Genomic DNA, 101210 nt, shown 5'->3' on the forward strand with positions numbered 1-101210 from the left:
ACCTCGTGATCTGCCCGCCTCGGCCTCCCAAAGTGCTGGGATTACAGGCGTGAGCCACCGCGCCAGGCTGGTTTTGCTTTTTTAGAGATGGTCTCACTCCGTTGCCCAGTCTGGAGTGCAGTGGCATGATCATAGCTCACTGTAAACTTGAACTCCTGGGCTCAAGTGATCTTTCCACTTCAGCCTCCTGAGTAGCTGGGACTACAGGCACACACCACCATGCCCATCTAATTATTACTTCTGATGAGACAGGATCTTGCTCTGTCATCCAGGCTGGTGTACAGTGGCAGTGATCATAGCTCACTGCATCCTGGGCTCAAGTGATTTTCCCACCTCAGCCTCCGAAGTAGCTGGGACTACAGGCATGTGCCACCATGCCTGGCTAATTTTTTTTTTTTTTTGAGATGGCGTCTTGCTCTGTTGCCAGGCTGGAGTGCAGTGACACAATCTCCGCTGACTGCAGACTCCGCCTCCCAGGTTCAAGCCATTCTCCTGCCTCAGCCTCCTGAGTAGCTGGGATTACAGGCATGTGCCACCACGCCCAGCTAATGTTTGCATTTTTAGTAGAGATGGGGTTTCATCATGTTGGCCAGGCTGGTCTCAAACTCCCAGCCTCAGGTGATCTGCCCACCTTGCCCTCCCAAAGTGCTGGGATTATAGGCATGAGCCACCGTGTCTGCCCTCTCTGGCTAATTTTTAAAATTGTTTTAGTAGAGACAAGGTCTCACTGTGCTGCCCTGGTGGGTCTCAAATTCCTGAGCTCAAATGATCCTTCCACCTCTGCCCCCATAAAGTGCTGGGATTACAGTTGTATTACTTTTATTTTGAGACAGGGTCTTACTGTTTTGTCCTGGCTGGACTCGAACTGCATGGCTCAAGCCTCCTCCTGCCTCAGTCTCTCAAGTGGCTGGGATTACAGGTGGGTGCCACTGTGCAATCTTTTTTTTTTTTTTTTTTTTTTGAGACGGAGTCTCGCTCTGTCACCCAGGCTGGAGTGCAGTGGCGCGATCTCGGCTCACTGCAAGCTCTGCCTCCCAGGTTCACACCATTCTCCTGCCTCAGCCTCCCAAGTAGCTGGGACTACAAGCACCTGCCACCACGCCTGGCTAATTTTTTTGTATTTTTAGTAGAGACGGGGTTTCACCGTGTTAGCTAGGATGGTCTGGATCTCCTGACCTCATGATCTGCCGACCTCGTGATCTGCCCGCCTTGGCCTCCCGAAGTGCTAGGATTACAGGCATGAGCCACCGCGCCCAGCCGCCACTGTGCAATCTTAACCTTTTCAGTGGTCTTCCATGTACTCCAGTGCTGCCCTGGGCATCCCCCTGTACACCCTGAGGCGGTCTGATGGCAAGTGACCCCAGGTCCCCAGCCCCTTAGCTTTATGAACCTTCCTGTTAAGGGCCAAGGCCAGACCTCAGAGCAGGATGGGTGGGAGCCCCACTCCCTGTCAGCTGGGATGGGGCACAAGCTCTCCAGCTCCCTCATCCCTAGATGTGAGGAGCTCACTCTCCTGTCAGTTGTGGCAGTCTTGACACCTGTATTTGACCAAGGGACAGGTGAGGATTCTGCCCATCTGCTGGAAAGTAGCATTGCAGTTTCCCTCACTGGGTGCAAATGGCACCCCATCATAGGCACATGGCATCTCAGGCCCCCACCACGACCTTTGAAAGTCTCAATGAAATAACAGAACTACAGAAGATATTGCAAGGGAAGGCAGCCACATAAAACTGCTACCTGCAGAGATCTGAGAAGGCTGCCTGGAAGAGTAGGCACAATTTGGGCAGGCCAGAGTATCGTACCTTTAAGGCAGGAGCAGACGAAATAGGAGAGCCCTAATAAAGGAAGAGAACTGTTAGCTTTGCTGGTGTGTTGGTGGCCTCTAGCGGTTATGGCAGAGATTACAAGCTTCCTGGACTTGATAACTTAGCTGGGCTGCTGTGGGTCGGCCATGGGAGCTACTGAGTATAACGGTTTGCTTCCCTGAAGCAGAACAAAAGAGCCCAAGGAGAGGCTAGGGGTGGCAACTGGCTGGAAGAGACTCGGAATAGTGTGGACAGAGCACCTTGCACTGGAGAAATCAATTGACCTTTCGTGGTTTTTTGTTGTTGTTGTCAATGCCTCTGTTGCCCAGGCTGGAGTGAAGTGGTGCAATCTCGGTTCACTGCAACCTCCACCTCGCAGGTTTAAATGATCTTCCCACCTCAGCCTCCGGAGTAGCTGGGACTACAGGCATGCACCACCACACCCAGCTAATTGTTGTATTTTTTCTAGAGACAGGGTTTTGCCATGTTGCTCACACTTGTCTTGAACTCCTGGACTCAAGTGATCTGCTCACCTCAGCCTGCCAAAGTGCTGGGATTACAGGCTTGCACCACCACGCCTGGCCTTAGTTGACCTTATTAAAGGATGGAGCAGCTGGACATGGTGGCACACGCCTGTAATCTCAGTGCTTTGGGAAGCTGAAGTGGAAGGATTGCTTGAGCCCAAGAGTTGGAGACTGCAGTGAGCTATGATGGTGCTACTGCATTCCAGCTGGGCAACAGACTCTGTCTCTTTAAAAAAGAAAAAAAGGAGGGGGGGGCCAGGCGTGGTGGCTCACGCCTGTAATCCTAGCACTTTGGGAGGCCGAGGCCGGCGGATCACAAGGTCAGGAGATCGAGACCATCCTGGCTAACACGGTGAAACCCCATCTCTACTAAAAATACAAAAATTAGCCAGGTGTGCTGGCGGGCGTCTGTAGTCCCAGCTACTTGGGAGACTGAGGCAGGAGAATGGCATGAACCTGGGAGGCGGAGGTTGCAGTGAGCCGAGATTGCACCACTGCACTCCAGCCTGGGCGACAGAGTGAGACTCCATCTCAAAAAAAAAAAAAAAGGCCGGGCATGGTGGCTTACACCTGTAATCGCAGCACTTTGGGAGGCTGAGGCGGGTGAATCATGAGGTCAGGAGATTAAGACCATCCTGGGTAACATGGTGAAACCCCGTCTCTGCTAAAAACACAAAAAAATTAGCTGGATGTGGTGGCAGCGCCTGTAGTCCCAGCTACTCGGGAGGCTGAGGCAGGAGAATGGCGTGAACCCGGGAGGTGGAGCTTGCAGTGAGCCAAGATTGTGCCACTGCACTCCAGCCTGGGCAACAGAGCAAGATCCCATCTCAAAAAAAAGCCTCGGGGTGGGGTGAGGGGGTGGGAGAAAAGCTCTAGCCAATTGTGAATTTGGACTCCTGGGCTTAAGCAATTCTCCCATCTCAGCCTCCCAAAGTGTTGGGATTGTAGGCGTAAGCCACAGCACCTGGCTTTTTTTTTTTAATTTTTTTGGGGAGATAGGATCTTGGTCTGTCACCCAGGCTGGAGTATAGTGGCGCAATCACAGCTCACTGCAGCCTCTATCTCCTGGGCTTAAGAGGTTGTCCCACCTCAGCCTCCTGAGTAGCTGGGACCACAGGCATGCCATACCACACCGGGCTAATTGTTAAATTTTATGTAGAGATAGGGTTTTGCTATGTTGCCCAGGCTGGTCTCAAACTCCTGGGCTCGAGTGATCCTCCCACTTTGGTTTCCTTTTTTTTCTTTCCTTTTTTTTTTTTTTTTTTTTTGAGGTGGAGTCTCACTCTGTCGCCCAGGCAGTGCCGTGGCTCTGTGCAACCTCCGCCTCCCAGGTTCAAGTAATTCTCCTGCCTAGCCTCCCGAATAGCTGGGATTACAGGCATGTGCCACCACACCTGGCTAATTTTTGTATTGTAGAGACGGGCTTTTGCCATGTTGGCCAGGCTGGTCTCGAACTCCCGACCTCAGGTGATGTGCCTGCCTCGGCCTCCCAAAGTGCTGGGATTGCAGGCGTGAGCCACTGTGCCTGGCCCTCGCCTTGGCTTCTGAAAGTGCTGGAATTACAGCCATGAGCCACTGCACCTGGCTTCATCGTTAAACTTCTTGAGGATCATCTACAAGACTATCCATCTCTCCCATTACTCATCTGACCTGAGAGGATTTGAATGGAAGTATATTGTTGAGAGGTGATTCCAGAAAATGCTGGCACAGAGGAATGGGGCTGTGAGAGGGGAAGGGAAAGAAGCTAGTGAAAGGTGCATTATTGAGCAAGTTACCCCTGTGGGCAACTGGAGCTCAATCCCACTGGGGATCTCTGGGACCCAGTGCAGAACGTGCATCAAAGTTATCCCACCCAGCTGGGTGCAGTGGCTCTCATGTGTAATCCCAGTACATTGGGAGACCAAGGCGGGCGGATCACTTGAAGCTAGGAGTTCAAGACCGGTCTGGTCAAGAAGGCGAAACCCCAGCTCTACTAAAAAAAATACAAAAATTAACTGGGCATGGTGATGCATGCCCGTAATCCCAGCTACTTGGGTGGCTGAGGCACTCCAGCCTGGGCGACAGAGTGAGAGTCTGTCTCAATAAATAAATAAATAAATAAATAAATAAATAAATAAATAAATAAAAGCTATTCCACCCAAGGGGCAAGGAAGTGAGGTACTTACCTCCCAAAGTAGTTTCCTTCACAGGCTGGGTCTGCTGAGTGGGTGGGGGGAGCCACTCTGTAGCACTTTGCACTGGCCTTGTACACTGGGTAAGGGACTCCTGAAGCCAGAATAAGGCCCCCAGGCTGAGCCTCAGGTGCTGGCCATGAGCATCCTTTCTGTAGAGTTAAGTGCCGAGGGGATATGGGTGGGGCACCAACAGGGTAGACTACATCCTATGTATTCATCCGTTCTCACACTGCTATGAAGATACTACCTGAGGCTGGGCACGGTGGCTCATGCCTTTGGGAGGCAGAGGCAGGCGGATCACCTGAGGGCAGGAGTTCGAGACCAGCCTGGCCAACTTAGTGAAACCTTGTCTCTACTAAAAATACAAAAATTTGCTGGGAGTGGCCGGGCACGGTGGCTCACACCTGTAATCCCACCACTTTGGGAGGCCGAGGCGGGTGGATCACCTGAGATCAGGCATTTGAGACCAGCCTGGCCAACATGGTAAAACCCCGTCTCTACTAAAAACACAAAAAATTAGCTGGGCTTGGTGGCGGGCGCCTGTAATCCCAGCTACTCTGGAGAGTGAGGCAGGAGAATTACTTGAACCTGGGAGGCGGAAGTCACAGTGAGCCGAGATCGCACCATTACATTCCAGCCTGGGTGACAGGAGAGAAACTCCGTCTCAAAACAAAAACAAAAATTAGCTGGGAGTAGTGGTGGGCACCTGTAATCCCAGCTGCTTAGGAGGCTGAGGCAGGAGAATTGCTTGAAACCTGGGAGGCAGAGGTTGCAGTGAGCCAAGATCGTGCCATTGCACTCCAGCCTAGGTGATGAGAGTGAAACTCTGTCTCAGTTAAAAAAAAAATGATACTTCTTGGGACTGGGTAACTTATAAACAAGAGATTTAATTGACTCACAGTTCTGCATGGCTGGAGAAGCCTCAGGAAACTTATAGTCCTGGTGGAAGGCAAAGGGGAAGCAAGCCATGTCTTACACAGTGACAGGAGAGAGAGAGTGCTCAGGGGAAACTGCCACTTTTATTTATTTTTGAGATGGAGTCCTGCTTTGTCGCCCAGGCTGGAGTGCAGTGGTGTGATATCGGCTTACTGCAACGTCCACCTCCCAGGTTCAAGTGATTCTCCTGCCTCAGTCTCCTGAGTAGCTGGGACTACAGGTGTACACCACCACACCTGGCTAATTTTTGTATTTTTAGTAGAGACAGCGTTTCACCATGTTGGCCAGGCTGGGAAACTGCCACTTTTAAAACCATCAGATCTTGTGAGAACTCCTTCACTATTACGAGAACAGCATGGGGGAAAGTGCCCCCATGATCCAATCACCTCCCACCAGGTCCCTCCCTTGACACTTGGGGATTACAATTCTAGATGAGATTAGGCTGGGGACACAGAGCCAAACCATATCACCCTGCAAATCCAAGGGGGCACTCCTCTGGTCCAGCCCCAGCTCCTATGGGCTGTCAAAGCCCACTCCTCCCTCTCTGTCTATTCCCCCACCTCCGTTACAACACACAGGTAAGCAGTGAGGTGAGGAGTGTTGACCAAGAGGAACCCAACAGTGCACAAGTGGGAATCCCTGGGTAACCAAAGCCCATGCTGTGGGAGCAGATAAGATTGTTCCAGGCAGAATGCAGGACAAGGCCAAAAATAAAAACTGTAGTGGCAGCAGAACTCACTTTCAGTGAACACTTACTAAATGCCAGGTGCTGGGCCAACAATTTACACAGCATCTCATTTGCTGCTGGCAACAGCCAGCCCTATGGGGCAGGTTTGATTGCCATCTCAATTTTGCAAGAAGGCAACAGGGGTTCATAAAGATTCAAAACCACCTCTGCCTGCCTCAAAAACATTTGCTCTCAGCCATTGGACTGATAATAAAGCAGGAGGGGTTGCAGGGGCACAGTTGTCTAAGCACAGCTGCTCCCTTCCCTCTAGGAGCCGTTCAACAGCCCGGTGACCAATATACTTCCTAGTCATCAGCGAAGGGTAGGCGCTTAATGAATGCTTCTCCGCAAAGTGGATCACAATCACGAAGAAACCAAAGCTTACACTTCCGTTCCCCATATCTCCCACAGATCCAAAAGACCACGGGGCCCAGGACCCGGTCTCCATAGCCCAGCCATACCCGGGGGTTTTCAGGAAAGCCTCACTCGCGTGCTGCCGGGCGATCCGGGGTGGTTGAGTTGGGAGGGGGGCTACCCCAGTTTGGAAGCCCACCACGTCCAAATATCCCATCCAGGAGGCGCAGAGAGCAACCTCAGCATGCATAACAAAGCAGCCCGCGGCCGCGTTCACAGCAGGCTTGGCGGGGGTTCGGGAATTTCCACAGGGTCTCGGCCTCCCCCACTGTGGGCTCGCGCCTGGCGCCCCTCACCGGGCTTCCAAGCGCTCTTGTCGGTGTCGCTAGAAAACTCGCAGAGATTGGAGCTGAGAAAAGGCGGGCAAAGTTCTTTTTGATAAGTTATGAATGGGGAAAAAGTGTAGAACTCATTGTTAAAACCACGGAGCCCGAGACTCGGCCGGCACCGGGCCAATCGGAACCCGGAGGCTATTTTGAAATCTCTCCCGTCTCAGCCAACAGGCATGCAGGAGGCGAATCCCCGCGCCAGCGCCGGCCAATGAGCGCAGCGCTATGCTAAGGAGTCGGGGGCCCGGCCCCTCCGACTGTCAGCGGGTTAAAGATGGAGCCGGCAGGCGAGGGGCCGCCACGAGGTGCAGGGTCGTCTGGATGGGGACCCGGGGGCAGACGATGGCCGGGATCCTCCTCCGTCTAACCCTCCGCGTCCTGACCGGGCCCTGGGCGGAAGGGATGTCTGCGTGAGTAGCTGTGTCTGAGGAGGGGATCCTGGGCTGGGCTGGGCGGCCCTACTCGGCGGGTCAGGCGGAGGGGCGCGGCCGGGATCCCGGGCGCCCTCTTTGGAGCAGGGAACTCTAGAAGGGCGGGGAGCCCCCATCCTCTGCTCCGCTCTGGGCCTCCAGGCAGAAGAATATGTTAGAAAAGAACCCAGAGTGTATCTAGTGCAGGGCAAGGGGCCAGGGATGGGGTCGTCAGCTAGAAGGGGCGCGTCGTCCCGGGGTGGGGCCGCCCTTTTTCTCCTGGAGCCGCGGGCCGAGTCAGGGCGCAGGGTCGTCGGGCTGTACCCACCCCGCTCCGGGCGCTAGCCGGCTTTGGACTGCGGCTGAGCGCGGGTTCGTCTTTGTGTGTGCGCCCCCTCCCCTGCGTGGCCCGTCAGCTCCTGCTCCGGGATTGGAACAATCCCCTAGTCTGGGGTTTCTCCTCCACCTCAATCCGGAGCGTTCTGGGAAAGGCCTGGGTGTCCTGGGTTCTGAAGACCCCAAGGACGCACCCCGCTGCGGTCTCCTTCCCTGCCCGGATGGACTGGACGGGGACTCTGCCCCACCCACCCATCCATGGTTGAGCTTCCCGCCCTGCGTGTATTGGGGGTGGTGGGGTCCCCCCTGCTGGCCGCAGGTGCTCTGACGAGGTTGCACTACTGTGCTCTGAGAAGCAGTGCAATGATATTGTCAAAGCATCTGGGACCAGCCTTGGGGATCTCCGTCCCTACAACCCTCACCTCCCACTCCCCAGGCAGGGCCCCTTGGGCTTGCAGGCCGTCCCCTCCCCCCTACCCAATTCGCTCCCTTCTCCATGGAAACTTGAGATTCTAGACAGGCCTGGGCCTCTGGGGTCAGAGGGCACCCTTCCCCCCGGCAGAGGCCCCGCCCCAGCCAGCCTGCATTCCAGGTCTCAGATCCCTACAGACCACCCTGGGGGAGGCACTGGCAGGCCTGCCCGACACTCTTTCCCTGTTGCACTACTATGGGCCGCTGGGAAGCAGTGCAATGATGAAAGGGCATCGGTCAGGTCCGGCCTGCTACCCTGGGAGGGGGAAAGGGAGCTTGCTGCCTCACTCCACTTTCCAGTTGAGAAGGTTGAGGTGCCCAGAGGGTAAGTGTTTCCACTGATTAGGCACAGATGTGAAGCTGGACTGGACCCTCCATCAGAGGATCAGGTGGGTGCAGAGCTGGAGAATCATCCCTAAACTCTCCATCCTGTCATGGCTGGACAGGTGCAGGAGCAGACCTCCCCAGCTTCTGAAAAGCTCTTGTTTGAAGGTCTTTCCACATTGGGTCCCTGGGGTAAGACTGGAACTCCAGGCCTGGTCAGGGTCTTAGGGGAAATACACGCCCAGTCTTTTGCATGGAAGATCATTCTAGGCCTGGCTTGGGCCCAGTCCTTGCTGGAAGCTTGAACAGGGCCAGGCTCTGGAGAGAATGTTCTTCTGGGTGGCAGTTGGGTAAGGGGGTAAGGCAGGCCTTTCAGGAGGCAGCCTTCACCCCAGGACATCAGCTGGAGTGGTACTATGGACTGACCAGTTGACTGATCAGTTGAGTGGACTCAGCTGGAGTGGTACTATGTGAGATGGATGGGTGGACTTGGGATACAAAGCCTGCAAATGATGTCTACCAGCCGTGCCAGTTTGTTCTCTTACAGAGAGGTGTGCCCTGAACCTGCAGGAGGGACTGAGGTGTCTAACATGCCAACCATCCCAGCTGGAATACAGGGTTGGAGCTGAACTTCCAAGGAGGCTGACCCCAGGCATGCTTGGATGACCACCTCTACCATCAAGACCTGACACGGTGCGAAAGGTTCTATGTGCCCAGTCACAGCCATTCAAATCTTCTTTAGAGGAGGACTAGGTTTCCAGATGGGCTTTTGGGAGTTCCCCTCACCCCTAGCTGGGCGCATTGGGAAACTGCTTTACCCCTACCCTGGGGAGAGAAGCCCTGGTACCCGTGGGAGGAACAGGGGCAATGACACATGCTCCTTGGCTTCCTAGTCCTGATCCCTTGGGGTTCCTTGATCCTAGGGTCATCTGACTTAGATCCATCCTCCCTTCCTCTAGGCACCAGGGGCCATGGCTGGAGGTGGCCACCCCTCAGTCCTGTACAGATTCTGTACCCACTGGCTGGAGACCCCCATGCAGCTGTCTCCTGCTCTTGCTGCGGGGAGACTGAACTCAGGGCTCTGCTCACTGGCTCCCTCCCAGTGGAAGCCTTCTCTGGGCTTCACAGCACTGAACATTCCTCCAGAACAGCTTGTTAAATCAAATTTTTTTTTTTAGATGGAGTCTTGCTCTGTCGCCCAGGCTGGAGTGCAGTGGCACGATCTCGGCTCACTGCAACCTCCGCCTCCGGGGTTTAAGCGATTCTCCTGCCTCAGCCTCCCGAATAGCTGGGACTACAGGTGCCACCACACCCAGTAATTTTTGTATTTTTAGTAGAAACAGGGTTTCACTATGTTGGCCAGGCTAGTCTCGAACTCCTGACCTCATGATCTGCCCTTCTGGGCCTCCCAAAGTGCTGGGATTACAGGCATGAGCCACCGCACCCGGCCTAAATCAGAATGTTCTCCCTGTGGCAGAAGTGTCCATTAGACTGGGAGCCCCTGAGGCAGAAACAACTGTCATTTAAAAAATCTCTGGCCAGGCGCAGTGGCTCATGCCTGTAATCCCAGCACTTTGGGAGGCCGAGGCAGGTGGATCACCTAAGTTCGGGAGTTTGAGACCAGCCTGACCAACATGGAGAAACCCCATCTCTACTAAATATACAAAATTAGGCTGGGCGCAGTGGCTCACGCCTGTAATCCCATCACTTTGGGAGGCTGAGACAGGTGGGTCCAAGGTCAGGAGTTCAAGACCAGCCTGGCCAAGATGGTGAAACCCCATCTCTACTAAAAACACACACACACACACACACACACACACACACAAAATTAGCCGGGTGTGGTGGTGGGCACCTGTAATCCCAGCTACTAGGGAGGCTGAGGCAGAGAACTGCTTGAACCCGGAAGGCAGAGGTTGCAGTGAGCCAAGATCGCGCCACTGCACTCCAACCTGGACAACAGGGCAAGACTCCCTCTTGAAAATATAAAAAGTAAATATACAAAATTAGCCAGGTATGGTGGCGCATGCCTGTAATCCCAGCTACTCAGGAGGCTGAGGCAGGAGAATCACTTGAATCCAGGAGGGAGAGGTTGCGGTGAGCTGAGATTGTGCCATTGCACTCCAGCCTAGGCAACAAGAGGGAAACTCCGTCTCAAAAAAAAAAAAAACTTGGCAGTGTCTGACAAAGAGGAGGGGCCCAATAACCCCCCACCCTTTTTTTGAGACGGAGTTTCGCTCTTGTTGCCCAGGCTGGAGTGCAATGGTGCAATCTTGCCTCACCGCAACCTCTGCCTCCTGGGTTCAAGCGATTCTCCTGCCTCAGCCTTCCAGGTGGCTGGGATTACAGGAATGTGCCACTACGCCCAGCTAATTTTTGTATTTTTAGTAGAGACAGGGTTTCGCCATGTTTGCTAGGCTGGTCTCGAATTCCTGACCTCAGGTGATCCACCCGCCTCGGCCTCCCAAAGTGCTGGGAGCCGTAAGCCACTGTGCCCGGCCTACACTTTTTAAAAATACAAATACAGGTATAAAGTGTGAAGCATGGGTTACTAGAATGACATGATGGGAGGGTGATTAGGGATCTGCTCCACCCTCAAGGGGGTGCTTGTCCTGTATGAAAAAAGGCACATCCTGGCCAGGCACGGTGGCTCACGCCTGTAATCCCAGCTCTTTGGGAGGCCGAGGCGGGGGGATCACCTGAGGTCTGGAGTTCAAGACCAGCCTGGCCAATATGGAGAAACCCTGCCTCTACTAAAAATACAAAAATTAGCTGGGTATGATGGTGTATGCCTGTAGTCCCAGCTAGTACGGAGGCTGACGCAGGAGAATCTCTTGAACCTGGGAGGCGGAGGTTGCAGTGAGCTGAGATCGCGCTATTGCACTCCAGCCTGGCGACAAAGTGAGACTCCGACAAGAAAGAGAGAGAGAGAGAGGGAGGGAGGGAGAGAGAGAGAGAGAGAGAGAGGGAGGGAGAGAGAGAAAGAAAGAAAGAAAGAAAAAGAGAAAGAAAGAAAAAAAGGCACATACTATAGATTTTAAAGTTTCATTTTGTAAGTCACACCAGGGCAGGAAGTAGAATAGAGATTTGAGCCCAAGTGTACCTGACAAGTCTCTCTGCCTGCACTCCTAGACAAGATGATCAGGACAGACCTCATTCTTCTTTGGTTGTCCCCAGGCAGGAGGAAATAAATGTCACTTCCTATGTTGGAAGAGCTGAGGGGTGGTGGTTTAGCAGTAAGAGATGAAAAATCTGATTAAACGTCTCAGGCACACTATGGATCTCAGGGCTGATGGAGGACAAGGAGGGGACAAGGGAGGACGCAGTCCAGGGTGCACCCCCTTGTTAGTGGCTGGGGTCAGTGGCTGACCAAGTAGGAGGGAAGGGGGTAAGAAAAGTAGCTTTCAGGGAGAAGAAGCTGTGCGTGAATGTGGACATGTTCAGCATGAGATGCCCAAGAATCGTCCCCAGTGGTCATTTGGATATGGGTCTGGAGCTGAAGGGTGAGACACAGTGGGTGTGTTTTTCAGTCAGTTATGGGTTCTAATCAGGAACAAGAAGTGTGTAAGATCGTCCCAGATGAGACGGTGAAGCCAGGACCTTCAGAAACGCATTCGAGGGGCAAGAGGAAAAGGACAGTGAGGTGGAGCAGGGGGAACAGGACACTGAGGAGGGGCCGGAGATGCAGCGAGTACAGAGCAAACAAGTGGCTGTAAAGGGGAGGAGAGCGCAGAATCTGGGGAGGCCGCTGGAGAGTGAAGGAGAGGCAGGAGGGTGAAAAGTCCGAACTAGAGGGGTTAGGGGCAGAGTGAAGTTCTCGGGGCGTTGCCTGGATGAGGCCCGGGAGGCTACAGACAGCGAGGAGGGGCGCCCGTCGGAGGGGACCGGAGGCCTGCCAAGATGTGGGGACCTTAAGGAAGTTGCTGACCAACCACGTCCTCGGCGCAGCCAAGAGCCCGACCCGGGTCAAAGGCCCGATGGCCCCTGCGGAACTGGGCCAGGACCCGCGCAGCCGCGTTCGCCCCCTCGAGGTCGTGAGCGCGCGTACCCAGAGCAACCGGCATTGTCGCCCGAGGCAGGCGACTGGGGATTGGCCCCGCCCCCGGCTTCCGCGCGGATTGGCTGGGGCAGGGCGGGGCGGGGCGGCGCGGCTGCAGTAGGCTAGAGAGTCCGCACCTGCGCCGCGGCCGTGGGGAGAGAGGGTGCGTCCCGGCAGTCCCGCACGACGGGCCCCGCCTCCCCTGGTGACCCCACGCTCCGGCCTCGGGGCGAGTGGCGGTCGGCGCGCCGAGACCCTTGGGAGCCCCGCCCAGACGCCTGCTCCGCTTCCAGGCCACCCGGGCTCTCCAGCCGCGCTCGCTCATAGGGATCCTAGACGAGTTCGACAGCGAGGTCCCGCAGAGCAAGACCTGCCAGCAGATCTCCGAGGAGGACTTGGAGAGGCAGGCGGACACCTACACTGGGCGCGCGCTGCGCCTCCTCTTCCGCAGCCCCGTCCGCAACCCGTCGCTGGCGGAGAGGGTGGTACAATTGGAACAGCGCGGGATCTCTTTTCTCCGGATGCGGCCGCGGGGCATGGGACCGGCTGGGCGGGAACTGTCACTACCCGGGTCTGCCGTCCCCTAGGAAAGAGCTGCGACGATTGGAGCTTTGGGGGCCGGGGATGGGGGTGGGGTGGAGAGGTCGCCGTCGGCCTAGCTGGGGCTGCAGGGTAGGATCTATCAGAAAGCCGAGGCTGCACAGCCTGGGGAGTGGAGCGGGCAGGCGTCTCACGCCCCGGACCTCCCCCTGCCCTGCCTCTCCTACTCTTGTTGCAGGCGAAGTTCTGTGTTGTGCAGGGGGAGCTGAACCATTGCAACAGCATGGGCGCCCTGGAGATGCACGAGCAGGTGGAGCAGCTGAAGCAGAGCATCCACCGCGTGCACCTCTACTCCCGGGGCGAGGATCAACCTCTCCCGGTGCTGGGCCCTGGGCGGGGGTCTGAGCCCAGTGCAGCCAGGCCGAGGGCTAGGTGACCACCTCCACTCTTCCGGTTGGATTTGCCCTCCTTGGATCAGGTTTTATCCAGAGCAGGAAGGGGCCTGGGCAGTCTGGACCTGGGAGGAGAGGCGCTGCTGCCCCTAGCTAGATTCTTTAGTTAGGAGACTGACTTCAGCTCTGCTACTTCCTTCCTGGCTGTGTGATCCTGAGCAAGTTGGGCCACCTTTCCGAGAGAGAGAGCCCTCACTGCTCACCTTGGTGAGTGTTTTGGAGTGGTGGATGAAGGCCTGTAGGTAGGGCTGGCTCAAGCAACCAAGCAAACCTGAATCAATTAAAAAAAAAAAAAAAGGCCGGGTGCGGTGGCTCACGCCTGTAATCCCAGCACTTTGGGACAAGGCCGAGGCGGGCGGATCACAAGATTAGGAGTTCGAGACCAGCCTGACCAACATGGTGAAACCGCCGTCTCTACTAAAAATACAAAAATTAGCCAGGCGTGGCGGTGCGTGCCTGTAATCCCAGCTACTTAGGAGCCTGAGGCAAGAAAATTGCTTGAACCCAGGAGGCGGAGGTTGCAGTGAGCTGAGACAGCGCCACTGCACTCCAGCCTGGGCAACAGAGTGAGACTCCATCTCAAAAAAATAAAAAAAAAAAGTTGAGAGAGTCCTGGCACAGACCAACCATGTCCTTGGTGTGGCCCTGTGGCTTGTCTCTGGCCCTGTGTTTGGCACTTAAAAAAAAAGAGGCACTTTTTATTAAAGTAAACATGTACAAAACTGGAGATGACAGCAGACACCTCCAAGAACCTGTCGTCAGCCTCAGCAACTGTCCCCATCTTGCCAAATGTGTTTCACTCTCCATAACCCTAAGCCTTTTTCTGAAGTATTTGAAGGGAAATCTCAGACATCATTGTACCTCTGACTACTTTAGAATGCATCTTAATTAAAAAAAAAAAAAAAAAAAAAGGCCGAGCATGGTGGTTCACACCTGTAATCCTAGCACTTTGGGAGGCCGAGGCAGGTGGATCACCTGAGGTCAGGAGTTCAAGACCAGCCTGGCCAACATGGTGAAACCCTGTCTCAACTAAAAATACAGAAAAATTAGCTGGGTTTGCCTGTAATTCCAGCTACTTCGGGAGGCTGAGGCAGAAGAATTGCTTGCACCTGGGAGGTAGAGGTTGCAGTGAGCCAAGATCGCACTACTGCACTCCAGCCTGGGTGACAAGAGAGAAACTCCATCTCAAAAAAAAAAAAAAGGCATTTGGCTGGGCACAGTAGCTCATGCCTGTAATCCCAGCACTTTGGGAAGCTGAGGTAAAAGAATCTCTTGAGCCTAGGAGTTGGAGACCAGCCTGGGCAACATAGCAAGACCCCATCTCTACAAAAAAATTTTTAAAATAGCCAGGTGTGGTGGCACATGCCTGTAGTCCTGGCTACTTGGGAGGCTGAGGCAGGAGGATAGCTTGAGCCCAGGAGTTTGAGGTTATGGTGAGCTATGATCACACCAGTGTGCTCCAGCGTGAGTGATACAGAGTGAGACCCTGTCTCTATAAAGTGACAACTACAAAAACAAACATTTGCTGACATAATCACAATGTCATTGTTACACTTTACATAATTGACAACAGTTCTCTGACATCAGCTGGTCATAGTCACCTCTCCTAGATGGGCCACAAAAGTCTTTCTAGACTTGGTTTGTCACCTCAGGACCCAGTGAGACTCACACATTCATTATGTTTGGCTGTTAGGCCTCTTAGGTTCCTTTTAACTAGGGTGATTGTATAATTAGTGTCTAAATTGGGAACCTTGTGAGAATGAAATGAAAGGGGGCCATATATGTGGCCACACAGGGGCAGCAAACGTACACTGGGATGGACCTGGGTCCTTGGCCACTTCTGTTGAAGTCCCCTTTGAGGAGGGATAGCCTGTCTGGTGTCGTCCTCTGGCAAGTCCCACTTCCCAGGTTTGCGTCTGTTACGGTCTGCTGGTGGGTTGCTTCCTCCTCTGCCTGTATTTCTTGGACAGTTGCTCTAAAGCTCGATTGGATTCAGGCTCAGTTCCTTCAGTATATTTGTGTTCGTGGGTGCCTACACTAGTGTGGGGCTACTCACTTCTGTGTCACATGGAGAGGCCCAGCTTGCCTGGGGGTCCCACTTTCTGGAGTGTTGAGAGTGAGCCCTCCACTGATTGTTGGACCAACAGCACCTGTAGCCCCCAAGGTGAGGTTGGTGAGATGAGGCATGTTGGCCCCTGTCAGCAGTGGCTCCAGGTATTGTTCATGGTGTTCTTTGGGGCCCCCCTCCCTTTCCTGTTGGAGGGACTGCGTGAAGACCCCACACCACTGTGTCTGGCTCCCACTCTACCTGCTCCGGCTGCAAGGTAGGCACTCACTGGCACCTTTTGTTGCAGACACCAAGAAGACGAGAAGGAAGCCAAGACAGAAGAAACCAGAACCCAACCTCTTGCGGGACCGGTCGACCTCCCCATGCCTGCCACCAACCCTGCTGCCACCTCTGCCGCTACCACCACCATGGTCTCCGTGGTGACCTCATCACTCCCTGGCACCTGGGGCTGCCTTGCTTGCCTAAAGCCAAGTAGGTGGAGCCCCTTGGTGCCTTCAACCCCCACCCAACGCCTTAACCAGAGCAAACCCCGTTTATCTGCTTTGTCCATCAAGACCCTGTCTGCAAAGAGGGGTCTGCTGCTTAAAAGCAGAGGGCTGAGATCCACGGCTACAGGCCCAGGAGAGCCCCTGGGATTATTCTGAGCAGGGGGCACCCAGGACTGCCTGGAGTGGGGGAGGCTCCCACTGACCGACTTGCAGGGCAGTGGAGGGAAGGGACCAAAGACCGTAGGCATAGTGTAGACCAGACAGGATCCTGGGGCTCCCAAAGGACAGGTGGAAAACCAGGGGGCCCCTCCCACATCTCCAGCCCCACTCCTGCCTCTCCCTGTGGGCATGGCTCCCCATGCTACCCTCTGCCTGCAGTGCACTGGGTTAGAGCCAGGGGTGTCTGGCCCCAGGGAGGTGCGGAGGCATGCTTACCGGGGGAGCCAGGGCAATGGAGCTTGGGCAGGCTGTTTCCAGCCACATATGAGAAATGGAAGCCTCCAGGGTTGAGAACCAAGGGAGTCAGATCAACCAGTCAGATCAACCATGTGGCTGCAAGACAGGGCAGAGAGGGGACGTCAGCCCCAGGCCCCTCCACACCTCATGTGCAGTTCTACAGCACGGGCACAGGCACTGCCTACACAGAGCCAACCTCTGAGCCCAGACCCCTCCACTGTAAAATGAGAATAAGCACTCAGGATGGTTGTGAGGATTCACTAACAGACTGAGAAGAAATGGTGACCTAGCCTGGCACATGGGACACTCCCCAAGATGCTCCTTTTTCATTTCCCTCAAGCCCAGAGTAAACCCCTTCGACCTCCTTGGGTTTCGTGACAGGCCATTCCAGTTTAATTTCACTTCAGATCTTGAAATGTCCAAATTCTTCACCTGGAGGATAGAAAGGAAATCTCAGGACAAGTTTGTTGGCCTCATTTGAAGAAAAGTACCTTATAGAAGAGCCATAAGAATGACGTGGCTTTCATTCACTCAGCAGATACATTGGGACCATCTCTTGTGCCCACCTTGAGCTTGGTTAGGGGTACAGGAGATGGGGTCGGGGGCGCTGGGAACTAAGGAGGTCTGAACCCAGCCTTGGGGATGGAGGACTGCCTGGAGGTGGAGGCCAGACCTGAATGAGTCACACAGGCTAAGTGGGGAGTCAAGAGGTGCAGGCAGTTAGGCCACCACACCTGGCCGCTCATCTTTTTTAGCATTGAATAATATTCCATTGCCTGGATATGTCACATTTTATCATTCACCCAATGAAGGATATCCTGGTTGCTTCCAAGTTTTGCAATTATGAATAAAGCAGTATAAACATCTGTGTGGAGGTTTTAGAGTATACATAACCTTTCAACTCATTTGGGTAAATACCAAGGAGCATGCTTGCTGAATCATAGGGTATGATAGCCAAACTGTCCTCCAAAAAGACTGTACCATTTTGCATCCAGCAATGAATAAGAATTCAAAGGCCTTGGCCGGGCACAGTGGCTCATACCTATAATCCCAGCACTTTAGGAGGCTGAGGCGGGCGGATCACGAGGTCAAGAGATGGAGACCATCCTGGCCAACATGGTGAAACCCTGTCTCTACTAAAAATACAAAAATTAGCGGGGCGTGGTGGCTCATGCCTGCAGTCCCAGCTACTTGGGAGGCTGAGGCAGAAGAATCGCTTGAACCCAGGAGGCAGAGGTTGCAGTGAGCCAAGATCGTGCCACTGAACTCCAGCCTGGCGACAAAGTGAGACTCTGTCTTTAAAAAAAAAAAAAAAAGAATTCAGAGGACTTTTTATGTAAGGAACTCACACTGTTTTATAAAAAGACAATTCAGAATTCTGGCTGGGCGTGGTGGTGCACTACTGTAATCCCAGCAATTTGGGAGGAGTGAGGTGGGGGATCACTTGAGCTCAGGTGTTCAAATTAGCCAGGCATGTTGGTGCGCACCTGTAGTCCCAGCTACTTGGGAGGCGTGAGTGGGAGAATCTCTTGAGCCCAGAGGGTGGAGGCAGGCACCTGTAGTCCCAGCTACTCGGGAGGCTGAGGCAGGAGAATTGCTTGAACCCGGGAGGTGGAGCTTGCAGTGAGCCGAGATCACGCCACTGTACTCCAGCCTGGGCAACAGTACGAGACTCCATATCAAAAAAAAAAAAAGTAATAATAATAATAATAAATCTTTAAGTTCACCAATAACAATAGATACAAAATATTCCATCAAATGGGTGGAACATCATTTACTCAACTGTTCTTGCTTTTTGAAATATTTCTCCAATGGGGTCAATTTTTAGGTTATTGGTGCATTTTGCTTTCTGACTGAGTCATCATGGTGCATCACCACAAATGGGTTATTTTTAATTGGTTTGTATTTATTTGTTTGCTTGCTTATTTAGAGACAGAGTTGTGCTCTGTTGCCCAGGCCGTAGTGCAGTGGCGTGATCTCGGCTTACTGCAACCTCTGCCTCCCAGGTTCAAGCGATCACCATGCCTCAGGCCTCCTGAGGAGCTGGGATCACAGGCACATGCCACCACGCCCAGCTAATTTTTGTATTTTTAGTAGAGACAGGGCTTCACCATGTTAGCCAGGCTGGTCTCGAACTCCTGACCTCAGGTGATCCAACCGCCTCAGCCTCCCAAAGTGCTGGAATTACAGGCGTGAGCCACCGCACCGACTGTCCCCTCCCCACACCCCGGCCCTTTTTTAAAGAGACAGGATCTCACTCCGTTGCCCAGGCTAGAGTGCAGTGGCTTGATCATAGTTTACTGCAGCCTCAAACTCCTGGGCCTCAAGTGATCCTTCCACTACAGCCTCCCAAGTAGCTGGAATCACAGGTGCTGCCACCATGCTGGGCCTAAGATTCCAGCCCATCCACTGTATGTGTGTCATGGAGGCAGTGGTTGTGTCAGGGAGGGTGCTCAGTAAACCGGGACACAGACTGAATTACACAGGATTACAAATTGTGAGGAATTGTGACAGACTTTATGGGAGATGCATGGAAGTGGGTGGTTAGGGAAGGTCTCTCTGGGGAGGTGACACTTATGTTAAAACCTAAAGAATAAGAAGCCAGCCATGAAATAAGGCAAAGATAGCTGGCTTTCGGTGACTGGGTGGATGGTGGTACTGCTCAGCAGAGTGGGGACTGGGAGAAAAGGGAGGATTGAAAATTCTGCTTTATGGCCGGGTGCGGTGACTCACGCATGTAATCCCAGGACTTTGGGAGGGCTGAGGCGGGAGGATCACCTGAGGTCGGGAGTTCGAGACCAGCCTGACCAACATGGAGAAACCCCTTCTCTACTAAAAATACAAAATTAGCCAGGCGTGGTGGCGCATGCCTGTAATAATCCCAGCTACTTGGGAGACTGAGGCAGGAGAATCGCTTGAACCTGGGAGGCGGAGGTTGCAGTGGGCCAAGATCACACCATTGCACTCCAGCCTGGGAAACGAGCAAAATTCCATGTCAAAAAAAAAGAAGAAAAAAAAAAAAAGAAAATTCTACTTTGACCAGACATGTTAATTTAATTTAATTTTTTTAGGCAGAGTTACTCTGTCACCCAGGCTGGGATGCAGTGGCCTAATCTTGGCTCATGGCAACCTCTGCCTCCCCAGTTCAAGCTACTGTCTCGGCCTCCCAAGTAGCTGGAATTACAGATGTGTGCCACCACACAGGCTAATTTTTTGTATTTTTAGTAGAGATGGGGTTTTGCCATGTTGGCCAGGTTAGTCTTGAACTCCTGACCTCAAGTGATCCGCCTGCCTCAGCCTCTCAAAGTGCTGGGATTGGCCGGGTGTGGTGGCTCACGCCTGTAATCCCGGAACTTTGGAAGGCCGAGGCAGGCGAATCAGGAGGTCAGGAGATCGAGACCATTCTGGCTAACATGGTGAAACCCCGTCTCTACTAAACACACACACACACACACACACACACACACACACACACACACACACACACACACACACACACACACACAGTGCTGGGATTACAGGCGTGAGCCACCACGCCCATCCAGACATGTTACATTTCAGATCAGTGGTTACCCAAGTGGAGATCAGGAACCTGGAGTGCTGGTGACTTAGTACTGGGAGTCATGGGATACAAATGGCATTTAAAATTAGGAGCCTAGGCAAGATGACCCTGGGCCTGAGTGTAGCTAGGGGCCCAAGGTACTGATCTGACCCAAGGGAAGGGTCTGGCAGAAGAGACGGAAGGGATCAGGTAGGGCTTTGGACCTCTAGGCTTGATGGCCACCTGCTGCTGGGCCTCCGAGGGGCCTGGAGGCGGTGGGGACCGAATATGCAGAGAGAATGAGAAGTGAGCGAGTAGAACGAGAGTGGTACATGGCTTTGAAGCCATCTGCCACGGAGGCGGGAAGGGATGGGGTGGAGGCTCATGAGACTTGAAGCTCTAGGAGGACGTTGAAAAAGACCTGAGCGCTGGCCGGGCGCGAAGCCTCAGGCCTGTGATCCCAGCACTTTGGGAGGCCAAGGAGGGAGGACTGCTTGAGCTCAAGAGCTCCAGACCAGCCTGGGCAACATTGTAAGAGCCTGTCTCTACAAAAAATTAACAAATTAGCCGGGTGCGGTGGTGCGTGCCCGTAGCTACTCGGGAGGCTGAGGTGGGAGAATCGCTTGAGCCTGGGAGGTCGAGGCAGTAGTGAGCTGTGATTGTGCCACTGCACTTCAACCTGGGCGACAGAGCGAGACCCTGTCTCGAAAATAAATAAGACCTGAGAACCCAGTATGGGAATGGCCCTGAGCCGTGGCTATGGGGGTAGACGAGGCGGTCCAGACAGACCCCTCAAGAAGATGGGGCTTCGAGGCTGAGGGAGCTCGGCCCCGAAAAGACGCCTGCGGGAGATGGCATACCTAGCTAGGACCCCATACTGGGCAGGCGATCCTTCCGAGCACGAGCACCTGGCGCTAGCGAACCACAATTCCCAGCACGCCAGGCGCCCGTTTCCGGGGCGCGCCGCGGAACCCGGAAGTGGTCACGGAACTCGGCTGCGGCTCCATGGTCTGAGTTGTCAGCCGTTGTTTTTTCGTGCTCGCTAGTCGCCGCCGCCGCGCCGCCATGGGGAAGCGACAGCACCAAAAGGACAAAATGTAAGTTGAGCCGCAGTCGGGAGCGGCGCTCCACTCTGCCTCAGTGAACCGCCTGTCCCGCACTGCGCGCCGCTCGCCTTCCCTCTCAGCTACTCCCCAGAGCACAGCCCAAAGGTCACTTCCTCCCGGAAGCTGCCGCCCTGTCTCCAGTCAGGGTAATGACCCTCGGGCCGCCGCGCTCTCCCGGGGCCGCGGCTCCGATGACGTCAGCTGCGGGCTTGAGCGCAGCCCGGTTTTCCTTTACTCTGGTTCTGCCCGGACCGTCCCCCGTCTGCTCGCGAGTTTCGCCCTTGAATGAGTAGTCTCTACCTCTTCCGTACTTCACGTCTCGCTGTGTTCTGGTTCATGCCTATCAGCCTGCAAACGTGCTGCAGAGCCTTCTAATTTAAAGCAAACCAGGTCGGGCGCAGTGGCTCACCTGTAATCACAGCACTTTGGGAGGCCGAGGCGGGCGGATCACCTGAGGTCAGGAGTTCAAGACCAGCCTGGCTAATACGGTGAAACCCCGTCTCTACTAAAAATACAAAAATTAGCGGTGCGTGGTGACGGGCGCCTGTAATCCTAGCTATTTGGGAGGCTGAGGCAGGAGAATCGCTTGAACCCGGGAGGCGGAGGTTGCAGTGAGCCGAGATCGTATCACTGCACTCCAGCCTGGGTGACAGAGCGAGACGCTGTCTCAAAAATAATAAATAAAATTTAAAAATCCACCCGTGCCCCGTGCCCCACGTCCCACGTTCCCCTCCCGCTGCCGCCGTGTTGTTTCTTTCTCTTAAGAACAAGTGAGAGACTAGTGGCTTCATGCTGTTTTCTGAGTCTCTTGAAACCACTCAAGTCAGAATTTCGACCCCAGAACTGCCCTAGAACTGTCGGGCTTCTCAACAGTATGTCACACCGTTGACCACTCCCTCTTTCTGAAGCCCTCCTTTGGTATCTGGGATTTCACCTGCTCTTTCTTTTCTCTCGACTTCAGCGGCCTCTCTTTTCAGGTTCCCAGCGATTTCTTGTTGCTAAATCTAGTATTCAATCGTCAGTCCTCATTTTTTTTTTTTTTTTTTGAGACGCAGTTTCGCTCTTGTTGCCCAAGCTAGAGTGCAATGGTGAGATCTTGGCTCACCGCAACCTCCGCTTCCCGGCTTCAAGAGATTTTCCTGCCTCAGCCTCCCGAGTAGCTGGGATTACAGGCATACGCCACCATGCCCGGCTAATTTTGTATTTTTAGTAGAGAAGGGGTTTCTCCATGTTGGTCAGGCTGGTCTCGAACTCCTGACCTCAGGTGATCCACCCGCCTCGGCCTCCCAAAGTCCTGGGATTACAGGCGTGAGCCACCGCGTCCGGGCAGCCTCAGTCCTCATTTTGTTGGGCTTCTCAACAGTATGTCACACTGTTGACCACTCCCTCCTTCTGAAGCCCTTCTTTGGTATCTGGGATTTCACATGCTCTTTGTTTTCCATCGACTTCAGCGGTCTTTCTTTTCCCAGTCTCCTTTCTGGACCCTCCTCCCTTCTCTCAGATCTCATACGTTTCTTTTCCATAAACATTCTCTGTGGGTGATATAATTTCCCAGTCATCTATAAGCTGCTTTCCCCAGTCTTGTGTAGTTAGTGGCTTACTTAGTATCTCCACTGGAGGACTGAAAGACATCTCAAATTTTTTTTTTTTTTTTTTTTGAGATGGAGTCTTGCTCTGTCGCCCAGGCTGGAGTGCAATGGTGCCGTCTTGGCTCACTGCAACCTCTACTTCCCACATTCAAGCAATTCTCCCACCTCAGCCTCCCCAGTAGCTGGGATTATAGTGCCTGCCACCATGCCCATGCTAATTTTTGTATTTTTAGTAGAGACAGGTTTTTCACCATGTTGGTCAGGCCGGTCTTGAACTCCTGACCTCGAGTGATCGACTTACCTCTGCCTCCCAAAGTGCTGGGATTACAGGCGTGAGCCACCGTGCCGGGCCAGACATCTCGAATTTAATATTCCTTAAACAGAACTCTTGATTTTCAGCTCTTGAGCCTGCTCCTCCCTGTAAACTAAAAATAAAACCCTAAGTCCCCCCACTGGCTAAGCAGACACCTCGTGGCCAAGAGAACCCCAGGAAAACCTTAAAACTGAGTTCCTGGCCATGATGGGATAGAGATCAGCTGTGCCTTGTTATATCCCCCTCCCTTTTGTGGCTTAGACACAACAACTGACCAGCATTAATGTTGAAATAGAGATCATAAGGGGCCAGGCACGGTGGCTCACACCTGTAATCCCAGCACTTTGGGAGGCTGAGGCGGGTGGATCACGAGGTCAGGAGATGGAGACCATCCTGGCTAACACGGTGAAACCCCATCTCTACTAAAAATAAACAAAAAAATCAGCTGGGCATGGTGGCAGGCGCCTGTAGTCCCAGCTACTCGGGAGGCTGAGGCAGAAGAATGGCGTGAACCCACGAGGTGGAGCTTGCAGTGAGCCGACATTGCACAACTGCACTCCAGCCTGGGCAGCAGAGCAAGACTCTGTCTCAAAATAAATAAATAAATAAATAAATAAATAAATAAATAAATAAAAATAAAGAAATAGAAATCATAAGATTGACAAAACAGACTCTTTGTGGCAATAAGATACCTTTTTTTTTTTTTTTTTTTTTGAGACGGAGTCTCACTCTGTCGCCCAGGCTGGAGTGCGGTGGCATGGTCTCTGCTCACTGCAAGCTCCGCCTCCCGGGTTCACGCCATTCTCCTGCCTCAGCCTCCCGAGTAGCTGGGACTACAGGCGCCTGCCACCACGCCCGGCTAATTTTTTGTATTTTCAGTAGAGACGGGGTTTCACTGTGTTAGCCAGGATAGTCTCCATCTCCTGACCTCGTGATCCGCCCGCCTCGGCCTCCCAAAATGCTGGGAGTACAGGTGTGAGCCACCGTGCCTGGCCCTCTATTTTTTTTTTTTTTAATAGAGACGGGTTTCACCGTGTTAGCCAGAATGGTCTCCATCTCCTGATCTCGTGATCTGCCCGCCTTGGCCTCCCAAAGTGCTGGGATTATAGGCGTGAGCCACCTTGCCCGGCCGGTTTTTTTTGTTTTTTGTTTTGTTTGTTTTTGAGACAGAGTCTCCCCCGTCCCCCAGGCTGGAGTGTAGTGGCGCTGTCACAGCTCACTGCAGCCTCAACCTGCCTTCCTGCCTTAGTCTTTGGAGTAGCTGGGACCACAGGTGTGAGCTGTCACACCTGGCTAAGTTTTAAATTTTCTTGTAGAGACAGATTCTCGCTTTGTTGCCCCAGCTGTTCTCCAACTCCTGGACTCAAGCAATCTTCCTGCCTTGGCCTCCCAAACTGTTGGGATTATAGGTGTGAGCCACTGTGCCTGGTCTCCATGTCTGTTGTGTTTATCACTGTGTGGCTGACATATAGTAGGTGTTTTTTTGTTTGTTTGTTTTTTTGAGACAGAGTCTCACTCTGTCACCCAGGCTGGAGTACAGTGGTGTGATCTTGGCTGACTGCAACCTCCGCCTCCCGGGATCAAGCAATTCTCTGCTTCAGCCTCCCGAGTAGCTGGGATTATAGGCACCCACCACCATGCCCAGCTAATTTTTGTATTTTTAGTAGAGACGGGGTTTCACCATGTTGGCCAGGCTTGTCTCAAACTTCTGACCTCTAGTGATTCGCCTGCCTCGGGCTCCCAAAGTGTTGGGATTACAGGCGTTAGCCACCGTGCCCGGCCCATAGTAGGTATTTAGTAAGCATTTGCTGAGTAAGCAAAGATTACTCACTTCCAAAGACTTTGTCCTCTTTATAAAGGTGGTGGTGGTAGCATTATCTTCCTCTCTTCTTCAGGTACATTACCTGTGCTGAATACACTCACTTTTATGGTGGCAAGAAGCCAGGTAAGGCATGCAGTCTTTCTGTTCCCCGTTGGGGGAGTGGTATTAAGGAACAGTGTCTTCAGGATACAGTGAGCTGTAAAAATAGACAACAAGAACACGGAAACTATGGTAGACAAATGGGCTGAGGACACAGTTCATGAAAGAGAAATATACTCAAGAAAGAAGAACATGCTTCATCTTAGTGGTGATTTTTGTAAAATGTGATTTAAAATATTCCCCGATGCTGGGAGCTAAGTAAAAAATAAATAAGTAAATAAAATACAAAATTACATGTACATTTAAATGTTTTTTCTCTATCAAGTTTATAAGGAATAAAAAGAATGATAATATTTTCAGCTGTTAAAACTATCAAGACTACAATAACAAGAGCACTGTCATAATTTTAATGGAAGTAAAAAAGTATGCACTTTTCCCAGTAAGTTCTTTTTTGATATACCCCAAGTGTTTTGGTTTATCTGTTAAAAGGTTTTTAATCCACAGCAATTGCTTTACTTAAAAATTTGCATGAACTTTTTCATAAGCTGTAATTGAATTGCTAGCAGGTGCACATAGATGAAATACTTTACAGAGTAAGATTTCTGTTTTTTATTTCATTTTTAAACAGATCTCCCACAAACAAATTTTCGTCGTTTACCTTTTGACCACTGCAGGTAAGAGTTTTGCAAGTTTACCTTTCCCTTGTAATTGTTCTCTGATCCTGTCTGATAGTGAATCTGCCCCTTGTGGATGTGGGGTTATGCGTAAAAGTGTGCCTTGAAGATGTGGCCCTTCAGTTCATGTTGGGAGAAGATGCAGAGTCCTCGTCATGATGTTAGGAGCTTGCCTTGGTGTTGGATCCTGCTCTAGTCCTTCACCAGGGGTGGCACAAACACTACTGTAGTTGGAGGAGAAGGTTGGTGAGAGAGGGAGGTGGCCAGGCTGCCCAGAGAGGGCTCCCTGGGACAGCATTTCAGGAGGTCACCATGCCAGGCTCAGCCAGCCCACATCCTGACCAGGGTGCGTGGCAACTCACCAGGAATGACTCTGTCCTTTTTCAGTCTCTCTCTGCAGCCCTTTGTCTACCCAGTCTGCACTCCCGATGGCATCGTCTTTGACTTACTGTGAGTTTTTCCTTGAATTTTGATCTAACAAATGTGAGATTCTCAACACCCATTAAGGAAGGGGAATCTTGGTACCCTTGGGTAGGGCTCTTGGGCACACAGAAGTAACAGCTAGGGCCTTGGGGACATGGCAGCAGTGCTGCTGTGACCCCTAGGCAGGCAGCTCTAGTTGTCAGGTACTGCTGTCACTGTCTGGAATGGGGTAGACCACCCCCACCCCTCCAAGTGGGGGTCCTAGTGTTCTAATTCGACACAGTGACCTGTTTTAGAATGGTAATGAACCGCGTATTTTTCACTTTATGAAAGCAGAGCCGTAATTACGGCGCATACCTTTTGCATGCAGCATTTGGAAGCGTTATGCCCAGTTTTGCGTTCCAGCATATGCTTCTGTAATTTTTTTCATGTTTCAGGCTTTTTTTTTTTTTTTTTTTTAAGACAGAGTCACTCTGTCATCCAGGCCAGGCTGGAGTGCAATCGCATGGTCTTGGCTCACTGCAACCTCCACCTCCTGGGTTCAAGAATTCTCTTGCCTCAGCCTCCTGAGTAGTGGGACTACAGGTGTGCACCACCATGCCTGGATAATTTTTGTATTTTTAGTAGAGACGGGGTTTCACCACGTTGACTGGGGTGGTCTCCATCTCCTGACCTTGTTATCCACCCACCTTGGCCTCCCAAAGTGCTGGGGTTACAGGTGTGAGCCACCGCTCCCAGCCTAATTTTTAAGATTTTTAGTAGAGGTGGTGGCTTATGCCTGTAATCCCAGCACTTTGGAAGGCTGAGGCAGGCAGATCACAAGGTCAGAAGATCGAGACCATCCTGGCTAACACGGTGAAACCCCATCTGTACTAAAAAAATACAAAAAAATTAGCTCGGCGTGGTGGCATGCACCTGTAGTCCCAGCTACCTGGGAAGCTGAGGCAGGAGAATGGCGTGAACCCGAGAGACGGAGCTTGCAGTGAGCCGAGATTGCACCACTGAACTCCAGCCTGGGCGACAGAGGGAGACTCCATCTCAAAAAAAAAAAAAAAATTTTTTTTTAGTAGAGGCGGGGTCTTGCTATGTTGCCCAGTCTGGTCTTGACTTCCAGGCCTCAAGTGCCCCTCCTGCCTTGGCCTCCCAAAGTGCTGGGATTACAGGCATGAGCCACTGCACCTGGCCTGAAAATGAATTTTTAGGAAATTTCAGCCTTATTTTAGAAAAAGAAAATTTTACCACAGTCCCACTATCCAAGATAACCACTGTAAATATGCTAATTTTTTGTGAACTTATTTGTAGTAACATGATTGAGATAACACTGTGAACACTGAAGTGTTGACAGGTAACACTCTGTGGATCTATTTATTCACTTGGTTGTGATGAGAGCTTTTTTCCCCGTGTGATTCAGAATTCTCTGAAAGTATAGTTTTTCTTTGTTCTTTTCTTTTTTTTTTATTTGAGACAGGGTCTCACTGTGTTGCCCAGGCTGTTCTTGAACTCCTGCGCTGAAGCAGTCCTTCCACCTCAGCCTCCTGAGTAGCTGAGATTTCAGGCACACACCACCACCATGCCTGGCTTGAAAGTATAGTTTTTGATGCTAGCTTAGTATTTAATTATACAGATGTATCAACATTTATGACGGAGTGGTGGCTTATGTCTGTAGTCTCAGCACTTTGGGAGGCTGAGGCAGGAGGATCTCTTGAACCCAGGAGTTTGAGACCAGCCTGGGCAACATGGTGAGAACCTGTGTCTACAAAAAAGTGCAAAAATTAGCCAGCCATGGTGGTGTGCACCTGTAGTCCCAGCTACTTGGAAGGCTGAGGTGAGAGGATCGCTTGAGCCCAGGGGTTGGAGGCTGCAGTGAGCCATGATTGAAACACTGCACTCCAGCCTGAGTGACAAGGCGAAACCTTGTCTCAAAGAAAAAAAACCCAAACCATTTACTTACTCGTTTTCACCTGTAGTTTTTGTTGTTTATACATAACTGCAGTAATAACTCTGAACATATTTTGAAACCTATGTATCCACAAATATACCCCAACTTCCTGAGACAAGATGAGGAGCTCTTCCTCTCCTAAAGTGAAGCAAGACCCCTTCACAGGCCTCTAACCTGGAAGCAGCCCTGCAAGACCACAGTGTTGTTACCAGGTGGCGCCTAAGCACCCTGGTGATGCTTTCTGTTCTGTCTTCCCTTCAGGAACATTGTTCCATGGCTTAAGAAGTACGGGACCAACCCCAGCAATGGAGAGGTAGGTGGCTGTGCAGGAGTTTCAGTGATGCTAGTGAATGCTATCCTCTCACTTCTCCTTTTGTTCTGGTGGTTTTCATGAACACAGGAACATGGGAGAGAACCGTTCATGGGGCCCAGTGAGGAGGGACAGTCTTCCCCTCCTCTCCCCACACCCATTCTTTTCTGGAAATGCTTCCGGCCTGTGCACGTGTATATATGTGCATGTCTTTTCTCAGGCCATAGCTGTGACCTCATCTTAACTTGATTCTATCTGCAAAGACCCTATATAAACCCTTGATTATATCCAAGTCAGGCCACATTCACAGGTTCCCAGTGAGCATCAGTTTTGTGGGGACATTATGCAGCCTGGTTCCGAGGGAGATCTAGTGTATTTTACCAGTGACCTTGCCCTTCCTGTTGGAATTACTTGCATGTATTCCTCCACCTCTTTCCTATGGCCTGGGGCAAGAGCTCAAACTGTGCGAGAGGGAGGGTCGGGACTCCAGCAGGCTCCCTGTGCTGGAGCCGCTGGGAGGGAGCTCCCTGGACAATATGACCCTCCCTACCGGGCCAGCAGGAGAAGCTGGCAGCCCATCTGTCTCAGCTCTTCTGGCCCTTGTGGCGTTCTGGGGGCTGCAGGGTTCTGGGGACTCTGTAGATGGAGTTGGTGCTCCTCCAAGGCTTCCCTGCTCTCCAATACAAGGGGAACTTGGCCAGGGGGCTGGTTTTTGAGTGTTCTTGGACCGGCGACTAAAGCCCGTGGCTTTTCTCTTTCAGATGCTTGGGTAGGGGGCTTGTGGCCTCACCTCAGGGAGGGCACTCTTCTTCCTTGGTCTTTGTCACTTGAATACTGTTTCTGTGATGTCTGCTGCTGGGAGCCACATTGGATCCCAGGGGCTTCCCCCAAGGTCCGTGCCCCAGTCTGGGAAGTCATTCTCTGTTGCTCTTCTCAGCAGAGGTCCCTGCTGCCTGCCTGTGCCCTGTGTGGCTGGGTGTCGGCCTCAGGGAGCAGCCTGGTGGCAAGGTGGGGGTAGGTGGGGTTTTCCTGTCCACGGCTGCCCTCATGGCCCCTGCTGTCCCAGTGGATTCTGTCATTTGGTTGCAGCTGGGATGCATTTTGCTACTTTGGGTGTTCTGCTTCACAGGTACTCTTTGGGGTTCCCAAACTTGTCGATTGTGCTGGCCCCCACACCCACAAAGTCTGATCTGGCAGTTAGCCACGCTGTTAGGGCTTACATCAGGGAGGTGTGGCCATTTCTTTGCTCCAGGCATCATGTTGGGGTGAGTCTGCAGGAGCGCCCCACACATCTTTATCCTGTGCCTGCGCCTCTCTCTTGGCCTGCTCTGGAAGGGACCTTGCTGTGTGCTTGCTTGGCCAGACCTATGGGTGTCAGCATAGCCTTGCTAGCCAAACCTCTGAGGAGAGTTCCTGGGCCAAGGGCTGGCTGGCCCATGTGACTTTTGGGGGCTCAGGAGGAGCCTGTTGTGTTGGGGAGTCTCTCTGCTCAGGTCCTGTGTCTGAATAGGGACCCTGCTGGCCCTCTGGTGGTCTCCTCCACACCTGTAGTGATGTAGGGAGGTGGGGGTAGTTGAATGACAAAGGAAGAAACGAAGGTGGTTGGAGGAGCAGATGCGGTCAGTTGGGTTGGCCAGCAGCAGGCAGGGCCCACGGAGGGTGGGGAGGGCAGCTTAAGGACCTGCTGCCAGCTTAGGGCCCAGCCCCAGGAGGCTCCACCTGTGTCTCCCCTGGGCCTGGGTAGGCATAGCTGGGCCCAGCCCACACCAGGTGGCAGCAGCTGCTGGGTTGTGGCCCTGAGTGAGGTGCTCCCCAGCAGCACATAGCTCTGCCTCCCTTCCAGGGTCTCCCCACAGCCCCGCCCCCAGCAGTTCCCACCTCCGGTTGTCCAGACTTTGTTTTATGGGAAAGTTTGCTGTGGAAGAGCTGTACTGCAGACACACCACAGAAACTGAAAACATTACCTGCCACCTGGAGTAGGGGAAATAAGAAAAAAGAAAAAACATCCAGAAACAGAAAAATAGAGTCCCATCTTCCCAACACAACCATTCTTAGCATTGGGGTGTATTTCTTACTTTCTCCCCACTTTTAATGTTTTGTTTTTCTTAAATATTCATATGACAGAGCACTTTGGGAGGCTGAGGTGGGCAGATCATGAGGTCAGGAGATTAGCCTGGTGTGGTGGCGTGTGTCTGTAGTCCTAGCTACTCGGGAGGCTGAGGCAGGAGAATCACTTGAACTAGGGAGTGGGAGGTTGCAGTGAGCTGAGATGTTGCCGCTGTACTCCAGCCTGGTGACACAGAGGGACTCTGTGTGTCCCACCACTCTAGCTGAAGAAATATGTTCACTTTTTAATTTTAGAAGTAATCTCTGCTCACCATAAAGATGTCCAAACCCTGCAGAAATATAACACACACCACCCTGTGGACTGGTCCTCCTGCTCGGGGTCACCCGTGACGGCTCTTCTCAGAGCGTGGTGGGGGTGCCGCATAAACACAACCGCCCGACGCCATCCTGCAGCCCCCATGAGGTCCTTGCAGGGTCTTGGGGCCTTCCCTTTTGTCCAGAGCTGCACAGGGTTGGCTAGTCAGAGACTTTTCCTGCCTGTCTCTGTCTGACCCCAGCATCTCTGTGCATCAGTTACTTATTCATTATCATTAATTATTAACTGTGCTTCTTCCAGAAGCTGGACGGGAGGTCCCTGATCAAGCTGAACTTTTCCAAGAACAGTGAGGGTGAGTGGAACTATCACAGCCAATTCTGGGCTTGACCTGCAGACCCAAGGGCCCAGCTCTCACCAGTTTTCATACGGAATCAGTCATTGCTTTCTGACCAAGCTAGACACCTGCTTTTAATTCCGCAAAAAGTGTCACAGGGCTGGGCGCGGTGGCTCACACCTGTAAACCCAGCAGTTTGGGAGGTCGAGGCGGATGGTTCACGAGGTCAAGAGATCGAGACCATCCTGGCCAACATGGTAAAACCCCGTTTCTACTAAAAATACAAAAATTAGCCGGGCATGGTGGCGGGCACCTGCAGTCCCAGCTACTCGGGAGGCTGAGGCAGGAGAATCACTTGAACCCAGGAGGCAGAGGTTGCAGTGAGCCAAGATGGTGCCACTGCACTCCAGCCTGGCAACAGAGCGAGACTCTGTCTCAAAAAAAAAAGGTGTCACAGGATTTCTTCTCAAAGGTCTGGGTAGTTTTAAGGTGGGGGAGGTTGGGGGCAGAACCTGTGGTGTTGGGAACTTCCCACAAAGGCGATCAGGCCATTGTAAGCTGCTGGTGGCCTTTGTGGGCACAGTTGGATCTGCAGGTCATGGGCCCCCTCTGGCTGAGGCTGTGGTCTGTTTGTTGTTGGAGGCAGAAGTTGCTCATGCTGGGAACCAAGGCGGCAGCTGAGTAGGGGATGTGGGTGGTCTGGAGGGATTTGTCCAGTAGCTCTTGGGCTAGGCTTTTCTTTGCCACAGTTCATAGAGCCCAGCCCAGTGCTGCGGCTCCTGCTTCATGCCCATTACACACCTTCCGCTGTTCTTGTGGCCAGAGGCCCGGAAGAGTTGTGCAGCCCACCCCTGCCCAGGTGGTGATCTTGTGCTAGGTTCTAGCCCAGGTCTTTTGCCTGTGGAGATGCCATGGCTTAGGGGTTGTCCTTGCTTACTGGGTGCATGCATTCCAGGGAGATGCTGTAGCACCTGAGGCCAAGGCCCTTTTGCCCCGCTTGTCTGAGCCCAGAGCCCAGTCCCCAGTCGGTGCAGCATTCGCAGGTGAATGAATAGGTGAACCTCAGCACGTCATTGACATCGGTGGAGGACACGGCGCTCCACCCTGGTGGCCTAGGGTGGGCTGCCTCCCCTCCTGTGATCAGCAGTGTGTGTGTGTATGTGTGTGTGTGTGTGTGTGTGTGTGTGTGTCTCTCATTCAGCAAATTTATTTATTTATTTATTTATTTGTGTGTGTGTGTTATTGTTTATTTTTTATTTCTCCAAACCGATTTTTTTTTTTTTATTGATCATTCTTGGGTGTTTCTCGCAGAGGGGGATTTGGCAGGGTCATAGGACAATAGTGGAGGGAAGGTCAGCAGATAAACAAGTGAACAAAGGTCTCTGGTTTTCCTAGGCAGAGGACCCTGTGGCCTTCTGCAGTGTTTGTGTCCCTGGGTACTTGAGATTAGGGAGTGGTGCTGCCTTCAAGCATCTGTTTAACAAAGCACATCTTGCACCGCCCTTAATCCATTTAACCCTGAGTGAACACAGCACATGTTTCAGAGAGCACCGGGTTGGGGGTAAGGTCACAGATTAACAGGCTCCCAAGGCAGAAGAATTTTTCTTAGTACAGAACAAAATGGAGTCTCCTATGTCTACTTGTTTCTACACAGACACAGCAACAATCTGATTTCTGTATCTTTTCCCCACATTACCCCCTTTTCTATTCGACAAAACCGCCATTGTCATCATGGCCCGTTCTCAATGAGCTGTTGGGTACACCTCCCAGATGGGGTGGCAGCTGGGCAGAGGGGCTCCTCACTTCCCAGAAGGGGCGGCCGGGCAGAGGCGCCCCCCACCTCCCGGACGGGGCGGCGGCCGGGCGGGGGCTGCCCCCCACCTCCCTCCCGGACGGGGCGGCTGCCGGGCGGAGATGCTCCTCACTTCCCAGACGGGGCGGCTGCCGGGCAGAGGGGCTCCTCACTTCTCAGATGGGGCGGCTGCCGGGTGGAGGGGCTCCTCACTTCTCAGATGGGGTGGCCGGGCAGAGACACTCCTCACCTCCCAGACGGGGTCACGGCCGGGCAGAGGCGCTCCTCACATCCCAGATGGGGCGGCGGGGCAGAGGCGCTCCCCACATCTCAGACGATGGGCGGCTGGGCAGAGATGCTCCTCACATCCCAGATGGGGTGGCGGCCGGGCAGAGGCTGCAATCTCGGCACTTTGGGAGGCCAAGGCAGGCAGCTGGGAGGTGGAGGTTGTAGCTAGCCGAGATCACGCCACTGCACTCCAGCCTGGGCAACATTGAGCACTGAGTGAACAAGACTCTGTCTGCAATCCCGGCACCTCGGGAGGCCGAGGCTGGCAGGTCACTCGCGGTTAGGAGCTGGAGACCAGCCGATCCAACATGGCGAAACCCCGTCTCCACCAAAAAAATACGAAAACCAGTCAGGCGTGGCGGCGCGCGCCTGCAATCGCAGGCACTCGGCAGGCTGAGGCAGGAGAATCACGCAGGGAGGCTGCAGTGAGCCGAGATGGCAGCAGTACAGTCCAGCTTTGGCTCGGCATCAGAGGGAGACCCTGGGGAGCGGGAGCGGGAGAGGGAGAGGGACAGCAAATATTTATTGAGTGCCTGCCATGTGCAGAGAGCACAACAGGCTGCGTCTCTCCTGAATGAGAGGAGCATGCATTCTGGTGGGGGAGAACACCAGAGAGCAGCTCAGCAGGGTGTGCCAGAGGCTGCTTGTGTGTGTGGAGAGCACAGCAGGGGGAGGGGAGAGGGCTGCCCTGACCCGCTGCAGGGAGTGAGAGCTGTGTGGGCATCGGGGGAGTGCAGGGCCAGGCTGATGGCACAGCCAATGCAAAGACCCTGAGGTGGGCACACGCTCAAGGGTGTCTGTGCCCAGCTGGGAGTCCAATGTGGCTGGAACAGCATGTGCTAGCGGTGGAAGCAGGGGATGTGGTGACAGAGGTCAGGGGTGGGGATGGTGTGCAGAGCAGTCCTGTGGGGCCTGGGAGCCACGGGAGGACTTGGGCTTCCGCTCCAAGATGAGAGCCACTGAGGGAGGAATGAGGTCCAGCCTTTTTTTTTTTTTTTTTAAACTTTGACCTGGCAGTCAGCTTCTTTTGTTGTGTTTCCTTTTTTCTTTTGAAACGAGGTCTCTCTCACCCAGGCTGGAATGCAGTGGCACAGTCTCAGCTCACTGCAACCTCTGCCTCCTGGGCTCAAGAGATCCTCCCACCTCAGCCTTCCAAGTAGCTGGGACTACAGGCACCACCACTGCACCCAGCTAATTTTTGTGTTTTTTGTAGAGACGGGGTTTCACCATGTTGGCCAGGCTGGTCTCGAACTCCTGGGCTCAAGTGATCCACCTGCCTCAGCCTCCCAAAGTGCTGGGATTACAGGCGTGAGCCACTGCGCCCCGCCTGTTTCTTGGTTAATTGGAATTCCCCGTGCGTGAAAGTGGAGAGAGGAGGTGTGATGCGCCTCCCCTGTGCCCATCACCAACTCCAGCCCCTGCTGTCTCCCATCTGTGCAGTTCTGTCTTTGCTCCCACCAGTACCCCCTTGCATGATGCTGAAGCCCCAATTTAAAAAATAGTTTTCACATCAGAAGGATTTTTGTTTGTTTGTTTGTTTTTGAGACATGGTCTTGCCCTGTTGCCCAGGCTGGAGTGTAGTGGCATGATCAGAGCGCACTGTCGCTTCGACCTCCCAGGACCAAGTGCTCCTTCCACCTCAGTCTCCCAAGTAGATGGGACCACAGGCATGTACTACCATGCCCAGCCAATTTTTTGTTGTTGTTGTTTGAGATGGAGTTTCGCTCTTGTTGCCCAGGCTGGAGTGCAATGGCGTGATCTCAGCTCACTACAACCTCCGCCTCTTGGGTTCAAGCGATTCTCCTGGCTCAGCCTCCTGAGTGGCTGGGATTACAGGCATGTGCCACCACACCTGGCTAATTTTGTATTTTTAGTAGAGACGGGGTTTCTCCATGTTGGTCAGGCTGGTCTCAAACTCCCGACCTCAGGTGATCCTCCCGCCTCTGCCTCCGAAAGTGCTGGGATTACAGGTGTGAGCCACCGCGCCCAGCCCCAGCTACTTTTTAAATTTTTATTTTTGTAGAGATGAGGTTTCCCTATGTCACCCAGGCTGGTCTTGAAGTCCTGGGCTCAAGTGATCCTCCTGCCTCAGCATCCCCCCACCAAAAAAAACAGCTGGGCACCATGGTTTATGCCTGCAATCTCAGCACTTTGGGAGGCCAAGGTGGGAGGATTGCTTGAGCCCAGGAGTTCAAGACCAGCCTGGGCAACATAATGAAACCTTGTCTCTACAAAATGAAACCTAAAAATTAGCCAGTGTGGTTGAGCACACCTGTAGTCCCAGCTACTTGGGAGGCTGAGGTGGGAGGATTATTGGAGCTTGGGAAGTTGAGACTGCAGTGAGCTGTGATTGCGCCACTGCATTCCAGCCTGGGTGATAGGGCTAGACCCTGTCTCAAAAAACAAAACAAAACAAAACAAACAGGGTCTCAGCCTGTCGCCTAGGCTGGTCTCAAACTCCTGACCTCAAGCAATCCTCCCACCTTGGCCTCCCAAAGCACTGGGACTAGAGGTGTGAGCCACCTCTAACTTGAGGCTCTAACTAATTTGAGGCTCTAACTTGGTCTCAAATCAGGATTTTTTTTAAGAAAAAGTCCCCACAAGGCCAGGTGCGGTGGCTCACGCCTGTAATCTCAGCACTTTGGGAGGCCAAGGTGGGCGGATCACGAGATCAGGAGATCGAGACCATCCTGGCTAACATGGTGAAACCCCGTCTCTACTAAAAAAATACAAAAAATCAGCCGGGCATGGTGGCGGGCACCTGTAGTCCCAGCTACTCAGGAGGCTGAGGCAGGAGAATGGCGTGAACCCCGGAGGCGGAGTTTGCAGTGAGCCGAGGAGATCATGCCACTGCACTGCAGCCTGGGCAACAGGGCAAGACTCTGTCTCAAGAAAAAAAAAAAAAAGAAAAAGTCCCCACAAATACATGTGGTTGATGTTTCTGAGTCCCCCTACTGCACTTACTTTTTTATCCCCAGAAGTGGGCACTTTGACAGGGCCCCTGGCCACTGGGTGGGGACTTACAGGCAGAGAGACAGTAACCAAGGCCAAGTGCAGTGGCTCATGCCTGTAATGCCAGCACTTTGAGAGGCTGAGGCAGGCGGATGACTTGAGGTCAGGAGTTCGGACCAGTCTGGCCAAGGTGGTGAAACACTGTCTCTACTAAAAATACAAAAATTAGTCGTACATGGTGACGCACGCATGCCCGTAGTCTCAGCTACTCGGGAGGCGGAGGCAGCAGAATCGCTGGAACCCAGGAGATGGAGGTTGCAGTGAGCCGAGATCACGCTACTGCACTTCAGCCTGGGTGACAGAGCAAGACTCCATCTCAAAACAGAGCAAAACAAGGCTGGGTGCAGTGGCTCACACCTGTAATCCCAGCACTTTGGGAGGCCGAGGTGGGCAGATCATGAGGTCAGGAGATTGAGACCATCCTGGCTAACATAGTGAAACCCCATCTCTACTAAAAATACAGAAAAATTAGCCGGGCATGGTGGCAGGCACCTGTAGTTCCAGCTACTCAGGAGGCTGAGGCAGGAGAATGGCGTGAACCTGGGAGGCGGAGCTTGCAGTGAGCCGAGATTGCACCACTGCACTCCAGCCTGGGTGACAGAGCGAGACTCCGTCTCAAAAAAAAAAAAAAAAAAAAACAGAGCAAAACAAAAAAAAGACAGTAGGCAGGCAAGGGGATGGGCGGTTCTGAAGGAAGAGCTGACCAGGGGGCTGGCGGAGGATGTGGGTGAGAGGAGGTAGAGCTGTCAGGGCTGGAACATGGGTTGTTTCCTGCCGAGGGCCAACTTCAGTAGGAGGAGGAGGCTAGCATGGTGATCACCCAGGGGTGGGCTGGAGGATCTGAGGAAGACGATGCCGGGATTGGGTCTTGCAGGATGAACAGGAGTTTCCTAACGGTGTGGAAGGGCTTGAGGGGGTGAGCGGCTGTCCCCGTGGTTCCCTGCTCTGGCAGCTGACATGGGGTTCCACCTCCTCCCATCGCTGACTTTGGCCGAGTTCTGTCCTGCCCTGGCCCTCTGCGGTCCTCATTGGGATGTTCACAGCCCGCAGAGGTGACTGGCCTCCCTGTGTGTGCCTTCTCTCTAGGGAAGTACCACTGCCCAGTGCTTTTTACCGTGTTCACCAACAACACCCACATCGTGGCTGTGAGGACGACCGGCAACGTCTACGCCTATGAGGTGTGTCCTCGCTGGCCTGGAGACAGCGGTGGGGAGATCTCTGCTGTGTCTTCCTAGTATACACTGGCTGGGCTGTGTGCTACATGTACAGCTTGTCCTCGTGGGGTTTACAGTCACAGCCACAGGCATGGTCATCTAGCAAAGCTCTGGCAGTGCAGCCTCCCCATTTTCAGGCAGGTCAAAAAAAGGGTTGGGGGAGGTGCATCCTTCGGAATCCAGGCAGTCCTGGCTGCCCAGCAGGGACCCTTAAACCCCAAGAGGTCCTTCTGCGTCTTCAGCAAAGCCCAGGTGCTGGGAAGGCACCCATGTTCTGAGGACAGGCCTCTAGGGCTGTGAGGGGAGTGCTCACCCCGGATCTGGATGGAGTCACTTGCCCCCGGGAGGGAGCTGTCCCCTGGAGGAGTTCTGGCAGGGAGAGGGTGTAGCGAGAGAGGAGACAGCCATGTTCACACGTGGGTCCTCCTCTCGGGTGAGGCGGGGCAGGCCCCACATGGCAGGAAAGCCGACCTTTGCGCTGTTTTCAATCCTGCACCTGGACGTTTGTGGGGTGTAGGTGGCCAGCGCTGCTCCAGGGGCCTTGGGGGCCACTTCTTGCCAGAAGCCTGCACAAACTGGCATGGTCAGTCCTCGTTAGTGGAGTGAGGGCTCTGCTAGACCGCACCGCAGGAGTGCAGGCATCTTGTGTGCACAGCCCCTGCCCACGGGGGCCTGGCACCATACCTGTGCATGGGAGGAGCTTGGTGAAGCCTGCAGCGAGTGGGTGGGTGACTCGCTGAGTCTTTTTGCTGATCAGTGTGCAGACAAGAGCTTCCTGCAGGAAGGTTGCTGCGAGGGTGAACTGGCTCATCGTCTGAGGCCCAGCCAGCTCCGCCTTTGTGGGAGCCACTGCTTTCAGCCAGTGGGGTGTACACTGCTGTCTCTCTCATTCCTCACGCCTCTCAAATCGTGCCATGGTCGGGGCCAGCTCCAGGCCTCCCTGCTTGCAGTCCCCTGTGCCAAGGCTTGGGGCAGGCATCGTAAAACCACTTCCTCCTGGCTATAGGCAGTGGAACAGCTAAATATCAAGGCCAAGAACTTCCGGGACCTGCTGACCGACGAGCCCTTCTCCCGGCAGGACATCATCACCCTCCAGGTGAGTGTCCCCTGCCCGCCTGCCCCAGCTGCCTTCAGCACCTGCAGCCAGCCCAGGCCTTTACAGGGCTGCCTCCTCAGTCTAGCTCTTACATCTCCTCCCCGATCCCCTACCCCCATGTCAGGGCCCCTCATATCTGTCCTCAAAGCCACCTGAGGCATCTGAATGGCCACTCTGCAGGCCTGGCTCTGCTTCAACGCCTTGAGGGCAGGAGCTGGCATGAGCTCTGCAAAGACCCTGTATCTGGCACAGGGCTCCCTGCAGGTGTCAGAGAACCCCAAGTGAATTAATGAAAAACACTGACTTAGAAAAGCAGGTGCTGGCTGGAGCGTGGCCTGCTGAGTCAATCACCTCTGTGGCTTGTCCCATTCTAACCAGAGGTCGGCTCACGGCTGCCCACGTTCCGGTCCGATAGCTCCCTAACAGCGATGAATGCTCGTTAGCCATGTGCCTGGAGGAAGGTCACAGCTCAGCCAGCAGCTAGCGAGGCTGCGTCCCCGTCCCTGCCCCTGTTTGCTGCCCTGCCTGGGGCAGACCACCTCCTCCCTCATGCCCTGCTTGACTCCCCCAACCTCAGTGTAGCCCTGGCCTCTTCCGCACCTCTGACAGCTGGCCGTCCTTTGCTGCATGTGGCTGCCATTTGGGCCGTAGGCTGGGTTCACTCTGCGGGGCATTCTCTTTTTGCCACAGGACCCCACCAATTTGGACAAGTTCAATGTCTCTAACTTCTATCATGTGAAGAATAACATGAAAATAATAGACCCAGGTATGTACACCTAGGGGCTGGGCTAGGCGAGGGAGCTTTTGGGTGAAATTGGGACAGTGCTCCCTGGGTAAAGCCCCCCCTTTCCTGGAGGTCAGGGGGTCCCAGCCCAGACAGGCCCTGCATTTTCTGAACCAGTGTTCAGAGAATCTGAGCCAACTGCAGCCTCAGAAACAACGGGCGGGATAGACTTGCTGCCCTGCCAGCACACCTGCTCAGGTTCCCCTGCTCCCTGCAGACTGGCCGGTGCTGTCAGTGGGCAGGTGGTGGGGTGACGGGGTCCTCCTGTTTTCTTGGCCTCTGGTGGCTGTCCTGCAGCCTTGGAGGAGCCAGCAGGACTCATGTTCAGAGGTCACTTGGCCTTGTGCTGCAGAGCAGTGGCCTGGGCACTTCGTGAGCATTGTTTGAATAGGTTTTAGGTAGGCTGAGCACGTGAACTGGGGGAGATTTGAGTCAGGAGAGCCTGAGGTCAGGGTTGGGGCTGGGCCGTGTCTGTGCTCTCTGCACAGGGATGCCGGCCCCTCTCCACAGGGTGGGCTGCTGTCCAAGGCCCAGTAGGCAGCAGGCACCCTCCTGAGTCGGCAAGAATGGGTGATTTCACATCTGGAAAGACCCCCAGACACTTCTATTATTTTAAATAAAAATAACCTTTAAAATTACAGAAGCAAAGCAACTGGGTGTGGTGGCTTATGCCTGTAATCCCAGCACTTTGGGAGGCCAAGGCAGGTGGATTGCTTGAGCTCAAGAGTTCGAGACCAGCCTGGGCAACATGGGGACACCCTGTCTCTACAAAAAATAGAAAAATTAGCTGGGTGTAGTTGGCGCACCTGTAGCCCCAGCTACTTGGGGGGCTGAGGCAGGAGAATCAATTGAGCCCAGGAGGTGGAGGCTACAGTGAGCTGAGATCTTGCAACTGCTTTCTAGCTGGGGCGACAGAGCTAGACCCTGTCTCAAAAGGCTGGGCGCGGTGGCTCACGCCTGTAATCCCAGCACTTTGGGAGGCTGAGGCAGGCGGATCACGAGGTTACAAGATCGAGACCATCCTGGCTAACATGGTGAAACCCCGTCTTTACTAAAAACACAAAAAAATTAGCCGGGTGTGGTGGCGGGCACCTGTAGTCCCAGCTACTCAGGAGGCTGAGGCAGGAGAATGGCGTGAACCTGGGAGGCAGAGCTTGCAGTGAGCCGAGATCGCACCACTGCACTCCAGCCTGGACGATAGAGCGAGACTCCATCTCCACAAAAAAAAAAAATAAATAAAGCAAAGCGTATACTCTAAAAAGATTAGAATATACAGATAAATATAAAATACACAAATCAACCTGAAGTCCATCCTGAGACCCTTGTGAACTGCCTGGGGAGACCTTCAGGCCTGTAGCGGGGCACTGTGGCATTCTGTGGCTGGCAGTGGCACGGTGCCTGCGCCATGGCTGGACGGCCCTGGGCTATTCTAGGTCTGTGTCCCCAGCACGTGTGTGGGGAGGCTACTGGGGGCTCGGCGGCTCAGGGCCATGCTACTGTTTTGTAGATGAAGAGAAGGCCAAACAGGACCCGTCTTATTATCTGAAAAATACAAATGCCGAGACCCGAGAGACCCTGCAGGAGCTCTACAAGGAGTTCAAAGGGGACGAGATTCTGGCAGCCACCATGAAGGCCCCGGAGAAGAAGAAAGTGGACAAGCTGAACGCTGTGAGTGGCGGAAGGCACTCGGCCAAGCCCAAGCCCTGTCTTCCTGCCCATCTCATGGCCTCTTGGAGTGGTCCTGGGAAAGGGGCTCATGGGGGCCTGGGGTACACGGCAGGGAGGCAGCCAGGATCCCCCAGAGCTGTGGTGCCCCTGATGGCTCTGAATGCACAGCCCTGGGGCTGCCCTGAGGCAGATAGAATCTGAGAAGGCAGAAGGGGAGGGGCTGATGTCCACACTGGTCGTTGAAGAACCAAGGGGTGTGTGGGGGCATGTAGGGGAGATCCCTGCCACAGAAGGTCTGCCTTGTGCTGTGGTCCCAGCCCGAGCTCAGTAGCCAGGGCAGGCACGTTGAGCGGGCACATGTGGTTCTGTGGTGGCTGGGAGGGCAGGGCCCGATGTGCACTGGGGCCCAAAGCCATGCCGGGGAGAGTTGGGGCGTTTCACGGTCTGCTGTGGTGCTGAGGTGGATGGCATGCCTGGGACTGCACGGTGCCGCCTGTCTGGGGCTGTCGTGTTTGCTTCTTGCTCCTGTCAGGCAGAGCGTGGGGATCTGGAGCTAGGGGGAGTGCAGAGACATGGGCAGGTAGCTCTGAAGTTCTCCTTCTTAAAGAATTATTCAAATTCTGGAAAATTTGAAAAAGAAAGCTTGTTGTCCAGTGTGTCACCCCCTCTAACACACTGCCCTTAGCACTTTGATATATTACTTTTTTTTTTTTTTTTTGGAAACAGGATCTTGCTATGTTGTCTAAGCTGGTCTTGAATTCCTGGCTTCAAGTGAGAGCCTCCTGCCTTGGCCTCCGAAAGTGCTGGAATTACAGGTGTGAGCCACTGTGCCTGGCTTGTATTTTCTTCTGATGGGAGAAACCCCTTTTTCTTCCTCTGTGATAAAAAATAACATTTATTGGGGCTTTTCCCCGACCCCTGATTAAATATGTAATGTGTTTAGTGTAGAAAGTTTGAAACTTTTAAAAAGAAATGAGGCCAGGCGTGGTGGCTCACACCTGTAATCCCAGCATTTTGGGAGGCTGAGGCAGGAGGATTGCTTGAGGCCAGGAGATCAAGACTAGGTTAGACAACATAGTGAGACCTTATCTCTACAAAAAATCAGCCAGGCGTGGTGGCATGCGCCTGTCGTCCCAGCTACTCAGAGGGCTGAGATCGGAGGGTCACTTGAGCCCAGGAGTTGGAGGCTGCAGTGCACCAGGATCACACACCACTGCACTCCAGCCTGGGTACAGAGCAAGACCTTGTCTCATAAAAAAATTAAAATAAAATAAAAATAAATGAGAAGTCAGCCATACACTCCTAACCCTGAGGTGGCCAGTCCTGTGTGGTATTTTATCTCCAGGGTTTCACCTGATATCATAAGAGTCGGGATCCCGTGGAGGCCAGGGGACCCTGGCTTGGCCTAGCCGTGGCTTCTTCCTCCTGCTGGTTGGGGAGGCCCTCCTGGAGGAGAGGCACCAAGCAGGGCCTGGGGGGCAGGGGTGGCGTGTGGTTGGCTTCTAGGCAAGCGACACATCCCCACCCAGCTGCCTCCCATGGCACTGCTGAGGTGCCACCCTGGTTTCCTTGGCAGGCCCACTATTCCACAGGGAAGGTCAGCGCTTCCTTCACCTCCACCGCGATGGTCCCGGAGACCACACATGAAGCAGGTAGCCACCTTTGCCTCTGTAGCCACCTGCCATGTGACCCGAAAGTGGCAGGGGGTGGGTGTGCTCCCCGACTCCCACTTTATTGGTCTGTCAGGGGCTCCCACTGTCACCTGAGCCCCTAGTCCTCCCCCTCTTAGCTGCTGAACCCCTGCCAGCCCCATGAGGCTGGGGTGAGCCTGTGCGTGGCCTAAGCAGACCCTCGGCCTCCAGCTGCCCTGCTCTCCCCAGAGCTGGAGCCTAGTCCCCGCCTGTGTGTCTGAGGCCGGTGCTGCCTGGCATGGTGGGGCTGCCCCAGGGTGAGGGCAGGGGCTGAGCTGGGACCTCGGCTTGTAGCTGCCATCGACGAGGATGTGCTGCGCTACCAGTTTGTGAAGAAGAAGGGCTACGTGCGGCTGCACACCAACAAGGGCGACCTCAACCTGGAGCTGCACTGCGACCTGGTGGGTGTGGAGGCCAGCCCCTCCCCATGCCCCAAGGTCATCTCTGGGTCATTTGACAGCCATGTCTTAAATATAGGGCTGCCACTGGTATGTGCTTGTTGTAGGAAATTCAGCCTGTCAGTAGGCGTGTCAGTAGGCGGGACCCGCAGCAGTGCCCTGTGTCCTTCCTAGGGGGCCACGTTGGCAGCATGGCCTGCGCACAGGTGCCAGTGTCTCAGAGAAGGGGCCAAGCCGCACCTGCTGCTCTGCCCACACTTCTCCCGAGCACTGTACTCTGGGCCGTGCGGCTGCACGGGTCCTGTTGCTTAGTGTTGTGGGTCCATCCTTGCCCAGTGTGGCTGGGCAGCTGACTCTGCTACATGTTAAAGACCGGCCTGGCCAACATGGGGAAACCTGTCTTTACTAAAACTACAAAAATTAGCCAGGCATGGTGGCGCATGCCTGTAGTCCTGGCTACTTGGGAGGCTGAGGCAGGAGAATGTCTTGAACCTAGGAGGCGGAGGTTGCAGTGAGCCAAGATCGCGCCACAGCACTCCAGCCTGGGCAACAGCAAGACTCCACCTCAAAAAAAAAAAAAAAAAAAGCCTCCTGTGGCTGTGGTGAGCTGCCTTTGGCAGCTCTCTGCCTCATACAAGTATTGGGGCTATGTTGCAGACACCAAAAACCTGCGAAAACTTCATCAGGCTTTGCAAGAAGCATTATTACGATGGCACCATCTTCCACAGATCCATCCGGAACTTTGTGGTGAGTGACAAGAGTCACTGGCTGCACAGATGAGCTTGGTGGGACATCGGGGGGTTGGGTGGGCTTGTCCCTGCCCTGTCCCAGGGCCCTGGCCCATCCCACGGTGGCCAGGATGAGTCCAGTCGGTGATCCTCTGTTGGGGAACCCACAGGCTGACCCTCGAGGCCCCAGCCCATCCAGAACTGGGTTCACAAAGGGAGGTGGCTGGGAGGGCCCCTCATTATCACCAAGAGCCCAGCACCTGTGTGGAGCCATCTGGCAGGAGGGGTGTCCTTCAGTCAGGCAGGCGGTGGGCCTCAGGTCTCAGAGTGTGACTTGCTCACTGGCTTTTGTTTTCACAGATCCAAGGGGGCGACCCCACAGGCACAGGCACAGGTAGGTACTGGTGCTGGGCCCTTCTCTGGGCACTTTGGCTGCTCCGTGGGGCATGAGGGGGTAGCTGGGCAGGGGTTGTGCACAGCTCAGACGTGGAGTCTGCTAGACCAGGGTGGAACGACTGGCAGCCATCAGTGCTGTGCCCCCTCAGGCCTGGCCCTCAGTTTTCTCATTTCCAGGTGGCTGTGAGGCCTGCATGGTAGAGGAGGCAAGAGTGTGTGGTCTCTTCCCTGGGCCCCTGGGGTCTGCCTCAGACTGAGGCCAGCCCTCCCTCCTGCAGCCTCTCCAAGCCCCTCAGCCTGGCAGCGGCTTGGGTCCAGATCCCCCCACCTCCGTATTCCCATAGCTTGAGTGATGATGATGGTGGCCTTGACTCTTTAATCCCTGTCCCGGGGCAGGCCCCAGGCGGGGCTGGGGTGAGTGGGCAGCAGCCTGCCTGTTTGGAGGCGTGGGGGCTCCAAGGGACCCAGGAGTTGGTGACGTGGGGCTGGGAGCCACCCTATCAAGTGCCCCTGCCCCAGGCTGGGCTCAGCAAGGCCCTGATGCCCCTCGGGACTATGAGGTTTCTAGTTCTGCCTCGGCTGGGGCCCAGGCTTTCCTGCTCCCGTGGGCCTTTCTCTTCCAGGTGGGGAGTCATACTGGGGGAAGCCCTTCAAAGATGAGTTCCGGCCCAACCTCTCGCACACGGGCCGCGGCATCCTCAGCATGGCCAACTCCGGGCCCAACAGCAACAAGTCTCAATTGTGAGTCAGCTGGGCTGGCTGGGGTGGCCTGGGAGGTGAGCCGGCACTCTCTGCAGGTTCTTCCTCTTGGCCCTCTCTGAAGGGTGTGCTGGTTCTGAATCATACTCAGACAGTGTACGGCATACCTAGGCCAAGCATGTGCACCTGCGTTCAAAAGGGGGTCCCCAGAGTGAGTCAGCAGGGAGAGCTGCCCGCACCGGGTGTGTCCTCGAGAGACCAGAAGTCAGGAATTACTGGAGGTCCAGAAGGACTTCTTGACAGGGACCAGGCATTCGTGTGGGTGCCTGTGACCAGGCAGTGCTGGGGGAGGTCAGCGTGTGGGAGGGGTTGTGCAGGGCACAGGCTGGACAGGGAGAGGTGCCTGGAGAGACACAGGAGGTCTGGCCCTGGTGCATGTGGGGAGCAGTGTGCAGTCTGGTGGCAGGAGGCAGGGGATGGGGGGCCAGCAGGGCCATGCGCACAGGGGCCGGATGGCTGTATTGTGGAAGAACAGAGGTGCCCTTTCCATCCCCAGACAGTGGCCTGATTTTATGTTTCAGTCTTTCAATTGTTTTCTTCACATGGGTCCTGTGACTTCCGGGATAAAGCAACCTCTTAAGGATTTTTTATAGTTTATGATACTTTTGTAAATGGACGTTTTTTTTCCAACTTTTGGGGATCATTGCTCATGTAGAGAAAAACTACCGTTCATTTTATATCTAGCCACTTTAACAAATTATCTTATAATTCGAAAGTTTTTAAGATTTTTTTGGGTTTTCTAGATAGTCACGCTTATCACCAAAAGCTGGTCTGCTTTCTGCTTCCCTGGTGTGCACATCAGTCACGTCACCGTCACGTCACCGTGGGCCTGATGGGGGAGGAGGAAGTGGGCGTCTTGCTGTGCTCCACAGAAATCGCTGTTTTGCCTTCTCAGAACATTTGTTGTTGGGCTGTTTTTGGGAGGGTGGCTGACTTTTTAGAGGTTTCTTTCTTAGCATCTACTATGACGATTCTGTCCTTTTTCTGGTCCTCCCGGGATTTGTGGATGTGGCCACTACAAGGCCAGAGTGGATGGGTGTCTCCGTGGCATTCTGGGGTGAACCGTGGCCTGTCGTGGCTTTGCGGTGGCCTTCCGCCAGCTCACTGTCACACGTGGTCTCGATTGTGTGGACTGGCTCCAGCAGGTTTTGCTGTGACAGGTGTGGCCCCTGCATGTTACGAGCAGGGCTGGCTGTGGCTTTGTGGCCTGGAATGGTTAAAATCACAGGGATGGCCGGGCGTGGTGGCTCACACCTGTAATCCCAGCACTTTGGGAGGCTGAGGTAGGTGGATTGCCTGAGCCCAGGAATTCGAGAGCAGCCTGGGCAACATGTCAAAACCCGATCTCTACAAAAAATAAAAAAAATTAGCGGGGCATGGTGGCGTGCGCCTGTAGTCCCAGCTACTTGGGAGGGTGAGGTGGGGGGATCATCTGAGCCTGGGAAGTCAAAGCTGCAGTGAGCTAGGATCGCGCCACTGCACTCTATCCTGGGCAGCAGTGAGACCCTGTCTGGAAAAAAAAAAAATCAAACTGGAGTCAGCTGTGGTTAACAGCTGGGCAAAGGCAGCTGGCAGCTATTTGTGCCACTTCCTTGGGGCTTTCATTTCAGGGTTAACGGGCACTTGTTTCCATGAAGGCTGGTATTCTCTTGGCCTCGCTGTGCTGACCTTTTTTTTTTTCTCATTCCTAATCACACGTTCCATTATTCCTCAGTCCCTTAGTAGTCTTGGAAGGGTTTGTCTGTTTTCACTTCACTTTGAAGGGTTTGTAATTGTTTTCAGTTTCTGTCTTTGCTTCTTCATGGTGTTTTTCCTCCTCCTTCACTTTAATCCATGTGTGCTTCTGATAGCCACGTCTGTCATTTTGAGGGTGCACGTACGTTCCCTCTTCACTGCTTGCTGGTTGTTGGTAGCTTCCCTTTCAATTTCTTCTCAGCCAAGGATTGCCTAGGACTGTTGGTTATTTTCAAGTAGGTTGGGTGCGTGGTTTGTTTTTGTTGTTTGGCAGGGGCCAGGGCAGGGAATCATTTTATTATTTTTTATTTCTCTTTGGTAACCAGCCTGTGAAACTGCTGACAGATCAGTTGCCACCTTCTCTTTTTTTTTTTTTTTTTGAGATGGAGTTTCACTCTTGTCACCCAGGCTGGAGTGCAATGGCGGGATCTCGGCTCACTGCAACCTCTGCCTCCTGGGTTCAAGCGGTTCTCCTGGGATTACAGATGCCCACCACCACACCAGGATAATTTTTTGTACTTTTAGTAGAGACAGGGTTTCACCATGTTGGCCAGGCTGGTCTCCAACTCCTGACCTCAGGTGATCCACCCACCTCAGCCTCCCAAAGTGCTGAGATTATAGGCGTGAGCCACCACGCTCGGCCTTCTCTTCTTATTTCTAGTAGTATTTTGTGCTTTCTTGGACAACTGTTGCCAAAGGTTTGCCTATTTTACTGTATTCAAAGATCATTAGACTTTAATTTGTTACAGCTTTGTTTTCCCTTTTGTGATTCTTGTAATTAAAGATTTTCCAGGAGGAGGCCAGGCGTGGTGGCTCACGCCTATAATCCCAGCACTTTGGGAGGCCGAGGTAGGCGGATCACAAGGTCAGGAGATCGAGACCATCCTCGCTAACATGGTGAAACCCCATCTCTACTAAAAATACAGAAAATTAGCCGGGCATGGTGGCAGGCGCCTGTAGTCCCAGCTACTCAGGAGGCTGAGGCAGGAGAATGGCGTGAACCCTGGAGGCAGAGCTTGCATTGAGCTGAGATCGCTCCACTGCACTCCAGCCCTCCAGCCTGGGTGACAGAGCGAGACTCCGTCTCCAAAAAAAAAAAAAAAAAAAAAAGATTTTCTAGGAGGAGCTTGCCTCGGGATGGTTCTTTTACTTTCCTCTTATCTGAGTTTAATTCTGCTTCTAGTTTCCTTCACTGTGTTAGAAATCAGCGAGAGAGGGAACTGCTTGCAGGTCAGAGCTCAGGTCTGCACCGTTGCAGATGTCACATCTGCGGACACTTGTCTGGTGGCCTCGGGTGTGGTCAGACTTGGTGGGCTCAGGAGCGTGTCCCTGCGTGGCTGGGGGGTGCATGTTTGATGCAGTGGAGGTTAAGTCCTGTGTCTCACCAGCCGGGTTGTGGGCTGTGCCTGCCTGCACCACCCGGGGGAGTGCTCCGTGCAGCCAGCGCCGGGACCCACCCCATGTCTTCCATCGTTTTCTTTTCAGCCTCTCTGGCTCTGCCCTCTGAGGGCTTTTTGAAGGCTCACAGCTGGGGTCTGTCATGTTCTCCTTCATCCTGACAGTCTTTTTTTTTTTTTTCTTTGAGACGGAGTCTCGCTCCGTCCCCCAGGCTGGAGTGCAGTGGCGTGATCTCGGCTCACTGCAAGCTCCACCTCCCAGGTTCATGCCATTCTCCTGCCTCAGCCTCCCTAGTAGCTGGGACTACAGGCGCCCGCCACACGCCTGGCTAATTTTTTGTATTTTTAGTAGAGATGGGGTTTCACCGTGTTAGCCAGGATGGTCTTGATCTCCTGACCTTGTGATCCGCCCACCTTGGCCTCCCAAAGTGCTGGGATTACAGGCGTGAGCCACTGTGCCTGGCCAATCCTGACAATCTTAAATGTGGACTTAATTCTTCAGGTGGTCTATTGCGTTCTATATCTTGTTGCTTTCTAGTTACCATTTTTTGTATTTCTTTTCATTTGCTTCTCTTCTCTTTCTGCTGGTTTGGAAATTAGATGTTTTACTTCTGGTCTAAGGTTAAGAAGGACATCTATTTAAAGTCCAAAGTTGGCCAGGTGCAGTGGCTCACGCCTGTAATCCCAGCACTTTGGGAGGCCAAGGCAGGTGGATCACAAGGTCAAGAGATTGAGACCATCCTGGCTAACAGTGAAACCCCGTCTCTACTAAAAATGCAAAAAAATTAGCTGGGCGTGATGGCAGGCGCCTGTAGTCCCAGCTACTCAGGAGGCTGAGGCAGGACTATGACATGAACCTGGGAGGCGGAGCTTGCAGTGAACCGAGATCGCGCCACTCCAGCCTGGGGGACAGAGCAAGATTCCATCTCAAAAAAAAAAAAAAAAGTCCAAAGTTGTGAGGTAGTCTCTGCCTTCCTCCCAGACCAGGCTGGCAGAAACTCTCTCCTCGTCTCATGGCAGGACTGTTGGCTGTTTTAATTCCACCCCATTTCCTTTTTTCTTTTTCTTTTTTCTTGAGACAGACTCTGTCACCCAGGCTGGAGTGCAGTGCTGTGATCTCAGCTTACTGCAACCTCTGCCTCCCAGGTTAAAGCGATTCCCCTGCCTTGGCCTCCTAAGTAGCTGGGACTACAGGCACACGCCACCATGCCCAGCTAATTTTTGTATTTTTAATAGGGACAGGGTTTTACCATGTTGGCCAGGCTGGTCTCCAACTCCTGGCCTCAAGTGATCTACCCGCCTTGGCCTCCCAAAGTGCTGGGATTACAGGCGTGAGCCACTGTGCCTGGATGACCTGAGCATTTTCTTGGTCCATGTTTATTTATGTTACCCACGTTTCTTAATCCCTTGATTCCTGTTCTGGCTTTGTTGCCTCCTTTCTCCTCAGTCCTTCGACAGGTCCCTTGATGGCACGGGGCTGGCTCTGGTTTTCCAGGTGTCCCCTCGTCCCAGCCACCTCCCACAGAGCTGCATGGCCAACCTGGTTCTGGGCACAGGGACCACCTGACAGGCAGTGGGCAGCAGCCGGGGCAGCAGGAAGACCTGGGGACAGCTGGAGTTCCGGGGTCCCCTGGGCAGCCTTGGGGGCTAATGACCTGCCCTGGTGGGCAGCAGCAGGGAGCCACGTGCACACATGCGTCCGTGGAAGCTGCAGGTTCCCAGAGCCGGCTATAGAGGGTGGGCAGCTCCTGGTGTGCTCTTAGGCAGGCCGGGTGCAGAAGGTGCCATGCTTTCCCTAACCATCCAGCCCTCCTCCCCAGCTTCATCACGTTTCGCTCCTGTGCCTACCTGGACAAGAAGCACACCATCTTTGGACGGTAAGGGAAGCGGCTGTGTGAAGCCTGGGGGGTCAGTGGGCTAGGTGGGTTCCTTCCCCACCTGAGGCCTCCTCACTGCCTTTTTCGCGGACCTGAGTCATGTGCCATGCTGGCCGTCACTGCTAGGGGTTGAGGCTATGCAGAGCTGCGATGGAGGGTGCTCCATGTGCCAGGGAAGTCTGGCTCTCTAGACCCACCGGGCTCAGGAGAGGAGGAAACTCGCCCCTGTGTGGCCTGGACACTGCCCTGTCTCAGACCCAGTGGCGCGCCACTCGCAAGCCTGGCCACACCCAGCCCCCTTCACCCTCTAGTCCAGGGGTCTTTCCAGCGTTGTGGGCCACGTGGTCTCTGACGCCCACCCAGCTGTGTGGAAGCAGCACGAAACAGGGTGGACGCAGGTGATGTGGTTCTGGCCAAGTGGAACTCTGTTTACCAAACCAGCGGGGAAGAGCACAAGCCACGTTTTGTGACTCCTATTTTTCCTGTGGGTGGGGGAAACCAAAAAAAAAAAAAAACAGAAAAAAACCCAGCTGGATATGCCCAGGGCCGTGGTCAGCCGACCCCGCCCTTGCCACTCCCTCTCATCGCCTTCCTGGCTGCTGCCCAAGGACCACCAGGCCAGCCTCGGGGCTCTCAACCCCTCTTCCCACGTGCCTTGGGGGCTCAGCCGTGGGGGTGCCCTCCTTGAGCACACGCAGACCCACCTCTGTCTCCCTGCTGCAGGGTTGTTGGGGGCTTTGACGTACTGACAGCCATGGAGAATGTGGAGAGTGACCCCAAAACTGACCGCCCTAAGGTCTGTGCCCAGGGAGGTGGGGTGTGGCGGCTGGGGGCCAGGCAGGCGGGGGGAGGACCTGCCGTGCACTGAGCCCCCTTTGCTGCTAGGAGGAGATCCGCATTGATGCCACTACGGTGTTCGTGGACCCCTATGAGGAGGCCGATGCCCAGGTGAGGGGGCACGATGCCACCACCTAGGAGGGTCTGGGCCAGTGCACTTTTCCACCCCAAGCCTAGCATCTGTCCTGCCCGAGGTGCTGCCGGTTAGCCACCGCCCTGTTGTGCCACAGATCGCGCAGGAGCGGAAGACACAGCTCAAGGTAGCCCCGGAGACCAAAGTGAAGAGCAGCCAGCCCCAGGCAGGGAGCCAGGGCCCCCAGACCTTCCGCCAGGGCGTGGGCAAGTACATCAACCCAGCAGCCACGTGAGTGCCGCGGGGCTGGCCTCCCTGTTTCCCATGCTGTTTCCTAGGGCAGACTGAGGTCTGAGGGTCAGACCCAGAGGGGCAAGCAAGCTATGGGCACTGGTCCCGGCCGTGGGCTTGTGCTGTGTGGCCTCTGCAGCCGAGGGACTGCCTCTGAAGGCCTGGCCGGGGCCTCTGTGGGCGGAAGACATCAAATTCAGGGAGATGTGGGAGCAGCAGGTGGGAGGGGTTGGGCCTACACCGGGAGGGCTGTATGGAGACACAGACAAGTCAGGAGGGGCCGAGGGAGGGTGTGGGCTCCCAGCGGCTTCTTCTCTTCCCAGGAAGCGAGCGGCAGAGGAAGAGCCCTCAACCAGTGCCACTGTCCCCATGTCCAAGAAGAAGCCCAGTCGGGGTTTTGGGGACTTCAGCTCCTGGTAGCAGCAGGTTGGCCGCTGTGGACCTTGGTGGGGTTGCAGGGCTGGGGGCCCATGTCCACATCTCCATTTCCAGCCTTTCTAGCCTGCCCTCTGCTGCCAGCCAATAAATTGCTTGCCTGCTGCCTGCATCCCCTTTCCTGGCCCCTGGGAGCCCACAGCCTTCCCATCCCTTAACCTGTTGCCAAGGGCCTTGGCCCTGTTTCCAGGACTTGGCCCAGCCAGAGCCCACTGCTGGGACCTTCAAGCACAAGGCCTGCCCTACACCCAGGCTGGTGCCTCAGGCCTCTCCTCTAGTAGGCAGGCCAGGTTAGTGAGGAAGGACTGTGTCTCCAGATTCTGGTTTCCTCTTTAAGACAGGGTCTTGCTCTGTTGCCCAGGCTCCAGTGCGGTGGTGTGATCATGGCTCACTGCAGCCTCGACCTCCTGGGCTCAAGCAGTCCTCCTGCCTCAGCCTCGCAAGTAGCTGGGACTACAGGCGTACACCACCACGTCCAGCTGTATATGTCTGGTTTTCTTACCCCTCCTTCTGTCATCTTCTCAGGGACAGCCTGTTTATACAACCAATGTGGTCCCCTGACCAACGACATCACCTGGGACAAGTTTTCAGACCCCAGACTTACTGAGCCTAAGCCTCTGCAGGGTGGGCTTCTCGGTCTGTTTTGACAAAACTTCAGGGGCTTCTGAAGACTGGTGCTGGACGGCAGCATTGACTTTCCTGCCGTGCCCTGCCTGGGCTCTCGGGGCCCCACTCACCTGCTCTGGCTGTGAACCACCTGGGCTTCATCTCAAGCCTGCCTGGCGTCTCTGTGCCCCCGTGAGAATCTTGAGGGGACCCACACTGGGTTGAGGCCAGTGTCTCCTGCTGTGAGAACAAGTGGATGTCCCTCTCCCCGCCCTCCTGCTGAAGTGGCCTTGCTGCTCTCAGGCCCAGCCATTGGGCTCCAAGACTCTGCTCCTCCTGTCACTGACTCTGGTGGCCTTGGGCCGGCCGCATCAGCAGCCCTTAAAGAAAGACCCCTCCCTCAACCCCCATTTTTCTGTTAAATGCGCCCCTGGCTGGCTTTTTCTTCCGTCTTCAGCCCGGGCCAGTGGTCAGTGTTCTCATGTCATGGACTCTCCTTGCCTGACACTTGCCTCTTGGGCTCCCTGTTGCCCTCAGGCCACCCCCACTTCTAGTTCTTCACACTAAGCCCTAACTTAGGCCTTGTTCTTGGTTTTCTCATTTTTGTTGCCCCAAATCTTGAACCTGTCAGCAGCTTGCAGGCTGTACCTCTGTGCTTCGTTTTCTCATCACATGCTGAAGCTGCAGGCCTGAGCCCTTTGTCTCCCTGGATGCTGGGTGGCGCCTCATCTGCATCTCTGCCTCACCCCGTCCACTGCCACAGGCTGCCTGATGACCGCTAGAGGTATGTCTGTCTGCCCCTCGTCACCCTGCTGCACACCAACCTGTGGCCCTTCATCATGCTAAGAACAAGAACTGCGCCGTGGCTGGCTTCTTCTCTTCTCCATCCCATCCCTCTGCAGCCTGTCATCCCTGTCTGTGACCACTGGTCGGGTCCCTGGGCTCTAGAGTGACTTTTGACGCCCTCCATGCCTCCCGCCAGGCACTGTCCTCAGCAAGGCCTGGTGCAGCCCTGGCAGTAACTGGCTTGTAAGAGGCTCAGACACCAAGCTGGGCCTGCAGAGGAGGGGCACAGTAGGACACAGTGACTGCCCAGGTGTCCACACACCTGTAGGCCTCTGAGCCAGCGTCCAGGGTACAGGTGCGGGTGGTGGGGATGAAGGCCTGACCAGGGAGGGAGAAGCAGGTTTGGAGAGGACCCTGTGCCCACCCTGACAGACACCCTGGCTGGCCCTGACTGACTATATTCTCTGGCCACATTCAAATCCCCCATTGGTGGGGGCAGAGAAGTAGGACCAGGCCGCCCTTGGCTCCAGAGCTCAAAGACCCCCAAGACAGCCCTCTGCTCTCAGCGGTGCCACAGAGAGCCTGGGCTCAGCCTTCTGCATCAGGACATGGCCTCGTCCACTGAGGGCACGATTTAAACATTTGACATCAGAAGCTTTATTTGTAAACCTCACACAGATAAGGACCAAGGGCTGGCGGTGTGGCCAGAGGACAGGGGAAGCTGAAGGCCCCGTGCTTGAGCTCGGCAGTCCTGCTCCTTGCAGTGAAGCCACCGTGGGTGACCGTCCAGCCTCACCCAGTGGCCTGCACAGTGAGGGAAGGGCTTCAGGGCCATCTGCCCCCAGGGGAGGGGACAGGCCACCAAGGACCTTTGGCAAATGAAGGTTTACATTTCTGTAGTTTGTTTTAGAGCTTAATTTGTAGTTTTTTAGCTATTAAAACCATTTGAATTTTTAACGACCTGATGAGGGCATCAGGTAAATTAAAGAATTTTGGAAAGATTCTTATTTCCAATTCTAATATCTGACAGATGCCATCAAGAATAAGCATTAAGGTATAAAAAATACTGTGTGTATAAAACAATGCCAAACCACATTCCTACAGCAAATGCACTGTGCCATTTATAACCCTGACATCACCTCCCAAGGCTCTCAAGGAAGATTTATTTTAAATAACTTAAATAGAAGTCCTAGATGATACTGTTTAGGAATTTAAGGGGGTGGTGGGGATGGTCCTGTGAAGAGCACTTCCCCTGAAGCCAGCTCATGGTCTGTTCATTTGGTTTAAAAATGAGCTTGTATTTTGCAGAAGCCCAACAAAAAAAAAAAAGTGATAAAAGTGTTGTTGGTATAAATTACAAAAAAAAAAAAAAAATACAAAAGAAGTCATAAGACTACTAGTAAAAAATGTTCAATCGATGCCGTCACAAAAGACAGTACAAAAACCAAAGTGCCCAAATAGAAGGAGCAGCGAACTTGCCCAAAACAGAAAAGCTCTAAATAGAACTTTAGTATATACAAAAACCACTCGGTAGAGTTTTAGAAGTTTCTTCCATGTAAGTGAAGCATCTTGAGTCACTCAGGACTTGGCTGTCCTCGCACCCATGGCAGGCTGGGGACGGCACGAAGCTCCAACTGTTTCCCCTAGTCCCCGGGGTATCGGAGGCTGGGTTCCCACATGGGAGAGGAATGAAGACTCGAAGGGAAGGGTCAGTTTAAGATAAGTTTTCAGTGAACTCCTTCTTCCACCCAGGAAGGTGTCTTTCAGCCTCTTCACAGTCTCAAGACAATTGACTGAAGCCACAGGCGTTGCTAACTTCATGGGCCAGCTTGTGGGCGGAGCCTCTTCAGGCTTGAGACCATGGAAGCAAGAGCCCTGCAGCGTGCAGTGACCCCTGCGCTCTGGGTGGCTGCACGCGAGCTCAGGAGGACAGGATGTGCTGGGCCAGCCTAAACCCTCGGGGGAGACTAGTGCAGGGATAAAGCAGCTTGCAGGGCCATAGCCGGATGTGGAGGCTTCCAAGACAGTACAAAGATTTCCTTCCTTTCCTAAGTGGAAGATGTGCTTTAAAGGAACTTCTGCCTTTCACTCCTGCTGAATTGATGCATCTCAGTGCCATGCCCACCAGGGCAGCGGCATTTCCCACCTGCCAAGGCTTCCAGGCTTGGGCAAAGAGATGGCACCCAGAAGCATGCTGTGTGTGGGCAGTGAGCTCGAGTGGGCACAGCCCAGTGCCTGCCTGGACCGCAGGTCTGGGTTTAGGAAGGGCTGAAGTCGGGGGAGGTGTGAAGCTGGGCAGGTGGCCACGTTCTTATTGTCTGCCAGCTCGCACTCTTGCCCCTAGACTAGCCTTGTCTGAAGGCAGCTTCAGAGCCACTTGCCAGGCTGAGAACTATCCGGGCTCAGTGCTCTCCTATCTGCTGCCCCTCGGTCCCCCTGCCTGCCCTCTGCCCTGAGACAAGTTACTAAATGTTGAAAAACCAAACTTATCTGGGAGTGGTTTTTGACCTCCATCCTCTGCAAAGTGGCCTAAACCCTTATGGGGTGCCCACTCCTGGTGGAGGGCAGGTGGATGAGTGGATTGTAATTTATAATAAAATATATGGCAGAAACACAGGCCTTAGGAGACTGCACAGGCTCCTCTATCAGTTCAAGTGACATGGGACAGCACCACGCAGGGACGGGCAACGCGTCTAGCAGGCCAGGCGTCTTCATGCACAAAGGCTAAACTTGTTGCTTTAACCTTTTCTGAACAAATTTTAAACATTCTGGCAAATGTCAAGTTTTGAAGTTTTTCCTGTGGGTTCTGGCCTCTTTCATATGCAAAAATAATTCTTTTTCTTCAAGTACATCCAGGGTAGAAAATGAAATCCGACTTTTACTCGGTCCAGTGTGTTACTCTATAGACATGGACCAGCCACTCAGCAACTGCCTGACACCTAACTGCTGTCACTGCTGAGGGCACAACCCCTGGCACCAGACCCTGTGAGGCTGTCACCTCAGTAAGGGCACCTCTGCGGGCCCCGGGACAGCCTTCTCTGAGGGCTAGCTCACCTGCTTTCTAGATAAGGAATCTACTGGCTTAAATAAACATGTTCCACTAGACACCATTCTCAATTTAGAGTGTATCTAAAATGTCATCTGTGCTGTCCTCTGTTTTTGAACAAGCTAAAAACCAAAAATGCCCTTAGTGTATAAGTCTGTTGACTGCCTCTGGAAGATTCTTAAATGAACACTGTACTTTAACGGTTCATTTGCAAGAGGAATAGCCAATTTGAAGTTCTGCAAATTTAAGAAAAACAGCAGGGTGGAGGGTGGGCTACAATACCTTTTCTCTAAAAAAGGGAATGGTGAGACTTGCTATCTAAAGAGACCCTGTCCCTATGGTCTTCAGAGTACTCAGTCTGGTTCTTTTTTTTTTTTTTTTTAATTGAGACGGAGTCTCGCTCTATCGCCAGGCTGGAGTGCAGTGGCGCGATCTTGGCTCACTGCAACCTCCGCCTCCTGGGTTCAAGTGATTCTCGTGCCTCAGCCTCCCGAGTAGCTGGGATTAAAGGCATGCGCCACCATACCCAGCTTTTTTTTTTTTTTTTTTGAGACGATGTCTCACTTTTGTCCCCCAGGCTGGAGTGCGATGGCATGATCTTAGCTCACTGCAACCTCCGTCTCCCAGGTTCAAGTGATTCTCCTGCCTTAGCCTCCTGAGTAGCTAAGATTACAGGCACTTGCCACCATGCCCGGCTAATTTTTGTATTTTTAGTAGAGATGGGGTTTCACCATGTTGGCCAGGCTGATCTAGAACTCCTGACCTCAGGTGATCCACCCATCTTGGCCTCCCAAAGTGCTGGGATTACAGGCGTGAGCCACCGCACCCGGCCTCAGTTTGGTTTTCAACTGAACCTTAAAAAAGCAGAGCCCAACTATATTGAAGACAAAGGTGAAAGGAAGATATTAACTAGGCAGGTAAGTCATCAGTTGGTTAATTCTTTCTCTAGAACTTGAGAAGTTAGAAAAAGCTCACTGAAAATTTTCAGAAACAACTGTGTACACGAGGAGGACAGATCCGAGGGACACCTTACCCACAGAGATGGCCGAGAGTGTCAAGAGCTATGCGCAGCTAGCCTTTGAGGTCAGAGGGCAAGAAAGGCTGTCACCAGATGCTCCTACGTTTCCATTACATTCACAGTTTCTTTCACAAAACAGCATTCGAAGGAGAAGGGAACGTTCGCACATTACTCCCAGCCATTGTCTTTGATCATGTGAGCAAGCTCAATGATGAATTTTCCTTCCTTATATTTCTGACTGCTCTCAAAGGCATGCTCCTTGAAAAAGAAGAGACAAAGGTTTCAGGACAGAAGGTTTCACTTTTCAATTTCATCACTCTTTTGGCAAACCACCCCCCCAAGTCTATACTATGAACTATACCCAGATGTTCCCTGAGCAGTGCACTCATCTGGCGCTGGGAGGGTCTGTTCCAGGTGAGTCCATTGAGGCAGTGTAGGTTTACTTTGCATTTGTTGTTAAAGGTTTTTCATGTGCTCGCTTTGGCAGCGCATATACTAAAAGGTTTTTCATTTGTTTGTTTGTTTTGAGATAAGGTCTCACTCTGTCACTCAGGCTGGAATGCAATGGTCTGGTCATAGCTCACTGCAGCCTTGACCTCCAGGACTCAAGTGATCCTTCCACCTCAGGCTCCCAAAGTGCTGGGATTACTTGTAGGACAGTGTGAATGCAGATCTGTTTACTGAACATTTACTACATGTGGGACAATTTAAGAGGCTTGAAGAGATGCAAAAGACTACACTCCAGGAATTCCGTGCATAACTAGCGTGAAGGCAAATACAGGGAGAGTGACATAAACAGGTCAAAGACATCTGGAGGCTGGGCGCAGTGGTGCACACCTGTCATCCCAGCACTTTGGGAGGCCAAGGAAGGAGGATGACTTGAGTCCAGGAGTTTGAGACAAGCCTACGCAACACAGTGATTTTCTTCTACAAAAATCAAAAACTTAGCTGGGTGTGGTGTGCCTGTAGTCCCAGGTACTTGGGAGGTTGAGGTGGGAGGACTGCTTCAGCCCAGAAGGCCAAAGCTGCAATGAGCTGAGATCAACCAAGACCCTGTCTCAAAAAACAACAAAAAACAGGATATCTGGAGAAGGTCCTTCATGGGGAGGAGTTAACATCTCTCCCACAGACACATCCTCATCATTTTGTTTTGCTGAGTGTGTGGCCTGGTGCTAGGGACACAGATGACAAAGATGGATCCTGCCTACCCAAGCGGCAGCCCCAGGTGTGGCAGACACAGGAAGGACTGTGCCAGCAGGAAGCAGCGGATGCAGCCATAGAGGGGAATGCAGTGTGGTGGCCATGCAGGGAAGGCACGGGTTTCTGGAAGTGGGGCCCACAGATGGGTATGGGGCTGACTGACCAGGGGAAGGGCTAGGGATGCGTGCTAGTCTTGTGGAGCCCGTTTCCATGGTGTGAACTGTGGCCTTCCAAAACTCACGAGGAATCTGGGAGACCAGAGATGATCAGGAATTCAGGAAAGAGGCAGAGCAGGTGGCCTGGACCCGAAGAACACCAGAGCCAGAATGGGAAAGCCTCCTTCAACAAAGGAAGGCAGGCCGGGCGTGGTGGCTCACGCCTGTAATCCCAGCACTTTGGGAGGCTGAGGTGGGTGGATCACTTGAGGTCAGGAGTTTGAGACCATCTCAAAAAACAAACAAAACAACAACAACAACAACAACCGGGGAAGGCATGGGAGCATCCAACAGAAGGCAGATGGCCAGGGGGTCAAAACCATGGAATCTCAGGTGGCCTGGGGGAGGGGAGGACTCGGCCACGAAGGTCAGTCAGAGAGAGTGGAGCCTGGAAGAGAGACTTCAGGGCAGCGTAGAGGAGGGAAGCGGGGCAGGAAGGTGCAGGGCCTGAGGAGGCCAGATCAGCCATGTGGTGGAGAGAGAAGGGAGCTAGAGGTGAAGGATGGAGAAGAGGTGGGGATTGCAACCTTCAAGGTCCCTGAGAAAGAGGGATTTGGGGTAAAGAGCTCATGGGGCAGCTCTCTGTCTCTGACTCCAGCAGGTCTGGCGCTGAGGTCTTCCAGACTTGTCCCTGACAGTGGGCACAGCCTCCCGCAGCCCCCTGCAGCCTCCTCGGCCTCCTCCCACACCAAGCTCTGCTCAGCGGACCGAGGGCGGGCTGGGTGCAGAGAGCCTGGCTTAGGAAGAAACAGGGCTTGAAAACATGGTGTTTTTGTTTTTTATTTTGGGTTGGGGTATCACTGTCACCCAGGCTGGAGGGCAGTGGTAAGACCATGCCTCACTGGAGTCTGGACTTCCCACCTCGGCTGAGGAACTGGGGTTTCTGAAAGTGCTGTGACTGGTACCATGGGCCACACTGCACGGGGAGGTGTGGCTCAGTGGCAACTTAGTGCCACATCCCCTTGTGGCACGAGCGTCCCCTTGTGGCACTCACGTATTTCCACCCGAGCGTGGTCTTGCAGTTCTCGCAGTAGATGTCGGCAACCGCATGCAGCCCGGTGAGAAGGACCCTCTCCTCTGCAGGGCCGCAGCCCACGTTCACCCTGCGGGGACAGAGGGGCCACTGCGCTGCAGGCCGGGCCCGCCCCTGACCAGGCCCTGCCCCCTCAGCGGGCCCCACCCCATCCTCCTAAGAGTTCCCCCAAAACAGGGAACCTCCCAGAGAGCAGCGCCGTGCCTCTCCCCCAGCCCTGCCCCGCCCCCACCAGCAATGGGAAAGATCAGTGATGGGACAGGCTAGTGGGCAAGATCCTTAGCGCATTTCAGAAACTCCCGGGGGGGGGATGGTGGGTTCTTTCAGGACCCCTAAAGACCCAGGTGATTCTACACAGGACACTGTGTAGGTGCCATCCAGGCCGTCCCGGGGCCCGCGCCGCTCCCCCCGGGCTGAACCAGGGTACTCACACGGAATTGAAGAGGTAGGCGCGTCCCTGGCTCCCCTGAAAGGACTGAAAGAAGAAGGTCCCGTGAGATGGGCTGCGAGTGCTTTCTGGAACGAAGCGGTGCTGCCCAGAGCCAGGGGAGTCCAGCCCCGCGGCTGTTAGCTGCGCCGGGACGGGTCACCGGGAGCAGACACCGGCGTCCCCCCTCCAGAACTCCACTTCTAATAATAACAGCCACTTAATGGAGCTGCAAGCTGTTTTTCATTGTAGACAGGAGTGGCTGATTCTGCTGCGTCAACATTCTGCAAGTGACTATTACTGGGAATCATGGCAAGATCAGTTTTTAAATGGTGAGCTTCATATGTCTGGACAACTTTACCTTAGAGGAGTTCTGAGAGGGGATCACGAATGATTTTCTCTACCCGAAAACCCACAGATCCTCAAAATGCTCTCCTCGCCGCCTCTTCTGCAGCAGTTCAGATGCGCTCACACTGCCAGATATTAGGGGGTAGGGGGAGGTGTCCGTATTTTCCCACTGAAATGTTTTAAAAGTCACAGCATGGCTGAGTACGGCGGCTCACGCCTGTAATCCCAGCGCTTTGGAAGGCTGAGGTGGGCGGATCACCTGAGGTCAGGAGTTTGAGACCAGCCCGGCCAACATGGTGAAACCCTGTCTCTACTAAAAATACAGAAGTTAGCTGGGCGTGGTGGCGGGCACCAGTAACCCCAGCTACTTGGGCGGCTAAGATAGGAGAATCACTTAAACCCGGGAGGTGGAGGCTACAGTGAGCCAAGATTGTGCCACTGCACTCCAGCCTGGGCAACAAGAGTGAAACTCCGTCTCAAAAAAAAAAAAAAAAAAAAAAAGTCATAGCACAAGATGGCCTTTCACTTGGAGAAAGCCCATTCCAGTGACATCTATCTCACCAGGAAAATAAAACAAGCTGAGAAACAGCTCATGGTATATTCACGTATGCTAAGATGGCTAAGCGTGAAAGAGCCAGAATAGGGCATCTGCACCCCCGATGCACTAGGTCACTCCCCACGACCTTTGCCCTCACGGGACAGGTGGGAACGCCTGCTCCAGTGCCAGCCTCAAGTCTCAATCGACCTCAAACATAAAGAAATGCAAACCAAATCAAAAATTCTGGGGGGAGTTGGGGTTTTGAGATGGAGTGTCACTTTGTCACTCAGGCTGGAGTGCAGTGGCACCATCTGGACTCACTGCAGCCTCTGCCTCCAGGGTTCAAGCAATTCTCCTGCCTCAGCCTCTCCAGTAGCTAGGACTACAGGCACACGCCACTAGGCCCAGCTAATTTTTGTATTTTTAGAGATAGGATATTTTAGAGATAGGGTTTCGCCATGTTGGCCAGGCTGGTTTCGAACTCCTGGACTGAAGTAATCTGCCTGCTTCGGCCTCTCCAAGTGACGGGATTGCAGGCGTGAGCCACTGCGCCTGGCTCACATTACAGTTTATAATGGAGGCTGTCATTTAAAAATCTCTTAGGTGAGCTGGTAAGAGATGCTTGCTCAATACCACTCCCACAAAGGAAACCGCATATGTCATACATGATGTACACTGTCAGATTTTCATATCTAAATTTCATTGGAAAGAAAACAGGAAAGCAACATTTCTGTATAAAACAAAGACGGTTTTGTATTGGCAGGCATGAACCACCATGCCCAGCCCTTTTTTGGGGTTTTTGACCTAACAAAGGCAAAAGGCTATGAGGAATGTGACTGAAACACGATTTGACAATATCGAAGTGGAAAAGGCACACACTATAGGACCCAGCAGTCCCACTTCTAAGAATTTACTGTAAACAACAAACCAGCTTGAGTATATAAGGAAATGTGACAGGAATGGTCACAGGTTACAGTGTTCATAATTAGGAAAACAAACAACAACAACAAAAACGGGCTGAGGCAGGAGGATTGCTTGAGCTCAGGAGTTCGAGAGCCATGATTACACCACTGCACTCCAGCCTCTAAAAACCTGCCTCTAAAAAACATAAATAGGCCAGGCGCGGTGGCTCACGCATGTAATCCCAGCACTTTGAGGGGCCGAGGTGGGTGGATCACCTGAGGTCAGGATTTTAAGACAAGCCTGGCCAACATGGAGAAATCCCGTCTCTAATAAAAATATAAAAATTAGCTGGGCATGGTGGAGGGTGCCTGTATTCCCAGCTACTCAGGAAGCTGAGGCAGGAGAATTGCTTGAACCTGGGAGGGGGAGATTGCAGTGAGCCAAGATCGCGCCATTGCACTCCAGCTTGGGCGACTAGAGTGAAACTCTGCCTCAAAAAAAATTTTAAGAAAGGCTGGGCGCGGTGGTTCATGCCTGTAATCCCAGTACTTTGCAAGGCTGAGGCAGGCAGATCACAAGTTCAGGAGTTCAAGACCAGCCTGGCCAAGATGGTGAAACCCCGTCCCTACTAAAAATACAAAAATTAGCTGGGCATGGTGGTGCGTGCCTATAATCCCAGCTACTCAGGAGGCTGAGGCAGGAGAATTGCTTGAACCGGGACCCGGGAGGCAGAGGTTGCAGTGAGCCGAGATCGCGCCACTGCACTCCAGACTAGGCTACCGAGTCAGGCTCCGTCTCACAAAAAAAAAAAAGAAAAAAAAAATTTAACCTGGAAGTCAGGTACTCATCCATAAGTGAGTAAGCAACTGCATCTGCATATGGGCCTCATGCAGGGGATGGGAAAGTAGGAGCAGATATGGAAAAACAGTCATAGGCTAGGCACCATGGCTGTAATCCCAGCACTTTGAGAGGCCAGGGTGGGTGGATCACCTGAGGTCAGGAGTTCAAGACCAGGATAGGCAACATGGCAAAACCCTGTCCCTACAAAAAATACAAAAATTAGCAGGGCATGGTGGCTGTGAGCCTGTACTCCCAGCTACTTGGGAGGCTGAGGCAGGAGAATCGCTTGAGCACGAGAGGTGGAGGTTGCAGTGAGCTGAGATTACGCCATTGCACTCCAGCCTGGGTGACAGGAGAAGCCCTGTCTAAAAATAAATAAATAAATAAACAAAAATAAAAATAGTCATAAAAGTCATAAAATACTAAGTGAGGAAAAGTTAGCTGTAAAGTGAGTGTCATTTGAGCCCTTTATTTAAAGTGAAAAATGTGTTTCTATTAAAACAAAATAAAGACAACAGATGCCAAACTACTAACAGTGACATCTCCAAGGAATGGAGCCGGACAAGGCAGGAGGAAGAAGCAAGTCTCCTCGTTTATACATACACATTATTTTAATGTGATTATGAGCAATATTATATAATTAAAAAAAATTAAAAGGACCTGGCACAGTGCCTCATGCCTATAATCCCAGCACTTTGGGAGGCCGAAGTGGGAGGATCACTTGAGGCCAGGAGTTCGAGACCAGCCTGGACAACATGGTGAAACCCCCTCTACTAAAAATACAAAAAATTAGCCTGGTGTGGTGGCGCACACCTGTAGTCCCAGCTACTCAGGAGGCTGAGGCAGAAGACTTGCTTGAACCTGGGAGACAGAGGTTGCAGTGAGTGGAGATGGCACCACTGCACTCCAGCCTGGGCGACAAAGCAAGGCTCCATCTCAAACAACAACAACAGCAGCAACAACAAAAAACCAGAGTCCCCAGTTGTCCCTGGTAGACTTCTCACCTGAGCATGAACTAAACCTGTGTTTTAAGCTGTTGAGATCTGCGGAGGCTCTTTTTCCTCAGCATTCAGGCTTAAAAATGAGTATTCCCTTAAGTGGCATTCTGGGATTAGGAATATTATTCTATGTTCAGTTTAACTAATAATCATCTTATAGACTTTTCCCACATCCTCATCAGTCTTCAATTTTCTGGACTGAATTTCCTAATTCTCACCTACTCTGAAAGTCCTTATTTTTAAATAGGGTTTGGCTCAGAGACAAGAGCAGCTCTGTGATTCAGATTCAGAGCTGTCTTATCAGAGTTGGTGCCAGCAAACTCCTCCTGTAAATTAGGGCCAGGAGATAAGTAGTTTAGGCTTTGGAGGACATATGGTCCCTGTTCTAATTACTCTGTAAACAGATGAGCACAGCTGTGATCTATTAAAACTTTGCATAAACAGGTGGTGTGGCAGATTTGGACCACAGATCAGAGTTTGCTAACTAGATGGAGCCTTCTAGTAACCAGAGCTGCCTACAGCAGCAACAGGCTCCCTCGAGCCAGGGGATCCCTTGTTAGTGACAAATACAAACTTAGAGGCTGTGAAGACAGTGCCTCTCGCCTCGCAGGTACTGGATTCTGTTCTGCGTGGCAGGTGTTCTCGATGGTCTCAATGAATCCTTATCAGAATCACCACGGAAGGGAGAAAAGCTCACTCTAGTCGTCATCTTGCCACCTCGCCCGGCCCATCACCCATGGAGGCACGAGGTCTGATCCTTCCTGGTGGCCTGTGTGCTCAGAGAGCTTAGTTCTCGGCACTTTTTTTCATCCTGAAATGCTCATTTGGCACCAAATGACTTCTGAGCAGGCTTCTGCCTTTTTTTTTTTTCTTTTGAGACAGAGTCTTACTCTGTCACCCAGGCTGGAGTGCAGTGGTGTGATCTCAGCTCACTGCAACCTCTGCCTCCCAGGTTGAAGCAATTCTCATGTCTCAGTCTCCCAAATAGCTGGGATTACAGGTGTGTGCCACCATGCCCAGCTAATTTTTTTGTACTTTATTAATAGAGACAGTGTTTTACCATGTTGGCCATGCTGGTCTTGAACTCCTGACCTCAAGTGATCCACCCATCTCGGCCTTCCAAAGTTCTGGGATTACAGGTGTAAGCCACCATGCCCAGCCAGGCTTCTATTCTTGATACAATTTTTTTTTTTTTTTTTAAGACAGAGTTTCGCTCTTGTTGCCCAGGCTGGAGTGCAATGGCGCGATCTCGGCTCACTGCAACCTCCGCCTCCCAGGTTCAAACGATTCTCCTGCCTCAGCCTCCCAAGTAGCTGGGATGACAGGCATGTGCCACCACACCCGGCTAATTTTGTATTTTTTTTAGTAGAGACAGGGTTTCTCCATGTTGGTCAGGCTGGTCTGGTCTCAAACTCCTGACCTCAAGTGATCCGCCCACCTCGGTCTCCCAAAGTGCTGGGATTACAGGGGTGAGCCACCACGCCCAGCTGATACAATTTTGAAAACAGCCCATTGATGACCTCCAGGCTGTTCAACAGAAGCATCTCAAATTCCTTTTGACCATGTAGCAAGGAACACACCTGGCATGCTTCCGAAACAAAACCATGCATGGGGCCGGACACTGACCACCTCTCAGTGCTCAGGTCACCTGCTTAGGTCATGGCCAACACACAGGTGTCACAGGGCTCCACAAGGCCACAAGCTTCACTGCCCCTACCCGGGGGCCCAAAGCAGCTCCGCCTCTCATTACCTCATGTCATTTTACACACTAAGCCTACCTCAGAAAACACCGAGGAAATGGGGTGCCTGGCTCCTTCCACTTCTCACCTCACACTTCCCAGTGCACACAGGAGCCCCAGAGGCAATGAGAGAGCAGAAACTCTGCCTCGTTCAACAGTTTCTATCTCAGATGATGAACAGAAATGAGGAGCCTCTCACTATTACCTAGTGAAAATACAAGCAGGTAAATGTTCTTCTCCTGAGTTAAACAGGAAACCTAAGAGATTCCTGGCTGGGCGTGGTGACTCACACCTATAATCCCAGCACGTTGGGAGGCCAAGGCAGGAGGATCACTTGAGGCCAGGAGTACAAGACCAGCCTTGGCAACATGGTAAAACCCTGTCTCTACAAGAAAAAATAAAAGTAAATAAAATACCTATTTAAAAAAAGAAGAAAAGATTCCTGAAAGGCACAACTTCGTGACAAACTTTGTTCCCAAAGTGGTCGTGACCTGTGAAGATGGGGAGATGTCATGACCTGAGGATGGGGGGAGGTCATGGCCTGTGAGGATGGGGGCAGGTCATGACCTATAAGGATGAGTGGAGGTAATGATCCGTGAGGATGGGTGCAAGTCATGAATTGAGCATGGCTCCGGGAGGTCATGACCTGTGAGGATGTGGGAGGTCATGACCTGAGGATGGGTGGAGAACACTGTCATTCCCTGAGTGAGCATCAGCTCCTCCATGATGTTCGGCCTGTTTAAATGTTCACAACTGGTTGATGATCAACGCCACACACTGCTAATGAGGAGCTCAGCACAGTAAGGAGGGGCCAGGGGATCTTGTTTACATCTTCAAGGCTGCTCATGGGTCCTGTGCACAGAGACCAGCCAGAGCTGCACCCAGGGCTCCTCCCAGGGCTCCTCCCAGAGCTGCACCCAGGGCTCCTCCCAGAGCGTCACCCAGGGCTCCTCCCAGAGCTTCACCCAGGGCTCCACCCAGGGCTCCTCCCAGGGCTCCTCCCAGAGCTGCACCCAGGGCTCCTCCCAGAGCTTCACCCAGGGCTCCTCCCAGGGCTCCTCCCAGAGCTTCACCCAGGGCTCCTCCCAGAGCTGCACCCAGGGCTCCTCCCAGAGCTGCACCCAGGGCTCCTCCCAGAGCTGCACCCAGGGCTCCTCCCAGGGCTCCTCCCAGGGCTCCTCCCAGAGCTTCACCCAGGGCTCCTCCCAGAGCTGCACCCAGGGCTCCTCCCAGAGCTGCACCCAGGGCTCCTCCCAGGGCTCCTCCCAGGGCTCCTCCCAGGGCTTCACCGAGAGCTTCACCCAGGGCTCCTCCCAGGGCTCCTCCCAGAGCTTCACCCAGGGCTCCTCCCAGGGCTCCTCCCAGAGCTGCACCCAGGGCTCCTCCCAGGGCTCCTCCCAGAGCTTCACCCAGGGCTCCTCCCAGAGCTGCACCCAGGGCTCCTCCCAGGGCTCCTCCCAGGGCTCCTCCCAGAGCTTCACCCAGGGCTCCTCCCAGAGCTGCACCCAGGGCTCCTCCCAGAGCTGCACCCAGGGCTCCTCCCAGGGCTCCTCCCAGGGCTCCTCCCAGGGCTTCACCCAGAGCTTCACCCAGGGCTCCTCCCAGGGCTCCTCCCAGAGCTTCACCCAGGGCTCCTCCCAGGGCTCCTCCCAGAACTGCACACAGGGCTCCTCCCAGGGCTCCTCCCAGAGCTTCACCCAGGGCTCCTCCCAGAGCTGCACCCAGGGCTCCTCCCAGGGCTCCTCCCAGAGCTTCACCCAGGGCTCCTCCCAGAGCTGCACCCAGGGCTCCTCCCAGGGCTTCACCGAGAGCTTCACCCAGGGCTCCTCCCAGAGCTGCACCCAGGGCTCCTCCCAGGGCTCCTCCCAGGGCTTCACCGAGAGCTTCACCCAGGGCTCCTCCCAGAGCTTCACCCAGAGCTTCACCCAGGGCTCCTCCCAGAGCTGCACCCAGGGCTCCTCCCAGGGCTCCTCCCAGGGCTCCTCCCAGAGCTGCACCCAGGGCTCCTCCCAGAGCTGCACCCAGGGCTCCTCCCAGGGCTTCACCGAGAGCTTCGCCCAGGGCTCCTCCCAGAGCTTCACCCAGAGCTTCACCCAGGGCTCCTCCCAGAGCTGCACCCAGAGCTGCACCCAGGGCTCCTCCCAGGGCTCCTCCCAGAGCTTCACCCAGGGCTCCTCCCAGAGCTTCACCCAGAGCTTCACCCAGGGCTCCTCCCAGAGCTGCACCCAGGGCTCCTCCCAGGGCTCCTCCCAGAGCTTCACCCAGGGCTCCTCCCAGAGCTGCACCCAGGGCTCCTCCCAGGGCTCCTCCCAGGGCTGCACCCAGGGCTCCTCCCAGAGCTGCACCCAGGGCTCCTCCCAGAGCTTCACCCAGAGCTTCACCCAGGGCTCCTCCCAGGGCTCCTCCCAGGGCTCCTCCCAGAGCTGCACCCAGGGCTCCTCCCAGGGCTCCTCCCAGAGCTGCACCCAGGGCTCCTCCCAGAGCTTCACCCAGAGCTTCACCCAGGGCTCCTCCCAGAGCTTCACCCAGGGCTCCTCCCAGGGCTCCTCCCAGAGCTTCACCCAGGGCTCCTCCCAGAGCTGCACCCAGGGCTCCTCCCAGAGCTGCACCCAGGGCTCCTCCCAGGGCTCCTCCCAGGGCTTCACCGAGAGCTTCACCCAGGGCTCCTCCCAGAGCTTCACCCAGAGCTTCACCCAGGGCTCCTCCCAGGGCTCCTCCCAGAGCTTCACCCAGGGCTCCTCCCAGAGCTGCACCCCAGGGCTCCTCCCAGGGCTCCTCCCAGGGCTTCACCGAGAGCTTCACCCAGGGCTCCTCCCAGAGCTGCACCCAGAGCTTCACCCAGGGCTCCTCCCAGGGCTCCTCCCAGAGCTTCACCCAGGGCTCCTCCCAGAGCTTCACCCAGAGCTTCACCCAGGGCTCCTCCCAGAGCTTCACCCAGGGCTCCTCCCAGAGCTTCACCCAGGGCTTCACCCAGGGCTCCTCCCAGAGCTGCACCCAGGGCTCCTCCCAGAGCTTCACCCAGGGCTCCTCCCAGGGCTCCTCCCAGAGCTTCACCCAGAGCTTCACCCAGAGCTTCACCCAGGGCTCCTCCCAGGGCTCCTCCCAGAGCTTCACCCAGGGCTCCTCCCAGAGCTGCACCCAGGGCTCCTCCCAGGGCTTCACCGAGAGCTTCACCCAGGGCTCCTCCCAGAGCTTCACCCAGGGCTTCACCCAGGGCTCCTCCCAGAGCTTCACCCAGGGCTCCTCCCAGGGCTCCTCCCAGAGCTTCACCCAGAGCTTCACTCAGAGCTTCACCCAGGGCTCCTCCCAGAGCTTCACCCAGAGCTTCACCCAGGGCTCCTCCCAGAGCTGCACCCAGGGCTCCTCCCAGAGCTGCACCCAGGGCTCCTCCCAGGGCTCCTCCCAGAGCTGCACCCAGAGCTTTACCCAGGGCTCCTCCCAGAGCTTCACCCAGGGCTCCTCCCAGAGCTTCACCCAGAGCTTCACCCAGGGCTCCTCCCAGAGCTGCACCCAGGGCTCCTCCCAGAGCTTCACCCAGAGCTTCACCCAGGGCTCCTCCCAGAGCTGCACCCAGGGCTCCTCCCAGAGCTTCACCCAGAGCTTCACCCAGGGCTCCTCCCAGAGCTGCACCCAGGGCTCCTCCCAGGGCTTCGCCCAGGGCTCCTCCCAAAGCTTCACCCAGAGCTTCACCCAGAGCTTCACCCAGGGCTCCTCCCAGAGCTGCACCCAGAGCTGCACCCAGGGCTCCTCCCAGGGCTCCTCCCAGAGCTTCACCCAGGGCTCCTCCCAGAGCTTCACCCAGGGCTCCTCCCAGAGCTGCACCCAGGGCTCCTCCCAGGGCTCCTCCCAGAGCTTCACCCAGGGCTCCTCCCAGAGCTGCACCCAGGGCTCCTCCCAGGGCTGCACCCAGGGCTCCTCCCAGAGCTTCACCCAGAGCTTCACCCAGGGCTCCTCCCAGGGCTCCTCCCAGGGCTCCTCCCAGAGCTGCACCCAGGGCTCCTCCCAGGGCTCCTCCCAGAGCTGCACCCAGGGCTCCTCCCAGAGCTTCACCCAGAGCTTCACCCAGGGCTTCACCCAGGGCTCCTCCCAGAGCTTCACCCAGAGCTTCACCCAGGGCTCCTCCCAGGGCTCCTCCCAGAGCTTCACCCAGGGCTCCTCCCAGAGCTGCACCCAGGGCTCCTCCCAGAGCTGCACCCAGGGCTCCTCCCAGAGCTGCACCCAGGGCTCCTCCCAGGGCTCCTCCCAGGGCTTCACCGAGAGCTTCACCCAGGGCTCCTCCCAGAGCTTCACCCAGAGCTTCACCCAGGGCTCCTCCCAGGGCTCCTCCCAGAGCTTCACCCAGGGCTCCTCCCAGAGCTGCACCCCAGGGCTCCTCCCAGGGCTCCTCCCAGGGCTTCACCGAGAGCTTCACCCAGGGCTCCTCCCAGAGCTGCACCCAGAGCTTCACCCAGGGCTCCTCCCAGGGCTCCTCCCAGAGCTTCACCCAGGGCTCCTCCCAGAGCTTCACCCAGAGCTTCACCCAGGGCTCCTCCCAGAGCTTCACCCAGGGCTCCTCCCAGAGCTTCACCCAGGGCTTCACCCAGGGCTCCTCCCAGAGCTGCACCCAGGGCTCCTCCCAGAGCTTCACCCAGGGCTCCTCCCAGGGCTCCTCCCAGAGCTTCACCCAGAGCTTCACCCAGAGCTTCACCCAGGGCTCCTCCCAGGGCTCCTCCCAGAGCTTCACCCAGGGCTCCTCCCAGAGCTGCACCCAGGGCTCCTCCCAGGGCTTCACCGAGAGCTTCACCCAGGGCTCCTCCCAGAGCTTCACCCAGGGCTTCACCCAGGGCTCCTCCCAGAGCTGCACCCAGGGCTCCTCCCAGGGCTCCTCCCAGAGCTTCACCCAGAGCTTCACCCAGAGCTTCACCCAGGGCTCCTCCCAGAGCTTCACCCAGAGCTTCACCCAGGGCTCCTCCCAGAGCTGCACCCAGGGCTCCTCCCAGAGCTGCACCCAGGGCTCCTCCCAGGGCTCCTCCCAGAGCTGCACCCAGAGCTTTACCCAGGGCTCCTCCCAGAGCTTCACCCAGGGCTCCTCCCAGAGCTTCACCCAGAGCTTCACCCAGGGCTCCTCCCAGAGCTGCACCCAGGGCTCCTCCCAGAGCTTCACCCAGAGCTTCACCCAGGGCTCCTCCCAGAGCTGCACCCAGGGCTCCTCCCAGAGCTTCACCCAGAGCTTCACCCAGGGCTCCTCCCAGAGCTGCACCCAGGGCTCCTCCCAGGGCTCCTCCCAGGGCTTCACCGAGAGCTTCGCCCAGGGCTCCTCCCAGAGCTTCACCCAGAGCTTCACCCAGGGCTCCTCCCAGAGCTGCACCCAGAGCTGCACCCAGAGCTGCACCCAGGGCTCCTCCCAGGGCTCCTCCCAGAGCTTCACCCAGGGCTCCTCCCAGAGCTTCACCCAGGGCTCCTCCCAGGGCTCCTCCCAGAGCTGCACCCAGGGCTCCTCCCAGGGCTCCTCCCAGAGCTTCACCCAGGGCTCCTCCCAGAGCTGCACCCAGGGCTCCTCCCAGGGCTCCTCCCAGGGCTGCACCCAGGGCTCCTCCCAGGGCTTCACCCAGAGCTTCACCCAGGGCTCCTCCCAGGGCTCCTCCCAGGGCTCCTCCCAGAGCTGCACCCAGGGCTCCTCCCAGGGCTCCTCCCAGAGCTGCACCCAGGGCTCCTCCCAGAGCTTCACCCAGAGCTTCACCCAGGGCTTCACCCAGGGCTCCTCCCAGAGCTTCACCCAGAGCTTCACCCAGGGCTCCTCCCAGAGCTTCACCCAGGGCTCCTCCCAGGGCTCCTCCCAGAGCTTCACCCAGGGCTCCTCCCAGAGCTGCACCCAGGGCTCCTCCCAGGGCTCCTCCCAGAGCTGCACCCAGGGCTCCTCCCAGGGCTCCTCCCAGGGCTTCACCGAGAGCTTCACCCAGGGCTCCTCCCAGAGCTTCACCCAGGGCTCCTCCCAGGGCTCCTCCCAGAGCTTCACCCAGGGCTCCTCCCAGAGCTGCACCCCAGGGCTCCTCCCAGGGCTCCTCCCAGGGCTTCACCGAGAGCTTCACCCAGGGCTCCTCCCAGAGCTGCACCCAGAGCTTCACCCAGGGCTCCTCCCAGGGCTCCTCCCAGAGCTGCACCCACGGCTCCTCCCAGAGCTTCACCCAGGGCTCCTCCCAGGGCTTCACCCAGGGTTCCTCCCAGGGCTCCTCCCAGAGCTGCACCCAGGGCTCCTCCCAGAGCTGCACCCAGGGCTCCTCCCAGAGCTCCACCCAGAGCTTCACCCAGGGCTCCTCCCAGAGCTTCACCCAGGGCTCCTCCCAGAGCTGCACCCAGGGCTCCTCCCAGAGCTTCACCCAGGGCTCCTCCCAGAGCTGCACCCAGGGCTCCTCCCAGAGCTTCACCCAGGGCTTCACCCAGGGCTCCTCCCAGAGCTGCACCCAGGGCTCCTCCCAGGGCTCCTCCCAGAGCTTCACCCAGGGCTTCACCCAGAGCTTCACCCAGGGCTCCTCCCAGAGCTTCACCCAGAGCTTCACCCAGGGCTCCTCCCAGAGCTGCACCCAGGGCTCCTCCCAGAGCTGCACCCAGGGCTCCTCCCAGGGCTCCTCCCAGAGCTGCACCCAGAGCTTCACCCAGGGCTCCTCCCAGAGCTTCACCCAGGGCTCCTCCCAGAGCTTCACCCAGGGCTCCTCCCAGAGCTGCACCCAGGGCTCCTCCCAGAGCTTCACCCAGAGCTTCACCCAGGGCTCCTCCCAGAGCTGCACCCAGGGCTCCTCCCAGAGCTTCACCCAGAGCTGCACCCAGGGCTCCTCCCAGAGCTGCACCCAGGGCTCCTCCCAGGGCTCCTCCCAGGGCTTCACCGAGAGCTTCGCCCAGGGCTCCTCCCAGAGCTTCACCCAGAGCTTCACCCAGGGCTCCTCCCAGAGCTGCACCCAGAGCTGCACCCAGGGCTCCTCCCAGAGCTTCACCCAGGGCTCCTCCCAGAGCTTCACCCAGAGCTTCACCCAGAGCTTCACCCAGGGCTCCTCCCAGAGCTGCACCCAGGGCTCCTCCCAGGGCTCCTCCCAGAGCTTCACCCAGGGCTCCTCCCAGGGCTCCTCCCAGGGCTGCACCCAGGGCTCCTCCCAGGGCTGCACCCAGGGCTCCTCCCAGAGCTGCACCCAGGGCTCCTCCCAGGGCTTCACCCAGGGCTCCTCCCAGGGCTCCTCCCAGGGCTTCACCGAGAGCTTCACCCAGGGCTCCTCCCAGAGCTGCACCCAGAGCTTCACCCAGGGCTCCTCCCAGGGCTCCTCCCAGAGCTGCACCCAGGGCTCCTCCCAGAGCTGCACCCAGGGCTCCTCCCAGAGCTTCACCCAGGGCTCCTCCCAGGGCTTCACCCAGGGTTCCTCCCAGGGCTCCTCCCAGCGCTGCACCCAGGGCTCCTCCCAGAGCTTCACCCAGGGCTCCTCCCAGAGCTGCACCCAGGGCTCCTCCCAGAGCTCCACCCAGAGCTTCACCCAGGGCTCCTCCCAGAGCTTCACCCAGGGCTCCTCCCAGAGCTGCACCCAGGGCTCCTCCCAGAGCTTCACCCAGGGCTCCTCCCAGAGCTGCACCCAGGGCTCCTCCCAGAGCTTCACCCAGGGCTTCACCCAGGGCTCCTCCCAGAGCTGCACCCAGGGCTCCTCCCAGGGCTCCTCCCAGAGCTTCACCCAGAGCTTCACCCAGAGCTTCACCCAGGGCTCCTCCCAGAGCTTCACCCAGAGCTTCACCCAGGGCTCCTCCCAGAGCTGCACCCAGGGCTCCTCCCAGAGCTGCACCCAGGGCTCCTCCCAGGGCTCCTCCCAGAGCTGCACCCAGAGCTTTACCCAGGGCTCCTCCCAGAGCTTCACCCAGGGCTCCTCCCAGAGCTTCACCCCGAGCTTCACCCAGGGCTCCTCCCAGAGCTGCACCCAGGGCTCCTCCCAGAGCTTCACCCAGAGCTTCACCCAGGGCTCCTCCCAGAGCTGCACCCAGGGCTCCTCCCAGAGCTTCACCCAGAGCTTCACCCAGGGCTCCTCCCAGAGCTGCACCCAGGGCTCCTCCCAGGGCTCCTCCCAGAGCTGCACCCAGAGCTTTACCCAGGGCTCCTCCCAGAGCTTCACCCAGGGCTCCTCCCAGAGCTTCACCCAGGGCTCCTCCCAGAGCTGCACCCAGGGCTCCTCCCAGAGCTTCACCCAGAGCTTCACCCAGGGCTCCTCCCAGAGCTGCACCCAGGGCTCCTCCCAGAGCTTCACCCAGAGCTTCACCCAGGGCTCCTCCCAGAGCTTCACCCAGGGCTCCTCCCAGAGCTTCACCCAGGGCTCCTCCCAGGGCTCCTCCCAGAGCTTCACCCAGAGCTTCACCCAGGGCTCCTCCCAGGGCTCCTCCCAAAGCTTCACCCAGGGCTCCTCCCAGAGCTTCACCCAGGGCTCCTCCCAGAGCTGCACCCAGGGCTCCTCCCAGAGCTTCACCCAGGGCTCCTCCCAGAGCTGCACCCAGGGCTCCTCCCAGAGCTTCACCCAGAGCTTCGCCCAGAGCTCCTCCCAGGGCTTCGCCCAGAGCTCCTCCCAGGGCTCCTCCCAGAGCTTCACCCAGGGCTCCTCCCAGGGCTCCTACACACCCTACAAACGCAGCCACACCCTCTGGGGCATTTTTCTGAGCAACCCCTTTCCTTCTTAACCATGCTGAGTTTTTAAAATTTCTTAATACCCTTATTATTAAACTATTTCCACAGATTTTTCTAGACTTCTTTTGCTCATTCAGTCCTCTCTGGCTTTCTGCTGTGAGTAACAAGTGATTCACCTTGCCCCTCGTAATCCCTGGGAGTGCCAGCTGCCTGGCCCTGGAAAACCGCCCACCATGCCAGGATCACATCTGAGATCGTGGCACAGCCACACTTAACCATGCACAAAACGCTCACCAATGCTGCCTAGAAGGCTCTAGACGTTCAGGACACAGCAGACTCAGGAAGTCATGTGATGCTTAAATATTCTTCCACTATGTAGGTACCACAACGACAGATAATCATTGTGCCATCAATTTTTTGGCATAAGCCACTTGCCTTGGAGATGAGCTCGTCATGATTGGCCAGGTGTGCTCTGCAGTGGATACAGCTGTACGTTCGGTGACAGTTCGGCAGATACGCTTGGAAAGTTTTGGACTTTGTCATTTTCACCATCTCTCCTGGGCACTCCTCACTCAGCTCAGGGCTGGTTCTGGAAGAACCGTGGCTCTGCTGGCCTCTCTGACAAAAGCAACACTGGAAAATGCACGCAAGAGCCGTCGTTGTCCAGGAGGGCGTGTGGCACTGTCCACACAGCTGGGACGAGAGAAAAACGTAACCTGCCAACCAATCAGACAAAGTGGTGGGTTACAGAGAGAACATGCGTGTGAAGCAGGTACATATGGGATTCATGTGTTGTGAAGCAACACGCGGGGTGGGGGGGGGGCGGCAGGACTAGAAGTTAAATTTTTTTTTTTTTTTTGGGATGGAGTCTCGCTCTGTTGCCCAGGCTGGAGTGCAGTGGCGCAATCTCAGCTCACTGCAACCTCCTCCTCCTGGGTTCAAGTGATTCTCCTACCTCAGCCTCTGAGTAGCTGGGATTACAGGAACACGCCACCAAGCCTGGCCTCCCAAAGTGCTGGGATTACAAGCACCACTGCGCCTGACCAAGATCCAACTCTTTAGTATCAATTGCAGACAAAATGAACACTGACACCATGCCACTGCGTAACCACTTTACATTTAGTTGGAAGTGAAAAAATGAACTCCTTTTACATGCAAATAATTTGAGAAAAACATTGATTCAAATTCTTCTTATACCAGGTTTGGCTTTGGGAAACATGAAAGGAGAGGCGGAACCAAGACTCCCGGTGAGTGTGCCCGGTGGCAGGGCTGGATGCATCCCACCCCGAATCCGGGAATTCACCACGCAGAGCACCAGGACATTGAGGAATGTGAGGGATGGATCCAGTATTATTTAATCTTTAAGAAATTCCAGTCCTGAAATAAACCCTTATGTATGGTCACATGATCTTCAACAGGGTGTCAAGACCATTCAATGGGGAAAGGACAGTCTTTCAACAAATGGTGTCACAACAACTGGATATCCACCTGCAAAAATATAAAGTTGGACTCTTACCTAACACCGTATACAAATTAACTCAAAATAAAAGACCTAAATGTGAGAGCTAAGACTATAAAACTCTTAGAAGGAAACACAGGGGAAAAGCTTCATGACATTGGATGTGGCAATCATCTCTTGGATACGATACCAAAAGCATGGGCAGCAGAAGAAAAATAGACACATTAGACTTCGTAAAAATTCAAAACTTCTGGCTCGGTGCAGTGCTCACGCCTGTGGTCCCAGCACTTTGGGAGGCTGAGGTGGGTGGACCACTTGAGCCCAGAACTCAAAACCAGCCTGGGCAACAAAGCAATACCTCATCTCAACTAAAAATACACAAAATTAGCTGGGTGTGGTCCCTGTGCCTGTGGTCCCAGCTACTTGGGATAGGTGAGGTGGGAGGATGGCTTGAGCCTGGGAAGTTGAGGCTCAAGTGAGCTGAGATCGTCCAGCTGCACTCCAGCCTGAGCAACAGAGTGAAACCCTGTCTCTAAATAAATAAATAAAAACTTCTGTGCTTCAAAGGATACTATCAACAGAGGCAACCCAGAGAATGAGGGAAAATATTTTTAAATCATATACCTGATAAGGTGTTAATATCTAGAATACATATATTCTATATTCTCTCTATACATATTCTCTATATATCCATATTCTCTATATATCCTAGTTATTGGAATATGTCAAAAAAAAACAACAACTACGACTCAGCAAAACAAACAGGTTAAAAAATGGATAAAGGGCCGGGCGTGGGCCCGGCATGGTGGCTCATGCCTGTAATCCCAGCATTATGGGAGGCCGAGGAAGGTGGATCACTAGGTCAGGAGATCGAGACCACCCTAGTCAACATGGCGAAACCCCATCTCTACTAAAAATACAAAAAATTAGCCAGGCGTGGTGGCGGGTGCCTGTAGTCCCAGCTACTTGGGAGGCCGAGGCAGCAGAATTGCTTGAACCCAGGAGGCAGCGGTTGCAGTGAGCCGAGACCATATCACTGCGCTCCAGGCTGGGCGACCGAGTGAGACTACATCTCAAAAAAAAAAAAAAAGAAAGAAAAGAAAATGGATAAAGGACCTATGTATCTATATTCTCTATATATTCTAGTTGTTAGAATATGTTAAAAAAAACTCAGCAAAAAGAAACACAATCTGATTAAAAAATGGACAAAGGACCTATATATCTATATTCTATATAGTTACTAGAATATATTTAAGAAACTCCTACAACTCAACAAAACAACCCCAATCTGATTAAAAATGGACAAAGGACTTATATAAACATTTCTCCGAAGAAGATATACAGATGGCCCACAAGCACGTGAAAAGGTGCTCCATGTCACTGATCCTGAGGGAGGCAGACAAGGACCACATTGAGACACCACCACACACCCTCTAGGACGGCTACTATCAACGCGCACACACGGAAAATAAGCGTTGGTGAGGATGTGGAGGAATTGGAGCCTTGTGCATTGAGGGTAAAAATGTAAAATGCTGGAGGCACTATGGGAAACAGTATGGTAATTCCTCAAAAAACAAAATATAGAATTACCATGGGCTCCAGCAATTCCACTGCTGGGTATAAATCCACGAGAACTGAAAACGGGGTCTCAAAGCCATGTCTGCACACCCATGCTCACAGCGACATTATCCACAACAGCCACGAGGGGGAAGCAACAGTGTGTCCCTCCACAAACGGGCATTCTCATGATCAAAATGTGGCGTCTGCATACAGTGGAATGTTATCCAGCCTTTAACAGGAGGGGACTCCTGTCACAGCTACAGCATGGAGGAACCCTGAGGACACTATGCTCAGTGAAGTAAGCCAGTCACAAAGGACAAATATCATATGAGGTACTTAGAGTAGCGGGACTCAGAGACAGAAAGAGCTGCCAGGGGCAGGGGAGTCCCCGCTTCATGGGTGCGGTGTTTCAGTTTTGCAACATGAAGAATTCTGGAGGTTGGAGGGTGGCGATGGCTGTACAAAAATGTGAATATATTTAATGTCACTGAACTGTACATTTAGAAATGGTTAAGATGGTAAGAGTTATGTGTACTGACTACAATTATTTTAAAGAAGAGTGTATCATTTTTACATTTCTAAGGTCTCATTAACAAAAGAAGGTTAAGTCCGTGACTGATGCTGCCATCATCGGCAACAGGACGTGCGCCAAGTTTGCCTGGTGGCACCACCCCAGCCTGGCCTGTGACAAGGGGCCTGCAGAGAGTCAGGCACACCGGATTTTCTTTCAGGCCAAACAGAAGAGCAAGGGTTTCCCCAAATTCGAGAGCACGGGGCTGGGAAGAAGAGCCAAGCGCCAGCAGTGTCCTCACACCTGCTCCTCCTGAGATGCACCCCCCCACCGCCCCCCACCCCATGTGACCTCTGCTCCGGCAGCAGCCTGTCCTGTGCCCTTCCGTGGGATGACACCCAGGACGGCGTCTGCCCCCTACCTGCGCAGGCACGCCTGCATTAGGGGGTCACCTTCTCACATCTGGGACTGAAGATGTGCGTGGGCAGAACGCAGCATTTGTAATCGTGTGAACGGAAGACACAAACGGCCGGTGGCCGCCATCCAGGATGGAACTGGGACCCGGTCACCACGGCGCTGCTGTGCCCTTCCTTGGTGCCCCAGCCTGAGATGCTGCCTAACTTGGACTTGGTGCTTCTTGGTCTTTGCTTATCCTGATGGCTGTGCCCCGTGTGTGGCCCTGAGCCACACTGCTGCGTGTTCTGTGTTTTGAACTTGACACCGACGATGCTGTGAGACTTCTCTGCTGACATGCAGCCAAGTCTGCCTCTGTCCCCATGTGCAGCTGGGCCTTCACCTGGTGTCCCGTCAGATACACTGCATGCAGCCACTGGCGGGGTGTGGATGTGTATCGGCTCCCAGGCTGGCTACTAAATGGTGCTGCTGTTGCTGTCACCTCTCCTGAGCCGCACAGGCAGGTGTTTCGTTGGAACAATCCCAGGAGCAGATGCCCGTGCACACAGCAGCACCTCCCAAGTGCTGGTGACAAGGTCATCCTGCCAGCAGCGAACATGAGTCCCTGCTGATCTTTATCCCGCCAACTTGATACGGTCAAATTTTAACACTTCTGCTGCCTGGCAGGTATAAGGCAGCAGCATCTCATTGTGGCTTTAATTTGCTTCGACCTGACCGTACAGGTGGGCACCTTTTATGGTTCCTCCTTTTCAAATCTTTGTCACATTTTCTATTAGCTGCTGGTCCTTTCCTTACTGATTCGTAGGAGTAAGTGATATATTCTGAAAACTAAAGCATACATTAAGCCATATGGGTCGTGGAATTATAAGCATTACTGGAATGTGGACATGACTGTGCCTGTGATGTAAGCTTCAGGAAACTATAGTGTAATGCATATATGTATAGTATGTGGATAAATGGATAAAATGGATATGCCATATATACACACACACACATACATATACACATATGTGTGGATTATGTATGTACATGTGCATTAATGGGTTTCAAGTTCTCTAAAAGAAAAAGTGTAACTAGACAAAAAAAACTATTAAGGCTGGGTGTGGTGGCTCACATCTGTAATCCCAGCACTTTGGGAGGCTGAGGCAGGCAGATCGCCAGGTCAGGAGTTCGAGACCATCCAGGCCAACATGGTGAAAACCCCGTCTCTATTAAAAATACAAATATTAGCTGGGCGTGGTGGCGTGCGCCTGTAGTACCAGCTACTCGGGAGGCTGAAGCAGGAGAATCACTTGAACCCAGGAGGCAGAGGCTGCAGTGAGCCGAGATTGCACCACTACACTCCAGCCTGGAGACAGAGTGAGACTCCATCTCAAGAAAAAACAACAACAACAACAACAAACAAACAAACAAAAAAACCCCACGCTGCTTACTATGTATAGTTCAAATAAAAAACATAACAGGTAGATTTTTAATTTTTTTTAATTTATTTTATTTTTTTGAGATGGAATCTCTGTCGCCCAGGCTGGAGTGCGACGGCACCATCTGCGCTCACTGCAACCTCCGCCTCCCGGGTTCAAGTGATTCTCCTGCCTCAGCTTCCTGAGTAGCTGGGACTACTGGCACGCGCCACCACACCTAATTTTTCTTTTTCTTTTCTTTCTTTTTTTTTTTTTTTGAGACAGAGTTTCGCTCTTATTGCCCAGGCTGGAGTGCAATGGCACGATCTTGGCTCACCGCAACCTCCACCTCCCGGGTTCAAGTGATTCTCCTGTCTCAGCCTCACCTCACGAGCACTGGGATTACAGGCATGCACCACCACACCCAGCTAATTTTGTATTTTTAGTAGATACGGGGTTTCTCCATGTTGGTCAGGCTGGTCTCGAACCCCCAACCTGAGGTGATCCACCTGCCTTGGCCTCCCAAAGTGCTGGGATTACAGGCGTGAGCCACTGCGCCTGGCCCTACACCCGACTAATTTTTGTATTTTTAGTAGAGATGGGGTTTCACCATGTTGTCCAGGCTGGTCTCAAATTCCTGGCCTCAAGTGATCTGCCTGCCCCGGCTTCCCAGAGTGCTGGGATTACAGGAGTGAGCCACCGCGCCCGGACTAAAAGGTACATTTTAAAAAAAGAGGTGACTTAAGATTTCATAGAAACCAACTTCTTGTAAAACTATGATAAGCCAAATACTTGGACCAGCCCTCCCACTGAGAAGTACCAAAAATGCTGACAAAATAAAAGGATGTTTTCTTAAAGGCATCCAGGGGCTGACAAGACAGTGAGGAGCCGCCAGGCACCATCTGGGGAAACCAGAAACCAGAGAGGCGAGCCAAGCCGCTCTTGCCCTAAAAACATCTGCCCCCATCCAGCCACCCCGGGCTTCCGATGAGAACTCTAAGGCTGGTCCCCACCCCACAGAGCAGTGACCATAGGACAGCCCTCACAGGACTTATGGCCCAAATTCACACCAGTGAGAAGATTCCAAAACCTCACAGTTGATGGATTTAGTTTAAAATGGCTTTAGGCTGACAGCGCCCTGAGGTACCTGGCAGAAGGAAGCGTAAACCTAGTTTGGAGGAAGCATCTTTATCCTAGGTCTGAAAAATTCCCACAAAGTCATTTTTCCAGGACAATGAGTCATGCAGTCAAAAGTAACCACACATTCACGGAAACAATGCCCCATGAGCAAGGACAGAAAAGGCCAGCAGCAGGCCCAGATCCAGAGACTCAACATCTCAAAGACCTGAGGCAGACCATGAGGCTCCTCCACTTAACTGTACTCACAGAGGGAACCGATGAGCTTGAAAGTATATGTGACGAACAGCAAACGAGAAAAAAAAATGACCTTGCAGAAAAACAGGTGTAGAAATTCTAGAAATAAACAGCATTCAGCCCAATGGGTTTAACAGCAATAGGAGAATAAAAAGAGAATACATACACTGAAGATACGTCAGAATAAATTATGCTGAATAAAGAAGAGTGAAAGGCCGGGCGTGTTGGCTCACACCTGTAATCCCAGCACTTTGGGAGGCCGGATCACAAGGTCAGAAGTTCAAGACCAGCCTGGCCAACACGGTGAAACCCCGTCTCTACTAAAAATACAAAAATTAGCTGGGCGTGGTGGTGTCTGCCTGTAGTCTCAGCTACTCAGGAGGCTGAGGCAGGAGAGTCGCCTGAACCCGGGAGGCGGAGGTTGCAGTGAGCTGAGATTGCGCCACTGCACTCCAGCCTTGGGTAACAGAGCAATACGCCGTCTCCAAAAAAAAAAAAAAAAACAGTGAGGAAGGTGGAAATATGAGTCTTAAACTAAGAGACGTGAAGCAGGGAGAGATGACATTTATTTGGATTTCAGAAGGTTGAGGCAAGAAGAAAATGGGGTAGAGGCACTTTGTGAATAATTGATGATTGTGGATTCTCCAGAATTTAGGAAAAGCTACTAATCCACAGACTTAAAAAGCCCAACAGTCCTAAAGCAGGATAAATAAAAATAAAGCCACAGCTAGACAAATAATGAAACTGCAGAACACCAAAGATAAAGGGGAAAAAAGTCTTAAAAGTGTCCAGAGGAAGGAAAAATGACCTGTTCAACAGAACAAGCTCCCAGGTAAAACAAGAGCCCAAAAGGCAGCAGAGAAAGGGACTATTATGATTCTGAAAGATAATAAGTGATATCTCAGATTTTACATTCAGTGAAAATATCAGAAGTGGGGCAAAGGCTGGACATAGTGGCTCACACTTGTCATCCCAGCACTTTGGGAGGCCAAGGCAGGAGGATTGCTTGAGCCCAGGAGTTTGAGACCAGCCTGTGCAACAGTGAGACCCTGTCTCTACGCAAAAAAACTGTTTTTCAATTAGCCAAGTGTGGTGTCACGTGTCTGTGGTCCCAGCTACTAGGGAGGCTGAAGTGGGAGGATTGCTTGAGCCCAAGGGGTTGAGGCTGCAATGAGCAGAGATTGTGCCACTGGACTTAGCCTAGGTAATGAGTGAGACTCTATCTCAAAAAAAAACAAAAACAAAAACAAAACAACAACAACAACAACAAAGAGTCTGAGTCTGGGTGCAGTGGCTCACGCCTGTAATCCCAGCACTTTGGGAGGCCAAGGCGGGTGGATCATGAGGTCAGGAGATGGAGACCATCCTGGCTAACACAATGAAACCCCATGTCTACTAAAAATACAAAAAAAATTAGCGGGGCGTGGTGGCGGGCGCCTGTAGTCCCAGCTACTTGGGAGGCTGAGGCAGGAGAATGGCGTGAACTCAGGAGGTGGAGCTTGCAGTGAGCTGAGATCGCACCACTGCACTGCAGCCTGGGTGACAGAGCGAAACTCCATCAAAAAAAAATAATAATATAAATAAATAAATAAAAGAAAAAAGACTGGCATAAGATACAAAAACAGGTCAATGTGACATGAAAGAGAGCCCGGAAACAGACCACAGGTGGATACAGACAGCACAGAGGAGCTCTGCAGCGCCTGGAGAACAGTTCCCAGGGGAATACTGCTAGACCAAGCACATCTGCAGGAGAAGAGAAACCAAGCTGGATCCGATTTCATAAACAAAATCAACAGTTCATCACATTTATCAACAGAGATGACCATCTAGCAGGAATTTTGTGGAGGAAATTTCTGTACAAAGGTATACACGTGTAAATACACACACACACACACACACACCATCTTCTAAATGAAGTCCATTTCTTTCTCCAATATTATGTTAAAGAATTTCTGAAAAAGTCTGCCTATATTGGATATTCCTGATGGGTGATTTCCCCAAACCTTAAACTCTTTTTCTTACTAGCTGCTATTAAGTCATCTTGTGCCAATCCTGAAATTTTCTCTTGGGTTTCTTAGAATCAAGAAGACCTCACATTTAGCGTTAACACAGTACATTTTATTAGATCTTATCTATTGCCCTGAACTACTGGGCCCTTCATGAATCTGAACCCTGCCATCTCTTCCATCTGGCATCTCTTCCATGAAACTTGCTGACATGCCCTGGGGAGGTCATGGGGACAGGTATCAGCTCGGTCACCACCCTCCAGGAGCCCAGCACCACTTCCACCTCTGCTCTCCTGTCCACATGTCCCACACGGTGCACGAGGATGTCATGTGACAACCTGTCAGTAGCTCATTCAAATCCACGCATGTTGCACCAGTTCATGGAAGGAAGCGTTCCGACTTCACTTCTTACTGAACTCATGTTCAATCTCTGTGATATTTTCAACTAAGTTTCTCTCTTTTTACTAAAATGAGACTTAAATTAATAAACTTTCATTTCTCTCTTCTTTCCCTGGACTTCCCTTTAACAAACATACTAAGAATATGAAGTGAAGCAGCTAAGAGAGAGACAGGAAACTTATTCGCAAACTGGGTATTCAGGTCTCCAGCGTTCAGAATCCCTGCTCCCAGTGACTCGAGTAGAGAGCTACAGAAACTGCCCTTCACTTTGTTCATCATTTTAAAATAAGTAGTATCAGCCAGGGGCGGTGACTTATGCCTGTAATCCCAACACTTTGGGAGGGTGAGGCAGGAGGATCACTTGAGGTCAGGAGCTCGAGACCAGTCTGGACAACATGGCGAAACCCCGTCTCTATTGAAAATACAAAAATTAGCCAGGCGGCCAGACGCGGTGGCTCACGCCTGGAATCCCAGCACTTTGGGAGGCTGAGGCGGGTGGATCATGCGGTCAGGAGTTCAAGACCAGCCTGGCCAAGATGGTGAAACCCGTCTCTACTAAAAATACAAAAATTACAGCGCGCCTGTAATCCCAGCTACTCAGGAGGCTGAGGTGGGAGAATCGTTTGAACCTGGGGGGCGGAGGTTGCAGTGAGCTGAGATCGCACCACTGCACTCCAGCCTGGGTGACAGAGCGAGACTTCATCTCAAAAAAAAAAAAAAAAAAAAAAAAAAAAAAAATTAGCCAGACGTGGTGGTGAGTGCCTGTAATCCCAGCTACTTGGGAGGCTGAGGCAGGAGAATCACTTGAACCTGGGAGGCAGAGGTTGCAGTGAACTGACATAGCACCAATGCACACTAGCCTGGGTGACAGAGTGAGACTCTGTATGAAAAAAAAAAAAAAAAAAAAAAAAAAAGCAGTATCACTTTTTTGTGTGTGAGACAAGGTCTCAGTCTGTTGCCGAGGCCGGAGTGCAGTGGCATGGTCACAGCTCACTGCAGCCTTGACCTCCTGGGCTCAAGCAATCCTCCCAGCTCAGCCTCCCAAGTAGCTGACACTACAGGCCCATGCCACCACGCATGGCTAATTTTTTTGTTGTAGAGATGGGGTCTCACTTTGTTGCCCAAGCTGGTCTCAAACGCCTGGGTTCAAGTGATCTAACCCCCCAGCCTCCCAAAGTGCTGGGATTATAGGCATCAGCCACCACACCTGACTGCGATTTTTTGAGACAGAGTCTCACTCTGTCACCCAGGCTGGAGTGCAATGGCATGATTTCGACTCACTGCAGCCTCCACCTCCTGGGTTCAAGCAATTTTCCTGCCTCAGCCTCCTCAGTAGCTGGGCCTACAGGCATGCACCACCATGCCAAGCTAATTTTGTATTTTTAGTAGAGATGGGGTTTCACCATGTTGGCCAGGCTGGTCTCAAACTCCTGACCTCACATGATCCACCCGCCTTGGCCTCCCACCCACCACGGCTTCCCAAAGTGCTGGGATTATAGGCATGAGCCACCACGCCTGGCCAATTTTGTTTGTTTTTTTTTTTTTTTTTGAGAGTCTTGCTCTGTCACCTAGACTGGAGTGCAGTGGTGTGATCTCAGCTTACTGCAAACCCTGCCTTCTGGGTTCAAGCAATTCTCCTGCCTCAGCCACCAGAGTAGCTGGGACTACAGGTGCACACCACCACACCCAGCTAATTTTTTTGTATTTTTAGTAGAGATGGTGTTTCACCATGTTGGCCAGGCTGGTCTCAAACTCCTGGCCTCAAGTGATCTGTCTGCCTCAGCCTCCCAAAGTGCTGGGATTACAAGTGTGAGCCACTGTACCTGGCCAACATTTTGGGTTTTTTTGGGGGGGAGGGGAGGACAGAGTCTCGCACTGTCGCCCAGGCTGGAGTGCAGTGGTGCAATCTCAGCTCACTGCAACCTCCGCCTCCTGGGTTCAAGCCTCAGCCTCCTGAGTAGCTGGGATTACAGGCGTGTGCCACCACGACCGGCTAATTTTTTTTTTTTTTGTATTTTTAGTAGAGATGAGGTTTCACCATGTTAGCCAGGATGGTCTCAATCTCCTGACCTCGTGATCTGCCTGCCGCAGCCTCCCAAAGTGCTGAGATTACAGGCGTGAGCCACCATGCCCAGCCTTTTTTTTTTTTTTTTTTTTTTTTTTTTGAGATAGAGTCTCGTTCTGTCACTCAGGCTGGAGTACAGTGGCGTGATCTTGGCTCACTGCAACCTCCACCTCCTGGGTTCAAGCGATTCTCCTGCCTCAGCCTCCTGAGTAGTTTGGATTACAGGTGCACATCACCATGACTGGCTAATTTTTATATTTTTAGTAGAGAAGAGGTTTCGCCATGTTGGCTAGGCCGGTCTCCAACTCCTGACCTCAAGTGATCCACCTGCTTTGGCCTTCCAAAGGGCTGGAATTACAGGCCTGAGCCACTGTGCCCGGCCCAACATTTTTTTTTTTAATTGCTGTTTGTCCTGAACACATTTTAAATGGACAGAACATTGTAGACTCTCAGTACAATGGACAGCAGATCTCTAGGGCTCGCTCATCTTCCTTACCTGAAACTTTATGCCTGTGGATTAATAAATTCCCATTTCCTCCTCCGCCAAGCCCCTGGCAGCTACCATCCTGATGTTTGATTCCATGAATTTGACTTCTCTAGATACCTCATGTAAGCGGAATCATGCAGTGTTTGTCCATACCTGGCTTATTTCACTGAGCACATAATGTCTTCAAGGTACATCCATGTTGTTGCCTACTACAGAATTCCCTTGTCTTTTTTTAAGGCTAAATAGTAGTCCATAAAGAGAACGTGGTATACACATACAGGGAAAGCACTTCAAAAAGTGGCCATTTGGCCAGCGCGGTGGCTCATGCTTGTAATCCCAGCACTTTCGGAGGCCAAGGCAGGCAGATCACAAGGTCAGGAGTCCAAGACCAGCCTGGCCAATATGGTGAAACCCCATCTCTACTAAAAATACAAAATTAGCCAGATGTGGTGGCACGTGCCTGTAGTACCAGCTACTTGGGAGGCTGAGGCAGAAGAAATGCTTGAACCCTGGAGATGGAGGTTGCAGTAAGCCGAGATCACGCCACTGCACTCCAGCCTGGGCAACAGCGTGAGACTTGTTCTCAAAAAAACCCCAAAACCAAAAAACACCTGTCTCTACTAAAAATACAAAAAAATAGCCAGGCATGGTGGCGCATGCCTGTAATCCCAGCTACTTCAGGGGGCTGAGCCAGAAGAATCACTCGAACCTGGGAGACGGAGATTGCAGTGAGCCGACATCGTGCCACTGCATTCCAGCCTAGGCAACAGAGTGAGACTCTGTCTCGGGGGCAAAAAAAAAAAAAAAAAACAAGTGGCCATTTGCCAAGGGTTTTGTTTATTTTGAATTTCTAAATGCCATGAATGCCTAACTGCAGATCATCTTTTGGGAGAAAACGCACAGCCCCCACCCCACAGTCCGTAACCTCTGGGGCCAACACTGGTGCACATCGCTTGTCCTTCCACAAAGGACACCTGTGTTAGGAGTAAGAGCACAGGAAGTGAGGACCCTGGGCAGGAAGGGGTGGCAACGACTTCTGGGGGATTATTTTTTTTTAATTAATTTTTTTTTAAATATGCTGCCCAGGCTGGAGTGCAGTGGCTATTTACAGGCACGACGCCACTACTGATCAGCATGGGAGTTTTGACCTGCTTTGTTTTCAACTTAGGCCTGTTCACCCCTCTTTAGGCAACCTGGTGGTCCCCTGCTCCTGGGAGGTCACCATATTGATGCCTAACTTAGTGTGGACAACTGAATCGCATAGCACATTACAGCCCAGAACTCCTGGGTTCAAGCGATCTCCCCACCTCAGCCTCCCGAGTTGCTGGGACGACAGCAGTGAGTGCTGCGCCTGGCAGGGGATTTTATTTAATTAATTGTTTTTTTGAGACAGAGTCTCACTCTGTCATCCAGGCTGGAGTGCAGTGGCGTGATCTCGGCTCACTGCAGCCTCTGCCTCCTGGGTTCAAGCGATTCTCCTGCCTCAACCTCCCAAGTAGCTGGGACTACAGAAGTGCACACTGCACCTGGTGGGGGATTTTAGTTAATATTTTTTGAAACAGAGTCTCACTCTGTCATCCAGGCTGGAGTGCAGTGGCGCGATCTCGGTTCACTGCAGTCTCTGCCTCCTGGGTTCAAGCCATTCTCCTGCCTCAGCCTCCCGAGTAGCTGGGATTACAGGTGCAGGCCATTACATTCAGCTAATTTTTGCATTTTTAGGAGAGACAGGGTTTTGCCATGTTAGCCAGGTTGGTCTCAAACTCCTGACCTCAGGTGATCCACCACCTCAGCCTCCCAAAGTGCTAGGATTACAGGTGTGAGCCACTGTGCCTGGCTGGAATTTTATTTTAATTTTTTTTTTTTTTTTTTTTTTGAGACGGAGTCTCATTCTGTTCCCCAGGCTGGACTCACTGCAACCTCTGCCTCCCAGGTTCACACGATTCTCCTGCCTAAGCCTCCTGAGTAGCTGGGTCTACAGGTGCACGTCATCACGCCCAGCTGATTTTTTTGTATTTTTAGTAGAGACAGGGTTTCACCATGTTGGCCAGGCTGGTCTCGAACTCCTGACCTCAGGTGATCCACCCGCCTTGGCCTCCCAAAGTGCTGGGATTACAGGTGTGAGCCACCACGCCTGGCCTGGGATTTTATTTTTTAAGCTGCTGTTGGGTGTACACATGTCCATTTTATTAATCTTCATTCCTCATCTGTAAGTACCATGTATGTCCTGAGATGGCAAAAGGATCTTCCATTGAGTGAAAAGTGAGTCTCCCATCCCAGAGCCCCAGTCCCACTCCAGGGACAGCACAGCGGCAGTTCCTCTTGACCTCAGGAACATTCCACAGGCACAGGCTCTGTGTACCTCCTTCAAACCTCATCACACTCTGCTTAAATAATTTAGTATTTTGTAATTATGAAATAGTTCATTAAGGCTGGGCATGGTGGCTCACACCTATAATCCCAGCACTTTGGGAGGCTAAGGCAGGCAAATCATGAGGTCAGGAGTTTGAGACCGGCCTGGCCAACGTGGCGAAACCCCATCTCTACTAAAAATACTAAAATTAGCCATGCATGGTGGCGGGCACCTGCAATCCCAGCTACTCAGGAGGCTGAGGCAGGAGAATAGCTTGAACTCGGGAAATGGAGGTTGCTGTGAGCCACAGTTGCACCACTGCACTCCAGCGTGGGTAACAAAGCAAGACCTCATCCTGGGGGAAAAAAAAAATAGTTCATTAAAAAAAATTTTTCTTTTTTTTTTTGTTTTTTTGTTTTGAGACAGGGTCTCACTCTGTTGCCCAGGCTGGAGTGCAGTGGCATGATCTCAGCTCACTGCAACCTCTGCCTTCCGGGTTCAAGTGATTCTTGTACCTCAGCCTCCCAAGCAGCTGGGATGACAGGTGTGCGCCACCACACTTGGTTCATTTCTGTATTTTTTGTAGAGACAAGGTTTCACTATGTTGCCCAGACTGGTCTCAAACTCCTGGCTCGGGCCATCCACCCACCTTGGCCTCTCAAAGTGCTGGGATTAGAGGCGTGAACCATTGCACCAGCCTAAAAAAATAAAATTTTATTTTACTTTTTCTTTTTTTTTGAAATGGAGTTTCGCTCTTTCCGCCCAGGCTCGAGTGCAATGGTGCCATCTCGGCTCACTGCAACCTCTGCCTCCCGGGTTCAAGTGATTCTCCTGCCTCAGCCTCCCAAGTAGCTGGGATTACAGGCATGTGCCCATCATGCCCGGCTAATTTTATATTTTTTTAGTAAAGATGGGCTTTCACCATGTTGTCCAGGCTGGTCTCGACCTACTGACTTCAAGTGACCCACCTGCCTCAGCCTCACAAAGTGTTGGGATTACAGGCATGAGCCACCATACCTGGCCCTAAAATGGTAATTTTTTTTTTTTTTTTTTTTTTTTTTGAGATGGAGTCTCACTCTGTCGCCCAGGCTGGAGTGCAGTGGCGCAATCTCGGCTCAATGCAAGCTCCATCTCCCGGGTTCATGCCATTCTCCTGCCTCAGCCTCCCAAGTAGCTGGGACTATAGGCACCCGCCACCACACCCAGCTAATTTTTTGTATTTTTTGTATTCTTTGGTAGAGACAGGGTCTCACTATCTTGCCTGGGCTGGTCTCGATCTCCTGACCTCATTATCCGCCCACCTCGGCCTCCCAAAGTGCTGGGATTACAGGTGTGAGCCACTGTGCCCAGCCTAAAATGATAAAATTTTAAAGTCACTTGGGTGGTTTTATTAAACCTAGATGGTAGAAAAAAAATCACTGACTAGTGTCCTGGCCCCTGAAAGGCACTTAAATATCTGGGGAATGAATACGTATCAGGGGAATCCTCACACGGAGACAGCAAAAGTAAATGGGGGTTGAAACATCACTACTGTGGCCGGGTGCAGCAGCTCACGCCTGTCATCCCAGCACTTTTGGAGGCCAGGGCAGGAGGATCACTTGAGCCCAGGAGTTCGAGACCAGCCCAGGCAAGATAGTGAGACCCTGTCTCTACCAAAGAAAAAAAAAAAAAATAGCCGGGCACGGTGGCACATGCCTGTGGTCCCAGCTACTCCAGAGGCTGAAACTGGAGGATTGCTTAAGCCGGGGAGGTCGAGGCTACGGTGAGCTGTGATGATGCCCCTGCACTCCAGCCTGGGCAACAGACCAAGACCGTGTCCAAAAAAAGAAACATCAGTACTTGATATATGAGAAATAGCCACTAAACATTGGTAAGCTCGTTAAAAACATGGACCCATGGGCACCAAGGAGCCTCTGCTGGCAGGGGCCGTGGGGTGGGGGCAGCTGCAGATTCACCTCACCCAGACCCACATGTCCCCAGGGTCTAGGACCATGGTCCCCAAAGAGCAGTGCACAAGCCAGGGCCCTGCCAGCGCTGTCCAGGAAGGACCAGCCGCAGCCTGCTGTGGCCCCAAGCTGGTCCCAGAAGGTTCCAGGAAGGAATCTCATCTATTCAGGCGCAAGGTCCTCGGGTCTGAGGCCCCCAGAATGACAAGAATGTTGCCAAAGACAGGCGTTTGCCCTTTACATCATGCATCTGCACCTTAGGGTCTGCAAATTCTCAGGCCATTGAATTCTCACAACATCCTGAGAAATAGGCATCCCTGCCCGCTAGTGGCCACCACAGTCCCACAGGCGGGTACTCAATCCAGAGCACAGGTGCTCTCCGCTACTCGGTCCCACCTGGCCTGAGAGGGAGGAGCATCAGCGGAGGACAGTCCAGTCCCCAGGAGGGAGGGGACCCTCTGACCACCAGTGTTCCAGGCAGGAGGAAGCGGTGCGTCCCCATCAGGGTTCTGTGTTACCCCAGGGTCCTCCATGCTGTAACTGTTCTCTGTTTGCTCAAAGCCTGTAACTCTCAGTGGAGATACCACCCCTGGCAGCTGTAGCCCAGCCTGCTGCCCTCCCTTGCTGGCCCCTTCCTGCACCTGGGCTGTCCCCACAGCAAGTGCCACTGGCTGAACCTCCCAGCTGTGAGGCAGGCAGATGCAGCGACAAGCTCAGATCTCAGCTCTCGCCTCCGCCTGGTGGTTTCTCTGAGTGTCACACATCCCCAGTAGGATGCAGAGGACGCTACTAACTCTTCCTGGACCAGAGTGCCCAGGGCTCTGCAGAGTAAACACTGAGGGCACCGCTAATTACAAAAAGCCTTGTTTCCAACCAAAACAGGCTTGCTGTTTCCCAAGCACACTTCGCATGGGCTTTATTTGGAGACCTTCATTATACAGCCCCGCCCCCAAGGCAACCTTACCTGAAGAGCCTGCTGCCCTGGGCCCCAAATGTCCCCCAAGTCCCTGTCCCTGTCTCCTGCCTTGAGTCTGGTCACTGCACAGATGCCTCCCGTGCGCTTCATGTGGTCTCAGTCCTGATGGCAACCCTTGTCACTAGCCCTCAAAGAGGTCCTGGCAGTAGTGGCCAGGGCTGGATTTGTGGTCACTGAGAGGCATGTCATGTTAAGTTTTAACTTGGCTTTAAATGACAGATCCACTGTTGCACTGGGGAACCCATGGCCAAGTTTGGAAACAACCAATGTAAATGGGCTTTTACAAGATCTATTGGCAAATAAGGAACCACCCTGAAGTAAGTAACTGAAAGGAAAATGCTGGGCAATTCACCAGGAAAATCATCTCCACTCTCGGACACTGTGTGTCCCCACGTTTGGAGGGCAGCTGCCATCCATCCCCCCAAATAGACATTAATGTGGGGTATGTTTTTAGAGCAAAAACAATTTTCTGGAATCCAGAAATTTCTCTCCTAAAATAAGCCTGTAAAATTATTTTAAGAGAATGTGAATCAGGCCCATGTCCATATGGTGCCGGTAGCACACTTCTAAAGACAAACACACTGAGGAAGCAAACAAAACCAAGCAGCTTCTGACACTTCGTGGGATGGAGTGCAGACTGGGGTGCCCCCTTCACTTTTTCAACCACCCCACCGGGCCGTCGCCCCATCCCTGGGGCACCTGTGTAGAGGACAGCCTGTTCTCCTCAATCCCCAGGCTGCTCCACCTACCCCCTGGCACTGCCACCACCTGGCAGGTGAGTGTGGGTCCCATCCCCATTACTTCCCCGGGGAGCCCTCCAGGGTGTCCCGAGATGGAAAGGAGGCCTCAGGCAGATACGGAAGCCAGTGCGTCAGGGTCAGAGGCTGCAAAGCTGGAGAAGAACTGGGGCGTCTGCTGGGCGTGGCGATGAAGGGGCTGGTGTGCCAGGTGGACAGAGTGCCAGGGAGAGCGGGGAAGGAACAGTGTTCATGTGGCCCCGCCATGTTCAGCCAGGATTCATAAAGAAAGTGGAACCAGGATATCATGGTCCACCTCTTTAGGGAGGAGAGGGATGAGCGGTGAGAGGTGGTGGTGTCACCTGCCCGGCCAGCCGTCCCCACAGCTTCTCCACCTCCGCTCCCACTCGGCCACCCCTTCCTTCCCCTCCTCTCCATGGAGGAGGCCTCCCTGCTTTTGGCTTTGCCTCTCCCACCCCTCACTGGCAAGGCACTGTCCTTGGGATTAGAAAGATGAAAAGGCCACCGCCATCACGGAGGGAATGGACAACGGTAAAACCACCAGCTCCTGGAAAAGGACGTGCAGCGGCTCCCAGAGCCTTGGCAAGCCAACACCAGCCCTGTCCTAAGCTGCTCACCATACAAGAATCGCGCAATTAACAGCAGTCCTAAGAGATGCGTGTCCTTATTAGCCCCACGACGCACGTGGGGAAACCGAAGTCCAAAAAGGTTACCTGAGCACCCAAGGTTGCACAGCCAGTGACCTGTGAAGCTGGATTCAAAGCCAGAGTCTCCCCACCTTGGACCACGGTGTCCAAGGTGGAACATGCAAGTAGATGTTCAACTCTGAAGGCACACTCATACTGTCTAACACTTAGCAGGTTGGCAATGATTTTTTTAAAAGTTAGGCCAGGCGTGGTGGCTCACACCTGTAATCCCAGCACTTTGGGAACCCAAGGTGGGTGCATCGCTTGAGTCCAGGAGTTTGAGGCCAGCTTGGGCAACATGGTGAAACCCCGTCTCTACAAAAAAATACAAAAGCCCAGGCACACTGGCTCACGCCTGTAATCCCAGCACTTTGGGAGGCCGAGGCGGGTGGATCACCTGAAGTCAGGAGTTCTAGACCAGCCTGGCCAACATGGTGAAACCCCATCTCTACTAAAAATACAAAAATTAGCCGGGCATGGTGGTGTGTGCCTGTAATGCCAGCTACTTGGGAGGCTGAGGCAGGAGAATTGCTTGAACCCAGGAGGCAGAGATTGCAGTAAGCTGAGATTGCGCCATTGTACTCCAGCCTGGGCAACAAGAGCAAAACTCCGTCCTGAAGAAAAAAAAAAAAATTAGCTGGGCATGGTGGTGCATGACTGTGGTGCCAGCTACTTGGAAGGCTAAGGCAGGAGAATCACTTAGGCCCAGGAGGGAGAGGTTGCAGTGAGCCGAGATCACACCACTGCACTCCAGCATTGGTGACAGAGTACGATCTTATCTCAAAAAAAAAGTTGATAAGGTCAGGGGTGGCCCATGCCTGTAATCCCAGTGTTTTGGGAGGCCAAGGTGGGAAGATTACTTGAGGCCAGGAGTTCAAGATCAGCCTGGCCAACACAGCAAGACCCCCATCTCTAAAAAAAAAAAAAAAATGAGCTGGGTGTGCACCTGTAGTCCCAGCTACTTGGGAGGCTGAGATGGGAGGATCACTTGAGGCCAGGAGGTCAAGGTTGCTGTGAGCCATGATCACACCACTGCACTCCAGGCTGGGCGACAGAGCAAGACAGTCTCTACAAATAATAAATTAAATTTAAAAATTTAAAAAGTTGACAACACCACTGGTGAAGGTGCTCTGTGATCCAGCCATTTGGCAACACCCACAACATTCCTAGGAGCACAGCCCTGGATTGGGGGTTCATCTGGGGAGTTCACCTTTGGCTGATGCACATGTGCAAAATAACTGGATAAAAGCAGTTATTACCTGAAATAACAAAATATCATCCTATAATAATACTGCCTGTAATAAAAGATTAGAAACCACCTCAAGTTTAACCAATAGAGGCTAGCACGGTGGCTCACACCTGTAATCCCAGCACTTTAGGAGGCCGAGATGGGCAGATCACCTGAGGTCTGGAGATCGAGACCAGCCTGGCCAACCAACATGGTGAAACCTCGTCTCTACTAAAAATACAAAAATTAGCTGGGTGTGGTGGTGGGCACCTTTAGTCTCAGCTACTAGGGAGGCTGAGGCAGGAGAACTGCTTGAACCCAGGAGGCAGAGGTTGTGGTGAGCCAAGATTGTGCCACTGTACTCCAGCCTGGGCAACAGAGCGAGACTCCTTCTCAACAAAAGCAACAACAATAACAAAGTTTAACCAAAAGAGACTGGCCAAATGCACTGATAAACACACATCAGGGACATTTCCATCATGGGGCTTCCAGAGTCTCGCTCTGTCTCCCAGGCTGGAGTGCAGTGGCACGATCTTGGCTCACTGCAGCCTCCGCCTCCTGGATTCAAGCAATTCTTGTGCCTCAGTCTCCCAAACAGCTGGGACTACAGGCACCTCCCACCATGCCTGGCTAAGTTTGTATTTTTAGTAGAGATGGGGTTTCACCATGTTGGCCAGGCTTGCCTTGAACTCCTGACCTCAAGTGATCCACCCGCCTTGGCCTCCCAAAGTGTTGGGATTACAGGCATGAGCTACAGCATCTGGCCCACACTGACTATTCAAACTCACACATAGTACATGAAATCACAGGTGTGGAAAGGTCTGGAAAAATTTACAACAAAGGGCAACAGCATGGGTACAATTTGCCTTTGGCAATTCCAGCTTCCATCCACACACATCCACTTCCTCCCTACTTGAATTACAGGAGGAAAAGCTCCCCTCCACATTTCAGGAACTGCAGCCTAGGTGCACAATGGGACTCAATGACAGCATCAAACCACCTATATGGCTGCCCTGAGACAAAGCTCCATGGCCCTCTGTAGACTCCCCACCAGCCCCTGCTCTCTGGGGAACCCAAGGGGCCTGGCTCCTCCATTGCCCAATGGCCCCAGGTGCCTTGGCCCTCCAGGCTCTCTCCTCCATCTCTCCTCCCACCTGTGCTCAAGTACTACCTCTACCACCTCTCCTGAGACTACTGATAATGTGTTTGTACTGAGAGCTTCTTTTCAAAGAACCTGTACTACATTTTTTTTTTCTACCATTAGTAACAAAGTTTCCCACAACCAAGGCCCTGGGACACATCCTAGTAGAGGTACTTTCTTGCTAACAACAAGAAGAGGGGGCTGTGCATGGTGACTCATGCCTGTAATCCCAGCACTTTAAGAGGCCAAGGTGGGAGGATCATCTGAGGTCAGGAGTTCGAGACCAGCCTGGGCAACATGGCGAAAACCCGTCTCTAAAAAAAAATTTAAAAATTAACCAGGTGTGGTGGCATGTGCCTGTCGTCCCAGCTACTCGGGAGGCTGAGGTGATCGCCACTGCACTCCAGCCTGGATAAACAGAGTGAGACCCTGTGTCAAAAAAAAAGAAAGAAAAGGGGAGGTGTAGGAACTATGTGCAACACTAGCCTTGTTAGGTTGAAAGAGTGGGTACCACACCCAGAAGACTGGACTGAGATAGAAGAAAAGAGGTTGAGAATCTTAAAACTACTTTATTTACCCTCATGCTAAATAAAGTCTCATCAGACATTAAAGGCCCTGTCTTGGGGCAAGAGAAGGGAAACAAACAAACAAACAAACAAAAAACAGATACATAAAGAGGAACCAGAAAAGGTGAGGGGGAAGCGTTTGGGTGGCGGGGGTGTATGCCAATGCTGCTGAGAAGGCAGGTGGCACCACTAGGGAGGGTGTAGGTGAGGTTTGTCAACAGGGATGTCATCACCCCCAGGACAAAGATGAAAGAGGGTTTGACTTGCTTTGAGAGGCTTCCCAGGGTTTGATGCAAAATGTGCCACGTGTTTGTTGGCTCTGGGACCTGAAGCCAAGTTCTGCTACCTTCTTTGTAAAGTGGGGTAACATGCAATTTACAGGGCAGTCAGAGTCACATGAGATGTTAAGGGGGATGATCCTTGGGCACAGTTTAGGTGTCTGACCAGGGCCTTACAGCAGGAGCATGTGTCACTGTTACAGGATGGCAGGGGCTCAGCAAGCACCTCACAAGCCCCACCAGGAATCCCGGCCCCGGCCCAAGGCCCTGCAGGTGCCAGAGGGCCTACTGAGCAATGGGGTGAATAATGGCTCCTAACCCCTTTCTGGGGTGTGGGCAACAGTGGCTGGCTCCAGGATTTCCATTTTACTCTCACCTGCCAACAGGTTTTTAGTACTCAGCATCTGTATAGCAGGTGTAACGTCCTGGCATTTGCTGGCGGAATCGATTTCACCCTCTTGACTTCTTTCCTGAATCTATCTCGCACTGCTTGTTCCAAAAACCCTTAGCCCTCTATGTCTTGGCTATTGAGAACTTTCTTCAACCTCCGCTCAAATCTCTTGTCAAAATTTCCACTCCCTAGAGCTTTCACTGATTATTAGATCTAACTACTTAAAAACATTTACGCCAACTTCATTTAACTAATGAAAAGCATCACAGAACAGTTTGAAAGCAGGGCGGCTTCTATTGCTTCTTCATATTCAAAACAATTTTGTTTATTAGTCTTCCATGGAGACAAATACGTTAAAACTACAGGGTTGGCCAGGCGCGGTGGCTCACACCTGTAATCCCAGCACTTTGGGAGGCAGAGGCAGGTGGATCACTTGAGGTCAGGAGATTGAGGCCATCCTGGCCAACCTGGTGAAACCCCGTCTCTATTAAAAATACAAAAATTAGCTGGGTGTTGTGGCGGGTGCCTGTAGTCCCAGCTACTCAGGAGGCTGAGACAGGAGAATCGCTTGAACCCGGGAGGCGGAGGCTGCACTGAGCCGAGATCACGCCACTGCACTCCAGCCTGGCGACAGAGTGGGACTCTGTCTCAAAAATAACAACAACAACAACAAAAACAAACAAACAAACTGCAAGGTAGGCTGGGCTCACACCTGTAAATCCCAACATATCGGGAGGCTGAGACTGGAGGATCACTTGAGGCCAGGAGTATGAGATCAACCTGGGCAACACAGTGAGAATCCCAAACCTCGTATCTACCAAAAAAAATTTTTTTTTTATATAGCTGGGCATGTTGGTGCACACCCACAGTCCCAGCTACTCAGAAGGCTGAGGCTGTAGGATTGCTTGAGCCCAAGAGGTTGAGGCTGCAGTGAGCTATGATTGTGCCACTGTACCCCAGGCTAGAGTGACAAAGCAAGACTGTCTCTCCAATATAACAAAACAAGGCTGGGCACTGTGGCTTACACCTGTAATCCCACCACTTTGGGAGGCTGAGAGGGGGCAGATCATCTGAGGTCAGGAGTTTGAGACCAGCCTGGGCAACATGGTGAAACCCTGTCTCTACTAAAAATACAAAATTAGCTGCGTGTGGTGGCACATGCCTGTAATCCCAGCTACTCAGGAGGCTGAGACAGGAGAATCGCTTAACCCTGGAGGTGGAGGCTGCAGTGAGCCGAGATCATGCCACTGCACTCGAGCCTGGGTGAGACAGAACGAGACTCTGTCTCAAAAAATAAATAAATAAAGTAACAAAACAAAACTAACTGGGGGTGGTGGCTCACACCTGTAATCTCAGCACTTTGGGAGGCAAGGGGGGAGGATCGCTTCAGCTCAGGAGTTTGAGACCAGCAACAGAGTGAGATCCTGTCTCTACAGAAAAATCAAAAAATTTGCTGGGTGTGGTGGTGTGTGGCTGTGGTTCCAGCTACTCAGAAGGCGGGTGGATGGCTTGAGCCTAGGAGGTTGAGGCTGCAGTGAGTGGAGACAGTGCCATTATACTCCAGCCTGGGTGACAGAATGAGACCTTGTCTCAAAAAACCAAATTGTTGAAATAAACAAACCAAAACAAACCAACAAAAAAAGAAAGAAAAAAGAAAAAACCTATAGGGTAGCCTCTTTCCCTTTTCCTGCATCCCTGCCCCTTGACACAGGTGCTGGTGGAACTTAGTGAAGACAGGCAAGAATCAAGAACAGATGTTAGAGGAACACTGCTCTCAACCTAAAGAAAATAGCTTTATGGTGAGGTATAGCAGCTCAAGCCTGTAATCCCAACACTTCAAGAGGCTGAGGCAGGTGGATCACTTGAGCCTAGGAGTTCAAGACCAGCCTGGGAAACTTTAAGTGAGACCCCCGTCTCTACAAAAAAAAAAATGTAAAGCTAACCAGTCATGGTGGTGTGCACCTGTAGTCCTAGCTACATGGGAGGCTGAGGCAAGAGGATCACTTGGGCTCAGGATGTGGAGGTTGCAGTGAGTCGTGTTTGTGCCACTGCACTCCATCCTGAGCAAGAGTGAGACCCTGTCTCAAACAAAGAAACAAACAGAGAAATGGCTTTATAAATTACAGTGATTCAAAGGTGAAAAGGCTTAATACCCACAGTTTAGTGACAAGAATGCACCCAGGTGTTTTTCATATTGGCAAGTGTACCACAGCAGTGTAGGATGGGGTAAGGATAGGGAGCACTGGGTGTAGGATATATTGGGATTGTCTGTACTATCTTTGCAACCTTTATGTAAATTTAAAGTTTTTCCAAAATAAGAAGTTATTTTAAAAGAAGACTATTGCTCAGATTGGTAATTAAGAGCGCTCAGTTATTATATAAGTGCTCAATATGGGCCCAACCCGTAGGGGTTCCCACAAGTAGATGACACTCTACCCTGTAGGGCCCAAGAGGAAACACCATGAAGGTCCTGGAGACCCTCTTATTCCTCAAACATGCCACTACCATTGCCTCGCAAGAGCCCTGAGGGGGACCAGTGCATGATTATAAGACTCAATGACATCAGGATTAAGCACAGCTCCTGGCACCTGGCAGGGGCTCAGCAAACATTTGTCACATCTATAGCTTGCTCAGGTGAGGTGCCTGGAAAGTCTCTCCAGTGGTGGTAAACCTAGTCTTGGGACCTGAGTAGGGAATTAGGAGTGTCAGGGGCTGGTGGGTGGGAAGAATAACATTCTTAGCAAAGGAAACATCAGGTTAAGGTGGGTATGTTTTAGATAGAGGAAGAAGAAATGCAACGGAACAGAAAAAGCGTGGGGCGGGGAAATTGATGTCTTCCATGTTCATTATCTGCCTAAAATAGAATCTCAGCCTTCTTTCCATCCTTAGAATTCAGCACATAATTTGGACATCAAAGATGTCAATCAGAGCCAAGCATGGGGGAGGCGGACCCTGTTTAGATCTCTGAAGCTCAGGCTTTTGCAATCTCTGTTAATGAAACCTATGCCACAAGTGGTAAATACCGAGGACGCTCCATTTTAGTCATGATCTTTATGTGGCTACTTGAAAACCTTTTCCGCCTTTCTGATAAACATTCCTAGGAGACCTCTTTTGCCCTCATTTCCTTGCCCAGTTGAGGCTGTATTTTTTAAGGAAGGAAAAACCAAAAATCAGGGATCTTGTCCATTTTCCCTATCTTTTCACGGCGGGGCGGGAGAAGAGGGGCAGCGGGGGAGGTGGAGAGAAGAAACGGCGGGGGAATCAAAGATTAGGCGTTGTTGTCTGTTCCAAAACGGAGTGAGCCCAATATCAACAAATCAAAATCCAAAACGGAACAAAAAAGTCACAGGCCCGCCCTGCTCGCGCCCCCGCCCGCCCGGACGCCCAACAGGTGCTTCCCGGGCCCGCCCGCAGCCACAGTATCCTTGGGTGGCCATAAAGTAACCGCCCGCGCAGCTGCAGCCAGGCCCGCCCGTACTCACGGCCGCTCCGCGGTCCGCGCCCCGGCCCGCAGCGCCCATCCGGCCCGGGCCCCGGTCAGCGCGGGCTCGGCTCTCAGGCGTTCCCGGCGCGGCCCGGGACGCGCTGAGGCCGTTAACGCCTAGGCAGGGCGCGAGGCATCCTCCCGCCGCCGCCCCGCGGGCCGCCTGCCCTTTGTTTTGGAGCCGTGGCCCGGCCCAGACGCCGTTAACAGCCTTGGAGCGCGGCGCCGGCCAATCAGCGCGCCATGTCGCCAGCGCCCCGCCCCCATCCTGCCTCCGTCCCGCCCCGCGTCCCGCCTGCCCCGCGCGCCCCCGCCCCGCGCGCTCCGGGCCAAGGAGCTCCGCCAGCTCGCACCCGGCCGGGACGGGCAGGAGCCCACGTGCCACGGGGCGCGCCGCACCCCCATTGGCTGACCCGCTGGGCGCGGCCTCCGAGCCAGCCTGTAAGGGCCGAGGGACGCGGGGGCGGGGCCGCGCGGGGCGGGGCGAGAACAGGGGCGGGTTCCGCGAGGAGCGCCGCGCTCGGACGCAGGCTGGCTGGGCAGGGACACTCGGCTGGCGGGGCCGGCGGTGGTGGTCACCCGCTCCTCCGGCTCGCGGGGATGGGCCAAGGGCGTGCAGGGCCCGCAGCTCCAGAGGCTGAGGCGAGCTTGCGCGCAGCCTCCTTGGCCAGCGCCGTGCACGTACCGCCCGTCCGCGCGGTCGGCCGCGTTGTGGGGGACGGACGTGGAGGCCGAGGCGAGCTCGTGTGCGCCTGACCAGGGCCCGCCTTGGCCGGACCCCTCCGCGGCCGGGTCCCCAGAATGCGGTCGTCCGTGCTGTCCCGTCCCCACCACCCTCTCTGAACCCAAGGACCTAACCCCCTAGGACCCCCCCCCCCCCCGCCACGGAGGACCCCCCGGGTCTGCGTCTGGCCCCTCGCTCTGCTCCAGGACTGCCGCGTCAGACCCTACAGAAAGCCCCTTCCTCTGGGTAGTGCTCCCGACGCCCCGGCAGCCTGCGCCACCCCCACGCCTCTAATGTCACCGGTTTCTTGGTTCCGTATCCCTTCTTTAAAAAAATATATATTATTTGAAAATAGATATGTATTATTTGAATATATATATTTGAAAGCTGGGTGTGGTGGCTCACGCCTGTAATTCCAGTACTTTGGGAGGCCGAGGCAGGAGGATCATTTGAGCCCAGGAGTTCAAGACCAGCCTGGGCAACATAGTGAGACACTGTCTGTACCAAAAAAAAAAAAAAGAAAGAAAGAAATTAGGCATGGTGGTGCACGCCTGTAGTCCCAGCTACCTGTGAGGCTGAGGCGGGAGGATCACTTGAGTCCAGGAGGTCGAGGCCTCAGTGAGCCGTGATCGCGCTACTGCACTCCAGACTGGGTGACAGAGCGAGACCCTTCCTCTTGAACAAAAAAAAAAAAAAGAAAAGAAAAGAAAAAAAAAAAACAAGAAAACAACAAAACCTCTATTGAGGTCACAATGTATATAACATTGTTATCAGCGTCCTCTGGACGTGTTCTCTTGTTTTCTGCAACCCACTGTGTATGTAAAGATCTCTTCAAGTCGCTAAATGTACACCTGACTCATAACTTAGATTGTGGCTGGATGTTGCCTTTTTTTTTTTTTTTTTCCTCCTCCTCCTCCTGGGCTCAAGCGATTCTCCTGTCTCAGCCTCCCCAGTAGCTGAGACTACAGTTGCCCGCCACTAGGCCCGGCTAATTTTTGTATTTTTAGTAGAGATGGGGTTTCACCATATTGGCCAGGCTGGTCTCGAATTCCTGACCTCAAGTGATCCGCCTGCCTCGGCCTCCCAAAGTGCTGGGATTACAGGCGTGAGCCCACGCGCCCGGCCCCATTTAACTATTTTAAAGTGTACAGTTCACTGGTATTAAATACATTCATAATGTTGTGCAACCATCAT

The 101210-nt window shown here is 53.4% G+C and overlaps 2 protein-coding genes, 1 long non-coding RNA gene and 2 other non-coding genes across 19 annotated transcripts; 3 read left to right on the plus strand and 2 right to left on the minus strand.

The window, feature by feature from the left end:
- The first annotated feature begins 7147 nt into the window (after positions 1-7147).
- On the plus strand, positions 7148-17356 carry LOC101139087 (uncharacterized). Of its 2 annotated transcripts, none has more exons than XR_008675133.2 (2): positions 7148-9143; positions 15833-17356. It is a non-coding gene; the product is annotated as an uncharacterized protein (transcript). The 2 variants fall into 2 exon arrangements; XR_010133182.1 differs by lacking the exon at positions 7148-9143 and adding an exon at positions 10654-15386.
- MIR130B (microRNA mir-130b) lies at positions 8269-8378 on the plus strand. The gene has a single exon (NR_106369.1). It is a non-coding gene; the product is annotated as a microRNA mir-130b (primary transcript).
- On the minus strand, positions 16861-21009 carry LOC129529594 (uncharacterized). The gene is made up of 2 exons (XR_008675134.2): positions 20892-21009; positions 16861-16922 (listed from the first exon to the last, which is right to left on the minus strand). It is a non-coding gene; the product is annotated as an uncharacterized lncRNA (long non-coding RNA).
- On the plus strand, positions 20999-55995 carry PPIL2 (peptidylprolyl isomerase like 2). Of its 14 annotated transcripts, none has more exons than XM_063704973.1 (21): positions 20999-21128; positions 24935-24984; positions 25589-25634; positions 26022-26084; positions 28258-28309; positions 30990-31041; positions 37202-37293; positions 38336-38425; positions 39116-39191; positions 40717-40877; positions 42454-42529; positions 42863-42969; positions 43624-43713; positions 44055-44088; positions 44714-44831; positions 49801-49857; positions 50581-50653; positions 50743-50805; positions 50925-51058; positions 51386-51484; positions 54638-55995. In XM_063704973.1, the coding sequence occupies exons 1-21, from the start codon at positions 21097-21099 to the stop codon at positions 54774-54776; spliced, it is 1704 nt and encodes a 567-aa protein (XP_063561043.1). In that variant the 5' UTR covers positions 20999-21096; the 3' UTR covers positions 54777-55995. The 14 variants fall into 14 exon arrangements, with proteins under 14 accessions (XP_063561043.1, XP_063561050.1, XP_018873747.1 ...); XM_063704980.1 differs by having other exon boundaries at positions 50925-50954; positions 51382-51484; XM_019018202.3 differs by lacking the exon at positions 54638-55995 and adding an exon at positions 51855-53886.
- Positions 55996-56849: 854 nt separating this feature from the next.
- Positions 56850-99505, minus strand: YPEL1 (yippee like 1). Its single transcript, XM_004063101.5, has 5 exons — positions 99291-99505; positions 74249-74529; positions 59829-59872; positions 59359-59467; positions 56850-57207 (listed from the first exon to the last, which is right to left on the minus strand). The coding sequence occupies exons 2-5, from the start codon at positions 74363-74365 to the stop codon at positions 57118-57120; spliced, it is 360 nt and encodes a 119-aa protein (XP_004063149.1). The 5' UTR covers positions 74366-74529; positions 99291-99505; the 3' UTR covers positions 56850-57117.
- Between the last annotated feature and the right edge of the window lie 1705 nt (positions 99506-101210).

The sequence above is a fragment of the Gorilla gorilla genome, chromosome 23 (assembly GCF_029281585.2).
Source record: "Gorilla gorilla gorilla isolate KB3781 chromosome 23, NHGRI_mGorGor1-v2.1_pri, whole genome shotgun sequence".
In the NCBI taxonomy this organism is placed as follows: domain Eukaryota; kingdom Metazoa; phylum Chordata; class Mammalia; order Primates; family Hominidae; genus Gorilla; species Gorilla gorilla.

Excerpts from the sequence above, each read along its gene's own strand:
- YPEL1 (XM_004063101.5), bottom strand. The coding sequence starts at position 74,365 with ATGGTGAAAATGACAAAGTCCAAAACTTTCCAAGCGTATCTGCCGAAC. Across the intron at positions 59,873-74,248 it reads ATGACGAGCTCATCTCCAAG|TCCTTTCAGGGGAGCCAGGG; the intron begins GCAAGTGGCTTA and ends TTCTTCTTTCAG. Across the intron at positions 59,468-59,828 it reads GCCTACCTCTTCAATTCCGT|GGTGAACGTGGGCTGCGGCC; the intron begins GTGAGTACCCTG and ends CTGTCCCCGCAG.
- PPIL2 (XM_019018202.3), top strand. The coding sequence starts at position 21,097 with ATGGGGAAGCGACAGCACCAAAAGGACAAAAT. Across the intron at positions 39,192-40,716 it reads CATGAAAATAATAGACCCAG|ATGAAGAGAAGGCCAAACAG; the intron begins GTATGTACACCT and ends ACTGTTTTGTAG. Across the intron at positions 40,878-42,453 it reads AAGTGGACAAGCTGAACGCT|GCCCACTATTCCACAGGGAA; the intron begins GTGAGTGGCGGA and ends TTTCCTTGGCAG.